Source organism: Sarcophilus harrisii, chromosome 4, assembly GCF_902635505.1.
Source record: "Sarcophilus harrisii chromosome 4, mSarHar1.11, whole genome shotgun sequence".
Lineage (NCBI taxonomy): Eukaryota > Metazoa > Chordata > Mammalia > Dasyuromorphia > Dasyuridae > Sarcophilus > Sarcophilus harrisii.
The window spans coordinates 279,482,150-279,626,328 of NC_045429.1; the positions used below are offsets into that span (position 1 = coordinate 279,482,150).

The following is a 144,179-nucleotide window of genomic DNA, read 5'->3' on the forward strand; positions in this document are numbered from 1 at the left end:
GAGATTTGTAGAAACCCCCATTTTACAGATGAAATTAGGTCATAGAGTATCTGAACCATGACAGACATCAAGGAAAAAGAGAAGGGAAGGCTGCTTGCTGGCAGGGCCAGTGGTTGAGTGGTTAGAGCACAGGGTAATGAAGGCAGGGCCCCACGCCCGTGGGGGGCCGGTCAGGTTGGCTCTGTTCCCAGGCCACTGGCAGCAAGCAGCCCCACCCCCCAGGCAGCTGTCTTACAAATGTGTCCAACAGGTCACAGGAGGCCCCACTTGGGAATGTGACTGGTTCAGGGCAGACCCATCCACCCCCAAAGCGGGAGAAACAGCTCTGAGTGCACGCCATGATGACAGGAGACAGGGACGCTTTCTTAGTCCCATCCCTTTCCTTCCCTGATTTGAGGGGAGCTTCTTGAAAAAACTGGGGTTCCTTGAAGACAGGAGGGAGAACTTTAGGGTAATAAGGAGTGGGATAAAGCGGGGGAGGAGGGAAAATATCTTGAAATATCAGTTCAAACCCCATCCAGGTCTGCTGTATGAATGTCACCTTGGGCTGACTTTTCACTCCTCCATGTTGGGTATTCAGTTTTTTCATATGAAAAATGAAACGACTGGATAAGATGACTTCTCTAAGGACTTCTCCAGTTCCAGATCCTGTAAGGTCAGGCAGAAAGGCTGGAGAGGAAGAAAGAAGGAAGCAGAGAAGGAGAAAGGGGAAGAGGGGGAGAAGGCAGGCTGGGGATTGGGGAAAGAAGAATCAGGACCTACACTCCCCCCCTGACGCTTATGCTTGGAGACTTGCCATTGATTCACCAAGAAGAAAGGGCCTAGTACTAGATGGGTCTGTGTGTGCATATATGTGTGTGATTCAAACACTATCCTAGCTAACAAATAAATGAATATTTACTACTCATCTCCTAAATGGTGTCAAATTCAAAAGTGACAGACCCTGCCCTCAGGAAGCTTACATTCTCCTGGAGGGACATCTGTCCCAGGTAAATAAACACTGGATATCAATAAAGAGATAGGCAAACAAACATTTTATTTTTCAGTTGTGGTTGACTCTTCATGACTCCTTTCGAAGTTTTCTTAACAAATATACTGCAGTGGTTGCCATTTCCTTCTCCAGCTCATTTTACAAATGAGGAAACTGAGGCAAGCAAGATTAAAGGACTTGCCCAGGGCCACACAGCTAATATATCCCTGAGATCAAATTTGAATTCAGATTTTCTTGACTCTGGGCACAGTGCTTTATTACTCCATCCAGCTGTCTCAGGGTCACATAGGTAGTAATGGTCAAAGGTCAGATTTGCAGTAGGTGCTTAATAAATGCACATTGACTGTCACCTAAATAGGAAGTGGTTGAGTGGAAATTTGAATTCTCCCTCTCTTGATTTTAGAAACCACTAATGCTCTATCCACCAGGAGCACAAGCCAGGGAGAAGAATATACTCACTGATTTTATAATGGGATTTTTTCCCCCACATAATTCTGGGGGATTGCAGAACCCCCCTCTGCTCCCACTAATTCCTTTGCCCTGGAGCCCTTGTTTATACATCCCTAAAGTGAGGGGGCAGAGGACAGAGGAAGATCACCTTAGATGAGACTTCTAGGGAGTCTGTCTCCCTAGAGACAATCAGACAGGAATCAGAAACAGAGAGAGAGGGAGAATGGATCCCACATGTGAATACTTGGCTCCCTGTGCTGCCTTTCTTTTCTCCACTTCCACTGTTACCCTGTCCAGATTCCCAATAGCCTGCCTGCCTTCAGCATTTCTCTGGGAAGCTATAATATGACTAGATTACACTCCACAACCCACTGGTCTTGTCATATATCTCTCTGTTCCAAACCCTTCAATGTTTTTCTCTTCTCCAGCGGTTAAAGTCTAGAATCCATAGCTGACATTCAAGGTTCTCTCTAAGAAAATGAAAACTGACTAGGAGAAAATAGGAAGAAATGGATTGGAAGCCGGCATAATAGTTTGGAATGGAACAGAGTTCTTTAAACTGTAATCAATCTCGGGCCTCTTCTTTTTTGCTAAATTATATAAATTGATGCAAAGTGAAGAGAGCAGAACTGGAAGAACACTGTACATAGTAACAGCAATATTGCAACTAGAAAAGACTTGGCTACTCTGATTAATACAATGATCCAAGACAATTTCAAAGGACTCGTGATGAAAAATGCTATCCACTTCCAGAGAGAAAACTGAAGAACTCAGTGCAGATTGAAGCCTATTTTTTCTACTTTATTTTTCTTGATGCTGTGTGTCTTTTATTTTGCAATATTACTAATATGGAAATGTTTTATATGGATTCACATGTATAATCAATACATATTGCTTGCCATCTCAAAGGTGGGATAAGGGAAGGAGGGGGAAAATTTGGAACTCAAAAAAATTTTAATGAATGTTAATTGTTTTACATGAAATTGGGGAATGTTTAATCATATATGTATACGTGTACATGTATATACATGTGTATATTTTAATGTACAGGCATGTGTACATTATGCAAAGTATTGCACATGTGTGTTTTGTATGAATATACATATTATGTATTCACATGTACATGTATATATATATATATATATATATATATATATATATATATATATTGCCCTGAGACCTCAGAAACTTAGGCTCGTGAATAAAGCCCAAATACCTTAGCTGGATTTTACAGGCTACCCATAATGGAATGAGATGACATGCTGCAATCTACAGCATCATTTACAGATTTCTTCTTGACCCCTTGCTTACTCCTATTCCACCCCACAACCACCAAGCTAAGAAAAGGGAAAGCAGAAAAGGGGAAAAGATAATATCTGAAATTAATTGTTCAAGAGAAGTTGCTTAAATGATGGTTTTATTTGTGTTCATTTGTTGAGAGTAGCAGATAGAGAGTTGACAAAAGAATTGAGACCTGGGTTGAGTTCTGCTTCTAATACATGCTGGTGGTATGACCCTGGTATTGGTCACTTGGTGACAAGTCATTCAGTGCCCCCCAGACAAATCTCTAAGATTATATAAATTGCAGAATAGATGCTAACTGCATTAATGGAGGGAATTTTCACATTGGGAATTCCATGCAATGATGAAATATCATAGGTCAAGTTAACTACCCAAGAATGGAAGAAAGAAGAAAGTGTCAAGAACTTATGAGGTCGAGCTACGGAAGGAGAAGAAATGAGGTTTTTTTCTGCTTCTGGATGCCTTCAGCCCCTGTTCTATTCAATTCTATCAGACGATTATCCTTAGCCTTTCATTCTTTTTTCCTTTCACCCCCTTTGTACCTACTTATTCCTTTCTATTCCCATACTGACTCCCTATTTACCCCCATAGCTTTTTACCCTCTCCCTGGGCCCAAGTCCCCACTCTGGCTCCCTCTTCTCAGACATCCTTCAGTCTTCAACCTTACCATCATCCATCAGTGTCTTTCCCAGAGATCCTTCTATTCTATTTCCTCCACTTGAGTGTCTATTATATATTAAAAAGCAATACAGAAAAGAAAAAGCCTTTCTTAGGATTCAGGATACATAGATTCTGTCTTGTTTCCACTACTAAATTGTTGTATGTCATTGGGCAAGTCATTTTCCTTTTGCCTGACCTCAGCTGCCTAATCTGTACATTAAATAATTTGGATTAGATGATCATGTGTCCTGACTCCAGTTCAGTGATAACATGATACCATGACCCAAAAAGTCCCTTCCAATTCTTGTCTGTAGTTACTGTGAGTAAATTTTTAAATTTTATCTATTTTTTAAATTTATAGAACAAACATTTCTGGAAAATACTACAACAAAAAAGATAATCGTAACACGAAACTTCAAGTCCACTATGTATAATTTGCTATTTCTTATAAATACACAACAAAATTATCATGTATTTCCTTTTTCCTTTCCTTTTCTTTCTCCCCACCACATTCCAGAGATGGTTACCATTAGATACAAAGAGATGTATATGTATAAAATTATTCTATACATACTTCCATTTATCAATTCTTTTTCTGAATACAGATAGTATCTTCCTTCATATTATTCTTTTTAGCTAATTTGGGTACTATAATAGTCAAAATGACGTTCACTCAAAGTCATTTCTAAAATAATATTATAATAAAATAAATAATGTTACAGTATACAATGTTCTCTTGGTTCTGTTCATTTTGCTCTTCATTATTTTATGAAAGTCCACATTTTTCTGAGATCATTGAGCTCATCGTTTTTAATGTCTTGTTTTTAATTTATAGAATAAAACAAGCATTTCTATAGCACAGAACAATATAAAAATGATTGTACATAAATCTGCAAATCTATTATACACAACTTGCTATTCCAATTCAAACATACAACAAAATTATCACATAAATTTCTTTTTTTTCCTTCTCTCTCCTCTCTAGAGATGGCAACTATTAGACACAAATAGGCAAATATATATATAAAATTATTCTACAAGTATTTCTATTTATTATTTATTTCTCTGGATGTAGATAGTATCATTCTTCATATATCTTTTATGTTGTTTTTTCCCCATAATGGCATACAATAAAAAGATGATTACGCACAGAACTGTAAATCTCCTATATACAACTTGGGTATTCCTTTCATACATATAACAAAATTATCATATAAATTTTTTCCTCCCTCCTCCTTCCATATATATGACTATCATTAGACAGAAACAGACAGAAATATATTTATCTATCTAGATATATATAGATATAGATATATAGATATAGAGAGAGATGTGCATATGCATGTATGTAAAATTATGCTATATATACTTGTATTTATCAGTTCTTTCTTTGGATATAAATAGTGTCTTTCTTTATACATCCTTTATAGTTAAGTTGGGGATTTATAATAGTCAAAACTACTTTTTCATTCGCTTAAGATAATGTTGCTATTACTGTATACAATATTTTCTTGGTTATGCTCATTTCAAATTCTTCATTTATTTCATGCAAGTCTTTCCAGATTTTTATAAAATCATTAAGTTTCTCATTTCTAATAGCAGAGTAGTATTATATCACAATCATATACCACAGCTTGTTCAGTCATTCCCCAAATGATGGACATACCTGTTATTTCCCATTCTTTGCTATCACAAAAAGAGCTACTACAAATATTTTGAACACATAGGTTCTTTTCCTTTTTCTCTAATCATCTTTGGAAACAGACCTAGTAAAGGTATTGTTAGGTCAAAGGATAAAGCAGTTTAATAATTCTTTGGGCATAATTCCAGATTGCTCTCCAAAATAGCTGGATCAGTTCACAATTTCACCATTTTAATTTTTCCATCCCCTCCAATATTTGTCATTTTTGTTCAATCATTTTAGCTATTTTGATAGGTATAAAATGATATCTCAAAGTAGTTTTAATTTGCATTTTTCTAATCAACAAGGATTCAGAGCTTTTTAAATATGATTTTAAATCGTTTTGGTTTCTTCATTGGAAGAATGCCTTTGTCCTTTGACCATTTATCAGTTGGGGAATGACTCGTAGGTTTCTATGAGTTTATGATTCTAAGCCTCTCCGCTCCCCATCTTGCCTGCTCGCGTTAGGCAGGAATCCCCCACAGATTCCCTGGGGTTTGCACCCTCCCCCCTTCACCTCCCCTCTGCAGCACCCCTTCATGTCTCAGGATTGCCCTTTCCTGGGTGGAGCAGCAGAAAAGGTCCTTGATCCCTGCCTGGAACTGTCTTGAGAGGCAGAAGCAGAGAATCGGGCTGACGGCACAATTGGAATAGGCTAGGAGAGTGCAGAGGCTGGTAGCCACAAAGACTGTGTGGGTGTCGGGCAGGTGTCCCACCGCAGCCACATAGCCCAGGACAGAACATGGCCCCCACATGAGTACAAAGACCACCAGGACTATCAGGATGAGGCCCGTGGCTTCTCGGTGCTGCCGGACATCCAGGGGGACTTGGGGCCACTCCCCCCTCCACAAGAGCCAGCCCAGGTGAGTGAAACTCAGCAGCAGCATCAGAGCAAAAGGCAGGAAGGCCAGGGCCCCGAGGAGGGTGAAATAGCAGCTGGTCTGGGCAGGGGCCAGGAGCATCAGGCAGGAATGGACAAGAGTCGATCCGGTTCCCACAGCTGCCTCCTCCCCATCATCCTTCCCCTCTTCCACCACTCTCTGGAATAGCCAGTTGGGCAGAGACACAGAGAAACCCAGGATCCACATGGTCAAGCAGAGCAACAGCTGGGCTCCTCTGCCAGCTGGCAAGGCCACAGCGGGGAAGGCCACGGCGGCGTGGCGAAGGAGAGCCGTGGCCACCATGCTGTAGAAGGTGCAGAACATGGTGCCCATATTGAAGCTCTGGCTGGTGGTGCAGACAAAGGGGCCCAGCCACCAGTCCTCCTGGAGGAAGGTCAGCAGCAAAACGGGCACCACATACACCAGGAAGACCAGGTCTGACAGGGTGATGTTCACCATGAGGCTGTTGGTCAGAGCCAGGAGTGGGCCGGGGCCTTGGCCCCTCAAGCCGGAGCCTCTGCCCAGGATAACCAGCATCAGTCCGTTGGCCAACAGCCCTACCAGTAAGATGAGACCACAGAGGGCAGCAAAGAGGGGGCGAAGCCGAGACTCAGGAAGGCCATGGAGGTTGTCAGCCAAGGTGCCATTGCGTTTGGGCATGAACTCCATCCTTCTTCTCGTTCAATCCCACTACAATAGATTAGGAGATTGTCCTGAAGTCAGCAAGCAGAAGTCCAAAGAATGATAGGATTTAGAGCAGACCTCTTAATCTAACATCCCCATTTTATATATGAGGAAAGGGAGAGAAGTGATTATTCAAAGTCACAGAACTTGTTTTTGTCAGAATTGAGACCAGGTCCCCTGGCTTCCAGGTCCTTCTGCTCCTTCACAATACTCCTTCCCTAACCCAAAGGAACAGCTCCCTCCTTAAATCTCATACAAACACTCAGATCTCTGAGGTTGTACTGGATTAATCCTAGTAATAGTTCCGGCATATTAAAGTCAGCCAGGTGGTGCTGGGAATAGAATGCTAGACCTAGAGTCAGGAAGACCTGAATTTGAATTTGATCTCAGGTACTTCCTATGTGACCCTGAATAAATACTTCAATTTCCTCATCTGTAAAATGGGCCTAATAGCAGCATTTATCTCTTAGAGAACTCAGTAGTGCATTGATAGAGTGCCAGGTCTGGAGTAAGAAAGATTCATCTTCCTGAGTTCAAAGCTTTCTTTGGACACTTATTGTGCAATCCTGGGCAAGTCATTTTTGTCCTATTTGCTTCAGTTTCCTCATCTGTAAAATGAGCTAGAGAAGGAAATGGCAAACTACTCTAGTATCTCTGCCAACAAAACCCCAAGTGAGTTGGGAAGAATAGGACATGATTAAAACAACTGAACAATAGCAGTAATCTTTTGATGTTGTAGTGAGGATCAGATAAGGTAATATTTGTAAAACGCTTAGCATAGTACCTGCCACATAGTAAGGCATAATAAATGCTAGCTACCATTATTAGCAGGTGCTTAGTAAGTGTTCGCCGATCGATCTGCTAATCTATGTTCCATAACTGGATTTTGTGGAGAAACTTAATGCAAGTCACTCCATGAATCAACAATTAGTCATTGAGTTTCTACTATGGAACTTCCTACTAAGGATGGAAGGTTAGATTTGACCAGAAGTCAAGAAGACTGGTTCTGGTCCCATTTCTGCTGATGCTTTTTGGTGTGACGTGATCTCTGGGTTTTAGTTCCCTCCTCTGGGCAATGAGGATAATAGTTCTTGCCCTGCCTATTTCATTATGAGACAGCTAAGTTTGTCATAATAGAGCAGAGCCAAGAATAAAGAAAACCTGAGTTCAAATCCAGTCACAGGCACTTAAACCAGTTCTCCAGGTAGAAAGCTAGTTAGCTAATGGCTCTTCACAGCCTGGGCATATCTTGCCTTTGTAGCCTTATCATACATGACTCTCTTCAAATAATTTATGTTCCAGCCACATTTGATCTTCTTGCTATTGCTCACACACATCCCCTATCTCTGTCTTTGCACTGACCATCAGCCATATTGTAGAAGGTCCCGTCTCTTCAGCTTTGCCTCTTAAAATTCCGGGCTTCCTTCCAGAAGGAATTCAAGTGCTACCTTTTGCCTGAGGGCCTCTGCCGGGCTCTCCCTCCCCTCTTTCCCAGCTGCTAGTACTCCTCCCTCCCACTGAGGTACTCAGTCTGGTTTGCATGTGTTTTATAAACGCTTTTACAGGGTGTCCCAAAAGTCTTTGTGCAGTTTTAAGCTTTAATAGCTATTAAAGTTTAAGTTTTAATGGCTAAAAACTGCCTTAGGCTCTTGGGACAGCCTGCATCTTGTCTCTTAAGAGCAGAAATTGACTGCTTTGTTTGTATTTTTTTAAGTTTTAAGTTTTCAATAGTATTTTATTCTTCCAAATACTTGTAACAATGGTTTTCAACATTCATTTTTGTAAGACTTTGTGTTCCAAATTTTTCTCCCTTCCCCCTCTTACTTTCCACCTCCCCAAGACAGCATTGCTTGTAGTTTTATCCTTTGTATCTAGCATAGTTAGTTCCTTAATAAATGTTTATTGATTGGCGGATCAAAATCTTTTAGGTCTTGGACTTCAGGGAATGGGCACCTGGGGGGAAGGAAGGAGCAGAAGATACATCAGGAGAGAGGTCATTCCTGCCCATTCTTCCCCCATATCATCTTATTCTATTTTCCTTTTACAGATAGAGAAACTGAGGCCCAGAGACAGGAAATAACTTTGATGGTCAAAGAGCAAGTTAGTGGCAGAATTCTTGTGACTCCTGGTCCAGTGCTCCTTCCACCACAAAAGGTTGCATTTCTGAAGTGGAAGAGACTTGGAAGGGTCAACAGATCCAACGTCTTGCCTTCAGTAGCAACAAAATGGAATAGAGGAAAATAACCAAAGTGTTGAGCTAGGGGGAAAACGCCATATATGAATCACTTGTAACCAGGAGGAAAAAAGACCAAAGGGAGACTCAATAGAACAGAGGATTTTCAAACTTTTTTTGTCCCTGATCCCTTTGGCTTTCAATAAAGCTTCCCATATTCCCTACTCAATAATGAAAAGGAATGTATTCTAGAGCTTGTCGTGAATATGAACTTAAGAATAAAATAAAATAATTCATTTCAATAGCAAAATATAATTATTTACTAATTATTTTCTGACACAACCAGTAAGTGTCTAAGATTGGATTGGAATTCAGATCTTTCCTACTTTAGGATTGGCACTCTATCCACTGTGTCACCTCGCTGCCCCTGTCAGCCAGGTGATCTTGTACCATTCAATTCCCTCATTCTTCACTCCTCTCTTGTCCCTCTCCCTTCCTTTTTCTCTATAACTTGATCCCTTTCTTAGTAACCACCACCTCTCCCTCAAACTTCCCAAACGAGAACTTTCTGTTCTCTAAACAACCTCTAGAGAAGGGCCCCTGCCACCACCAAGTCTTCTTTAGCCAATTGAACATCTCCTGGGAGTCAAGAAGCCCCTCTCATAGCTTCACTTATAAGTCTCTTGCTGCTACATACCCCAGGTGTGGCTCCGAGCCTCCTGTTAGCCAACCTCAGGGGCTCCCGGCTCACTCTATCCACTCTTTAAAGTGTAGAGATGAAGATGAAAGCTCCTCCACTGACCAGCTCTGGGATGATATGAAGAAAGAAGATAACCTGCAGGGAAGGGGATGGTCCCAGGGGCTACCCTTTCTGGGACCAGCCAGAGACAGATGAGAGGACTGTAATATCCAGGTGGGCCTCCTGTAAATCACACCTCGCCAACTCTGCCTCATTAACACACGGATCCCTGCATCCCATAGGGCTAGCCCTAGCCCCCGGGCCCTGAGATACAGAAAAGAGCTGTTGGCAAAACTAAGAGCAACCAGCACTCAATCATCGCCACCCATATACCCACCACTTCCTCTCTGTCTGTCTCTGTTTCTCTGTCCTTCTCTCTGTTTCTGTTTCTCTCTGTGTGTCTCTCTGTATCTCTCTCTCTTCCTTCTCTCTTTCTCTGTCTCTGTTTTCTCTCTGTGTCTCTGCATCTCTCTTTCTCAGTCTTTCTGTCTCTTCTTCCTTCCCTCATTTTCTTTGTGTGTACGTGTCTCTTTCTCTCCCTTCTCCCCTCCTTTGTATGTGTCTCTCTTGTCTCTTTGTCTCTTCTCTTCCCTCTTTCTTTCTCTTTGTCTCCCTTTCCACCTCTCTGTTTGTCTCTCCCTTCCTTCCTCCCTTTCCTACCTCCTCTTCTTCCTATAGCAACAGCTCCCAAAGAGGTTAAGAGAGGGTGGAGAGAGGACAGTCAGGGAAACCTGGTAGAACAGAAAGAATGCTGGGTCAGATTTTTGTTCTGGGATCTAGCATCGAGGTGACTTCAGCTTAGTCACTTCTTAATCACTTATTCTGTTCTCTAAGTCTCAGCTTCCTCATGTATAAAATGAAGAGCAATGCTCTTCAGTTCTTCTTCTGTGATGTGAATATAAGTATAGAGATGTAGAAAGTCTTAGACTGAAACATAGAAAAGAACTGCATCCTGTCTCCCCATTTTACAGATGAGAAAACTGAGGGCAAGAGAAGCCTAAAAGAACACAGAGAATAAATGGGAGAGTCGAGATTTGAATTCAGGTTATCTAACTATTGCATTTAACTATTGTTAGGGCAGCTTGGTGGCTCTGTCCACTGATAGAGCACTGGGCCTGGAGTCTGTTTAAATTCAGCTTCGGATATTAGCTGTTTGATCCTGACAAGTCATTTAATCCCATTTGCCTCAGTTTTCTCATTTACAAAATGAGCCTTAGACACTTACTACCTATGTTATCCTGGTAAGTCACTTAGGCCCATTTACCTCAGTTTCCTCATCTGTAAAATGAGCCTTAGACACTTACTACCTATGTTATCCTGGTAAGTCACTTAGCCCCATTTGCCTCAATTTTCTCGTCTGTAAAATGAGCCTTTGATACTTACTAGCTGTGTTCTCTTGGTCACTTAATCCCATTTTCCTCAGTTTCCTCATCTGTAAAATGAGCCTTAGACACTTACTACCTATGTTATCCTGACAAGTCACTTAAACTCATCTGTAACAGGGGCCTCAGACACTTACTAGCTGTGTGATTCTGGGCAAATCACTTAACCCTGTTTTTCCCATCTGTAAAATGAGCTGGAGAAGGAAATAGCAAACCACACAGTATCTCTGCCAAGAAAACCCCAAATGGGGTCAGGATTGAAATGACTGAACAACAGCATTTCATTGTGAACTTGGCACTCTTTTCACTGTGTCACAGCTTAAGGTGGGCCCTGCAGGAGCTGAGTAATGGAGGAAGTGAGTGGACAAAAGACAGAACCCGGGGGTCAGAGGAAATGTAGCCCACACAGAATCCTCAAGAGCCCCAGCTGGAGGAGGAGGAGGCGGCTTTTTTTTAGTGGAAGGCAGTTTGGTATGATGGAAAGTGAAATGAGGATCCAAATATGAATCTAGGCTCTGCCACATACTTTCTGTGTGACCTGGGGCAAGTGATTCCATTTCTCAGGGCCTTATTTTTCTCTTTTGTCAAATGCTTCCTCCTCCAGGTTTCCTTATTTTGCAAACTGAGAGTCATCTGTTCCTCTTCCTTCTGTTGCCAGGTCTAGTCAATTCTTCATTCGCAATACCTCTCACCTCCATCTTCCATTTTTCTCTTTCACTCTCTGCCTCAGCTCCTGACTTCCCCATTTTCTTCCCTTTTTCATACATCTTCCCACATAGTTGCCTAGACAATATGAATAAGACACAGATCCGAGAGTGTCAGCTACGTATTAAATTTTTCCCCATAGCTCCCTACTGCTTTTAGGACTAAAAAAACAATAAGGTTCTCCACAATATCTAAGACACTCCATTTCCCAACTTCATGGGCCTCCCATGCCCAGAAGGCACTCTTTCCTTACACATGTTGTATACCTCTTGGCTGCCTTCAGAATGCAATTTCATCAGGTGTCTTTTCTTATACGAGGTCTTTCCTGGTCCCTCCTGCCATAGCTGTCTTCTTCTTCTTGAGATTATTTTGACAACATTTTCTATTTACTTACTAGAGTCCCCATGGTATCCGTGAAATAGAATGCAGTAAGTTTCTTGAGGGCAGAGGCTGTCTCATTTTGTATTTCTGTCTCCACCACTCAGAAGAATGCTTTGCACACAATAGAACTTTTATAAATCTTTGTTGAATTGAATTAAATTGGTTGAATTGATTTTGGTCGTTTTCAGTCCTGCACTTTGTGACCCCCATTTGGGGATTTCTTGGAAAATACACTGAATTTGCCATTTCCTTCTCCAGTTCATGTGACAGATAAAGAAACTGAGGTAAACAGGGATGAGTGACCTGTCCAGGGTCACACAGCTAGAAAGTGTCTGAGGCCAGATTTGAATTCAGGAAGATGGGTCTTCTTACCTCCAGGCCCACCAATATCTGGCCGGCCTAGATGATCCCAGCTTCATTCTGTGATAAGGCCCCACATTCAACACTGACATTTCCTGACTGTATGACTATGGATGAGTCAAGTAGCTTCTGAGCTTCAGTTTTCTTCTATGTAAAACTAACTGAGGCAGCCAGGTGGATGGAGTGTCAGAGATAGAGTTAGGAAGACCTGAGTTCAAATCTAGCCTCAGACATTTATTAATTATCACCCTGGGTAGTCACTAGCTATGTCACCTTATCATTAGCTATGTCACACTTAGACAAGTCTGTTTCGATTTCCTCATTTTTGAAATGGGCATAATAATAGCAATTATCTCCCTGAGTTGTATTGAGGATAAAATGAGATAATATTTGTGCTTTGCAATATTTAGGTTAAATATTGACAATTATTAAAAATCAATTTAAAAATAAACTCTATCTCCAGGATCAAATATAAATAAAGGATTTTATATTAATATAAAGATTATATGAAATATGTAAGTATATTTATAGATTAAATATTTTATTATTGTCTTTTGGTCATGTCATTGCATCTAACTCTTTGTGATTCTATTTGGGGGGTTTCCTTGGCAAGGATACTGAAGTGTTTGCCATTTCCTTCTCCATCTCATTTTTTAAAATGAGGAACTAAAGCAAACAGGATTGACCAACTAGTAAGTGTCTGAGGTCAGATTTGAACTCAGGAAGATGAATCTTCCTGATTTCCAAGCCACCTAGCTGCCCCACATTAAGTAGATATTTATATAAATATATTTACATAAATAAAAGTCTTTTATTTATATTTGATCCTAGGACTACATTGTAATTTTTTTTTCTTGTGAAGGAGAGTCACTCGGTCAATAAGCATATATTAAATCCTAACTGTGTGCCAAGAAAGGCTGAAAACGCGGTTCCTGCCCTCAAGGAGCTCACATGTAATGGTTAATTTGTTCAAACCTTCACTTTAGAAAAATCACTTTGACAGTTGTGTGGAAGATGCATCAGAGTGGGAAGAGACTTGTGGCTACTGAGATAGTCGGCATGTCTGCCTGGGCTCCTACATCCATGGGCAGTCTGACTCTAATTGAGGCAGCCCTGGAGGCATGTGTACTTCCCTCTGGACTCCCGCCTCCCTCTGGAACACTGTTCCTCAAGGCCCCCAGGCCCCCATGTCCTCCAGTCCAAGTGACTGATTTAGACTGATAGACCAAATCAGTGAACAGAAATCACACACGACAGCTTCCCATCTATGCCCTGTCATCGCTAGCATTCGAGGCACTGAGCAAAGCCATGTGCTCTCCTTGCCCTCACTAAGTCGGTGACCTCCAGCAGTCAGGCAGTAGTCACTCCTAGCCGGCAGAAGCTTGAAGGGTAGATAACAGAAGTGGGAGGGAGTGAATAATCAAGGATGACTCTGCGTTTTTGAATCTGGGAGAATGGCAGTGCTGGCAGCAGCTCCGAGAAACTGGGAGGGGAGGAGGCGTCCAAATGAGTTCCATTTTGGACATGTCGAATGGGAGGTCCCTATGGGACATTTGTTCAGATGTTCAACTACCAAAATTAGTGATGTGAGACTAGAGTTCAGGAAAGAATTGAAGGAAAAACATTGAAATCTCAGAGTTATCTGTGTAGAATGATCACAGAAATTGTGAGAGCTGATGAGCTCACATTGAGAATATAAAGATGAGAAGAAGGTTGTTTTTTTTTTTTTTTTTTTTTTTGAGGGGAGAGCACATTCCACTTTATTTTGTATTATTTTTGTTGTTGAGTATTTTTTTAGTTATCTCCAACTCTTCATGACCCATTTGGGATTTTCTTGACAAAGATCTTGGAGTGATTTGCCTTGCCTTCTCCAGCTCATTTTACACAGGAGGAAACTGAGGCAGAGTTTAGTGATTGCCAAGGATCACCCAGCTAGTTAGCATCCAAGGCCAAATTTGAACTCAGAAAATTCAGCCTTCCTGATTTCAGGCCGGGTGTTCTATCCCTATTACCAACTAGCTGCTTTGTTATTTTATTAAAGTTTAATTAGCTATGTATTAATGGCTGTGTATAAGTTACTTCCTCCTAAAAAATAAACTTGAACTCCTTCTGAACTTCTTAAGCCTGAAGCTGTGAGTTCTTCTCAGGAATTTGTGGATAAATATTCTAATTTTTCTAAAGTTTCTAGCATATGAACCACGAATGCCCTGTTCTCCTTCAGAAATTACCATCCATGGGCATTCCAGAGGAATCACCACCTGGTGATAAACTGATATTATTTGGTATCAATGACTTTAGTTAGTGACCAATCAGAAGTGAGATATACCTATGTCATTGTCTATTTTTTTCCTCTGTATGACTATAAAAGAAGTTTCCTATCAACTGTATCCTTGGCTACTGTGGGGCCTTGGATCCCTTTTGTTGGCCATTGTCAGCCTTGCTAATAAATTGAACATGCTTAGAACTTCATTGCCTCAGTTTCACTTTAGTGCAGATTTTTTTTATCATGACAGGATTACTATCTAGCAAAGAATATTGAGAAAGGGCCATCAGAAAGGTAGAAAGAGAACAAGGAGAGACCTGTCACAAAAACTCAAGAAAGAAAGAAGAGCTAGGAGAAGAAAGTAATTAATAGTATATACAGAAATCAAGGAGATTTAAAACTCAGAAAGATTATCACATTTATTAATTAAAAGATGATTATATAGCATCCCATTGAATACCCAGAATACTATTTTATGTTTAAGGATTTGAGATAGCATCTACTTAAATCCTCATGAGTCCCAACCAAAGCACTAATTTTTAACTAAAAATGATATTATTAGTTCAATGTAAAAGACATTTAATTAAATGAGCAAAAAAAATATTCTTTCAGGCAAACAAAGTATGCTCTTCCACTGGTTACCATACCATCAGTGGTGAAATGGATATGTGTAGAGAATGTGTGACCAGAAAACAGGTATAGAGATAAGTCTTTAGGGATAGATATATATGGCAAAAGCATATTGTGACCAGAACAACTCACATCCCTACAGCTATAGAACCTTCAAAGCCCTCCAATGATGTAATCATATTTTTTGGTATTTGTTGAGCTATCTTTGCTGGGTGAATTATGTCTCTGCTAAGTATGGTATCTTTACTCTCTGCTGGGCATCTCTCTGGGTATTATGTAGCTGTTCACTGCTACATCTACTGGTCTTTAACCTCTTAAGGAGCTGTTTTGGCTCTTCCTGGTTTGGGTATTAGTACCATATTTGTATCATAGAAGGAATTTGGCAGGACTCCTTCTTTACCTATTTTCCCAAATAGTTTACATAGTATTGGAATTAATTGTTCTTTAAATGTTTGGTAGAATTCATTTGTGAATCCTGAGATTTTTTTCTTAGAGAGTTCATTAATGGCTTGTTCATTTTCTTTTTCTAAAATGGGACTATTTAATTTATTTCCTCTTTTGTTTATCTGGGCAATTTATATTTTTGTAAATATTCAGACATTTCAGTTAGATTGTTGAATTTGCTGTCATCCATTTGGGCAAAATAGTTCCTAATTATTGCTTTAATTTCTTTTTCATTGAAGGTAAGTTCACCCTTTTCATTTTTGATGCTGATGTCTTGTTTGTTTTTTTTTTTCTTTCAGTTTTCTAATCAAATTAACCAAAGGTTTTTCTATTTTATTGGTTTTTTCATAAAACCAATTCTTAGTTTTGTTAATTAGTTCAATAGTTTTTTTTAGTTTTAATTTTATTAATCTCTCTAAGATTTTCTAATTTGGTGTCTAATTGGGGGGTTTTAATTTGTCCTTTTTCTGGCTTTTTTTAATTGTATACCTAATCCATTGATTTCCTACATTTTATTCATGTAGCTATTTAGAGATATAAAATTTCCCCTAAGAACTGCTTTGGCTGCATCCTATAGGTTTTGGTATGTTGTCTCATTATCGTCATTCTCTTGGATGAAATTATGTATTGTCTCTGCTAAATATGGTGTCTTCACTCTCTAGTGGGGCATCTACTCTTGATTGCTAAATCTGCTGGTTTTTAATCTCTTAAAGAGTATGTGCTCTCTGCTACCAACTGCTGAGATTTAGCAGCTAGCAAACCTCTTCCTGGTAAGGGAGGGCTAAATTTCCATTTAGGTAGTCAACAAATGACTGCAAAATACTTCAGGCTAGGAAATGATACCAATTTGAGAACCCAGTAAACTATCTGATTTACAATTGGAGAGTTCTTTGTAACTCCTTCCAAATCCCTTAGTTTTGATTGCCTCCCCTGAAAGTATTTCAGGATTCCAATCAATGGAATCCTCTCACAAACTCAATGGCAGTATGGCAGGTAAAAGATGAAATGACTGAGGAAACAAAACTTCCAAGCATACAACATTAGGTGATCTAATTTCTATTTGGAAAAAAGATTAGGGACTTAACCAAATTGGAAGGGGGAGAGTAAATAGGTGCATTTCCCTGAAATCAGAAAAAGAGTGGTCCCACTCTCCTCAGATGTTTGTGAACAATCAAAAGAACATAGAAAAAATGCTAATTGATCAATATGAGACCAGATAAGACATAGGAGTTGCTTGAGATGTACAATTGTGAGAAAACTCCTTACATCTACCTTGGGGAATGACTGGGTTTCTACTTAGCAAAACCTAGGTTAAGGGTCTCTAAGCAACAGAAAGAGGTGGTCCAGTTTCCCAGCTATACAAGGTTAGGTTCAAATAATGCAATAAGGTTTTCTCTCAGTTCCGATAATGAAATAAAGTTGTTTTTTTCCCCACAAGACAGAATTGTAAACCCATAATTGAATAGAAAAGAAACTGACCTAGTTCCAGAATTAAGTCAGTATGGTTCTTTCACCACCACTTACTGCTCCAATCCTCTCAATTCCCTCCTTAGATGGGGTGATGATACTACCTTCAGATCCTGTTTTGCCATTTGATTTCCAGTCAAACCAAGTTGAGGGTGAGAACAAAAGGACTAGGTGAATATTAAAGACCCAATGGCTTCCACTTCTGTTTTTTATTCCTAATTTTATTATGCCAATCTGATCACAACAAAACCACTGACTTCAACCACCAATTGGTACCTTGGAGAGGGAAATTTCAATTCCAAAGCCAGATGCAAAGAGGCTAAAAAGTGATTGGGAGAGGAAATGGAAATGGAGAGCCTAACAATCAATCAATAAACATTTATTAAGCTCCTACTATGAAACACACGAGCTGATGGGGAGAAGGCCCACCTCTTTTATTAGGAGAAAATGTGGGATCATATTAAGGGATATGAAAGTGTAAAATAGAGAAGATAAAGGAACATCATACATATTTCCTACTTTTTAGAGATCAAGTAAATAAGCATTTATTAAATTTTTACTATGCGCCAGGCACTTTGCTAAGCAGGTGTTGCCCTATCCTGAGAGGAAGTGGAGCAATGTGGGAGACTCTGAGTTGGGGAAAAGCAGACAGGAACAAGATACACTGAGAATGGAGGATCACCAAGGTTTGACCACTCATTGACTAAGACCAAGGGAGGTATTTTCTTGAATTTTATTGTCTTTCTTCTCTAATGAGGAGAGAAGGTTTGGAACATTTTCTAGGAAAAAGGCAATGGAAAATCAATTAGGAAAGGATTAAAAGTCTCCCAACTCCCAAACCAGTGTTCTAGTCAGTAAGCAGCGCTGTCTCTTCTTTCCATTCGCCCAAGAATGGTTTGTCTCTGTTTTATATCCTCACAGTTCCATACCCTGGGGCTAGGACTTGTGTTCAACATGTCATACAGACTTAATAAGTACTGATTGACTGTCTGTTGGCCGAGACAAATAACCACTTCAGAGGGCGTCCAGAGGACACTGAGACAAAGAATGTCTCCTAAATGGAAGCTTCCCATTAAAGCTGGATGTTGCGGTTGGAGAACAGGAAGAAGGAATTGTGTCATAGGCTGCCATGAGTGTTTGGGTCTAGATTTGAAAAAATTGGAGTGGGAGGGATCCTTCTCCCCAATTAGAATGAGCACCAAGTCAGAACTGCACAATATTTTCAAGGAGATGCTGTTTGATTATTTTTAAGTGCATAATAATAAGACTAACCTTGTGTTGCCAAGTAGAGATCCTTAGGGAACTTGCTTTAATGAACAGGTAACAAGCTGTAATTAACTAGCTCAAGGAGGAGAGGGACCTGTCTTTATCTAAACTCTGTATGTCCCAGCTTAGGAAAGTGTTCTTCAGGGGAGGTACTTGATGTTTGTTGAATAAATTAGCCCAACTGGGTTAATGATTATCCAAATTTCAGATCAGATTGGGTCTGAAAATGGTTTGTTCCTTTAAGTGGCTTAAAACCACTTAAGCTTTCAATTTCTTTTATGATATTAATTTGTGAAGGCAAATTTCCTTCAAACATAAAACTTCAATCCAGACTCAGTCTTGATTATTAGAGTTAGAGACTAAACCTGGAATTTCATTGATATAAGAAACTCTCATGTGAGGAAATTCCTTTAACCCATGCAGGTTGCCACCTTCTCTACAATTAATGGTCTTAGAAATTTCCTAGGATGCTAAAAAGTTAAGTGACACTCAGGATCATACAGCCAGTAGTTATCAGAATTAAGACATGAACCTCTCTTTACATTATTTTGTCCTATTTGGGGTTTTCTATGCAGAAATACTGAAATGGTTTCCCATTTCCTTCTCCAGCTCATTTTACAGATAAGGAAACTGAAGCAAAAAGGTTGTGAAGTTACTTGCCCAAGATCACACAGCTCTTAAGTGAATGAGGCCAGATTTGAACTCAGGAAGATGAGTCTTTTATTTTATTATTACAGCTCATGAATTCCCAAAGTCCAATTCAATAAGGTTTGGGCTAGATAGATAGATAGATAATTTTTATTATGAACGTAACAAACATTAGTAAACATAACATAAAGAAGACTAGAAAAAGAGGATTATATATGAAACTGTGAACTTGTTCCATATAATTCTTTTAAAATTTGCATTTAAATTTAATACAAAAATATGTACATTGCCCTTGTATGTGTGTCCCCATCCAAATGTTCTTCTGCTTTCTGTGAATTTTTAAAAAATGCTTCATACATGCTCTTTTCTTTGAGCTCAAGATTCATGAATTTTCCTGGTTTTCCTTGCTGCTGTTAGTTGTCAAAGTTGTCAAAGGAAGGAAGAGAAAGTGAAGGGATCGAGTCCAACACCACCTTTCACATCACTGGCCCCTTCAAGCACTCCTGCACAGGCCCACACAGCTCAGGAGCAGCAACCAGCCTTCTTCACCTCCTTCTTCTCCAGCTTCACCACACTATGTTTCATTTTGGTGTCCTGTTCTTGCATTGCCCTGTGAGGTAACCCAAGTAGCATGAGTGAGAAAGTGAGGGAGGCCTTTGGATCTGCAGGCCTTGAATTTAGGATCCTAAATTCCTGGAGCTGTAAGAAAGATCAGCTGAGCCAACCCCCTACTTAAAACTTGATTCCCTCTGAAACATCCTTTCACAAGTAACCATTCCCACCAGAGCTGCTCTGTTTCACACATGTGACCATATGACACTATCTATTATACCTATTCATATTTCATGCCCATGAAGATAGAGACTCTCAACTATTTTCTATGTTGTTGTTCAATCATTTTAATCTTGTCTGATTCTTCCTGACCCCATTTGGGGTTTTCTTGGCAAAGATATTGGAGTGCTTTGCCATTTCCTTCTCCAGCTCATTTTACAGATGAGGAAACTGAGGCAAGCAGAGTGAAGTGACTTCTCCAAAGTCACACAGCTAGTAAGCATCCAAGGCCAGATTTGAATTCAGATTCTCTTGACTCCAGGCCCAGTGTTCTATCCACTGTGACACCTCATTGCTCCAACTATTTCCTATATTATAAAGTATAAATTCCTTGAAGGACAGAGTAGATGAGCCCAAAAATAAAACAATGACTTTGGAGTCAGAGGACCATAATGCAAACCTATATTCCTTATTCCCTGTGTGACTTTCAGCAAGTAGGGAAGGAGCAGTGGAAGGCCCAGTGGATAGAGCAATAGTCCTGAAGTCAGGAGGACCAGAGTTCAAATCCAGTATCAAACATTTAATGCTTCTTAGCTGTGTGACCCTGAGCAATTCATTTAACCCAAATTGCCTCACCAAAATAAAGTAAATGAAATAAAATTAGTTGTACCAGATGACAACTAGGTCTGGACACTTAAAGACTTTTACAACTGGACATTATTCTACTTTCTAGGATGATTATTTGCCTTTATGGACTTTCCAGTACAGGTAGCCTTTTCTCCTGCTCATTCATTTCACTCCATCTCCTATCTACATTAGTGGTCCTCTTTCATCTATTGAGCAATTTGTATTTATTTTTCATGTAATTATTTGCATGCATGTTCTCTTTCCCCATGGAATGTAAGCTCCTTGAGGACAGAGACTATTTCACTTTTGTTTCTAAACAGTAACCTGAACAGAATTAGTGCTTAATAAATGCTTGTTGATTGATTATCTAAACTTTGTAACTTCCCCAGGACCTGACATTGTGCTCTGCATATAGTAAACCTTGACTAGAATTCAGCAGTATTGAATGAATGAATCTTTGAAGTTATTGACCTGATGATAATTGAGCCCATTCCACTTTGGAACAACTCAAATTATTAATGAATTCTTCCTTTCACTGAACCAAAATTTCACTCTGCAACTTCTACCTGTGCTTTCTTCCTCTACTCACTGGAGTCACATAGAAGATCTCCTATCCAGGGATGTGCTGAAGCCTAATCAAAATTGAGCAGTTAAATCTTCAGTGTGAGGATTTATACCTCATAAATTAGTAAATCTTACAAATCAGGGATCAATTTACTGTCTTGATTATTGTCTAGAGTTAAGAAAGGGATGGGAAAATATTAATGATTTAGAATAAGCTTAAAAGTACATTATATATACATTTTTCCTCCCAGAGCTGCTTGTAAAACATTTACCACCATCCCCCCACTTTGACCTCTTCGAATAAATGACCACTCATCTTTCCCTACAACTTTCTCTTTTCTAACTAAATATTTCTGGTTCCTTACATTTATTTTTATATAGTATGGTCTCCATTTCCTGCCTTTTTCTGGAAACTTCGATGCCCCATGCCAGTGCTAGATCCTAGTACTTCCTCATTTGTGACATCAGAATTGAAATATCAACAAGATAGTTCAGAACCACCCCCATAGCCTTCAGTAGCCTTGATAAACTGCTTGAGTGTAGGATACAAATACTCCCCATATCTATTGGGAAAAGAGGCAGAGAGCTGGTGAAACTTATTGGGTCAAGGTCAAGTGAGGTCTCTCTGAAGGATCCCTGTCATTTTTTCTTTTTTTGATCTAAAGAGCTATTACATCCAAATCTTGGTAATCCTTGCTGGGCAATTGAAATCTGGTATAATAAATTTACCCCTCCCCTATAATCTTGTCCTTATTTCAGCATCTCATTTTAAATCCTTTAGTCCTTCATTTGGGCAAATTAAAATTAGCCTTAATAAAGACCTATAGCTTTATGCGTAACTGCCCTGTCTTTAGTCTTCTGTGAAAATCTCATTTCAATCCCTAAATTGCTGCCATAGACTTGGACACCTACAATCTTCTTCACTCTCCTCCAAATGTACTCCTAGTTGTCTCCTAACATGAGAGCTGATCTTTTTTGAGGAAGTGAGATGGCAAAACTTTCTCTGGGTTTTTCAGCAGCTTAATTAAGGCAGGATAGATTGAGCAGCTACCAAAAATCAGGGAGACCTGAGTTCAAATGTTACTTCAGCTACTCACTACTTGTGCAACGATGAACAAACTTCTCTGAACCTTCCTTTTTTCATCTGGAAAATAAGACAGAAGTGGGGTGGAGGGGGGAAGATGGACTCAATGACCTGTAAGGTCCCTTTCAGCTCTTAAATCTATAATCCTATGAATAAGATGAGCTGTATGACACCAGATAAGTCATTTCTCTCCTCTGAACCTTAGTATCTCCATTTCCTCATCTATAAAATGAGGGCTTGTTTATAGTATGTTATATAAAACAATTAAAACTGAATTTATAATTTTTTAAAGGAATGAGGAGAAATAGTTCATGGAAGAGCAGATGGGTAATCAGAACTAGTGAGATAAAGTAAGAAATGAAAGAAAAAGTAAAGTGGTGATTTAGTAGAATGTGAGAAAGAAAACTGATAGAGAAGTGCCCCAGGGATCTGTCCTTGGTACTGTACAGTTCAACATTTTCCCACTAGCTTGGAGGAAGGGTTACAGAGCATATTTATCAGCTGTGTAGATGACATTGAGCTGGGAGGGATAGTTATCACACCAGATGATAGATGTAAGATTTGAAAAGGTCTTGGCAGGCTAAAGTGATAGTCTGAATCTAAGGAGATGACATTTAAGAATGGTGGATTTTACAGGGGAAAAAATCAGAAGTATAAAATAGATTTTATGAAAAAGACTCAGGGTTTTAATGGACTGCAAGCTCAAGAGGAGTAAGTATTGTAACAAAGCAGTCCAAGAAAGCCAATATAATATCAAGATTAAAAAGCTGGATAGGGTCCTCCAACTTAATCGTAGCCTGCTTGGGGGGAGGGGAGGATGAAAGGGGAAAAAAAGAATAAAATAAAAAGTACACAGCAGAGAACAAAATAATAACCTAGAAGGAAGCAGAGATGGATAAATATAATCTCTTCTATTATTATATATGTTTTCTTGAAATGGAAGTTTATTGTTACATATTTTGAATCCTCCCTGATGTTCTGCTGGACACATGACAATCTCTTGTTTTGTTTTTATTTTCCTTTTATTTCTTTTTCTATTTTTTTATTTTGAAAATATATGATTCCATGATCCTATGATTTTTTTAAACTGGAGATATTTAACATGGAGAAGAGAAAGAGGAACAAGATACCTGTTTTCAAGTAATCAAAGAGCTTTATTATGGGGGAAGGAGGTGTCAGGATTGTCCCTAAACTAGGAGCAATGGGTAGAAATTACAAGAAGGCAGATTTTTTTTCATGTTAACTATTTGTTTTTGTTCAGTCATTTCAAGTGTGTCCAACTCTTTGTGAGCCCACTTGAAGTTTTCTTGTCAAAAATACTGGAGTGGCTTGCCATTTCCTTCTTTAACTCACTTTACAGAGGAGGAAACTGAGGCAAATGGAATGAAGTGACTTGCCCAGGGTCACATAGTTAGTAAGTGTCCGAGGCCAGATTTGAATTCAGTTCTTCCTGACTCCAAGGTCAGCACCCTTACCCACTGCACCATTTAACTATTCATTATCTTTGTTGAGTCTCTAAATAACCTTATGAGGAGTAAGGGAAGGAAAAAAGCATTTATGCTTTGTCTATTATATGCCCGACACTGTGCTAAACATTTAAAAATACTTTCTCATTTGGTCCCCAGAACAACTCTAAGAGGTAGGTGCTATTATTATCTCCATTATATTATCTTCAAGTGAATTGTTTATAGTCACACAGCTGGTATGGCAGAATTTTAACAGTCCTCCTGACTTCAGATCTAGAGCTCTATTCACCATTGTACCATAGGCTATAGTTAGTATTCCAGGTACTATTATTTCCATTTTAAAGATGAGGAAGTTAAAACCTGCAGAAATTAAATTACTTCAACTGACAAATATTTAGTAAGCACCTACTATATACCAGGAACTGGGGTTACAGAACTGTCTCTTGTCTTCAAGAAGCTTTTACTCTACTAAATCCACTTATTGTGTATGTATATGTGTAAGCATACATATAAATGGAGACTTGGGAGAGCAACAGGTACTAACTAGAGGAATAAGGAAAGGATTCTGAAAGGATGTGGGCTTTGAACTGAAGGGAGATGCAGATTTCATGAAGCAGAGGGGAAGAAAGAGAGCATCCTAGGTATGAGGCAGTACCCAAGTGAAAGTGAAAAATAGCAGATGGAATGTCATGTAGGAAGAACAACAAGTAAGACAACCAAGCTGGAACAGAGAGTGAAGGTGGAGAAATCATGTTTAATCAAATAAGGAAAGAGAGAACAGAAACAGCTTGTGAGGAGTTTTAATGCCCCAAAAGAAAGATTTGTATTTTTACCTTAGAGGTAATAGGGAGCCATAAAAACTCAAGCAGGAAAGTAGAGCAATGAATAGTGCACCAGATCTGGGAATCAGGAAGATCTGAACTCAAATCCCACCTCAGATTCTTGACTAGATTGTGATCCTGAATCTTCCACTTAACCTTCCATGCCTCAGTTTCTTCAATTGTAAAATGAGGAAGATGGCCTCTAAGCTCTCTTTAGCCCTAAATCTATGAATCTATACTTAGATCTGTACTTTAGGAATATTGGTTTGTAAGAAGCTAATGAACATCATAAGAATTTGCACCTAAATTTTTATTTTCATTAAAATGGGATTATGTTTCACAACTTGAATTTTATAGAAATGTTTTACATAACTTCACATATGGTTTCTTAATTGTGGGTGGGAATAAGAACTAGAGAATAAAAATAAGAACAAGAATCTAAAACTCAAAAATTTTAAAAACAATGTAAAAATTGTTTTGAATGCAACTGGGGGAAAATAATAAATTAAATAAATCAGATACAGGGAAAAAAAGAAATTGCACCTAAGCCTTCCTGATTCCAACTACCACACTGTGTTCATTATTGCTCTTCGTTCTAGAGTCTCTTTTTATTTTGTTTTTTTTAATTACAGAGTCTCACCTAGGTCTTTGCCCCAATTTTTCTTGCCCTGCTCCTATTTCTTTCTTGCTTGTGTCCCTTGCTTGGAAGATGAGGCTAAATACTATTTGCTCTCAAAGGTATTACATTCTTCTGGAGGATACAAAAAATTAGGGCTCTAAAACACTACATAAATATAAAATGCTCTCTTAATAGCATTATAATCATAATGACTTGATAAATCCCCCCTTTAAATTCCCTCCAATTTACCAGAACCCCCAAACCTACCCTGTATAGAAGTGTTTAAACATACACACACACACACACACACACACACACACACACACACACAGAATATTAATACCAGGATCGGATCCTGAGATGTGGAAATTTGGGGACAGGTTATACTCACCTGGCTAAGGACATGATGGGCTCTAAGATGTTATGCCCTAAGACAGCACTGCATTCCCCAAAGATGACCCCAATTTCCTGCAAGGTCAAACAGAAACACAGGATAACCACAGTCTTGAGAACAAAGGCAGGCAATATCTGTTCTCAAGTGGTCAGCCTGCAAATAATTTTTAGAATGGGGGACTAGCTCTACAAGTAAGGAGAGGGAGAGGGGGAGGCTGTTACTATCATGTGACTTAGGCATGAAACATTTCTCCTTTTTTATGTCATGGTACCTGAAATCCCATCATTAGAGTTAGCTCTTTGCATTGAGACACTGACTCCAAAAGGTTCCTATTAAATATACATGCTACTTGGGAGAAGGAATAATTCCACCATAAAGAATCACCCAGAAAGGGGTTTATGGTATGGAATAAGAATAGGGAGAAATTTGGATCTAGGAAAGTGGATATGAGGCAAAGTTCGAAGCATAGGAGTAGAGGAAGTCCTGAAGGGAGACAAAATTATTATTGCACAGAATTCACTACACAAATATAAAATATCATAGGAATCTCAATATTGGTTCGATTTCTTTAGCTCTGGAGTTTGATACTATTTGCATCATTTAAAAATTTTTTCTATACTACTTCCATTCAAATAATTTTCTTCTTTAAAAAAATTTATTTATTTTTAATAATTCTCATTATCTTTAGTTTTTTTAATTTTCACTTTATATTTTTGTGTGTTTTTATTTTCTTCAACTTTTAAACTGTGATCTTGTAGTTTTCTTAGCTTTCCCAGATGGTTTCACTTCTTTTAATAGTTTGCTTCCTATTACTAGAACCAAATATAATCTCTTTTGTTTGGCATTAAAAGCCCTTCCCAAACTGGCTCCAGCCTATTTTCTCAAGCTTATGATATGTTGCTTCCCTTCACACATTCCCTGAGCAGATCAAACTATAGTTGTTTTTTTAACCATTTTTTTTCTCTTTTGTGTTTTCTATGGGATGTTTGAGGAGCCAGACTTACTCCTCTCATTCTGACATCCTGGATCCACTTTCACCCAGGTCATTTTATTAATCATCAAAATAAATCTAGTAGTTCTAGAATTGGGGAGGATTTCAGAGATCATATAGTCCAAGCTTCTTACTTTGTATGTGACAGGGGACTGGCCAATGAGAGATCAGTTCTCAGTCACACGTACAGTTTGTTCTGCCTGATGCAATTCCCCTAAGTGAATGTTTGAAAAGGCTGCTTTCACACATACATAATGAAAGATGCTGCTCTGTGGACAGGTATTTTTTAACCATTTCCTGTCTGGTTGCTTCATGGCAAAGAGAGGGGTCTTTTAACTGGTTGCTGAGACAAAACTTATGCACAGAAAAGGCACCAAATAGTCCAATAGACTTCTTTTTCTCCCTGGCTGCTTTTGAATGAGCTTGGGTCCTCTGGAACCTAGTGAGTATTTAACCTCCTAAGCAAACTGGTGTCTGGGATGGGGCAGCATCCTGTTTTCTTCTTTCCTTTAATACAGGACCTTATAAAATCTTGAAAGGTCAGGAGCCCATATCAGAAGCCAGTATCCCATTACTAATCATTATCTCTCATGCCTAGAAAGCTATCCCTCCTCAATTCTACCTACTGATTTTCCTGGCTTCCTTTAAATCTCTAAATCCCATGTTCTCCTGAAAGAATTTCTCAACATCTCTTAATTCTAGTATTTTCCCTCTGTTCATTATTTCCCACTTATCCTATTTATAGCTTGTTTTGAACTTTTTTGTAAGTTTATTGTCCACTCAGAATTTGTACCTGATCTGTGATAAAGCATTCTGAACTCATATAGTTCTGGTCAGACACATTGACATAGTGATGTTAATTTGGTCCTCTTTGAAAATGAAGGGCAACAACCAACTAACTGACCATTAGAATATTATTCCTATTCTTATTAGAATATGAGCAAGAACTGTCTTTTACCTGTTTTTGTATCACCAGCGCTTAACAGAGTGGCTGGCACATAATAGGCACTTAATAATTTTTTAATCAATTGATTGATATGGATAAAAAAAAAACTGAAAACCAGAGTACAGTAATTTACTAAAGGCTACACAGAGAGTTGATTAAAAACAACAGCAACCCAAATCTTAAGATTTTAAAACTATTATACTTTTACTATACCATACTTTCTCATTTTCCTCTCCTTGGTGCAGCTCTAACTGCCTGGGTCTCTGCAATGTGGCTTCTGTTAAGATTGCTTTTAGATTGCCATAATTAAGGGGTAGCTCTGCCTTCACCTCACAGGAACGGGCATGTATGAGAGGTCCACCAGGACATTTACCTTGGCCAGGAGCTGTCCAGCCTCTGTGGACACCAACCTCTCCTTCACACAGTCTATCTTGTTCCCAAGGAGGAGGATGACAACATCATCAGGTCCTCTTTCCTGCAATAAAGCACATATACTTTTGTAGAAAAGGAGCACAATTTCCTTTCCATCCCATGAACCTCAAAAGACTCTTTCTTTAAGGCTCCATTAAATGAATTCAAAGGGCAGAGTTGAGAAAGAAAAGGGACAAGTCCTGAGGGGCTAAAGATTAGGCAGAAATAGAGTAAAACTTAGTGTACCTAACCTGAGCATCCACTCTTACCTGCATGCTACCTTTTGCTCCAATCAGGGCTGTTTCTCAATTCTCCGTTTTCCAAATACACCAAGTTCTATCTACCTTCATTATCTTTACCAGGATTCTTGTTTACTTAGAGTTTTTAATTACCTTCAAGGCCCTCCTCGTCTAAGATCTCATTCTTTATGGCAGGTATAGGTAGAAAACATGGTGGATAGGAAACAGCTGGAAGTAAAGTGGGTGTCCCTCCACTGGGCAATAGCTGAACAACTTGTGGCCTATGAATGCATTGGAAGAGTATTTCCCTATGAGATGGATATGAAAAGTTCAGAGAAATTTGGCCAAATTTGTTTGAACTGATACAGAATGAAGGAGAATCAGGGAACAACTTATACAATGACCACAGTTATATGAAGGAAAACATCATTGAAACATTTCAGGACTCTGACCCACAATGATCAAGCATGAACTTCAGAATGCTGATGGACTTGGGATACAGAATAAGACTACATTTTCAGTCATGGCCAATGTGTTGATTTGTTTTGCTTGACCCTATTAATTTGTTACTTAAGGTTTCTAAGGGGATGGAATGGTTTTATTACTACCTTGTTAAATTTAATATGGACCTTAAGAAAAACAAATTATATGTAGCAGCAGCTTATAGTTTCATACACAATTCTCTTCTTTGTTCTTTGTATACAGAATGACTATGTTTATTGATATTTGCTAAATTCATCATTTAAAAAAGTTTTGTAAAGTGTTTTGTCTCTTTTAGAAACTATCTATACTCACTGCCTCCATTTTCTTTCTTCCTGATCACTTCTTAGCCCATTATAATCTAGCTCCTGAAACTGATTTCTTTAAGGTTACCAAAAGTCCTTTTTTGAAATCAATAGTATTTTATTTTTCCAAATATAGGTAAAGATAATTTTCAACATTCATTTTTGTAAGACGTTGTGTTCCAAATTTTTTTCTGCCTTCTTCCTTTAGCTCTTTCATCTACAAGATAGCAAGCAATCTGAACATATGATGTCCTACTAAAGACCTTTTAATGAATAAATCCAATTGCCTTTATTCAATTCATGTCTTTCTTAACCTCACTATTGACCATGTAGCTGCCTCTTCAGAGATTTTCCTTTCTCAGTTTTCATTACCCCACTCTCTTCTGATTCTCTTTCTCCCTTTCTGTCCACTCCTCCATTTTCTCTTCTGGGTCATAATCCAGGTCTAACCCTCTTAAAACATGGATGTCCCCCACGCCTCTGTCCTTGACCCTCTTCTCCTCATTCTCAATATTCTTCCTCTTGGTAATTATTTAGTTCCCATGAGTTTAATTAATATTTCATGGAGATGATTCCTAGCTCTTATTTCTCTCCTGTCCTATATTACCAACTGTTGGACAACTTCACTTTGTGATTCATAAACATCTCAAACTCAACATGTCCAAAACTTCTCCCCAAACTCACCATCACTTTTCTACTTCTCTTGAGAGCAGCATCATACTTTCAGTCAACAAGATTCACAAGTTGTGAACTCATCATCTCTTCCCACTAAATAGCCAATCAAGTCTCCACAACCCCATCTATCTCCTTCTCTCATGAGCACCATGCTAGTGCTTGCTTAGTCTAGTACAACAGCTTCCCAATTGAAACTAAAGCTTCTAGACTCTCCATTTCCAGACATTTTACTTTGTCCTCCCTCCCCTTATGCCCTCTACATTCCGAACTATTTATAGTTCATACATACATATTGTGATAGGTACCAGGAATACCAGTCCTTGCCCTCTGGGTGCTTCTTATTACTGGGAGAATATAACATATAAACACACACAAGTACATATGTATATCTATCTGTATGAGTATGTATATGTACATATGTGAGTGTACACAAGATCATATGAGTGGAGAAAGTGCACTAAGAACCAGAGGAATCAGGAAAAGCTTCCTGTAGGAGGTGGACTTGAAGCTGTTATACAACTATTTCATATGTAACTTTTTCATAACTATACCAACTGAATTATTTATAATTACCTGAACCAGGCATTCCATCTCCCAAACCTACGCCTGGATTATGCTACTTTTTGTTTCCGCCTCTTTAAAAGTCTTTGATCTGAGAGAGATAGCCAAATGACCAAAATGACTTTTAATAATAACCTGCTAATAAAGGGATTAAATTACTCAGAAAAATTCCCTAGTTCAAATTAGCTAGGGATCAAATGAGATAATATTTGTATAGCACTTATCATGGTATGTGGCACATAGCAGGTGCTTAATAAGTGCTTGTTTTCCTTTTGCTTCTCCTTCTTTATCCTGCCCTCCCCACCAGTTTCCTTTAAGAAAGCTGCTATTACTCTACTTTTTTCCTGAGTACGGATGACTAAATAGTGATCATGAAATGGATGTGTACATTCATGAAGAGAACTTTTAGAATATGAGAAATCAGGGACTCCTGGATCCCTTGGAGGGAGCTGACTAGTATCAGGGGATACTTATTTTTTTAGAAGAAGAATCTATTCCCTGGCCTGATTTGCCTATACCTATTTTGATGGCAACACTAATGAGTAAAAAAAAAGATAAAATGCTCATTCATTAATCCCACAAGCTGCTTCCTGTCATGATTGTTGCCTCAATTGTCTGGGGGAGTATAACAATAGTGAATGCTACTTTTAAGTGTTTCTGTCAGTGAATGCTGGTGAGAACCTTTTTGAGTCTGGGGATTCTTTTATACAAAGGAAATAAATACCTGGATTGGACTTAAAAACTCAACATAAATGTTGCCTCCTATAGGGAGCTTTTCCTGATTCCTCTGGCTGTTAATTTACTATCCCTACTCATATGATCATGTGTATACTCATATCATCATGTATACATACATATAGACATGCCTTATATATATATACATATGCATATATATATATATGTTTATATGTTATATTCTCTCAGTAGAATGGAGCATCCTGAGGGCAAGAACTGGTATGACTGGCACCTATCATTTCTCTGTATATAGTAGGTACTTAATAAATGCTTCTTGGATTGGATATACTAAGGTATATATTAAGTACTTAATAAATGCTTATTGGATTGGATCTTGAGTCAGGAAACTTGGTTTCTGATCCAAGCTCTGACCCTTACTACCTGGTCACCATGTGCAAATCACTTTATAAACACTATGAGCCCTAGTTTCTCAGATCTCTGCATGTTCATCTTCCCTACCAAACAATCATAGTACCATAATGAGAAAAGTGCTTGAGAAAGTAAAACCTTCCTTGATTACTCCAGCCCCACCAAAAATGTCTTTTTTTCCTCAACTCCAGTTTTGTTGTTTATGTCTGGCTCTTCGTGACCCCATGTCGGGTTTTCTTGGCAAAGATACTGAAAGTTTGCCATTTTCTTCTCTGGCTTATTTTACAGATGAGGAAACTGAGACAAACAGAGTCATACACCTAGAAACTATTTGAGGCCAGATTTGAACTTAGGTTTTCCTGATTCCAGACTTGCCACTTTATCCACTTAGTCACCTTGTGGTCCCTCAAAAAGAAAGGCAGCTCAGAACAAAGGCAGAGAGAAAGAGAGACAGAGACAGAGAGACAGAGACAGAAAGAGAGACAGAAAGACAGAAAGAGAGAGAGAGAGAGAGAGAGAGAGAGAGAGAGAGAGAGAGAGAGAAGTTCTAAGTTTAAAGTCATTAACTCTGGTTCAAGTCTCTTCTCCAACCCTCCTGAGCTATGTGAGCTTGTGGAATTCGTAACTGCTGAGCCATAAAATGGGATAGTGATACTTGCACTACCTACTTCATTGTGTAAATGTGAGGAAAGTACTTTGGAAGCTCTAAAGTGCTACTGAAATGTGAGGGCATTATCATTATATCTAGGGCTAATGTCAAATGGGAAAAAATCATGGGTGCACAGGAAGTAGTTTTTGTCCACTGTGTGGTTGTGGCTTCATAGTATTGGACCTGTTTCCTCCTCACTCACCCCTCCATATTTTTTTGGAGGACAGAGATACCCATCCCCTCTTTTGTCAAATCCATGCTCCTGTTAAGGAAAGAAAATGAACAGCAAATACACACCATGCTGGTCCCCTCCAGCCAGGACCCGCCCTGCAGCAACCCCTCTCACCTGGATGCAGTCCAGCCAGTAGCGCACATGGGTGAAGCTTCCTGGGCAGGTGACATCGTACATGAGCACAATGCCGTCGGCTTTTCTGAGGAACTGCTTGGTTATGCTGTGGTACCTACCAGGAGATTCCAAGTAAGACACGGGCTGCCTTAGGCAACCAAAAAACCTCAGCTCTGGGAGTTGGAAGGGCACACAAGAAGTCCTAATCAATTTAGCTGCCCACTGTTAGGCAAGCAAGTTGCCCCTGTGAGGATTCAGACCTAGAGAAGCTGTGACATATCAAAGGATAACAAGTAGGGGGGGAGCCTTAGATAGAACTATTCTAATTCCCTCATTTTACAAATGAAGGAACTAAGACCCAGAGAAGGGAAATGGCTTTGGCTGAGGTAGGACACTCTAGACTTTAGAAATTCCTCCTTCAGAGCATAGGATTTGGAATAAAAAATTCAGTTGTGTCCAACTTTTTATGGTTTTATTTGGAGTTTTCTTAACAAAAATACTGGAATGACTTGCCATTCCTTCTCCAGCTCATTTCACAGAGGAAGAAACTGAGGCAGAGTGAAGTGACTTGCCCAGGGTCACACAGCTAGGAAGTGTCTGATGCCAGATTTGAACTCAGGCAAGATGAGTCTTCTTAACTCCAGGTCTGGGTGCTTTATCCACTGTGAGGTTAATGAACCTTAGTTCAAATCCAACTTTTGCTACTTGAGTAATCCCAAGCAAGTCCCTCTTAGAAAACTTAGAAAACAAAATGGTTGCCATAGATGGCCTCTGCGGTCCCTTCCATCTGCAAATGTATGGTCTAGGAGGCTCAGAAGCCAGTGGCCAAGGTTAGCCCTTCTTGGGGGTCTTTTTCTGTGTATGTCCCGTTCTCCCAGATTGTATACTTGGAGTATTCCTTGTTCTTCTGTGCTTCCCTCCCTCCCCTCCTTCCCACCCCCCACCACTGAGCCCCCATCAGAGTTCCCAACCAGAATCTGACAATGAAGATTCATCATTACCTCTCCTGCCCGGCTGTGTCCCAGAGCTGCAGCGCAAACCATCTATTATCCACCATCAGGTTTTTGATCCGATAATCCATCCCTAGGATATGTTGGAGAGATGAGAGACAGGGCCCCATTCACTGGCTTTGAGTCAGTTTAAACTCTACCTCAGATGCTTATTCATGTGACCCTGTACAAGTGACTAAACTTTTTCCAACCTCAGTTGATTTCTCTGTAAAATGGGCATAATAATAGCAACTAACCTCACAGGAGCCTTGTGAAAATCAAATGATAATAAATGATTTCTAAAAACTCTTTGTTAATTTTAAAATCATATATAAATTAGAGTAATCAATATTATTATAACCAGATTTCAGTACCAGCATCACCCTGAGTGACCTTGCTTAGAATGTAATAATAACTCATCAATAAGCATTTAATAAGCACTTACTATGTGCCAGCCACCATGCAAGATGCTGAGAATACAAAGGCAGAAATGAGATAGTCCCTCTGTTGGAGGAGCTTACAAGGTAGAGAAGGGAGACAACCCACCTGCAAGCCATGCCCTCCCCCATCCCAGTGATCATATACTCCTCTCTGTCTCTGTCTGTGTGTGAGTCTCTCTCTCCACATTCACATATGCACAAGCAAGCACACAAAATATAGTTGCATATGTATGTATGAGTATGCACATCTACAGAAAATATGTGCATATTCAGGTATATACACAAAGAGATTCATGTATATATACCCACAACATCTATATACAAACCTATAATATGCATTAGTGTAAACAAACACAAATGCATTCATATGTTTGCATGTATATTTATAATATATACATAAATGTATATACACAAATCTATATGAATACATATATGTACATGTATAATATATGTGAATATACAGATATCTTGTGTACATACATGTATCTATATACAAATATAGCTATAGAATACATATGCAATATCTATATTTATAGAAGTAATACATTCAATATATATGTGAATAAGGTATTTATATATTATATACACACAATATTTGTGTATATGATGTATTATATGTATACAACTTTATATACACAAATATACTTATATCTGTGTATATATTACATATATGCACAAATATGTATGACACAAACATAAATATATTATATTTATATAAGTATATTTATATAGGTGTGCACATGTATATATACAACATGTGTGATATACATTTGATATACACATGAATATATATACACAAACCTATGTGCATACATATGTATTGCACAATATATGTGTGTATGTGGATATCATATACACGCGTGTATGCACAAAATATATTATATAATAATATACATGTTATATAAGACATATTATATATACACACAATATCCTTGTATAAAATGTATTATATATGCAAATATTTGCATATGTCCTTGCAAAATATATACGCAGATATGTACGAGATATACAACAATGCATACAAACACAAATGTATTTATGTGGGTGTGTACATGCACGTATGTGACATGTGTGCTGTACACATATAACATGCATATGGATGTATATGCACACAGATCAATGTATATGTGTGTGTACATATATGAGAGAGATAGAGACAGAGACAGACAGAGAGGAGAGGAAGGGAGAGCAGGTACTTATGTGCATTGGCAGAGAGTGTCCTTACCTCAAGTTCCCTATAGTCAGTGGAATTATAGATGGAGTCTAAACCCTGCCACCTCCCAAAAGACAAAACAAAAATAAAAACAAACTAAAAAAAGCTTTAAAGTTTACAAAGCATTTTCCTCAAAACAGCCTTGCAAGGGCATGTAATTCTTATTCCCATTTTATGAATAAGGAAAGTAAAGGTCTGAGAAGTTTACAAAGCATTTTCCTCAAAACAGCCTTGCAAGGGCATGTAATTCTTATTCCCATTTTATGAATAAGGAAAGTAAAAGCCTAAGAAGTGAAGTAACTATAGATTATCAGAGTTGTTTGATGACCATCTAATCCAATCTTTTCCCCAATTTGGCAGCTGAAGATCCAGAAAGAAGCAACTTGCGCAATGTCACCTGGCTAGTAAGTAAAAGATGTAAGACCCAGGATCAGAGCTCTCCCTCCAACACTGCCACTTCTTAGTCAAGTCACCGAGTGTAACTCACTTCTCTCTATCACTATCTCTAGCCCCTGTTCCCTACAGTTTGTGGAAGCAGGACTATTGGGTGACCTGTGACTTTTGACTCTCTGGGCTTGGTTCTTCATCTGTTAAATGAGGGCATTTGGCTAGATGCTCTTTCCAACCCTAAATTCTATGAGGAAGGGATAGAAGTTTGAGAGAGAAGGGTTTTGTGCTGCTTTCAAAGGTGTTAAGGATGAGCAAGGATCCTCCCTGAAGAACTGAATTTGAACTCCAGAGCTTCAGGGAACCTAAATGTAACCTTCATTTCTTTTGAGAGTCTCTTTGTGAGTGTGGAGAAAGAGACTCTCAAAACTTCACCCCCTCCCAAAAAAATGCTCAGAGCCTCTACTCATCCATACCAAAGAGGAATGTCAAGGATAAGGTCCTGACGGCAGAATTATGAAGCAGCCAAAGATTATCGTGGGATAACTACCTCCCACCTTTGCTCTTCTTTCCAGACCTCCCCATCACCAGATATGGGGCTAGAAGGGGCCTAGAATACATTTTATGCAACTTATTCCTTTTCTGGATGAGCAAAGTAAAAATGTCCAAGACCCCACAAGTAAAGCACTGGAAACCCATGAACATCTGACATATTTCCTTCACCCTAAGTGTTAGAGATTAACATGCCCCCTCCCAACCCAGTTCCTTGCTAGAGATATGCACATTTAAAGTAAAGAATGGAGAGAAGGTGACCTAAAACTTAACAGCTGAATTTATGCTTAACTTAAAGTCACAAATGGGTACTGGTGGACTTTCAGCAAGGTTCCGTCCTAAACACTGCGAAGCACTGCAAAGCCTTATCCCATTTGGAAGTGATGGTCCCAGCTAGAATCTACCCTGCTTTTGTTCAGTTATATTTTTATGTGGCTCTATTTCTAGGGTTCTGTTAATTCACAGTTTCAGTGTGCAGTCCTGAATTTCTGGCGTTGTAATACTAACAACTTGCTAACGATGGTACTTTTAGAACTACAAAGCACCTTTCCCTCAAAAGCCCTGGGAGAAGGTAGGTAGTGCAAGTATTTCAGAGATGAGAACATTGAAGCAAAAAATAAATAAGTAAAGAATTGACTGACTCACATAAAGTCACATAGCCTAGTATCAGAGATAGGATTTGAACTCAGGTCCCCTGATTCTGCAAAAGAGGCATCCCTAACTAAGTAAGAGTTTTTTCACTTGCTTCCAATTCTTTGTGACCCCATTTAAGATTTGAGTCCAAACTTCCATCCCTTCCCCTATACCCAGGGCTAGCGATCTTACCTACAGTCGCAGTCAGGCCTGTGGCAAACGAATCATGATGTAATAAGTGCAGAAATGACGTTTTGCCCACGTTGGAATCTCCCAGGAAAAGAACGTGGAAGAGGTAATCAGGTTCAGGAGCCTCTCCCCCTGGGCTGACTCTGGTTGCTTGGACTTGACTTTTAAGGTTGGCTTTTTTCATGACTTCTAAACTGTTTTCTTCCCTTGGTTCCGAAAGGGGTATTATTTGTCCTCCTAGGACTTTGCATTCAGGCTGTGCTTCTGCCTCCAGCGGGACAGAAAGAGCCTGTCCTGCATCCTGAGTGCCAAGGGTATCCCCAGGAGAATCCTTTGGGAGCCAGAACCCTTCCCGAGCTTGCCTCTGGAGCACCCCGTCCTCTGCTCTCCACACAGCTTCTGAGTTCTGGTCCTGCAGCCCTCCACGCTCTGGAACGACAGGCAGTACATCTGGCCTGGGGGACTCTACGTTGCCAGGTTCCTTCTCAGGAGCATCCCCTACTCTTGGCCCAGATGACTTCGGGAGCTGGACTTCTTCATCAGAAAGAATATCTATTATTGGCCTAAAAGAGTCTATGAGTCTGTCAGTTCCCTGATGAGGATAATCACTCACCACTCGGTTGGGGGAGTGCAAAATCTCAGTTTCCTTAACAGGGGTATCCCTCACATCTGGGGCAGGTGACCCTGGGAGCCCAGCCTGTTTACAAGACCAGTCCTGCACACCTGCCTCAGCTAACTCCAAGAATCTGCTCTCCTGAATGGGTACCCCTTCCAGAACTTGCACTGGTGAAGCACCGAGTGCAGCTTCCTGACCAGGGGAATCTTCTCCATCTGGACCAGGTAGATGTAGAATCTCAGCTTCCTGATCAGGAATGTCCTCCCCAAGTACCATGCGTAACTCCCTATTCCCAGCTCCCTTACTAGCAACATCACTCACATGTGTCTCAGATGACAGCATGAATCTGGCTTCCTGATCAGAAGCATTTCCCACATCCAGTTCTGGGACCCCAGCTTCCTGACCTATAGAATCTCCCACATATAGACCAGGTGAATGAACAGTCTCGGCTTCTGGACCAGCAGAATCTCTCACACCTGGCCTAGGTGAGGGCATGATTTCAGTGTCCTGAGCAGAAGCATTTTCCATATCTGCCTCATGGGACTCTTTAGTCATAATTCCCTGACCAAGACCATCCCTCACATCTGTTTCAGGGGACTCCAAAACTCTGACTTCCTGACCAAGAGACTCACTCATATCTGGGACTAGGGAATATATAGTCTCAGCATTTCCCACATCTGTCTCACCCCGTTCCATAAACATAGTTTCCTGACAAAAAGCATCACACCTGTCTGACCCAGGTGAGTTCATGATCTCTGCCTCCTGATGAGAGATATCACCAACTTCTGGTCCACATGACTCTATAAATTCAACTACCTGACCAGAATTAGAAGCATCACTCACATCTGACTGCTGTGTCTCTAGCATCAAAATTCCTTCATTACGGGCTGCATCACCCCCATCTGGACCAAAATCAATTTCATTATCCAAGGCATCTCTCATATCTGTCTCATAAGGTTCCCCAATCCCAGCTTCCTGACTAGGAGCTTCATTCACATTTGGTCCAGGTGACTCTTTCTCCCTAGTTTGCCGACTAGATCCAGTATCCACACCTTCCTCAGATGACTCCAAGAAGCTGCCTTCCTGACTAGCAATCTCTTCCAGAACTGTTGGCTGTACGAGCCCTAATGTATCTTCCTCATATATCTCACAAGATTTCTTAAACTCAGCTTCCTGGCCAAGAATATCTCTTACACCTGATCCAGATGACTCTGTCTCCCTAGTTTGCTGACTAGCTCCAATATCCACACCTGTCTCAGATAACTCCAAGAAGCTGCCTTCCTGACCAGGAGCCCCTCCCAGATCTAGCATTGATGATTCCTTGGGCTCAGTTTCCTGAACAAGGGAATCTTCCCCATCTGGACCAGGTGAATGCAAAATCTCAGCTTCTTCTTCACAAACATCACTCACATGTGTCTCAGATAATGGCATGAATCTGGCTTCCTGATCAGGAGCATTTCCCACATCCAGTTCTGGGACCCCAGCTTTCTGACCTATAAAATCTCCCCCACAGGGGCCAGGTGAATGAACAGTCTCAGCTTCTGGACCAGCAGAATCTCTCACACCTGCCCTAGGTGAGGGCATGATTTCAGTATCCTGATCAGGAGCATTTCCCACATCCACCTCATATGACTCTCTAGTCATGACTTGCTGACCAGGACCATCCCTCACATCTGTTTCAGGAGACTCCAAAACTCTGACTTCTTGACCAAGAGACTCACTCATATCTGGGAATGGGGAATATGTAATCTCAGCATTTCCCACATCTGTCTCACCCTGTTCCATAAACATAGTTTCTTGACGAAAAGCATCACACCTGTCTGAACCAGGTGAGTTCATAATCTCTGCTTCCTGATGAGAGACATCACCAACTTCTGGTCCACATGACTCTATAAACTCAACTACCTGACCAGAATTAAAAGCTTCACTCACATTTGACTGCTGTGTCTTTAGCATCAAAATTCCTTCATTACTGGCTGCATCACCTACATCTGGACCAGGTGAATGCAAAATCTCAGCATCTTCTTCACAAGCACCACTCACATGTGTCTCAGATGATGACATGAATCTGGCTTCCTGATCAGGAGCATTTCCCACATCCAGTTCTAGGACCCCAGTTTCCTGACTTATAGAATCTCCCCCGTATGGGCCAGGTGAATGAACAGTCTCAGCTTCTGGACTAGCAGAATCTCTCACACCTGGCCTAGGTGAGGGCGTGATTTCAGGAGCCTGAGCAGAAGCATTTCCCACATCTGCCTCATCTGACTCTTTAGTCATAATTCCCTGACCAGCATAATCCCTCACATCTGACTCTAAGACTCTGGCTTGCTGAATAGAGAGCTCACTCACATGTAGCCCACGTAACTCTACCACACCAGCTTCCTGACCAGGAGAATCATTCACATCTGGGACTGCTGAATACAAAATCTCAGCCATCTCAGCATCTCCCACAACTGTCTCACACAACCCCCCAAATTTATCTTCTTGACAAAAAGCATCATACCTGTCTGATCCAGATGAGTTCATAATCTCTGCTTCCTGATGAGAGATATCACCAACTTCTGGTCCACATGACTCTATAAGTCCAGTTATCTGATCGATTCTAGAAGCATCACCTACATCTGGCTCCTGTGTCCCTAGCATCAAACTCCCTTGACCAGCAGCTACATGACCCACATTTGGGTCAAATTCACCTTCCTCATCCAAGGCATCTCTCACATCTGTCTCATAAGATTCTCTAATCTCAGCTTTCTGACCAGGAGTATCCTCTACATCTGGCCCAGGTGACCTTATCTGTCCAGTTTGCTGCCTAGACCCATTTTCCACACCTTCCTCAGGTGACTCCAAGAAGCTGCCTTCCTGACTAGCAGTCTCTTCCAGAACTGTTGGCTGTTCAAGCCCTAATGTATCTTCCTCTTTTATCTCATAAGATTTCTTAAACTCAGCTTCCTGGCCAAGAATATCTCTTACACCTGATCCAAGTGACCCTGTCTGCTCAACTTGATGGCTGAACACATCCTCCGCACCTGCCTCAGATAACTCCAAGAAGCTGCCTTCCTGACCAGGAGCCCCTCCCAGATCTAGCATTGATGATTCCTTGGGCTCAGTTTCCTGAACAAGGGAATCTTCCCCATCTGGACCAGGTGAATGCAAAATCTCAGCTTCTTCTTCACAAACATCACTCACATGTGTCTCAGATGATGGCATGAATCTGGCTTCCTGATCAGGAGCATTTCCCACATCCAGTTCTGGGACCCCAGCTTCCTGACCTATAGGATCTCCCACATAGGGGCCAGGTGAATGAACAGTCTCAGCTTCTGGACCAGCAGAATCTCTCACACCTGGCTTAGGTGAGGGCATGATTTCAGTATCCTGATCAGGAGCATTTCCCACATCTGCCTCATATGACTCTCTAGTAATGACTTCCTGACCAAGACCATCCCTCACATCTGTTTCAGGGGACTCCAAAACTCTGACTTCCTGACCAAGAGACTCACTCATATCTGGGAATGGGGAATATGTAATCTCAGCATTTCCCACATCTGTCTCACGCTGTTCCATAAACATAATTTCTTGATGAAAAGCATCACACCTGTCTGAGCCAAGTGAGTTCATAATCTCTGCTTCTTGATGAGAGACATCACCAACTTCTGGTCCACATGACTCTATAAACTCAACTACCTGACCAGAATTAAAAGCTTCACTCACGTTTGACTGCTGTGTCTTTAGCATCAAAATTCCTTCATTACTGGCTGCATCACCTACATCTGGACCAGGTGAATGCAAAATCTCAGCTTCTTCTTCACAAGCCCCACTTACATGTGTCTCAAATGATGGCATGAATCTGGCTTCCTGATCAGGAGCATTTCTCACATCCCTGTGCACTTCTGGGACCCCAGATTCCTGACCTATAGAATCTTCCACATATGGACCAGTTGAATGCATGATCTCTGCTTCCTGATGAGAGATATCACCAGCTTCTGGTTCACGTGACTCTATAAACTCAACTACCTGACCAGAATTAGAAGCATCACTCACATCTGACTGCTGTGTCTCTAGCATCAAAATTCCTTCATTACGGGCTGCATCACCCGCATCTGGACCAAACTCAACTTCATTATCCAAGGCATCTCTCATATCTGTCTCATAAGTTTCCCCAATCCCAGCTTCCTGACCAGAAGCTTCATTCCCATTTGGTCCAGGTGACCCTGTCTCCCTAGTTTGCTGACTAGATCCAGTATCCACACCTGCCTCAGATAACTCCAAGAAGCTGCCTTCCTGACCAGGGCCCTCTCCCAGATTTAGCATTGATGATTCCTTGAGCTCAGTTTCCTGACCAAGAGAATCTTCTTCATTTGGACCAGGTGAATGCAAAACCTCAGCTGCTTCTTCACAAGCACCACTCACATGTGTCTCAGATGATGGCATGAATCTGTTTTCTAGATCAGAAGCATTTCCTACATCCCTGTGTACTTCTGGGACCCCAGCTTCCTGACCTATAGAATCTCCCCCATAGGGGCCAGGTGAATGAACAGTCTCAGCTTCTGGACCAGCAGAATCTCTCACACCTGGCCTAGGTGAGTGCATGGTTTCAGTATCCTGATCAGGAACATTTCCCACATCTGCCTCATATGACTCTCTAGTCATGACTTCCTGACTAAGACCATCTCTCACATCTGTTTCAGGAGACTCCAAAACTTTGACTTCCTGACCGAGAGACTCACTCATATCTGGGACTGGTGAATATGTAATCTCAGCATTTCCTACATGTGTCTCACCCAGTTCCATAAACATAGTTTCCTGACGAAAAGCATCACACCTGTCTGACCCAGGTGAGTTCATGATCTCTGCTTCCTGATGAGAGATATCACCAACTTCTGGTCCACATGACTCTATAAACTCAACTACCTGATCAGAATTAGAAGCATCACTCACATCTGACTGCTGTGTCTCTAGAATCAAAATTCCTTCATTACTGGCTGCATCACCCCCATCTGGACCAAACTCAATTTCATTACCCAAGGCATCTCTCATATCTATCTCATAAATTTCCCCAATCCCAGCTTCCTGACCAGGAGCTTCGTTCCCACTTGGTCCAGGTGACTCTGTCTCCCTAGTTTGCTGACTAGATCCAATATCCACATCTGTTTCAGATATCTTCAAGATGCTGCCTTCCTGACCAGGGGCCTCTCCCAGATCTAGCATTGATGATTCCTTGGGCTCACCTTCCTGACCAGGAGAATCTTCTTCATCTGGACCAGGTGAATGCAAAATCTCAGCTTCTTCTTCACAAGCACCACTCACATGTGTCTCACATGATGGCATGAATCTGGTTTCCTGATCAGGAGCATTTCCCACATCCAGTTCTGGGACCCCAGCTTCCTGACCTATAGAATCTCCCACATAGGGGCCAGGTGAATGAACAGTCTCAGCTTCTAGACCAGCAGAATCTCTCACACCTGGCCTAGGTGAGTGCATGATTTCAGTGTCCTGAGCAGAAGCATTTCCCACATCTGCCTCATGGAATTCTTTAGGCATAATTCCCTGACCAGGACCATCCCTCACATCTGACTCCAAGACTCTGGCTTGCTGAATAGAGATCTCACTCACACATAGCCCATGTAACTCCACAACCCCAGATTTCTGACCAAGAGAATCACGTATGTCTGGGACTGGTGAATACATAATCTCAGCCATCTCAACATCTCCCACATCCATCTCACACAATCCCTCAAATTTAACTTCCCGACTAAGAGCATCTCCCATCTCTGGCCCAGAAAATTCTACTAGCTCAATTTTTCCAATAGGAGCATCTATTCCAGATGATTTTATGAGCCTGTTTTCTTGATCTGAAACATTTCCTACATCAACTTTAGACAGCTCTATGACCCCAGGCCTCTGAACAGTAGCATCATCTACATCCATCATGGTTGGCTCAGTATGTCTAGTTTCCTGACTGAGAGTGTCCCCTGTATCCGGGCCAGGTGAGTACAGAAAGGTACCACCTATATCATGCCTGGTTTCCTGGCTAGGAGAGTTCCCTACATCTAGCCCAGATTCTACATCAGATTTTTGAATAGCACTCAAGCTCACCTCTTTCTCAGGTAGCATCAACTTATCTTCCTGGCTAGGAGAATCTGCTGAATCTATCACTGATGAATTCATGAGTCCAGCTTTCTGAACAGCTACATCACTCACATCTGACCCAGGTGACTCTATATAACCAGCTCCCTGGCCAGGAGCATTGCTTGAATCTAAGCCAGATGAATACAGAATCTCAACTTCCTGTTCAGAAATCTTTTCCGTATCTGTTTTATCTGATTGAATAAATCCATTTTCCTGACTAACAGTATCATCTACATGTAGCTCAGGTGACTCCATGAGTTCAGACCCCTGATCAGAAGCATTTCTTACATCATCTTTACACAACTCTGTGGTTCTAGCTTCCTGGATAGCAGCATCACCTATACCTGTCCCAGCTTTCTGACCAGTAACATCAGCCCTATCTGGTCCAAGGGAGCTCATGAATACATTTTCCTGTCTAAAAGTCTCCCCTACTTCAGGTTCAGGTGAGTACAAAACCTGAGCTTCCTTACCTGAGGCATCTTTGATGTCTGTCTTCCATGACTCCATAAATCTAGTTCTATGGCCAGAGATATCATCCTCATCTGGTCCAGGTGACCCTGTGAGCCCAGCTTCTTGACTAGAAGTGTCTATCTCAGGTGATATCCTGATTCTGGCTTCATGATCAGAAGCATTTCTTACAGTTAACCTATGTAATTCTGTGGTATCACCTACACCTGGTTGGTATGACTTTAAAAGTGTGACTTCATAACTAGGATAAACATCCACATCTGGACTAGATGATGAGAGAAGCCCAATTTCTGGGCCTGGGTGATTATCTCTTTCTAGCTCAGCTGATTCTAGGATCCCGGCTTCCTCACAAAGAACATTTCCTACATCCATCCCCTCTTTCTGACCAAAAGCATTATCTGTGTCTTGTCTAGGAGACATCATAAGTTCAGATTTCTTTTCCGTAGCATTTCCTATAACTGTTCCCGGCAGCTCTATTACTCTGACTAAATGAATAAGCTGGCTCTTCTGACCGGGAACTTTTTCCACATCGGACTCAAGTGACCTTAAAATCTGTTCTTCCTGACTAAGAACACTATCCACAACTGTTCTGGATGATACTACATGACTGGTTTCCTGTGCATCAGGATTACCTATATCTGGTCCAGGTGAGTCTGTAAGTTCAGCTTTCTGACTGAGAGCATTTTCCACATCTGGTCCAGGTGACTTTGTGAACCTGGAGTCCTCAACAAGAACTTCACCGTCATCTGGCCCAGGTGATTCTGTGCTCCTGTATCCCTCACCAAGAATCTCACCCGCATCTGGTCCAGGTAATTCTACATTCCTGGATTCCTCACGGGGAACCTCACCCACATCTGGTCCAGGTAATTCTACATTCCTGGATTCCTCACGGGGAACCTCACCCACATCTGGTCCAGGTAATTCTGTGCTCTGGGATCCCTCACCAAGAATCTCATCTGCATCTGGCCCAGGTGATTCTGTGCTCCTGTATCCCTCACCAAGAATCTCACCCGCATCTGGCCCAGGTGATTCTGTACTTTTGGATTCTTCACCAGGAACCTCACTCACAACTGACCCAGCTGACTCTCTGAGCTCAGTTTCCAGACCACGAACATTATTCTGTTGATTGGTCTCCATTTCCCATCCTTCTGTATTCATTTTTTCTCGTTCTTTCTCCATCATGGGAATACCTTCTTCTATCAACACTAAATGCTCAGGACTCTCAACAGGCACATCTGATCCAAGTGTGAATACTTCCTTTCCCCAGGACCCCACTTCTTGCTCCGAGCCAGCTGGAGGCAGACCTGGATGAGGTATTTCCTTAGCACTCACTTTCCAGGTGTCAGCCTGCATGTCTGCGGAGGGGCCCAGTGTCTGTAGGGACTCCTCAGAGCTAGGGCCCTTGGAGAGTATATCTGAAATGGGCCCATCTCCCTGACCCACCTCATCTCCATCTGTTTCCCCAAACCCCTTACCAGGCCCAGCCAGCTCCTGACTAGGCAGGGAATCTGAGCTGGCAAGGGAATCTCCTAACTCAGGAGCTGCCTGTCCCCAGGTGGTGATTGCTGGCTCCCCAGAAGATACTCTCTGAAAGTCCAACTGAAAAGTCTTTCCAGGCTTTGGCTCACCAGCAACCTTGAGTTCTAACACAACAGCAGGGGCTTCAGATGACCCTAGGGGGCTCCTTGGAAGCACTTCTGGATCTGAAGGAGACTCCTGATTGAACTGCCAGGAGTTTCGTTTGGTAATAGAGATCTGCCTGACAATTCGGGGTGTATGGTATCCCTTCAGGGAAGTTGGGGTTGGGGGTGGGCTCCAGGAAATCTGGGTGGTATTCCCTGACAAGGGGCTGGTGAAATTGCTCAGGAGCTGACTCCAGTCACCTTCCTCAAACAGTGATGGCAGGGGGTCTTCTTCAGGAAATGAAGTAAAATGTTGGGAGTCCGAGGTATTCTTTGGGTCAACTGGAGGATCACTAGAGAGGCTGCAGGAGAAATATCATGAAGAAAAACAGGAGAAAAACACTGACTGCGTGCCATTCAGGTGGGTTTCCATATTATATTTCCCACATCCCTTCCAGCCTCACTACCTTCACTCATTTAGTTCCCCCTTCAGGATATACCCCCTTTCTTTCCATGGATCAAAAGCCTATCTATCCTTCAAATCCTGGCTCAAAGTTCAGCTTCTCTCTGAAGAATTCACTAGCCAGCCCAGACTATGGGAAGGGGAAAAGGGGAATAAACATTTATAAGACACCTACTCTGTACCAGGTACTATGTTAATTTTTTTTTTTTACACAAATATCTCATTTGAGGTATGTGCTGTTATCATACCCATTTTATAGTTGAGGAAGCGATTTGCCTAGGGTCATTCAGCTAGTAAATGAGACTGGGTTTGGACTGAGATCTTCCTGACATGATGCCCGGGGTTCTATTTACTGCACAACCAGCTACTTTGATAGGAAATCTTTTCTCTCTCTGAACTGTTATAAGAGTTCCAGTGCCCAAGTACAGGAAGGAGGAAAAAAAATCTGGGGGGGTGTTTGTAAACAGTAAGCTCAGTATGCATCCATAGCCTGATGTGGCAACCAAAAAAGCTGATATTTTTCATGCAACATTAATTAAAATTAATACTGTCCAGGGAGATGATCATCCCATTGAAACCTTCCCTGGTTAGATAATAGCTGAAATAATCTGTAGTTGGAAAGAACCATGCTGGCCAACTAATACAACCCTCATTTTAGGAAGAAGGATAATGGTAAACCAGAAAGCATCTAGAGGAAATGATAAAGATGATGAGAGGAGAGAAACTGTGTCTTTTAAGAATCAGTTGAAGAAACAAAGTTGTTCAGCATGGAGAATGGAAGACTTTGGAATGCCTGAGGACTTTCTTCAAGTATTTGAAGAATTTCAAAAGGTTTTGGAAAAGGGCTCAGATTTGTCCAAAAGGCAAAACTAAGAATATAGGAGGAAGTTGTAGAAAGCCAGATTTTGATTCTTAATAATTAGAGCTGTCCTTAAAGAAAGTTGGGCATAAAAACTGAATGACCATTTGCTGGGGATATTGAAGGAAGGATTCTTGGTCTGGGTTAGCTTCTGAGCTGGGATGTGCTAGTAAATGTTTAACAACCAGCTCTCAGAGGAAAAAAAGTACACATTGCATTATTAAGATTTTTCTCCACATTCTTAAGCCCAGACAATTAACAAAACAATAAATCAAGCCTGAGTTGTAATGTTTGCCAATTTCCAAAGTGTAAATGTTCACACTGAAAATTAAACAATGGGCTTTAGCCAGCTTGTTCAAGCTAATTCCAGCACACACCCCGGCCTCCAAGGTCCCTTTAACTTGTGAGATTCTGAGAATTCTTACTCTTGTTATAAATAAATAACTATGTCTGAGGCCCCTTCTGAACCTAACCTGTATGTTAGGCAGGTATAGGATACATGGTCCCCAACCACACCATTTAGCACTTCATAAGGGCTGGACTAAATGAAAAAGAACAGGATATGAGAAGCATTTATTAAGCACCTACTGTTAGCCAGGCACTGTGTTAAGCACTGATTCTCACAACAGTGGTGATAAACACTATCATATAGGACCTGTAGTTTTCCACATATAGGTCTTGGAGGGTTCAAAAAGAAAACAATAGATAGACATAAAGCATTTTGAATATAGGAAGATGAATCTGTACCACTGTGCCACCTAGCTAATTCCTATACGTAATTCCTAATAAGTAATTATTCCCCCTCTGCTAGATTTTGAGTAAAATCACTATCTCCTGAGGCATCCATTCTCCTATTGGACAGTTCTAATTATTTAAGGAGATTTTTCTAATGAAGAGTTGAAATCTCCTTCCCTTTAACTAGTTCAAGTACAATTTTAAACCCTCTTCTTGGGAGATAGCTCTATAGATTCTTGAAGACAACTTTCCTGCCCACTTCTGTCCCCACCCTTTTTAAAGAAATAAAAATCCCTAGTTCTCTTTGACTGACTTCTGTTTAGCATGATCATTTATACATAAAATGTTGTTGTCACGCATTTCTCATTCTGTACTTAATGAAATTGTGTTTTTGAATCCAAGTATAATTTTACATTGATTCCTATTGAACTTCATTTCTTGGATTCAACCCATCATTCTAACTTATTGAGATCTTTGAGGATTCTGACCCATTATGAAAACTATCCATTGAAGTTCTAGTAAATGTTTAACAACCAGCTTTCAAAAAAAAAATAGATGCAACACTCCTTTTCTCCGAATTGTTAACATTTTCTCCTTAGCTTTCTTAAGACTAGATAATCAACAAAACAATAAATCAAGTTCTAATTTGTAGCATTTGCTGGGGTATAAATACGCCAAAAATTTAAGTTAGTTTTCTGAGAGCTGGTGCTAGCTGACTATCTCTCCCTGAATATAGGTTGGACAAGAAAACTTGAGGTTCACTGAAGCACTTAGGTTCTAATAATATTTAGTTCTGACCTTTATTTAACCTAGACACATCACTTTAGTTCTCAAATTCCTCAATTATAAAATGGGGATAATACTTGTCCCACGTATCTCAAAGGGTAATCACAAGGGTAATAGAAAAATATCCTGTGGTTATACACTGTTATTATAACTAGTGTTGTTATTATCACTGCTTGACTGGATCCCTCACATGGAGCATATGGGTGGGATAACCCTGAAGCTCTGGGGCCTCCTTCACTATCCCCATCTCTCCCTCTCTCCTTCACCTCCCTCTCCATCCTTCACCCCAGGCCCAGGCAACTCCTTGCCTAGTCTCTTCTTCCACCTGCCAGGCCACTTGGCCCCTTGCTAGATTCAGGTGCCCCCTGGTCACTTGCAGCTGCCCTTGGACCTGCTCCAGTTGTCCAGTAAGGTCCCTCTGGGTTTCCTGGAGTCTTTGGTTCTCTAGGCTGACCTCATGGCGCTTGCTTTTCAGCAGATCAATCTGGGCCTCCAACTGTCGAGGAGAAAGAGGTGGTAAAGTCAGGAAGAAAGAAGCCAGCCCAGTCCAGTCCAAGGCTTATTCTCCTAGACAAGGTCAGCCTTCCACCATCTTGGATTTGTGTTTTCTTTCCTTTTCTTTTATCTTCTCAACTTGAGTTTCTTTTGGAAAAGTCAAATCTCATCTTTGCTAAACTAAAGGGAAAGAGATTTTCTACACCTTTGCAGGGTAAGTAGAAAGAACTAAGAACTCTGATGGTCTGATGTGGAAATGGCTGCCTCAATCCAGAACCTGGGAAAACATAGCAGATCTGAAACAAGTGGAGGATAGAGACTCCAGGAGTGAAAGAATGGGGAATTCTTATCCCCAAATCTTAAGTCATTGTACTTATCAAATACATCCCATTCACATTCAAAGTTTTAATTACTATTTGTGATTTTTTTGTGTGTATGATCTTATTTTTACTCACTCTTTTCCTTCTCAGGCTCTCTTATTACCTTATCCCAATTACCTTATCTTCTTCCCTTATCCTTCCATTCTTCATTTTATCCACCCTCCAAGAATCCCTCTCTTATCTACTCCCTACACCCTCCTAATCTTAATCTATACATCCTTCTAAAAGTCTCTCTTCCATCCCCCAATTTTCTCATGGGCAATCAACATTTTTATTATGCTATGATATAGAAATGTTTGTTTTATTCCATAAACTAAAAAGAAAAAAAAGGAAAAATAATGGGAAGACGATTGTGAATAGTAATTGTAACTATAGCCCAACAACACATTTTTCTAGGCTGGGCTAAGCTTTCAGCACAGAGTTATAGACACCTCCAGGAGAGCAGTAAGGGCGGCAGCTGCAACATTCTTGAAGAAGCCCTACAAACCAGAAAATGAATTTGAAGGGACACTTCCTTGGCCATTTGGCCATTTGAAACTAGGGATGGTACAAGAAATAGGGGAGCATTTATAGGTAAGGATGAAAGGAAAATTTAGAACAATGGTCTGAAACCTCAGCTTTGAACTTCCCCTTTCCCTCCCCTAGGAAACCCCTTCAAAATATCTCACCTCTCTCTGGCCCTCTGCTAAGTATTGCATCTCCTGTTCCTTGGCCTCTAGAGCTTGATGCATCATGGAACTATAGGCCAGGCCTTGAGTGTCGCTCTGAAAGGAGAGAAAACAGAGAGATCCTCTGTCAGTCCCCTCTCTCCCCAGTCCCCAGGAGGCTGTCCTTGCCCTCTGATCCCAGGCCATCTATGAGGCTGTCACAAGAAGCCTCCTTATAGCGCAATCACTAGGAGAGACCCAAGCTCAGTATCCATTTCTGGGAGGTACAGTAAGATGTGAGATTCCTGTGGTGCTGAGAGTGACCTTGGAAACCATTTAGCATTTTATTTTTACAAAAGCTGAGCCAGCCAGTCATTGCAAGAGCTTACAAGAGGACCTAGATTTTCTGGTTTCTGAGTCATATCTATGCCCACCATACCACACTGCCTCTCCTGGACTGATAAAAGTCCCTCCTGCCCTCGGAGGCCATATTTCACTCCCCCAACGCCTGGCCACCAGCCAGGACTTTGATGAAGCAAACCACTATATAGAGAAGGGAAATAAACTCTCCGCTCCCAGGTGGATTCACTGATGCCTAAAAAGCAGGCAGGCTAGGCCACCAAGTTGCCATGGCAACCTCCACCAGCCCACATTCTCCTGAAAGGATGCAGGGAACACATAGACATGATGAATGGAGGTAGAGGTCATTATGGAGGTCTCTGGCATTCTCCGGGCTCCCACACTTAATCCCGGGGTGGCTGTGAGCAAGTCAGTTCCTCAGTTATAAAATGGGGGTGATAGATGTACTATCTACCTTATGGGATTGTTTTTAGCAAAGGACTTTATAAACCTTGAAGTGCTATAAAAAAGTGAGTCATTATTGGAGACAAAAGGGCAGCTCTTACCAGAGATGAAGGTAACTCTGATTTGATTGGGGCAGTTCCTGGGTTTTGGTAACCTCTACCCAATGGATTTATAGTCCCTTAGGAAATATCCCCAGGCAGGCTGGATTGAAGAGAATCAGGGTGTGGCTCTAGATGAATTGTGAAATGCTTTTTACTCTTCTCTCATTTACTGGAGCAAAACTGGGTGTAGGAGCAAAGGGGCCATTAACACAGTCTTGCTTACAAGTTTAACATAATTTCAGGTTCCAAATATGGGAGATGTTCATTAGCCCAGCAAGCAGGATTTCAAATGAAAGGGAATCCTCTGGGGAAGGAAGCTCTGATGTCCCTTCTTTAGAGGCAATCCTCCCCTGCCTCCGCAGTGCTGTGACTTAGTCTGGGGGCTTCCCAGGAGGAAAAAGAAGCCAGCTCTCCTGTCCTTATAAGCAAAGGCTGGTAAGGTCTTTGAACAAAGGCTAACTTTTGAGGGCATGTTGTGAAGAAGATTTGGTTCTGATGCAGATGAGACCTTTAGGGTCCTTTGTAGCCCTGGCACACTATAATTCTCCAGATCTACCCTGTCTCCAATATCAGTTTACCCCCCTCTCCACCAGAAAATCACAGATCCAGAATTTAGAAAATCATAGATCTCAGAGACCGTATCATAACAACAGTGATGACTGTGACTCTGACAATGATATTTAAGTGGTACAGTACTTTTGTTCTGCCACTGGACTTTGATGTTTGGAAGACAGAAAGAGGCTGACAATTAGCGTAGCTCTACATCACTTAAATCCAATTCCCAAACATCCTCTTTGAAAACAAAGGACCAACAATAACAACAATGGAGGGATGGCTATGTCTGGAATCAGGAAGACCTGAATTCAATTATAGTCTCAGCTATGTAATCTCTGTATGATCCTAGGCAAGTCACTTAATGTGTGTCTCCCTCAGATTCCTCAACTGAAATGGAGGTAATAATGGTATCTAGCTCCCAAAGTAGTCATAGGGGTCAAATAATCTTCAACCTCTAAAGTACTTTGTCAATTTTCAAGTGTTACTTAAGTGCAATTATTATTACCAATAGTATCTAATCTAATCCCTTCATTTTATAGATGAGGAAAATGTGGCCCAAAGAGGGTGAAGGAGTAAGTGAAAGAGCAGGATCTGAATCCATGTCCGATGACTCCATAGGAAGGACGAAGGCAAAAATAAGCATTTAAAAAAAAATTAAACACATACTATTTGTCAGATAAGGCAGTTAGGTAGCTCAATGGATAAAGCTCTGGGTTCAGAATGAGGAAGACTCATCTTTTTGAATTCAAATCTGGCCTTATTTATAATTATTAAAAAAAAAAAGGAAAAAATTTTGAAAAAATTAAAAAAAACAAATCTGGCCTTAGACACATACTAGCAGTGTGATCCTGGGCAAGTCACTTCTTACTCTGCCTCAGTTTCCTGATCTGTAAAATGAGCTGAAGAAAAAACTAGCAAACCACTTCAATATCTTTGCCAAGAAAATCCCAAATGCAGTCACAAAGAATTATGCTAAGTGCTTGACAAATAAGACCCCTTTTGATGTCAGTGCTTTTCCCATTGTCCCATCCATAAGCACTGGGCTGCAGATCCCTTTTGCAGAGGAGGCACTTTTGTGGGGTAAAGCAAATGCTAAAGAGTTCCAAGATTCAGACTCACTGCTGCCTGGAGTCGCTGCTTCTCACTGTGAATCTGATGTTCCATCTCCTCATAGAGCTGCTGGACTTCACGGTGGTGGTCATCGTCATATCTGGGGAGAGAGGGGACACAGCCCATCCATATTAGAGAAGATCCCACTGGCTCCCTATGGCACATGTTCAAACAGATCTGGGATTTCATGGCTTTGGACATCCCATCTACCAATACAAATTTGCTCATTCTAGGAGACTTTTATGTATGTTCTACCATAAACATAGCACAAGGGGACATTTCCAGGGTATCAATGGCACATTCCAGCCATCCCTCCCTGTGCTTTACCTACCTATATTAATAACTCTGACCCTTATGTCATTCTTGACCCTTCCATTGTTCAGGCATTCCTCCAAACCCCAATTCACTCAACACCTTTACCCTAATGAGTAACCTCATTGTACTAATCTACCCTGATTCCCATATGACCCTGACTCCATCTTCACCTCTCTTCACACACACTCTGAGCCCTCATATTATCTCAAAATCAAAATATTGCTCTGGGCAAGATTACATCCAACTTTTGTTCACTTCTTCCAGGAGACTAAATTTGGCTTTCTAAGTTTCCCCATACAATCCTTGATTCCTCCTTCCCCCTTCTTCAATTTCCACATAGGCTGACCTTGATTCTTTGTCTCCTAACTCAGGGGTAACTTGTTCCTTTCAATAACTTTGAAGCTTCTCAGCTCTATGATAAGTAGATGGTTAGGCCTTCTAAAAGAGGCACCTGGCAGGTCATTAGCTAGATTCAGTTGTTTTTTTTTTTCTTTCTCTATATTTGAAAATAATTTATGAATTGTGAACACTAATTCTTCTTTAAAAGTCTGACAAAATCTCCCATAAACCCATCAGGATTAGGAGATTTTTTTAGTTGGTAGTTTCTTTTCAGATAGATATAATTCCTTTTCTAAGAGTCAGTTATTTAAGATTTCTAACTGTTCCTTTAAAGTTTTATAATATATATATATATTTATATATGTCATATATTAATGAAGACTTCTAATTTTTTGGTCTTAGTTTTGTTAGCATAGAACTATTAGCACGATATGTTCTGATTATTCTTTTTTTTTCCTTCTAATTTGGCCAGACTCACTTTTTCAGGGTCATTTGCAGAGTCTCCTTCTCAGCCTGAGTCTCCCGAAGACGACTTGTCACCTTGGCCAGGAAGCCTTCTAGATTCCCCACCAAGTGGGGTTCCTCCTGCCGCAGTTTCTTCCATAGCTGCCAGATTTCTGCCTGGCTAAGGGGAAGAGAGAAGCTCTATTTTAGGGGTAAAAATAAGTAGTGTTTGCTGAGTGAGAGCCAAGAATTAGAAGAGATCTTGTCCCTTGTTCCTTCAGGGCCTGAAATTTTAATCAACTACTCTGGTGACTAATTTATGAAAATGAAACAAGATTAGAGAGTTCTTTTCCCAGAGACCATTGGTATATTTCCGGGGGGGGGGGGGTTTGGAGATAGATGACACTCTCTGCTCTTTGAATCCTTGCTGACTTAATGATGATCACTACAAACCAGATAAAACAATCAGGCAACATAGCATGTCAAGCAAGATATTCAGAGGCAAGTACTTCATCTAATCACATTGTATAGATGACCAGTCATGATTCCTCGCAGTTATGACTAGATTCTTTGTCAGCTAGGTGGTAAAATGGATAGGGTACTGATCCCAAAGTCAACTATCTGTTGACTATCTATTGTTACTATCTGTGTGATTCTGGACAAGTCACTTTACCCTGTTTGCCTTAATTCACTGAAGAAGGAAATGGCAAACCTCTCCAGGATCTTTGCCAAGAAAACACTATGGATGGTATGGTCAACGGGGTGATGGACACTACCAAACAACAACCTATTAAATTCCTAATGCTTCAGTCAGGCTTAGAGGTGGGCAGCCTGTGTAGTGGGAGGTCTGTGAACTATATAAACACCAAAAAAAGGAAAGGCAAAGCTCTAAAGGGTCCCTTCTACTTGACAGTTTTGCTCCTGGTTAGCCCTTCTGTTCCCCAAGTCTCAGATTTCTCAGTGGAAGACAGAGGTAAATGCTCTCACTATTGCCTTACTCAAGAGATAAGTGGTCAGTTCCCAGCTGTTCCATGAAAGACAGGAACCATCTCCTTTCTTCTGGGTCCACTTCTTCCAAGCGCTGGAAGCTGGTAGGCTCCTCCTTGGAGAAGACCCATGTCCTGGGCTTCTTCTTTCTTGACCCTGGGATCCTGGTTTGGGAGCTGAAGACATTCTCTAGGGGCAAGGAGAGGACAACCCTCAAATGAGCTTTTCACTCTTGAATCAGCCTCCCTGATTCTTTATCACTTCATCCCACCCAAGTCCAGGAAAGGCCCTTAGAGGTCCCCCTACCCCAAACTTGTATCATCTCACCTTTGGAATGATCATAGAATCATTGAACTATGAGGAAAGGCAGCTTGGTACAGTGGAAACCCTGTTTCCAGAGTCAGAGGTTCTGGCTTCAGATCCCACCTCTAAAACTACCTGTATGATCCCACTTAAACTGTCTGATACTGATACTGATAAGATACTGAGACTCAGAATCTTCATCTATAAAATGAACGAGTTGGAGATGATCTATGAGGTCTTTTCTACCTCCAGAGACTATGAACTAGACTGGAAATCCCATGAGGGCAGAGAACATGTTTATGAATAAAATTAGATCAACAATCATTCATTTTGCTAAGTCCTTACTATAATTTGAAGAATGGGCTAAAACCAGAGACCCAGGTCTTCATCCTCCTTTACCTCTTTCAGCTTCCTTCTATATGCTGTTCTCCCCCTAGAATGTAAGCTACTTGAGGGCAGGAATTGTCTTTTTTGTTTGTATTTTCATTCCTAATGTTTAGCATAGTATTAGCCTTATAGTAAGTGCTTGATAAATGCTTCATCCATCTGTCCATCCATCTATCTATCTAACTATCCATCTCTTACAAAGATGCAATTACAGAACAGTCTATATATATTTACCTTCCTGTCTGTCTATCTATCTATCTTATCTATTTATCTATCCATCCATCTCTTATGGAACAGTCTATAACTACCTACCTTCCTACCTATATAATCTATATCTATCTATCCATCCATCTCTCATGGAATAGTCTATATCTATCTACTTTGCTATCTAAATAACTATTCATCCATCTCTTATGGAACAGTCTATATCTACTTATCTTCTTTATCCATCCATCCTTATCTCTTATGGAACAGCCTAATCTACCTACTTTCCCATCTATCTATCTATCTATCCTTTCCTATTCTCTATCTATCTGATCCTGGCAATATTAGAAACTTCCGACATGAGCTTAGACAAAATCTTTTTCTTCTCCGGACTTCAGTTTCTATAAATGCAAATTATAAAACGAGGAGATTAAACTACATAATATGTAAGACCACTTTTATCCTAAATCTTTTGATTTATGATCTTCAGTATTTAAAGAATTTAGATTTCAGAGATGAGGTACTCGTTTCATTGAAGCAGATCACTACCCCCTCCATCATTTGGTAGATAGTATTCCAGAATTTCTATGACCAAACAGCTCATCATTCCCAGGTTCACCTTGGGATGAGCCTCTCTGAACTTGAGTCAATCACTAAGCACACACACTTTCATCCTGGTAGGACCTGAAGATATTGAGGTTCCAATATGAAGATCCTCACCAAAACTTTTTTTAAAAATAGGGTCATCTCCACAACACAATAAAATATCAGAAGAAGATCTGTAAAATTAAGGGGTCTATATTGTTTGAGTGAGGGTCCTGAAAGCCTCTGCAAATTGAGAAGAGGCATGTGTTAGTGTCTATGTGGGATCGCAACACCACCAGGCACTATTCCACCTTACTCTTTTGCCTTCTCATATCTTTGACCCAAATCCACCTTGGGAGACATACTGAGTCCAGAAGTAAATTCTTTGATTGTGAGGCTTCCTTTCCTCTCCGGGTCCAGCCACTCAAAGATTAGCTCTAGCTCTTCAGGGTTCCCCAGGAAACTGAACTTTGCCTTCTGGAAGAAAAGAATAAAAATTGGAGATAGTGCCATGTTGGCCAAAGTTTAAATCACACCCAAACATTACCTTTCCTTGAAAAAAAATTATGAAATAGAATCATAGGGCTCTGGAACAAGATTTCAGAAATTATCCAATTCATCTTTCTCCTTATCTTACAGATAAGGAAACAGAGGCCCCAAAATAGAAATGTCTTCTCAAAAACATACAGTTTCCTACTACTAGAAGTAGTAAAATTTGAACCAGGTCTTCCAACTTCAAATCCAGCCTCTTTTCTACTCTACCACATTACCTAATCTTCGGTGCTCCTCAAATTCCTTTCAGTGGTCTGATTTAATGGAAAGAGCACTGAACTTAAAGTTATGAGACTTGAATTCAAATCCTATCAATAATACCTCAATCCAAAGGAAAGATTCTAATGACAGGAATTTCAGGCACAGCGGAAGGATCAGTGGAGGAAATCTTTTTTTGCAGCAATGTTCTACAATCTTGCTCAAATGCATACCTACTGTATCATTCATCCATCCATTCATTCAGATATTCAGTTATTCAGTCAGTCAAGTCAAATCAGCATACATTTATCAAGCACTTACTATGTGTCAGACATTGTGCTAAATACTGGAGTTACATTCTAACAGAGGAAGGGAATATATAAAAAGGAGAGAGGGGAAGGTGGACAGTAGAGGATCTCGTAGAGAAAGTTGAGATTATAAGGAAAGCACCCTGGATAGGGAAGTCAATTATGCAATGATTCATTCTTTCATCATTCATTCATTCATTTATTCAACAGATTCATTCAACAATATAATTTAATCAATCATTTATTCATGCATTCAACCATTCATTAGTTAATTATCATATCATGTCCTGATATAGAAATATAGAAAGACTAGCATCAGTGGAGAAGATATTTTGGGGTAATGGTTTTGCTGAATCTTTCTAGAAGCAGTGCTTGGAGGGGAGGAAAGGGGAAAGAAAGGTCTTCCACACTGGACATGCAGTCAATAACCTCACCCTCAGATCTTCCCGAGTAATGAAACCCTTTTGTTCAGCTCCACATTCCCTGAAGAAATCCTGCAGTTCCTCAGTGGCCTGGGAGGGCCACTCAGAGTCTAGGGCTGGAGGACCATCCTCATCAGCCACTTCCTTCATTTGATGACGACGTCTCGATCCCAGCTTCCTGCTCTTTCGGCCAGCTCTTGGATTACTACTTTCCATGGTGTCTCAGCTGTGGGCACAGAAGAAGGAGGTTTTGAGTGACCTGGAACAATGGCCAACTCTAGCAAGGATTGGCTGGGGCAGCAATGGAAAGAAAGAGAAATAGGGCTCTGGCAGAGTGATTGGAGGACATCATCACAAGTCCATTTCCTTGCTTCCAATTAAAAGACCGTAAAATCGAAGATTAAAAATTAAAAGAAAAGTTGAAAATCACTTAATCCATTCCCTTGATTTTACAGATAAGGAAACTGAGGCTCATTGAGGTCGCACAGTTAGTAAGAGTCAGAAGTAAGATCTGAATCCAGGTTTTCCGGATTATGTTCCACCCCTTGCTTATATGGCCAGTAAATCACAAGAATTACTTGCTTTCTGATCATTTCCTACTCTATTCGTCTTTTGTAGTTCACCTCTCTACCATAGACTCTTGGAATTAAAAAGTCGGATGAATAATAAATTTTTAAAATAGAAGAGAGCCTATATATCTATATATCACAGAGGCCAAAACCTTCATTTTGCAGATGAGAAGTCAACTAGTCTCCCTTTCTCCAGAATCTCCGGTGTTGGGTCCTAAACCATGGTGGAGAAGGCGACTAGGAACCACCCCGGCCGTGACCCCCGGCTCCACCTCCACTCCAAAGGAGGCCACCTGGGCAATTAGGGCTAGTGGGCCGGACTGGGCCACGGCCGGAGGGATGGACGGAGGCGAGAAATAGAGGGAACTGGCCTTGAAACTTGATTCTCGGGAAGGAAAATCCAGACACACATACACACACACACACACACACACACCCCGCTGCCAAGGAACCCGAGCAATGACATCTAGATGGCCACAGTCGATAAAGGTAACAGTTCAGGCACAGCCCCAGATACAATCGAATGGGGTACTCATATCTCTTACATTGCGCAATTGCTGTCTCCCAGGGGAGCTGGGACAGTTATGCATTTTTCTGGAGAATGAGTACAGAGTCAAGAGGGTCATCCCACCACGTACAGACAGCGTAGCTATCATCCCTATCAGATGGTGAACGTTCTCAGGATCCATCAGATCCCATAGGCTCTTCACCCAAAGCTCAGGGGATTTTAGCGCAGTTCCTATCTTTAAAAAAATCTTGAACGATCTTTCTTCCTAGAGATAAGAAAGAAGACAGGCAAAACCCTGGAGTTTCAACTGTCTCATCTATGTCTGTTTAACTACTATCTAGCAGACTAGCACTGAACAGGACATTGTCATTGCCCAAAATGGAAAGTCACAACTGGCCAATATAAGCACAGATGAAGTAGAGGGGCTGCAGGCATGAACAATGACAAATGCAGGTAATACTCAACACGAAACAGTAATTCTTCAGTGTGCACAGACAGCTGATAGACAGCAGATACCTATCCCAAGCAACCAAGTGGTGGTGTAGACTGCATCAGGAGATATGCAGACTTAGCAGATTCCTGTCCCATCCACAAATACTAACTTTCCACAGACAATGCTGATAACATCTCCAGTCATTCTAACATATCAGACAACCAAAACAGATGATTCACAGTTGAAAAGAGAAATAAGATTGATGAAAAAATAGAGAAGTTGCTTGAGAATGCAATAGAAAGAAAAAAGAATATATTAAGTGTCTGGGAAATCAAGTTGCAGTCTTAGAAAAATTAAAAACAACAAAAAGTCTATAAAGAAGAATTAAAAACTTTAAAAGAGCTCTACTCCCATAAAAGTGTCTAAAAAGAAGATAAACAAATTTTATGAACTTATCTAAAAATTAAATGAATTTTCTTTGTATATGGGATTTTATAAGTTAGAAGGTCAAAAATGAAACTTTTAAAACAAGAAGTTGCAACATAGAAACTAAAGATTTTATTTACAAGATGCTGGTGATAGTACAAAATGAAATAAGAGGACTTCAAGCAAGTTCCTGGCATAATTGGAACCTTCTATTGGAATTAACATTAACAATGGTATCTGATAAAAAAACATAGATTTTCCACAATTTGAATTTCCCAGATAATAGTTATCAACAAAGTTTGCAATTGAGACAATTCATTAATGAAAATTTAATGGGGGATAGGAAGATGTGGGTAGTAACACATTTTTGTTATAGATTATAGATTTTCATTATTTACTAAGTTCTCAAATACGCCTTTTTCAATTGTTTGTGTATATATTTTTGTCTGACAATATTCTAAACAGCATATTTAAAAGAAAATCTAATGCTTTGTAAAATATATAAAGCATGTAAACTTTGCTGAACTTCAAGTCTTTAAAATGATTTTTTTTTAATTGTTTGCAAGAGGTTTAGCAAAAACAAATGAACAAACCAAAGCACAGGGCATAATCATTTTTCAGGTTTTGTCTTCAAAACCTACATGAACTGAAAATGAAACTTTCAAAGAAATATTCCAATCATTTTATAGAAACATTTTGGGAAACTGGACAGAACAGTTTAAACATTTCAGAGTTTAAAAATAGTATTGATTTTGCTTTTTGAGGGTGTGGTAACTTTCTCTAAAAGGATCATAATAAATCATGTGCAGATTCTATATGCAGCTGAAATGCATTACTTATACTACTATGCTGTAATATAAAGAAATGTTTACAAGTCTTAAAATTATTTTAGAGGATTTTACAAACTCAATTCAAGATTCATTCCAAAGTATTTTTCCAAGAGGGTTTTTCTAATCAAAATCTAATGTAGGGCTTATCCATACAATTTTAAAACAATTATTCATATAAAAAATATTTTGTGAGGTAATAAATAGTACCTTTGTAGGAAAAAATGACTATTTTATATAGTTAATCTTGATAAATTCTAAAGTTGTGTTTTTATGTTTATTTTATCTATTTATACAGGTTTAAATTTAAAAAATAGATATTTTATCTCTGATTATCATTTTAATATTTTCATGGAGAGTAAGGTATTCTCATTTGCAACTATATGCATATATATCATTATCTGAAATCAAAGATATTAATACATCAATACTTCTGTAATTAAACTACTCATTTTTGAGTTTACCTACAAAAATAGTCAGTTTCCATATAATATGTATCATTTTGTCTTATTCCTATAAAAATTAAAGAGCAGTTGAGATTCAAAAAAAAAAGAAGTGAAGTTACCTATTCAAAATCACCCAGGAAATAATGAGCAACTAGTTATTATAGTTCATAGAATGCTGGGCCCCAAGTTAGAAAGCCTCAGATCTGTTCTCAATTTACATATTAGCTGTGTGAATCACACTTACTAGCTGAGCAAGTCCTTTTAACCTCTACCTCAGTTTCCTTATCTGTAAAATGAATTGGAGTGGTTAAACCACTCTAGTATCTTTGCTAAGAAAACCCCAAAAAAGGTTACAGTCAGATATTGCTAAAACTACTGAAAAACAATAACAAATTCCACAAGAGATAACTATGGCCCCTACCTTCCAGGATCAAATGAGATGATAATTGTAAAACATTTAACACAGTGTCTGGCACAGTAAGTACCATATAATGTTAGCTAGTAGTAATAGTAGTAGTAGTATAGTACTAATAGTAATAGTGGTTGTAGTAGTAGTAGTAGTAGTAGTAGTAGTAGTAGTAGTAGTAGTAGTAATAGTAGTAGTAGTTGTAGTAATAGTAGTAGTAGTAGTGGTAGTGGTAGTAGTATCAGCAAATGATTTAAGATTTGAACCCCAGTCATCTGACTTGAGAGCTTTTTCAATCAATTGATGAACAAACATTTAAAAGCCAATCATATACCAGATATCATGCAAAAATGTGAACAATACACATACAAACTTATAATACAAATACAAAAGTCCTGGCCTTCAAAGGTTTCTATTCTGCTGAATGGATGAGACATGTTCACAGATAACTAACTATCCCAAGTGATTGGATTGAGGCACTATCAGTTAGGGGAATCAGAAAAGGTCTCTTGAAGGAGGTGGTATTTGAGCTGAGCCTTGGGAAGAGTGGATTTAGTCAACCCTAACTTTCCATTTAAAGTAGGTGACAAAATGTCCAATCCATCAATTTCACTCATAGACTAAATGTGAAAAAGTCCTTTAAAATGTTAGACAAGAATCATGTTCTTCAACCGTTTAGAAAAGGTTCTAACATTCTCCTGAGAAGCAAAAGAAGGACTAGACTGCAACAGAGAAGTGAGTTATTGAAGGTCAGCAGATCTATAGGTATGTTTAAGTAGAAGAACCAGGCTAATGGAATTCCCAAGAAAAGGTTGGCTCTTTCTCTTACTTCCCTTTCTGGTGCCTATCTATCTATAGAAAACATTACTATATTAAATCATTGTTGTAAAATAACCTACTACTTTATTACCCAAATGTTTCTAGTAAGTTAAATTTTGCACCAAACACAAAGAGAGAAGGGCTAACTAGAGATAGATATAAATGAAAAGTTAAGAAATTCCTAGTAAATTGAATTTTGCCTCACCCACAAAGAAGCCAGGGGTTAATTTGAAATAAATATAAATGTAAAATTAGGCAGAAAGCCAACTTCTGCCTAAATGTTAGGAATTTTCCTAACTGGAGTCTCAGAATAATTATGCCTGAACTCACAATTTTTCTTCAAAAAAAAATCATAAAGTCAAAGAGGAGGAAACTATGTGGAATTTGTTGTTATTCAGTCAGGTTCAACTCTTTATGACCCCACTTGGAATTTTTTTTGGCAAAGATACTAGAGTAGTTTGCCATTTCCTTCTCCTGCTCATTTGTAGATAAGGAAACTGAGGCAAACAAAGTTAAGTGACTTGCTACTATGGGTCTGAGACCGGATTTGAATTCAGGTCTTCCTGACTTTAGGTCTATTGCTCCATTCCCTTTGCCAATTAGCTACCCTGTGTGGAATTTAAGGGCTATTATATTACCCTGTGGGCTTAAACTGAGCTAATTGTTATAAAAGAATATCATTCCATGAAAGAAGTGAGGGATTCAAAGAGGAGAGCAGAGTATTGAAGGCATAGGAGGACAGCCTGTGCAAAGAGATAGAATTGGAAAGAAATGAAATGTTATATATGGAGAATAAGTAGAAAAGAGGAAGGGAGGGAGGAAAGAGAGAGGGAGGAAGGGAGGGAGGGAGGAAAGAAGGAAGGGAGAAAAGAAGGAAAGAAGGAAGAAAAGAAGAAAGAAAAGAAGGAAGGAAGGAAGGAAGAGTGGACTGTATTTCAGAATTGTAGACAAAGTAGAATTAACAAATCTTGGTAAATGTATGGCTATAAGAAATGTGACACTGGGGATCAGCTAGGTGGTGCAATGGATAGAGCACCAGCCCTGAAGTCAGGAGGACCTGAGTTCAAATCTTATATCAGACACTTAACACTCCCTAGCTGTGTGACCCTGGGCAAGTCACTTAATCCCAATTACCTCAGCAAAAAAAAAAAAGAAAAAGAAAAAGAAAAAGAAAAAAGAAAAAGAAATGTGACATTGATGAGTTGAAAGTGACTCTGATGTTGTTTGTGTATCTGAATGAAAGAATAGTGGATCCCTCAAAAGAAATAGAGAAATTGAGAGAAGGGGATAGGCCTTCAAGAAAAGATAATGAGTTTTGCTTTAGATATATTGAGTTTGAGATACCTATGGGACACTCAAGTAGAGCTATCCAGTAGATTGTTGGAGATGGGAAACTGGAGCTCAAGAGAAAGATGAGAAGTAGATATGTTGGTCAAAAAAAAATGATAGATGAATGCATGAGAAGAAATGAGAGTATGGAGATAGAAAAGAGGATTAAATCCAGGTCTGAGATAGACCTCTGTAGAGGGAGTTGGACATGAATGATGACCCTGCCAAGGAGAACAAGAAGAATTGGTCCATCAGGCAGGAGGAGATCCACAAGAAAACCTATTGGGCAGCAGTAGCAAGCACTGTGGGAAGATCAAGAAGGGTGAATACTAAGAAAAGGCCTTTGGATTTAGCAACAGAGATTGTTGTGACCTTGGAGAAAACATTTTCAAGATAGTGGTGGGGACAAAAGTTGGATTACAAAGGGTGGAGAAGTGAGTGGGCAGTGAGAAAGTAAAGATAGTTTATTCTAGGAAATGGGGGAGAGACACAGAGATAGCTTGGGGGATGACAGAGTCAAGAAAAGGTTTTTAAAGAATGGGGGTAAAGACATGTTTGTGAGCATCAAGGAAAGAGCCAGATTAGGAGAAGTTGAAAAGTAGGGAAAGAGAGGGGCTAGTCAAAAAACAAGGTGACAAAGGATACGGGATGGTTCAAGACCATGAGTAGAGGAATTGCTTTGGTAGGGATAAGAGTCAACTGTTCGCCACAGAATGATAAGTTCATTTGAAATGAGGGGCTGGCAAAGAGAAGAGTTTTATGATAAAAGTTCTATTTTTTATTCTAAACTTTTTAAACACCATATAAAAAAAGACATTTCCTTATAATAGTTAAACAGAAAAAAATACATGAAACTGTAGATTTCTATTGTGTATTGTTTGCTTTTCTTTTTAAATCTATAAGTACAGCTTGTAACTTTCTAGACTATCCTACTTATCTATGCTTCTTTCTGATCTTCCTTCTGTTCTCTTCTCTGCATTTTCTTTAAAAATCCCTCTATGATTCCTTTTCTTTCTTCCTTCCTCTTTAAAATCTCTATCTCATCTTAGTTTCCTCCATAGAATGAATGGGAGGAGGACAAAAGGAAAGAAAGGATAAAGAAAACTCTTATTACAAATATGCATAAGTAAACAAATTCTCATACTAGATATATTCAAAATGTATATCGCATTTCACATCTTGACTCCATCATCTCAAGAAGTGGCTAATATGAGAAGGCCTGAGGGAGCTGGAAAGGGATAGCATACAGAACTTGTGAAAGGGAAGGTCTGGGAAATTCTATATAGAATCTCTCAGAGGAGAGAAAAGTAATGGGCTTGTAGCAGCTGAGATTGGATTACAAATTTGTAGTGGATCCAGTCAGCACTATGGGGTTCAATCGTGTAGAGAAGGCAGGCTGATGGAGGTCATCCAGAGTTGATATTTGGAAAGGAATGAGCAGTGACAGGATAATGGGGTAAGCAAGGGATTGAAGAACAGAAGATGGCATGAAAGTGAACTGGTTAAGCTTAGAAAGTGAGGATAGAACATCCATGACTTCCTGGGGCTACAGGAAGGGTTGAGTAGAATAATAGGAAGTATCTGTAAATTAGGATGGAAATTTAGTCTAGCAGGCAAACATGCAAACATTTACCATGTGCCAGGTACTGTGTGAAGCTCTAGAGATACAAAGAAAGGGAAAAACAGCCCCTGTTCTCAAGGAGCACACAGATTAATGGGAGAATAAACAATTATATATAATCCACTACAGACAAACAAGATACAAAATAAATTGGAAATAATCTCAGAGGAAAGCCTCAGGAGTTCTGAAAAAGGCTTCTTGCAGAAGATAGAATTTGAGCTGGGACTTGTAAGAAGCCAGGGAAATTCAGAGTCCAAAATAAGGAATATGAAAGATAAGCAAGCGTGTGCTAGTAAATATTTAACAACCAGCTCTCCAAAAATGTATGATGCACCTTTACGTTTAATTTGCATAATTAACATTTTTTCTTTATTTTTTTAAGCTAAACAATCAATAAAACAATAATCAAACCTTTTCTGATTTCTAAGTTGTAAGCATTCACACTGAAATCTTAACAATGGTCTCTGGAGAACATGTCTGAGCTGAATCCAGTGCACTTCTGGGACTAATCAAGCCAACTCAAGTCAACAAACATTAATTAAGCATCTATTATGTGGCTCAGTGGTGAATAGAGCATCGGACTTAAAGTCAGGAAGACATGAATTCATATCTGACTTCAGATCCTTACAAGTTCAGGGGACTAAGAAATTCACATAACCCTGTCTGACTATTTCCTCATCTATAAAATTAACTGGAGAATAAATGGCAAACTACTCCTCCAAGAAAACTCCAAATGGGGTTATGAAGTGTCAGACATGACAAATCAATTGAAAGCTGCATGTGTATATGTTATATATGTGTGTGTATATGTATGTAAATATATTTTATTATGCACATGTATGTCTACGTATATATAATGTATATAACCCTTCTGCATATTGCATCTTTAGGCAACTGCCTATCTCTATTGCCTGTCATTAGTCCTGACTGGCATCAAGATCCACATTTCATGGGACTACATGACGCAAACTCAGAAAGAAGTGTGTTCAAGAGAGTTGGAAGTCAGTGTTGATGTGGTCATAGAAGGCTTCCTGAAGGCGTAGGATATGAATTGGACTCTGAGGAGTCTTTGGAGACCAGGAAAGAAGAGCAACAACATTTCCAAAGCATTGAGAAAGGATCAAGCAGTAAGTTTTTGAAGAATTGAATCCCACTGCCAAGAAACATAGAACTTCACACTGGTCTGAGGTGAGAGCCTGGAGCCCGGGACCTGGTCCTCCGTTCCACATACAGACCCTTCCTGGGGTTGCTAAGACCTACACTGTGCCCAAGGGAAGCTCCTTCCTATTTCCTTTTTTGGTTGTTGTTAAGATTTACATATGTGCTAAACCTGACCCTCCCCACTAATTTCTGCATTTCTGTTCAAGGCAAAGCTATGCTCCCAGTTAGTTATGAAGGCTCATAATCTTGAAGTCATCTTATATCCTCCTTCTATGTCACCTTCCCACTGCTTATTGACGTTAAGGTCCTCCTACCTCCATAGTATCTGTCACTTCCAACTTCTCCTTTCTACTCTTCCTGCTGCTTTCTCTCATTCCTCTTCAGGGGTCCTCAAACTATGGCCTCCGGCCAGATGCAGCAGCAGAGGACGATTATCCCCCTCACCCAGGGCTATGAAGTTTCTTTATTTAAAGGCCCACAAAATAAAGTTTTGTTTTTTTTTTTTACTATAGTCCGGCCCTCCAACAGTCTGAGGGACAATGAACTGGCCCCCTATTTAAAAAGTTTGAGGACCCCTGCACTGCTGAAGCCATTATCCAGTCTCACCCCATATCCTTCTAAAATAGTCTTCCTGAACAAAAAGTCAAGAATATCAAGGAAAGTAATGGGAAAAAATGCAAAGAAAGGTGGCCTAGCTGTACCAGACCTAAAACTATATTATAAAGCAGAAGTCACCAAAACCTAAGAAATAAGAGTGGTTTGATCAGTGGAATAGGTGAGATACACAAGACACGATAGTGAATGCCTATAGTAATCTACTGTTTGATAAATTCAAAGACTCCACCTTCTGAGATTAGAACCCACTATTTGGGAAAAATTACTGGGAAAACTGGAAAATGATATGGCAGAAACTAGGTATAGACCAACATCTCACACCGTATACTGAGATAAGGTTGAAATGGGTTCATGATTTAGACATAAAGGATGATACCATGAACAAATTAGGAGAACAAAGGATAGTTTACTTTCAGATCTTTGATGGAGAAGGGGGGAATTTATGACCCAGAACTAGAAAACATGAAATTTAAATTGATCATTTTAATTATATTATATTAAAAAGGTTTTGCAAAAACAAAACTAATGCAACCAAGATTAGAAGGGAAGAAGAAAGCTGGGAAACAAATTTTTACATCAGTCTTTCTGATAAAGACCTCATTTCTAAAATGTATAGATAACAGAGTCAAATTTGTAAGAATACAAGTCATTCCCCAATTAATAAATGGTCAAAAGATATGAATAGACAATTTTCAGATGAAGAAATTAAAGCCATCTATAGTGATATGAAAAATGCTCTAAATCACTCTTGATTAAAGAATGCAAATTAAAACAACTCTGAGGTACCACCTGACAGCTATTAGACTGGTGAAGATGACAAGAAAAAATAATGATAAATGTTGGAGAGGATGTGGGGAAACTGGAACACTAATGCATGTTGATGGAGATGTGAATAGATCCAGCCATTCTGGAGAGTAATTTGTGACTCTGCCCAAAGGCCTATAAAACTGTACATAGCCTTTGATCTAGCTTTGTCACTACTGGCTCTGCATCTTAAAGAGATCATAAAAAAAGAAAAGGGCCCACATGTACAAAATTGTAGCAGCTCTTTTTGTGGTGGCAAGGAATGGGACATTGAGGGGGGATTCTATCATTTGGGGAATGGCTGAATAAGTTATGGTACATAATTGTTCTATAAGAAATGATGAGCAGGCTGATTTCAGGAAAGCCTGCAAAAATTTATATGAACTAATACTGAGTGAAGTGAGCAGAATCAAAAGAACACTGTACACATTCACAACAAGATTATGTGATGATCAGCTGTAATGAATTTGTCTCTCCTCAATTATGTAGTGATTCAAGGCAAATCCAATAGATTTGGAATAAAAAAATGCCATCTACATCAGAGAGAGAGCTATGGAGAAAAAATACGGATTGAAGCATAGTATTTTTGCTTTTTGTTTATTTTTTCTTTCTCATATTTTTTCCATTTAGGTCTAATTTTTTTAATATAACATGACAAATATGGAAATATGTTTAAAAGGATTACATATATTTAACCTATATCAGATAGCTTGCTTTCTTGGGGAGGGGGAAGGTTAGAGATGAGAGGAGAAAAATTGGGAACGCAAATTCTTATATAAAGAAATGTTGAAAACTATCTTTATATGTATTTGGAAAATAAAATACTATTCAAAAAAAAAAAAAAAGAATGAGCAGGCTGATTTCAGAAAAGCCAGCAAAGACTTACATGAACTGATGATGAGTAAAGTGAGCAGAACAGAGAGAGCATTGTACATAGTAACAGCAAGATCGTGTGGTAATCAACTATAATAGACCTACCATTTCTCACAATAGGACAATTCTAGTAGACTTGGTATGGAAAATTCTATCCATATCTAGAGAGAAACCTATAGAGATTGAATTAGGATTGAAGCATAGTATTTTCACCTTTTTTGTTTGCTTTTTCTTTCTCATAGTTTATCCCTTTTGTTCTGATTTTTCTTCCACAACTTAACTAATATGGAAATACGTTTAAAATAATTGTGTGTATATAATCTATATCAGATTGCTTGCTGTCTTGGAGAGGAGAGAAGAAAGGAAAGGAGAAAAATTTGGAACTCAAAATCTTACAAAAATGAATGTTGAAAACTATCTTTACATATAATTGGAGAAATAAATTACTATTGAGGAGGAAAAAATGGTCTCCCTACTTCCAGTCTAATTCCTCCTCAGTTAATCTTTATCTTAGACCTAAGAGGCTAAATGATCCATCATTATTATCAAATCACTTCTCTGGTCAAAGACCTTCAGGGGACTATTCATCTTTCATTTTGCAAGCTAGAGCAGAACCTGAAGACCAGCTTCACATTACTGTTAGAACTGAGTTGTCAAATTCAACTCCTGCATGCAGCCCACAACACTCCCAAGTGTAACCACTACCAAATTAAAATATAATTAGGAAATATTTTATAAAATAAATTAAACTACAATAAAACATAGGATTTCTTAATTAACATTTTTGAGTTCCAAATTCTTTCCCTTTTTCCAACCCTTCTCCTACCCATTGAAAAGACAAAGTAATATGATACCCATAGATAATATTACATTTTAAAACTAAGTCAATATGAAACCCACAGAAATCTTTATGTACAATTTAATTGCCTATTTCTATTTGAGCTTGACATAACTGTCTTAGGATCATAACCAGGACAGAGTGACAGGAGTGCTATAGCCAAGAATGCTGAAATCCAGGGGGCTAATAGTACTTGTGAACTTTTAATAGGGAAAAACAATTAAATTTAGCAATAGTTACCTAAAACCAGAAGTCAATAGTTGGTGCTTCCTCCAGCCTTCCTGACCTGTTGCAGCAGGGAAGTGAACTCCTCCCTGTTCCTACCTCATGGTATCCTAAGATTTTTGCCCAACGAAGTTTTGTATCCTAAAATCTAAGGATTTTTAATGCAATTGTTGTGTTTAAAAATTCACCTAAAACACCTTTGACCTGAATACTATAATTATTGTATGTATTAGTATTATATAGTATTATTATTGTATTAGTATGTATATGTATATAGAGTATATAATATATAACCTCCAATGGTTAGTTTAAATGAAATTTCACCCTTATAAACTCCTAGGACTGAAAGGGGTTGGAAGCAAGACTAAATTTCTCTTTCCACTTCCATTTATCTGTCCAAAACTCATATTTATCCTTCCATGGCCTAGAATCTAGGCTCAGTATAAGTTCCAACCAAATCTTTACAAAGCCTTCATTTGCTATTCTTGTCCATATTGTCCATATCATTAATACCTATCTCTGACCCCCTCCAAACCTCAGGTTGTGTCTCTTACAACTGAGTATTTGATTCAGAGCTGGAACTAGGGTTAGCTCCTGTCTGAGGTACCACACAAAGGAAATACCAAGAGGGATGATTTTTTGTATTTCTTTATAGAAACATCCCTAGTTGTAATGTCAGAAAATGCTGCACTTCACAGCTGGAGTATGTATTGTGCTACAGCAAAACCTAAAAGCCTTTTATGGACAACAAGTGCCACAATTTTATTCTCTTTCTTCCTTTTCTTTTTGCATTATTGGAAGACATCCTATTTCTCATTAATTCAGTTATTGATCTTAACTTCAGAGAAGTTAGCACATAGTAGGAGCTTGATAAATGCTTTCTGATTGACTTCTCTATGCAGAAAGATGATGGATTATAGGTATAGAATTAGGCCCATTTTATCAGATACAGTCAATGTGTGGGTTTATTCTATTTAACTGGATTTTTTTGGTACAAAGGAAGGTTCTATTTCAGATGGGGGTGTTTGTGTGGTTGTCAAGCTTTTGGAGAGTAATAGCAATGATTTTTTTCTTTAAAAATCATTAATTTTTTACTCCATTATTGTTGCCAGGAGACACTGTTTTCAAATTCTGTCCAGAACTCACAATTGCCTTATGCCAGCTCTGAAATGACCATATGCTATCTCGTATTATTTTTAATTGCTTTCAGTACAATGATACAACAACCTTATTGTTATAAGCCTGGAAAACTTGGAAATATAATAGAGCTATGTCAGAAAACCAATCGCTTGCATTTAAATTGTGCTAGGAAAGTTTTGAAGCTCACCTGGCAAATACAGTAGGAGACACTGAAGTCCTTTCTCAAGCTGAACTGCTCAGCTGGATCAGTTCACAATTCTACCAACAGTGCATTAGTGTCACAGTTTCCCCACATCCCCTCCAACTCTCTTGCAGAGAGTACAAATCTGATGAGCTAGCTGTGTAATCCAAATGTCAAAAATTTTCCTAAAAGACTATTTTATGGAGAATTCACATGGAGGTCAGAAAAAACGGTACTGGGCAGCCAGGTGGTACAGTGAATAGAGCACTAAGCCTGGAGTGGAGTCAGCAACTTGCTAGCTGTGTGACCCTGTAAAGCTCATTTAACCCCAATTTTCTCACAAAAAAAGGAAAAGAAAAGACAATACGAGGACACTGGAGAATTGGGAATGGATTGTGAGATGTGGGAGACACTGGCACAGAACACATCGGAGAAGATGCTATGCTCTATGAGCAAAGCAGAATTTTCAGTAGCTCAAAATGCAAATTCTGAAACATCTTCACTCAAAATGTTCATAGACTATTTGGGTCCAACCTATGGTAGATAGAACCTTTTGAGCTTTTATTAGTAGAATAAGCTACAGTCAGATACACTGTAACTTTGACCCCAAAATAGTACTATCATTTTGGTCCTCTTGGAGAATGGAGGACAACAAGCAACCAGTTCCTTAGAGTAAATTTGTCAGAACTTCCTATAAAAGTGCAAAGTCTTTGAGGGCAGAGTTTAGTTCAATGCAATTTAATTAAGCATTTACTGTATTCAAGAACTAACCTATCTTTTGGTGTCCTCATAGAGCCTCTATCCCAAATTTGAGCATGTAGCAGATGTTTGTTTAATATTTCCTCATTGGTTGATTACTTAAACCCTTCGTTCTCCCAATTACTGTTTTCTTTAAAATATCCAGAGGAGTCTATAAAAACTGCAGGTTCCAGGCGTCTGGCAACCATTAATGTGTAAGCATTATTGGACTCATTTTACAGAGACAGCTAGGTGGCTGACTCAGGGTGTAGAATACCTGACCCAGAGTCAAATCCAATATCAGCTGTGTGATCTAGAACAAGTCACTTAATCCTGTTTGCCTCAGTTTTCTCATTTGTAAAATAAACTGGAGAAGGAAATGGCAAACTATCCCAGTATCTCTGCCAAGAAAACTCCAGATGGGGTCACAGAGTCAAATTTGACTGAAATGATACAGATAAGCAAAGTAAGACTCAGACAGGTGAAACACCTAAAAAACAGTAATGCAGCTGGTGAGCTCAGGTGTCCTGATTTTACATTCAGGGCTGACAGTCTCCAGTAAGTCTCTCTATTAGTGTCTTCCTCCATTATGCTGGAAGTTTCATAAGGACATGTATTGTGTTTTATCTAACTTTTGCATCAATACCTAGAGCATTGCTCCATCCTCCCCTTTCCCAGTATATGCTTAATATATGGTGGTGTTTTATTTTTACTGATTATCTTTTACATTCATACCACCTTTGTTCCTGAATGTCTCTCCCCTCTACCTTGTGATTAAAAATTTAAAAAGAAAGAGAAAAGAAAAAGCAGTTTGGTAAAAACTAATAAATACCTCAACGAACTCTGACAGGGTATACAGTGTTCCACACCCACAGTTCCCCACCAGAGAAGGGAGGTGGAGAGGCATTTTCTCAGCTCTTCTCAGAGACCACACATGTCCTTTATAATTATACAGATGTTCCGGGTCATTGCTTTGTTCTTCATTTACATTGTAGTCATTGTGTATATTGTTTTCGCGTTCCCGCTTACCTCATTCTATTGCATTTCACATAAGTCTTCCCAGGGTTGTTGCTTTTTAAAATGTCTTCCTGATGCCTTTTGTTTTTACACCACGGTCATTTCTGGAAATACCCACAGTCAGTCCCTGACCCTTCCCCCACTCCCACCCCCCACTGCGGAGCTGAACTCTCCCTTGAAACAGTGAAAAATTATGCTGCAAAAATACAGACTCTGCCTGACAATGGAGACAACTTTCTACTCTAGTAACCCCTTCCTCTCTTCTGAGACTCTAATAGGCTCCTAGACTTGGCTCATTGCCATTTTTTTCCCCAAACAGAGGAACCTAAACAGGTTAATTCACTTATCCAAGGCCCTGCAAGTGGTATTTTAGATGGTATTTGAACCCAGGTCTTCTCAGGCCTGACTTCTTGAAGATTCATACATTTACTACCTGTGTGATCTTGAGCAAGTCCCTTAAATTCCATTTGCCTTGGAGACAGCTAGGTGGTTCAATGGATAGAGCCTGAAGTCCAAAAGACCTGAATTCAAATTCAGCCTCAGATACTCAGATATATATCCTTAGGCCAGTCGGTTATGCTTCCCTTAATCCATCAGAGAAGGAAATGACAAAACACTCCAGTGTCTTTGGCAAAAAAAAAAAAAAATCCCATGGACACAATGGTCCATCAGGTCACAGAGAATTGGACACAACTGAATAACAACCACCTCATAGGCCAAATCACTGCCCATTCCACTATATCATATTTGTAGGGGTGAGGGTGGGGGTGGGACAGAGTGGCATTTATTAGCCATCTTCTAGGATTATTATTAGTTTTCCAGTCACTTAGTTTGGTTTCACTTTAATGATCATTTTTTAAGTAATACCCTTTTGTTTTCAAAATAAATGCAAAGACAGTTTTCAACATTCACCCTTGTAAAAGGGTGACATTTTTTGGAAAAAAATATTTTCCAAATATTTCTGCCTCTCTTCCCTCCTCTCCCTCCACTAGACATCAAGCAATTCAATAAATTTAATGATCATTTTAAAATATATTTTGAGTGTTAGTTGAGAAAAAGCAGAGATGCTGCTTCATTCCTTACAACAAGAAGACTGAATTTGCATCCATCCTCAGACATTTAACTAGCTGTATTACCATAGACAAGTCACTAGATCCCTGTTTGCCTCAGTTTTCTCAGATATAAAATGGGGAAAGTAATAGCCCCTGACTTCCAGGGTTGTTATGAGGGTTAAATAAGATAAAATTTGTAAAGTGGTTAGCATAGTCCCCGTGTATATAATAGGCACTTAATAAATGCTAGTTTTTCCCCATCTCCTTGTTCAATGTCCCTTCATGGTTGGGAACTGCCAAGCTGAGACAGAAGCAGATTAGCATTGTGCTGTCCTAAAGGAGCCCCAACATCTGCCTGTTCTTCCTCCTGTTCTGCTCTCCAGTCCCTTCTGGCCTAGTACCAAGAACGTGACCCATATGGGATAATTTGTTAGAAAATAGAGGGCAATGTCTCAACAGCCATGCCCTCAACACTCCTAGAAAACTAGAAGGAACCTTGAAGTTAGACTCTACATGACTCCATGGAGTTTTCCTAGCAACGATACTGGAGAAGTTTGCCATTTCCTTCTCCACTTTGTTTCCATTTCATAAATGAGGAACTGAGGCAGATGTAGGATAAGTGACTTAATTCACGATTAGACAGCTAGTAAATGTCTCAGGCTGGATTTGATTTCTTTTCTTCCTGACTCCAGGCCCACTGTGACACTGTCTTTAAGATTCAAATTCAATGGTCAATTCTATACGAGATCCTATTTTGGATCTTGCTTGATTTAAGATTCATACAATAATAAAAATTTTTAAATCTAAAAAAAAATAAGATTCAAATTCATCTTGTAACATCAAATCCAGTATACTTTCCACTCATACGGCTTTCCCACCTTGTGGTTTCAATCTCTTGTTTAGGTTTTTACTAACTTATGATTGGGTAAATCACTTATCTTTGAGCCTCAGTCTCCCCACTCTTAAAATGGGAATGATATTTTTATTACTTACCTCACAGGGGAATTATGAAAAAAATAAGCTGCAAATCACTATGATAGGTCTCTCCTCATTTCATTGTTATCATTATTATTAATATCAAAGTATCTAGGGGCTCCTCCCATGCTATGCAGAAAACACAGTGTTTCTCATCCTGGTCAGTTGCTCAACATCCTGAAAGTCACAAGCCTGTTTTGCTATCTTGTTATCTTGGTACTGCTAGACAATTATCTTGTGACACTATACTTGAGGAGAAAACAGATATTTTCTGAGCAAAAGCTGATGTTGTCCTCAGGTGATGGATGGTAAAGATGTTGGTGGAAGGACATTGACTCAATGTCAGAAAAGCTGGCTCCGATCCAGCATTTTTTTCCTACAATAGATTAGGAAATATTGAATGGTCATAGGTGTGGTAAGAGGGATTTTGATAAGTACTTCCTTGAGAGATAATAAGATATGATTTTCAGGACCAAAGGTCATTACAAATGATCATTAGTAAAACATATCCAAAGTCTGGGTCATGGAATTCTGCTGAGCCTACAGAGGGTCAGGAATGGAGAAAGTAAAGATCCTCAAAAAAAAAAAAAAGGTCTCTAAAAAAGGAAAGAAAGAAAGAAAAAAATGGCCTTTGGCCAGCTCTGGAGTTATCAAGTATACAACCCAATACTCCTATTTGAACCAAGGGTTCCCAGGAGATTGGTGATTGCTATGCAGCAAATCATGGGTCTCCCTATCACTCTACACCATCTGAAGGAAAGAGGTCAACCGTCGTCTGATCTCATGCTCATAAGAACACTTCCTCAGTCAATATCTTTGTTCTTAGCACGTTCCATCCTTCGTCACAGTTCATCTATAACTATCCCGTGTTGGTCAGTGCTCACCCTTCATAATTTTTTAATTTTCCTATGCATACAGAGTCTGCCAGCAGGAGACCTCATAGGTCCTGAATGCCCCTACCACCACAATCCATCAAAACCTTCATCACAAATCAATATTTCTATATAATCTGTCAACACCTATCTTTCATAATTTGTCAATATTTCTATACATATAATAAGTCAGACACACACAGTCCTTCAATCTCTCAACAACCGTCCTTCAGAGACTATTGATAAATTCCTTCATAATTCATCAGATAACTTCATAACTCTTCAGAGTCTGTCAACATGAACTTTTCACAGTCCATCATCAAATACTCTCATACATAATCTGGCAATACCATCCATCACTCCAACAATAATCACTCCTTGAAGGCTCCTTAACACCCTACCAACCACAATCTATAAAAACCTTTACCACATTGTTAATGCTCCCATTTCAGTCAGCTCACCTTTCACAGTCTGTCAAAGCACTTCCTCCAACAGTCTGTCAACAAGACTCTTCACAGGTTTTTAATGCCCCTACTATCATTCAGTCTATCAACACTCTCATCACAATGAGCCAACACCCACCCTTCATAATTTGTCAATATTCCTTTATTTGTATGTCTTTCAACACTTCCGTTCAATGTCTCAGCACCCATCCCTCATAATCAACAGCTCCCTTCCTAATATATCAATAATCCTGCTCAGATTGTCAATATCCCTTTCACAGCCCCTCCCAACCCCACTCACAGTTTATCAATACCTTCTTTAGTCTGTCAACAACTTCTCCCCATCACAATACTTTGTCAACATTCTCACTGTACTGTCAACACTACTCTCAATATCCACTTTTCATAAATCATAAAGTCTGTCAATATCTCTTTAGTCTATCAACAACACCCTTCATAAGACCTGAATACTCCCTACCCCTACATACACAGTCTGTCAACACACTTGTCACAACGTGCAACATTTAGCAATGTCTCTCTGTCAACCCCTTTTTCAGTCTTTCAGCACCTATCTCTATCAACAACTCTTCTCACAGTCCATCAATAACCCCACCTCAGTCTACCTTTAACCATCCATCAAGACATTCCTTCATTCATAACTTGTCAATGAGCCTTTCAGTTTGTTGGTTACTCTTCTGAGTCCTTCAGTACTCAACTCTACCATGCTCTTGGTCAATAGTCAACATCCCCCAGTTGATCAACACCCACCTTTCCTAGTCTACCAAGACACTCTAATAGAGCTACACAGTCTGTCAATAGCATCTTCAATCAGTCACCAACCGTTCCTTACAACTCTTTACCAATGATCCAAAATCAGTATTACCATTCACAATCCATCAACATCCCTTGCACTCACAATTTTTCCATGTCACCAACCCACATACTTCTGGTTCTTTAAGTAAAAACAATAGCTCCAGCCCACCAATAAGCTGTGGATTTTCACATTAAATGATGTAATTATTTCTTTTGAGGTGCCTAAGAGATAAAAAGTAAATCCTTATTTCCTTTTTTGTCTCCTTGACAATTTCCTAGATAAGTTGTAAATTCCCTAGCTTTTGGGCTTAACTTTTTTAAAAGAGGATATATACGATGATCAATTCTGATGAATATGATTCCTTCCAACAATGAAATGATTAATATCCATTCCGATGATCTTGTGATGAAGAGAGACATCTACATCCAGAGAGAGGACTGTGGGAACTGAATGTGAATCACAACATAATATTCTAACTCTATTTGATATTGTTTACTTGCATTTTATTTTCTTACTTATTTTCTTTCCTTTTTGTTATTTTTCTTGTGCAGCAAGAGAATTGTATAAATATGTTTACACATATTGGATTTAACATATATTTTAACATGTATAACATATATTGGATTGCATGACATGTAGGGGAGAGGGTGGGGGAAAGAAGAGGAAAATCTGAAACACAAAGATCAATGTTGAAAAATTATCCTTGTATATATTTTGAAAATAAAACGCTTTAAAAAAAGAGGGTATATATAATTAAAGCAAAGTAGGTGCCTTCTGATTGGGACATTAGATTGTAAGCTCTTCGAGGGCAGGGAGAGTCTTTGTTTTATTTGTATGTGCATTCCTAACTTAATGTTTGTTCGATGACTGCCTGACAGAAATTTTTTTTAAAGTGTTACATGAATGTAATATACTATCATAGTACTGTAAGCAATATGATTATGAAGAATTGGGGAGACTGATATGAACTGATGCAAAAGAAATAAGTAGAATCAGGGAAACAGTGCAAAATGATCATGCAGATGGAAAAAAGAATGATCAAAGGAAACTGAACTCTGTAGAGTACTATCTGGTCCACAGGGAGTTTAGAAAAACAGTTCTCCCTCTCTCTGCAGAGTTGCAGCATTATGGGTATGGACTATTGCATGTACTGTTAGACACTTTGGGGCTTGGGGAACTTTTTTTCCTCTGCCTTTAATAAATGTTTTTAATTGGACGGTTACCAGAGTACAAAAGGAGATAGAAATTAATATGATATAAGAACAAATTGCATCAACAAAGTAAAGTGTTTTTTAAGGGCTAAACGGTTTTTCTTATAAATCCTGGGGCAGCTAAGTGGCAAAATGGATAGAGCACCAGCCCTGAAGTCAGGAGGATCTGAGTTCAGATCTGACTCAGACACTTAACACTTCCTAGCTGGGCAACTCACTTAACCCCAATTGCCTCAGGAAAAAAAAAAAAAGGCATGATCCTCTGGGAGAAGAAAAAGGGAAGTTTACACTGGGAAAATGTAAGAGACGTAAAAACACAAAGGGGTACACAGGAGGTGGGGGAGAGAGGGGAAAGGGAGAGGGAAGGACAGAAGGGAGAGAAGAGAGAGAGGGAAAAAAGGAGGAAAGGACAGAGAAGAGAAGGAAAGAGAGAAAGGGAGGGAAAATAAAAGGGAGAAAGAAGAAGAGAGGAAATGGAGAGAGAAAAAGAAGAAAAGAAAGAGGGGAAGGAAAGGAAAAGAGAGAAAGAAGGAGAGAGGAAAAGGGAGATAAAAAAGAGATAAAAGGAAAGAGGGAAAGGGAAAGAAAAAGGAGAAAGAAAGGGAAAGGAAAAGGAAGAGAGAAGGAAGGAGGAAAAAGGAAAGGGAGAGAAGATGAAAAAAGAGAGAAAAAGAGGAGGAGAATGGAACAGAGACGGATAGAAAAGGGAGAAATGGAACGAGAGAGTCTGGACAAAGAAACTTGGAAATGGAATACACATTTGAATCCCTGAAGAGAATTCTCAGTGTCCATGTAGTCCCTCCAAGGAACCATGAACCACCCACACCACCACCAAAAGAAGAGGAACCAGATGAACACATAAACCAACATAAAGACACAGACCCATGGGGAGTGGATGGAGACATACTAGGAACTGGAGGGAGTCCAGCACAGCAAACATATGGCTCTTCCACCACCACCCCAAGAAAGGAGGAGCTGTTACTACATAGAGATGGGAGGAAAGGAAGGGTTGGGCACAGTTGGGGCCATGATGTGAAGGAGCAATATGAATCTATTTGTATGTGAGTCATGAAAGCTTTGTGGGTCCGGAGGGAAGGACTCTATCAAAGTGGGGGGAGGGAAGAGTGATACTGGATTCCTTAATAATCCTTTTTATTTTCAATTGGAAGATTTCTACCTAGAGTAATACTGTAAGTATTTAGGTCCCTGGACAAGATAAAGCTCACCAGAAAAAATGAAAGCCTAATTAGTTTCCCCTTGTAGGAAACTAAAACCATCATAAAACTGGATACTTAGCAAGGAGTCCAAGCAAGTGTGTGCTGGTAAATATTTAACAACCAGCTCTCTGGGGGGGAAATGTACCACAACAAACATAAATTTAATCTGCATTTTAACATCTCCCTCATTTCCTTAAATCTAGGCAATCAACAAAACAATATGTATTAAACTCTGATTTGTAGTATCTTCTTATTTCCAAGCTACAAAAGTGCACACAAAAAATTTAATAATCCACTCCCTTGAGCCACTACAAAACTGGTTCCAGCACACCCTTGAGTCTAGGCAAGCATCCCTTCTGGTGGGCCCCATCCTTCCTAGGGAAGTCCGGACAATGCTTTAGATTCCTAGGCAAAGTGGATGTCTACCAGAAAAGGAAAAAAAAAGATATCTTAATTATTTATGAGCTTGTGTGTGAACCTTATGTATTTTTGATGAGTTAAATAAAACATATCCTGGTTTTAATACTTTGTTAGCCTGGGTGCTTTTAGGGAATTGTGGACTTAATAAGAGACACAAACCAAATTCTTATGTTTTCAGGGAAAACTCTATGAACGAATCAAAAAACACATAAATTATTGAGAAGTTTTCCACCACCCCCAAGATTGAACCTAGTCAGTAGAAAGATGGGGTTATTTGATTTTTGTCTGTTTTCTCAGCACCCAACCACATGCTTAATAAATGTGTGTTAAGCTGAATGAAATCAAAGCCAGTTCTGGGGAGTTGAGAGTTGCAGTCCTAAATCAGAGGGCACTTGTTTGAATTCCCTTGTCTTTTTCCTTGGTTAGGGGAGTCAAAATGAGTAGGTAGGAATGTGGGTAGTACATTGTGACCTCCAAACCTGATTGGCTGAAAGTGAGCCTAGCATTGTAAGGATGGGCAAATGAGCTCCAGGCAGAGCCCCCAGGCAGGTGAATCCTGTATCAGTAGTAATTCCAAAGCTTTCTAGTGTCAAAAAGGACATTCTCTTCGGGCCCTGCAAGAATCTTGGCACCAGGGAAATGTAGTTAAAGATTAGATTAGAAAGCTCAGGCACCACCCAGTCTGGAACTGGGTAGTTTTCTTTTATGAGTGCTTCTAATTACCTTAACCTGGTGTGTTATTTCTGACTGTATATATTCTTTTCCCCCTTGTAAATAAATTCTAGAAAATCCACTGTCATCGTCTGGAGTATGTGGAGCCAGGGAAAGAAAAGAGAAAGAGGACGTCAGACTCTGTGCAATTACACTGATGATGACAGCAAGAGCTGCAGAAAGGAGAAAAGACCATTAGGAATTCAGGACGGGATGATGTAGTGGAAAGAGTATGGGATGTGAAATTGGAGAAGCTGGACTCAATACCCATCGTCCCTACTTGCTTCCCCTCACTCAGCTTGTTTCCTCTTCTATAAAATAAAGAGGTCAGAGTATGCTTTCTTGCTCTAAATTCTATAAACCTGCACATGGATAGTTTCTAAGGTCCCTTCTAGATAAATTTTAATCCTGTTGTAAATGTAAATCCTATCTTCTTTGAACCCAGGGATCAAAGACTATCAGACACGAGAAAAGTCCCCAGGACTGGTATATTCATCAGGAGATGTAGAGAAATTAGTAAAAGATGAAAATCCTGCAACCAAGAGCAAAATCCCTTAGAATGGGATCCCAGTGAGGTGGGGACTCCAATAATGAACTAGAGACAAGAAGACCTGATTTTGAATCCTGCCTCGGACACTAACTAGTTATATGATTCTGGGCAAGTCATCTAGTCTCTCTCTTCTTCAGTTTCCTCATTTGTGAAAGGGAGATATCAAGGTTATTGTGAAGATAAAATGAAATAATATTTGTAAGGTTTTTTTTGCACAGTCCAGCCACATAATAGGTGATTAATAAATGCTTGTTTCCTTCCTTCCTCCTTTCTTTCCTTCCTTTTTCCCTCTCTTCCTCCCTCCTTATATCTTTCTCCATTCCTTTTTCCTTCCTTTCATCCTCCCTCTACCCCTTTCTTCTTTCCTTCCTTCCTTTTCCTTTCTTCTTCCTTTCCTTTCTTCTTTCCTCCCTAAATTCCTTCTTTCCTCTTTCCTTCTCTCTTTCCCTCCTTCCCTCCTTCTATCTTTCTTCTTTCCTTTCTTCCTTTTTCTTTCCTTCTTTCTTCCCTTCCTCATTCCTTTCCTTTCTATTTTCCTTTTTCTCCCTTCTTTCTTTCTTTTTCTTTCCTTTCTTTCTTCTATCTTAGCCTGAAATATATGTGAATTTGCCCTTACTAGTAGGCTACAAGAATACACATTGTCAGTATCTAATCCAAAACGTAGAACTGTCAGTCATGAATGACTCAAGGGTCCATACTATATGATGATAAAAAGCCTTCTAATTAACTTAGGAACTGAAAGGAATAATAGTCAATAGAGGCAGAATGTATATATAAAAGATTCAAGTGTAAAATCTTGTTCTCTTCCTTGATTGATTTCAAGGAAGAATTGCTGTGAACCACCAAAGAGGGGGAGGGACAGCTGATTGTTTATTCACCCTCCCCCTACCTGGCTACCATGTGTCCTTGACTATATGGTGCCAATCTTGTGTGTGTGTGTGTGTGTGTGTATTTATTCTTCCCTGATCTTAGGTAAATTAATGTTTCCTGATAGAATCAACCAAGTTATGACTTTCCAAGCTTCAAAAGGTCAAAAGAGAGAGACATTACGGACACTAGACATTTTAGCAAGTGGAGCTGGTGGCCAAGACTGCCCTAGCTGATAGCAGCAGCAGCAGCAGTTGAGTCTGCCAAAGGGCCAGCTGAGCAGCCCTGCTTGGCCCAACTCAGCAATGGATCAGTCTGACAGCTGAGATACCATGTCCTGAAAGGAACTAGCCCCACTGATGGAGGGAGAAACTCATCTATCACCATGAGAATGCCCCAAAGGAACTTGGTAGGGATTGCAGCAAAGGGGAAGGCGAGAAAGACTAACAAGGCCAGGAATCACAAGGAACCTATCAGTCCTCGATGTGTATCCAACTACCTCTATTACATGAAATTTGAGTTCACTTCTTTCAGGGACTTTGTGTATGTAAGAGAAGAGTGCACCCCTGCTTTGGAGGGAGGAGGAATATGCAACTTCCTTCCTTGTTATCTCTTCTTAGTAAATGACTCTCTTGCCAAACTAATTGATGTCAACTTGCAAACTGATATTGGAAGGAACCCACAGGATAGGGACATGTGAATTAACAACAGGATTAGAAGCACTACTCAGTGTTATCCCCTAGGACCCTAAGAGGAAGAGGAATTATCTACCCTCTAGGAACCCAACCTGACAGGAAGAATGGGAATTGGGAAAATACCTCTGAGGGAGGGGGCACACACAAAATTATAGTATTGGAAGAGAAAAGTCCAAACTAATATTTGGATACTGTAGGATCTGTGATTTCATCAGTATGGGCATTTCCTGGTGTGAGAAACTCACTCCACTAAGCAGATCACAATCCATTATGACAGAGCAGATAAATCCAGTGTTAAGTGTTGCCCAGACTTACACAATTTGAACACCTAAAATACCATCACCTACATACACCCTACTGTCCAATGTGTACCTGAACCAAAATTCCCTCTACACCATCCCCCACAAGGGCCTTGTGGCTTCACATAAAAACAGCCAAATGATAGGAAGATGACTAGCTCTTGAAGCAGTCCATTATACTTTGAGATAACTCTAGTCTGGAAGTTTGTCTCTTTTAATCAAATCTAAATAGACCTTTTCCAACTACAACCCATTGTTTATAATTCTGTCTTTGAGAGCCAAACAGAACATATTTAATCTCTCACATGGCAGACCCTTCAGACACTTAAAGAAAATTGTTATTTTTCTCTTAATCTTTTTTACTCTACCCTCTTGAGCTAATTGCAAGGAGGAACTGAAATCCCCAGGGACTTGGCTGGTATCAGCAGCTCCTGAAGCTCAAGGAGGAATCTTTGCAGATAGACTGATGGACATGGAACATAAGACTGATGTGACAAATACACAGCAATTCACCTCTCACTCCATAGTCCCAGGTCAGCTGCCTTTTCCAAGTATGAAGTCATAGCATCTCAATATGCTGCCCTAAATACTTTTGAATCAAAGAATTTAGAGCTAAAAGAAACTTTAGGGAATTTCGGTTCCATCATCCAACAAAGAGGAAAGCTGAGGTTCTGAAAGACAAGTAAAATGGTACTGTGAGAGAGAGAAGAAGAAGGAAGAGGAGGAAGAGAGGAGGAGGAAGAAAAGGAGGAAGAGAAAGAGGAGGAGGAAGAGGAAGAGGAGGAGGAGAAGGAGGAAGAGAAAGAGGAGGAGGAAAAAGAGGAAGAGGAGGAAGAGGAAGAGGAGGAAAAGGAGGAGGAGAAGAAGGAAGAAAAGGAGGAGGAGGAAGAGGAGGAGGAGGAGAAAAGAGAACTGAATAAGATTTCATCAGGACCTGAGCTCAAAGGCTACCTGAGACGTTAGCTGGATAAGTCTTTTTATCTTATCTTTTTCTTTATCTTATCATTTTTTTATCTTATCAGTTTTCTTTATCTTATCATTTCCATAAAATGGAGGTAAAAATACTTGCTGGACAGTGCTTTGTCAAGCATGATAGATTTACCATTATCAAGTATCTTTCCCAAGGTCATACAGTTATTAAGTTGCAAAATCAGAATTTGTGGAGGTTTTCTTGGAGGCAGCCTTAGTCTCAGTTGAAATAAATAATTATTCCAAAATCGCAGCCAGCTGGTAAAAATGCAAACGTTTATTTCTCCTTCCAAATTAGCCCTGTTAGTTGAGGCCTATCTCTCTGCCTGGCTCCAAGAGATCTTGCAGCGTTGTCCTTGGCTTCTGCCTCTGCTTTCTTCAGCCTCCAGCCAGCACCAACTCGTGGCTTCTCAATCTCCAACTGAGGCAAGTACCCTCCTGTATCTCCCAGAGTGCTCTATTTATGCTACTTCTCTGAGAGTGGGATTGTGGGATATCTCCCAGCATGCTCTCTGGCCCTAAGGAAGGTGTGAATTCAGATATCTCTTTCTAGACCCTGAATCTCCCAAACTGTGAACTCCATTGAGTTCTTAGATACTTATGAGCTCTCTAAAGGTATGAACACAAGCATTATTGTCTATCAGTATTAGCAATTTATCACCTTGTAAGGATTCACTCTAAGGTGTGAACCAATAAGCATTGTATCAATTCTATTGAGTTAACACCAGGATTCTGACATCACCCTTGAGTTTTCACCTTGTTTCGAGTTGAGTTGACACTAGGATTCCAACAAGAATTCAAACTCACAAACTGTGTCTGGAGAACTAGTATTCTCTAATATAATATGCTTTGAAATTCTAAGATTTTTTTTCTCATTAGGTGGTTTGTCTCTAGCTTTTTATCTTACATTCTTGAGGCCAGGATTTCTTTATTCTATTGCCCATGAAACCATCGTTCCCCAATAAAATCCAAGCTCCTCAGTCTGACAACTATAATCCTCCACAATATGTCCCTCTTAAAAAATATATGTTTATTTTGGTTTTAATTTATGGAATAAAACAAGCATTTCCATAACATAGTATTAAAAAAAAGATGATTGCACATGAAACTGAAAATCTATTGTATACTACTTTCTACTCTTAAATATATAATAAAATTATCTTGTAAATTTTTTTCCTTTCCTCCTCCCAATCTTTCCATGTATACATCACAATTGTCCCTTTCAAGTGTTCTTTTATGTTCTAGCCAAACTGGATGACTTTCCTTACTGGCTGCCATGACTTTGCTTACATAATTCTCTCTGCTTAGAACCACCCTGCTAGTCTCCTTTCTTTACCTGCACAGTCTAGGCCAATCCTTTGAGAACCAGCTCAAATGCCTCCTCTCTTCTGAAGCCCTCCCGAGACAAAAAGGATCCACCCCTCTGAAACCTCAAGAACCATATATAAAAAACTGGGGGACCTTTAGGGGCTACTTTTTATTTTGCAGGTATGGAAACTAGGGTCCAGGGAAACTACATTTCTTGCCTAAGTTGGTATCACAGGCAATATTTAAAGACTGATACTGCTCTAACTGCAGAATCAATGTTCTTTCCACTGTGCTCCACTGCCTGCCTTAGGACTCATCGAATTTTAGCTATCTTTCTCATTATCTGTGAACATCTTACCGCACCCCTCACCTCCAGAGTATAAGCTCCAAGAAGGCATGAACTATTTTTTGTTCATTTTTGTATTTTTCATGGTGACTTACCAATAGTAGGTGACCAATAGTGCTGAGTTGCCTACCTTACAATGTCATGGAGGTAATGTTGGGTTTATTAAAGATACACAAGGTCTTATGATGAGAAGAAGAATAACTCTTAAATTTGCATAGTTTGGTTTTTAAAATATTAATTGTAAGACTAATCGTGTGTGTGTGTGTGTGTGTGTGTAATTTTAAACTCCTTAAAGAGAGGTAGATGATGAAAAAAAAAATGTTTGTTGATTGATTTAAGCCCTCTTACTTCCTTTATTTCATTTGAACTTTACTGAATTATTTAGAGGTCGGCAAGATGTCCTTGTATCCCCATTTGACAGATAAGGAAACTAAGGACAAAAAAAATAATATTGTATCTCTTAACTTTTAGCACTAGTGTCCCTGTCTGAGCAAGCCATCTGGAAGCCTTCCTTATACACTCAGCAAAGGTCTCTGTCCCATCCCTGAAATTGCCCTGGGATGCCCCTCTCTTTCCCAATGAGGGTACCAGACCAAGGCAGCAATGATTCTTACTCACCAAAGTCAGTCCCACTGTGCTCACTGTCCTTCTTGCTATCCTAGAAGAGCTCTCTTGGGCCCTGAAGATGCTATGGAAGGCTGGAGCTGTTAGCAGCCCTGCTGTGGGCCACTTGTCACTTTTCTTGCTTAATTAACTACCTCTTCCGTTACTAAACCAGAAAATCTACTGCCTCAATCTAGAGGTTTTCCTGTTGAAGCAGCTTCTCTCTGTCCTTTGCTAATCCTGGCACATTCCACCATGGTACCTTATATTCTGTTTAATCCAGGGGTTCTGGACCTAGGATACCCAAAAGCTTGTCAGGATATGCTAGAAATATTTAGCAAATAATTATATTATCCTATTGAAATGACTACACTTCTTTTTGAAAAATTCTTAGATGCGTGTGTATGTGCACAGTAAAAGCTAGAATTTATTTTCTTCCTTTTCAAACAGGGCTTACAGAAAAGAAAGTTTCCTGAAGTCCACAAGGTATGGAGACTGTAAAGGTCAAGAACTCCTTTGTTGTTTGAACCCCTCAGTTTACAAGTGAGGGAATGATGTTCAGAGTGGGAAATGACCTTCTGGAGCTCACAGAGTTGGTTATTAGTGGAACCATGATTATAACCTAGGTTTAACAATCCTCTCTCTCAACCTCATCTAAAAAGGGATAATAAAGGGCATTTATTTATTGTTGGGAAGGGAGAGAGAAGCAAGGGCTCAGTTTATCCTTTGAAAAACCCAGATCATTTGAAGGTAATAGATACATTCCAAGACACTCCCAAGAGCCACCCAAGCCAGATTACAATGGATTGGGGAAATATTTTAATATATTTTGTTGAAAATGCAATAAAAATGCAAAAATACATAAATAATATTAATTTGATCTAAAACAATATGCAGTCCAGACAGAGGACTATGGGGACTGAATGTGAATTACAGCATAGTATTTTCACCTTTGCTGTTGTTGTTATTTGCTTGCTTGTTTTTTTTCTCTCTGTTTTTTTTAACCTTTTTTAATCTGCTTTCTTGTGCAGCACAATAAATATGAAAGTATTTTTAGAAGATTGCACATGTCTAACTTATATTGGATTATTTGTTATCTAGGGGAGGAAGAGGGAGGGAGAAAAATATGGAACACAAAGTTTTGCAAGGGTGAATGTTAAAAACTATCTTTGCATGCATTTTGAAAAATAAAATGCTATTAAAAAAATAAATCAATATGCAGGCCCAAAGTGATCTTTATGCATGGTTACTGACAATATTGGTATAGAGGAAAAAGCACTGAATTTGGTATCAAATGTTTTGGGTTAGAACCCCAGCTTTGTTACTACTTGTATAGCACTGGGAAAGTAATTTTGTCTTTTCTAGGCCTTTGTTTTCTTATATTTCCATGCAATTAAATTCAATAAGCATTTAAGTGTCTACTAGGTGCTAGATGCTAGGGATACAGATACAAAAATAATGAAGCCATCTCTACTCTCAAGGAACTTACAATAATAATAATAACAATAACTTTCATATAACTCTTACTATGTGTAGACACTGTGCTAAGTACTTTACAATTATTATTTCATTTGATCCTCACAATAACCCTGGGGAGTTAGAACTATTATTATCCACATTTTACAGTGATAGAAATTGAGGCAGACAGAGGTAAAGTAACTTGCTCAGGATCACACAGATACTAGCATGAGACTGAATTTAAAATCAGGTCTTCTAGACTCTGGGCCTGAAATGCTGAAGGAAATGACACAAAAATAATAAATAAAATAAGGAAGATAGAAGGAAGGAAGGAAAAGAAGGAAGGAAGGAAGGAAGGAAGGAAGGAAGGAAGGAAGGAAGGAAGGAAGGAAGGAAGGAAGGAAGGAAGGAAAAGATTATTTATTAAGTACATATTCCATGGCTGGTACTATGCAGAGGTAAAGTAACTTGTCCAGGATCACACAACTAGTCTGAGGCTGGATTTGAACGCAGATTTTCCGATTCCAGTTCCAATATTCAATCTCTTTCAAGACTAGCTACAAAAAACATCCATCCTGGAAGCTGAGCTCATGTGAATACAATGAGTTCTTGCGTAGTGGCTCTCTTAGCCTAGCCTTCCAGAGCTCTACACACCACATTCTGGGCCATCACTGGTTATCCTGCTTTTTGCTTTGCTATTGGACATCACAGACTCTGGAGGAGACTGAGGCTGGTGACTTTTTGAAGTTCTGCCTCACTTAAATCCAATTCATTGCTAAGTCAAAACATCACCTCGTGATGTCATTGATCCTCTCTGAAAACAAAGGATAAACAAAAACAGAAAAATAAGAACTAGACCTGTAATTTCACTGGTTCATGGAATTCCTGGGAGAGGAGACTCTCCTTTCAAGAAAGCTACCCAGAGCATAGGAGGGCGTATCTTGCCAAATGTCACACAGCCAGTGTGTGTCTGCTATTGGACCCATCAGACACATGATGAATGTCTGGGTTAACAAGGCCAGCTCTCTACCCCCAATGACATGCTCCCTTTATATGCAAAATATATGCAAAGAAAATTATTTCAAGAGCCAAAAAAATTTCCCCATTGTTAGCAACGAGAGCATTCAGAAAATGCTTTTGTATCAAGTGGTGTTTGAAGGAGCTGAGTATTACAAGACAAAGAGGTAAAGAAGAGACTTCCAGGAATGAGGGTCAGTCTGTGAAAAGGGAGGGAAGGGGAGTTGAAATGTCACGCTTGGAGAAGAGCAACTAGGATGCTTGCACTCCTTCATGGTTTACCGGGAATTAAAGGGAATGACATAAAATCAGGTTGAAAAATAGGCTGCAGCCTGGCTCTAAATGACAAATGGCAAATTGACTTTGACCTCTTCTATGGGCTTATTTATAGAGGTGATGCCCTACCTCACCATGTATGTCTGCCATCTACCTTGTGGTGGGAGGAATTCTTACATTTGCATAGTTTGTTTTTCTCTTAACTTTCTCAAGTACTTTTCTAGCTATAGTTTCATAACCACTCCATGAAGTAGGCAGAGTCAGGATTATTATCCCCATTTTGCAGATGAGAACTGAGACTAGATCTTTTAATGATTTTGTTCAATGTGTTTTTGCAAATCCAGGGCTCCTATTTCATTATCATTGTCACTATCATTGAAATTTACTATTTTCACTCTCACAACTATTTCATTCTAGGATGAAGGTAAACTTGGATCCTAAAAGTATATCCCAATAGAACACAAGATTTGGCAGGTCCTATCAGGCTAGGTCTGTGACGTGCAGACGAGTCCAGTGAAATTCAGAGAATCATGACAAACCGAGGAGAAGATTTTGGTTTTTATCTTTATATTCCCAGCATCTGGCCCAAGTGCCTTGTGTATCGGAGGCATTTATTAAATTAAATTAATTTTAATTAATTAATAAATGATGAATGTTCATTGAATTGCCCCCATTGTGATAGCAAATATTTTCTTTTCATTTCACCTTGTAATTTAAATATTTTAACAATTTCAAAGATCTGTGATTTCTTTGGTGTCTGTATTTGCTCTCCCTAATGAGCATGTAACCCCTCCTTGTCTTCATAGATGGTCTTGATTAGCTTCCTCTTCATTAGAAAGGAAAACCTGAAACCCATTTTAGAGCTGGAGAAAGTAATGTTCACTGAAGCAGAATAATTTTGTTGCAGGTGACCCAGGAGTTAAGGAGTTAACTTCAGTTAAGTGAATATGCACGTATGTGGTGACCCGTGAAGAAAAAGCCTATTTGTCAATCACCTCATGGATGGGACCTGCCCAAATGCATAGGAAGCTTGATTTAGGTCTTTTTTTTTTTTTAATGCTTTATTATTCAAAATGGCATAGGCTACAAAGTACTAAGTTGAAACTGGACTTAAAACCAAAGAATCTGGTCTCTATTCTGGAGTCAAGAAGATTCTAGGAATTGTGCCCCTTGGCATACAGTAAGTGTTTAATAAATGTCACATTTTTATAATCCTGTCTCTGCCTACTGTGTGTTTGAGACAAGTGAACTCCCCACTCTGCGTCTCAGTTTCTCCCACTGCACAACAATTTTGTGATTCTGAGACCGGCCTGATCATGTACAGGTGTTGCCCAGTCTAGCTGCTGAGCTGAAGGGGTAACAACACACTGGGTCAGGGAAGCTGGGACAGAAGGGGTGACAGGAGAAAGAAAAGGGTATAATTCATAGCCAATAAAGCAAATGCCCCTTTGGTTTGGACTGGACTGAGTTGGGGAAATTCAAGTTTAGTGATTGCCAAGATAAAGATGGGACCAATTGGATTATTCTGATTGGGACTGGGCCAGTTTCTTGCTCGGAACCCTAGCTTGGGCTGATGATGGCAGGGACTACCACTATGATGGAGACTAAGCCTGATTCCCATCCTCAGTGCTCCTTTCTCTTCTTGTGCATCCCTGAGAATTCCAGGACTTTCACATTCCCTAAGGGCTTCTTCCACACATCCGGGTCTGATTTCCTCGTTCCCCAAGCTCTGAGCTTGCTTCTTTCAATTTAATCCTCTTCTCAGTCTTTCTCCTCCCCCAGGCTGTTGGAACCTTTAAAAAGTCTGATAAACTCATTCACACTGAGTTGTTAATGGATGACAGCAGCTTAATGCCCTGGCTCTCCTAGTAGTGTTTGAGTATAAACCTTTTAATAGTTAACTCAAAGGAATGAATTTCAACAGTGAAATTTTAGACATTTGCCAAAGGCCTACAGAGATTATATTTGTGAAGGAAGGTCTATCTTTGACGGTATTTTGGTGAAAAATACAGGGATTGCTTGAACACACTTGCTAGCACATCCAAGCCCATCCTGCTTCTGACATTCACTACCTGTATAATCCTGAGCAAGTGTGCATGTAGTGGCCCCCAACCCCATTAGAATGGAAGTGCCAAGAGGACTTGATCTGGTGCCTGGTACTTACTACAGTGCGTGTTGATTTGACAGGCTTGCTAGGGGGCTCAGTTTCCCAAAAAAATGGCCCTTCCAGCTCTGCATCCATGGTCTTTTCTGGAGCTGCAATCACCCTCTTGAGTGAATGCTACCTTGGCTTATTCCATTCATTCAATAGAGCTGAATTAAAAGGCTTCAAATCCAGCTTTGCTTTAGTCACTGACCCAGCCCACACTCCACACAATCCTTCATCTTCACCTCAGGCTTAACACCAACTCAGCCAACCCCACAAGCCTAAAATTCTCTCTTCCTTCTCCCCACAACAGTCAGTCTCTCCTCACCAGACTGTCCCTCCCCTCCTGCCCCCACCAAACCACATGGCTACCACATTCTGACCCTTCCCACTTCTTCAGCAAACTCTGCCTGTCCTGTCTGTCCTGCTCCCTAATCCCAAACCCTACCAGTCTAGTCCCATCCCTGTTCCTTCCCCACCAAGCCCAGTCCCTCCCTACTACACCAAGCCTCACCCCTCCCTGGCTCCTTCCTCACCAAACCCTATTGCTCTCCAGCCCTTTTTCCACAGCCAAACCCAGTCCCTCCCTACCACATCATGCCCCTCCCCTCCTCTCCTCACCTGACCCTTTCCTTCTCATACCAGGGCTCACTTGATCTCTCTCTCTCTCTCTCCCCCCCCCCCCCCCCCCCCCCCCCCCCCCCCCCCCCCCCCCCCCCCCCCCCCCCCTTCACTCCACCCTAACACTTCCAATGATTTCCTAGGGATTTTTATGGGACCTGACAGCTGTCTTCTAGTATTTGGAGAACTGTCTTAGGAAGCTTGTCCTGCTATGTCCTCCTGATGGAAGCTGGCAGAGAGGAAGAGATTACCATCTTAGGTTTGATGTGAAAACTACCTTCTAATGGAGTTGTTTAAGCATAGAATAAATGGCCTATGACCACCTGTTGGCAGAGGACATCCCTGTTTCTAAACTATTCTGGAATGTGGCCTATAATATCCCTTCCAAACCTGGAATTCCATGACTGTGTTTCTCCTCAGACCCCATCCTCCCCTGCTATCCTTCCACCAAATGCCCTATTCTTTTCCCAACCTCTTCCAATAACCTTCTCAGAATGATTCTGAAAGCTGATTATTCCTATTTTCAGGATGCCAGTTACCAGGACAATGCCTCCTAACACTAATATATGCAGTTTGCAATTGCTTTAGAGGACAACCTTGCACTTTTCTCTGTTTTTGTATAAGAATAGGTGTCTTATCCCTAACCTATCTTAAGATGGAACCTCTAGGATTTAGAATTGGAGGGACCTGAGATTATTTCATCAAAGTCTATCATAGATGAAGAAACTAAGGTCTACTGAGAGAAAATTTGAATCCAGATCTTCCAATTCCCCAAACTGATCATGTTCCCCTTTACTAGATACTGAGGTAAAACCATCTTTAAAAGCAAAGCAAACCCAGACCCCATCAACAACCCAAAGCCCGAGGATAAAGAAGACAACAATAACATCATAGGAGATTGGTTAGGTCAATAAGTATTATTTACTGAGCACCTGCTATATACCCAACCCTGTGTTAGGGGTCATGTAGGATACAGAGAAATATAAGACACTGTCCCTGCCCTCAAAGAGCTTACAGTCTAGTTGAGGAGACCAAGACATACACATGAACCAGAACAAGAGAAGAGAGCCTAGAATCAAGTGCTCAATTGTGTAGTACAGAGTCCAAGTGCTTGCTGTCTACTCTCCCCTCTAGGGTCAGTGTCCAGGCTGGGATTTTGTCCACAGGACTTTTGGGACAGGGAAAAGTCAGGATGGAATAAAACCTGTTCCTTCTGAATGCAGTTAACAACGGCCCTTCCCACCTTCCCCAGAAAGGCCAAAACATCTTCATCACCTTGCCTCACTTCCAAACAACCGTCACCTTGTTCAGCTGCTACACAAAGTACAATGGGAAGGGTGGGGAGAAGGGAGGAGGCAGGTCAGGGGTTGGGGACTAGAGGGTAGGGAGAGGGATGGTGGGGGAGAGGAGAGCTGAAAGGAAAACCTAGCTATGGAAGGGCAGCTAGGTCTCTGTAGAAAGTGCAGGGCAGGACAGCACCAATAGGGACCCAGGATCCTGAGCAGCTTGGCTGGTCCACCTTTGGGGAACGGATGCCCACCTGCCTACCCAGTGCCTGGGGGCAGGCAAAGAGGGACATGACAGAGAGGGGGTAGGGGAAACGCTACAAGAACCAACTCTCTCCCCCACCTCTCAGTAGAGAGCAAAGCCAAAAGGCCACATCGGGGTGGGACCCCTGCCCTTCATCTCTTGGCTTTGGACATCTCAGAGGAGGACAGTCACTTTGTATCCCTACCAACCCTACCCTCACCCCACCCTCCCAACAAAGTGCCATCTGTTTTTATTTTTATTTTTTTCAAATTAAAATTAACTTAATTTAGAGAACCCAGGAGAATTCCACTACACCTGATGGCGTGTTTCCTAACCAGGAATTCCTGGTGTAAGGAACGACAGGCAAGGAAGCTAGCAGCATTCTGTAGCTACACCGATCTCTGGCCTGAGGCCAACTTCATTCTATCTTATAGGATAGAGGAAACATAAGACAAGGACATTTTAAATAAGGTTTCAAAACATAAAAATACCCGACAGTCCGACTTATACAGCGGGGGCGCAGCTAGCTTTCCACTGTCGTTTTTTGTGTTGTTTTTTTTTTAAATATTCTCCATGCTATACAGGCCAGGGCCCACCCAGCATGAAGACAGCGTATATATACAAAGAGGAGTTTAAATTAAAATACAAACAATAATTAAAACACACACACACTGACAAACAAAAAGCTAGAGTATCTGAATAGGGGTGGTCATCATCATCCAGCCCGAAGACAGAGATTGGAGCGTCAAGTCATGGCTTTCTCTTGTAGAAGATGAGCCTTCGCTTTGAATGGTAGAAATCTGTTAAGACAGAGATGGGGAAAAGGTTCAAGGATGATCAGGTCAGCTTAGCCTTGCAAAGAAAGACAACACAAAATTTATGACTTAAGCTTTTCAAAGTATTTTTCTCACAAAAGCTCTAGGAACCAGGGAGTGAAAGTATTCATTCCCATTTTACTAAGGCCCAGAGAAATTGAGTGGTCTGGCTATTATTGAACATTAACTGAATAACTTCAAGTAAGTCATTACCTCCTCAAGGACCTAGCTAGTTTCCTCATCTGATTTGGATTTCAACTACACAATGTAGATGTAAGATCAGAGGAATTAAGAGTTAGAACAGCTAGAAATTATTTAGTCCAATCTCATCTGTTTTTACTTTTTTTTGGAGGCAATTGAGGATTAAATGATTTGCCCACTTACCAGATGTTTGATTTGATTTGAACTCAGATCCTTGTGACTCAAGTGTTCTATTCACTGCACCACCTAGCTCCCTCTGACCCCATCATTTTATAGAATAAAGTGGTGTCCATAGAGCTTAAGGGACTTATCCACGTTGGACAAGTCTCAAATCAGAGTTGGAATTCAAGCTCTAAATCTAGAACTCCTTTCATTTTCTCATGCTGTCTCACTGAAGTTATTTCTAACTCTGATATTTGACTGTCAGGGGGAGCTGAAATAAATGACCATTGAGGTCTCCTTCTGTAATTGTAAATAGCCTATCCACCCACCCACTTACCCGTCATGCTGGTCTGCTTGTGTTTTCGGGTTGGTTGGGAGGTCCCAGCCATAGACCCTTCCTCTCGCTCTGGGGTCAGTGGTACTACAGTGCAGGAGAGGGATAGATCCACATGGTCTCCCTGGGCGGACATCTGTAGCAGGGCTGGGGAGCTGGGCCGGGGCTTTGGCCTCTTCCCCCCCAGGTCCTCCCTGCCCCATGGCCCCGTCGGGCGATATATGGAGGGTAGATCCAGGCCTCGGACCCTCTCCCAGGCATAATCGCCTTCTAGGGGGGTCTCAGTGATGAAGTCGAAGTTCCATCGGCGCTGGGCCTCCTGGGTGCAGCTCTGCATCAGGTCCTGGCAGTCTTGCTTCAGCTGCTCGTGGTCCACAGGCCCAAAGAGGTTCCGGCAAAGTTTCCCACTGCAGGGGATCTGACGTGTTCGACTCGGTGACTCAGACATGCTGATGATTCTGGCTATAAGACAAAAAGACATTTAGTTGACTAGGAACCTCAGGAACACTGATTTAGAGCTGCACCAAACTCTGGAAGCCACCTAATTCAAGCCCCTTTTTTGCAGATGGGACGCCTGAGAAGTTAAGCCCAAGGTCTCAAGCCAATGAGTAATTCAGCTGCAATTCTGACTCCCAAACACAGCATTTTCCTCAGTGAACCAAGCTTCCTCTCCAAAAATCCCCCCCCCCCCCCCGTAGATATGCTCCTCTATCCCAATCACGCCCTATATACAACATTCGTATATACACAGGCACAGAAAAAACCTGAATCTCCTTCCCAGCTCTGGCACAAACCCTCCCACTATGAGCTTATGCAAGCTACTTCCTGATTATAGGCCTCCACTTTCTCCCCTGTAAAATGGTCACAATAACTCTTACATTGCCTACTCCTTGGAATAGGTTTGAGGAAGAAAAGTAGAGACCTTCCAAGCCTTATAGAAAGCTATCAATTCTGGGATAATTTGAGGGGTTCCAGGAAATCACCGAAGACAGGATGTTTATGTTTACAAAAGTGCAGCGACATTCATCTCACTGGATCCTCCCAGCAACCCCCGGGGGGGGAAAAAAGGGGCTTGAATTAGGAAGTAAGCAAAGACTGTTATCTCCATTTCACAGATGAGGAGACTGAGGTCTAAGAGGTGTGGTCTACCCAAGGTCCCATGATAAGAAAAAGGAAGAGCTGAGTCTCAAACGGAGATCCCCAGGCTCCCAAAACCAGTGGTCCAGTCACAACCTCCTGAGTTGGCTTGAATACAGTAGCAGTTAAGAGATTGTGTTTACAGAATAACAACTAGAATCGATTTATTACCAGCTACTTCTCTTAGCTTATTGCTCAAACATGCTTGAAATTCACAAGTATGTATGAATTACAGCACTGTAAAATGTAAGAGCCCAGCCCAGGAAACATTTTTTACTCATTTCTCAGCCCAGGTCTTACTTCAACTAGACAATGGTACTCTTTCCTCCACAAAACTAAGCCCCAAAAGACCTTCACTAGGAAATTTGTCAATCATCCTTCCCCTTTAGCCTTCAGAACCAAGTTCAATGTCCCAACTTCCCCTTCTGAGCCCTTGACTTAAATATATTCAAAGATCATGGGCAAAATAGTATAAAAACCCACAAATTTATAGTTATATTAAATAATAAGTTAGCTATATCACTGTTTAATTCACTGCCGGTGAAGGAGTCCAACCATTCTGGAGAACAATTTGTAACTACGGTCAAAGGGCTATAAACCTGTGCATAACCCTTTGACCTAGCAATCCCCCCACTAGGTCTGTATCCCAAAGAGATCAAAGAAAAGAGAAAAGGATCCATCAGTATAAAAATATTTATAGCAGCTCTTTTTGTGGTGGTAAAGAATTGGAAATCAATTGGGAATGGCTGAACAAGTTGTGGTATATAAATGTAACAGAATGCAATTGTTCTATAAGAAATAATAAGCAGAACGGTTTCAAAAAATCTCAGAAGACTTATAGAATGAACTGATACAAAGTGAAGTGAGGAGAACCAGGAGAACATTGTGTACAGTAGTAACAATATTGTAACAATGATCAAATGTGGAAGACTTCACTAATCTGATCAAGACAATAATCCAAGACAAATCCAAAACACCCATAATGAAAAATCTACTTTCAGAGAGAAATAATGAATATTAAGTGCAGAAGTAAAGCATACTTCCCCCCATACTTTCTTTATTGTATTTGTATTTTCTTTTGCAATATTGCTAATAAGAAAAAATACAACAGTGTTTTGCAAGAATATTACATACAGTCCCTCATTTGACCTTCACAATAATATTGTAAGGTAAGCGCTAGTCCCCATTTTACAGAGAAGAAAACTGAGGGTCAGAGAAATTAAGAGGCTGATCCAAGGTCACACAGCTAGTGAGAGGCAGGATTTGAACCCAGGTCTTTCTTTCATGTTCAATGTTCTTACCACCATACTGTGTGTGTGTGTGTGTGTGTGTGTGTGTGTGTGTGTGTGTGTATGGAGGGAGAGAGAGAGAGAGAAAGTTTCAGTTAAAATCCCACATATCTATAAAATCCCTCTAAATTTTTGTGCTTTCCCTCTGTTTTTCTATTTATTTCCTATTTATCCTGTATATAAACTATATACTGTATATAAACTACATATCTGTTTGCATGTTGTCTCCCCATTAGGATAGTGGCCTCCTTAAAGGCAGAGGCTATTGTTTGCTTTTCTTTGTATCCGAAGCCCTTAGCACGTTCATGGCACAGAGGAAGTGATTAATAAATGTTATTTGACTTACTGACAAACCTTAACACAGAGACACAGACAGAAGTCAAAGAGTTGGATCTGGAAGGGAACTTAGAGGTCATCTCTATTTTACAGATGAGGAAAATAAGGCTCAGAGATTTAAGTAATATGTCCAGAGTCATATAGATAGCAAATGACAGTGGAAAGGAAAAGAGAATAAGCATTTATATAGCACCTACTGTGAATCAGGCATTTTTAACAAATATCATCTTATTTGATCCTTGAAAACTCTCTTTGAGGTAGATGCTATTATTATCTCCATTTTATAGTTGATAACTATACACAGTTATAGACATAGAGTTGTATATATATATTTATTAAATTTTATACAGTTATAAATATATACATATGTATATATAGTTTAAGTCTCTAAGGCCAGATCTGAATTCAGGTTTTCTCAGTTCCAGGCCCAGTTACCTCTGCAGTGGCTGGATTTGAACCCAAGTCCTCTGATAGCAAACCCAATGCTCCTTTCCCTACCTCTAATGCAAATTGAACACACTGGGAAAACCCACATAGAATGACACAGAACACAGGACAAGCTGGCCCAGACTCAGAAGCACATATGCTGCCTGGCACAGGCCCACAACCACAAAGACCATGTTCTTTCTCGGGGCTTCCCCAGACTGGGATCTACCCTCCCAGGCACCTTAGTGCCAACTTGCCTCACCCAGAGTTTCTGGTTCTCTGCCCATAACCTAGACAGCCTACAACACTAAAGTGTTGAAAATAACCTTTGGGCCGTGGGGGTGGGGTGATGAGGGGTATCCAACAGCTGTATGTGTATGTATGCCTCTTGACCAAGTCAACTTAATGCTTTTTCTAAACTCACACCCCTCCACCACTACTCCTCCCCACCCCCCAGTTCCTCCAGTACAGGAGAAAAAAGCCAGGAACTAGAATTCAAGCTTAGGCTCTGATCCTAGCTCTGATCCAATAACTTACTATATGATCTCAGCCGGGTGACTTTCTTTCTCTAAACCTCAGTTTTCTCATTTGTAAAAGGCCTTTCTCAAAAGGCAACAATAAAGATCAAGAAAACCCTTTGAAAAATATGGAGGATTATCCACTTCCATGTGGTCTGGACAAATTCCTTCCATCTTTTTTTTTAAAGCCTCGGGCTTCCCTTCCCAAGCTTTCTACTAAGTGAAGAAGCAGGCTCTGGACATTTGTTTTGTGACAATTTCTATGGCCAAGGAAAAGATCTGTAACTTTAGGTGTGGGGTAGCAGTCAACAAAGCAGAGTTGAAGTGGGATGATCTCAGTTCAAAGCTGGCTCAGCGATCTTGGGTAAATTACCTTCTCCTCAATTGAAAAGTGATGAGTAGCTTGTGAGTTGAGCTACATCCCGAATAGACATATCAGATGATTCCAAGAGACGCGGTAGTTTCTAACTGCTTGACCCTGAGAGGCCACATTTCTAATCAACAAATCAACAAAAAACACATCCCAGCAGGCTTTCTGGAGCCCTCTACCTCCATAGCTTCCAAGGTTCCTCTTGCAACTGGCATCAGAGGAGACCAGAAAAAATTAGCTTACCTATTTATGGTGACCCTGGTACTTGCCCCCACCACACTCTGTGCCCGGCCAAAAGCCAAGATTCTCTGGGTTATTGGCAAGCCTGGGCAGGAAGTCTGTTTTTAGAAGAGCAAGTCCAGGTTTGTATCTTCCAAAGGGAAAATACCCACTCTGTTAACCCCCTATCTGCAGGGACAGGGGAAGTTTGAGTCAGTCAACAAACATTTATGAAGCGCTTACTGTGTGTGCCAAACTGTGCCAAGCCTATTTCCTATCTTGTACTACACAGAATCATAACATGGACAAAATGGAAGAGATCTTGGGATTTTCTAATCTGACTCCTTCCCATTAAAGAAGAGGAGACAGAATCCAAAAGAAATAAAATATTTTGCCACAAAATTACAAAGATGGCAAAGTCTGAATCCGGCCCTCTCTCAGTGGCCCAAGCCCCATGCTCTACAACACTCAATTCCCATCTCCCAAGGTTCTCTCAAAATGGCCTGGAAGTGGGAAATATATTCTGTGCTGACCTTCCCCACTTCTCCTCACTCTCCTTCCTCTACCCGGGACAGTTAAGGATAGAACCAGGTTAGGGAAAAAGAGAAGAGGGTTTATTTTTAGAATCCTATAATCCATGGGATATATTGAGTGGTTACAAGTAAGACTTTGTTAAGTGGTAACATCAGAGAAGTTGTGACACGATGTCATTGCTGGAATAAATGTTCCACAATGTACAGAAGTTACAGCGCATCAATGCCCTGTCCCAACTTTTGCCTTTGAGTTTGAATCCCTTTTAGCATCTCAATATATACTACTCGGGGGCAGCTAGATGGCACAGTGGCTACAGTCAAGAAGATCTGAATTCAAATGTGACCACAGGCATTTATTAGCTATGTGACCCTAGATAAGTGACATAACTGTTTGCCTCAGTTTCCTTGTCTATAAAATAAAGGGGCTAAGGCCAGAAGTTAGTTGACTCTGGCTTTTGCATCTCCATTGCCTGGGATGTAGTTACTAAATTCTTACCAAAATCTGAGAGTAAAAATGCTGGTCTATTGAGCAGCTCTAAAGTCCACGAATTTCAGGGCCCGGTCTAGTAAGGAAAGGGTTATTTTTGCAAAGTGGAGAAAATCAGGAGAAAAGACCGGAGTAGAGTGCGTGATGAAATGCTGGCTGATTGTACATGCCTGCTGAGCTCAGGACAGAAGGTTCTCTGGGAGTGAGACACAGGAAACAAAGACCCACAGGCAAGAGTCATTTGGGAAATTTCTTTTGAGAAATGCCGGAGTGGGGTGGCTGGGCTATGCGGCCCCAGGGCCAGGAGAGGGCGCTTGCCTCTAGGAAATCCCCCCCACCTCACCCCACCCCCTACCCTTTCAGCCTGCCCCGGTGCCTAGGGCAGCGGGACAGTCCAGAAGGGAGAAGTTGTACTGAGTCAGTTTCCTGAACTGCCAGCCCGCCAAAACTTGGAGGGCGGCACGTCACAGGCTCCTGGGGAGGGGCAGGGGGAAAAGAGGGTGGAGGGATGGGAGAGGGATGTGAACACGTCACGCTGAGCCAGCCGGGCTTCCGAAACTGCACATGACACTGTTGGGAAATAAGCCTCTCACTCCACACAGAGAGACGCAGACAAACAAAGGCAGAGCCAGGCAGAGGCACGGACAGACAAAGGCAGACGCAGCCAGGAGACACAGGCGCGCATCTCCGCCACGGCTTCAGCCCCACACCCAATCTACCCGAGGAGACAACTGGTTAAGTGGGGAATAAAAATAGCAATGGGAAGCAAAAACCAAACGACCAGCACCACTTCGCTCGTCTTCGGGACGTATCTGGAGCCGAGCGGGGAGCGTAGGGAAGAGCGGGGGGGAGGGAGGAGGAGGGGAAGAGGGGTTGCAGTTTCTAGACATCGCCGCCTACTTAAAAGTATCCAATTCAGTGCAAAGCACAGCAAAGCAATTCTACAAGTATTTACTGGGCGGGCACACACGTGACCTCCGTGTGTGAGTGTGTGCGTGTGTGTGTGCGTGCGCACGTTCCACAGGCTGGCCAGGATCTGGAGCCAGGAACCCTAGTACACAAACACACACGCCTTCGTCGTTTGCATACACACACCGGAAATACCCAACTAGGAGAGGTGCTTTCGGTTGATTCCACTACCACCCTCTCCCACCCTTCACCCTGGTCACTAGATCACCTCCAGTCCTAGGGACTGGGGAGAGGGTGCCCTGCATGGAACATCCCCAGGTCCCACTAGAAAAGGGGACGCGAGCCTGGCTCTCCAGTCTCTCCTTCTCCCTAAGGCCCCCGCCCCCCGGGTCTGGGAGGGGCAAGGTCCGGCTCCGGGACAAGGGCCGGGCGGAGAAGCCAGCAGGGGTCCAGATACTAGAGGGAGTTGTCAAGGAGAAAGATGCCGTTCATTTCGGAAAGAAATGGCCACTCCGAGAACGCCTTGGAAAAGCGAAGGAAGATGATTGTGCCCATTTTTCAGAAAGATAACCGAGGCACAAAGACCGCAGGCACCCAGGTGCCCGAGTTTTCCAAGGCTTCTCCTCCCTGGATCGGGTGCAAACCCACAAGGCTGAAGGCTAGGGGAGGTCTCTGGCCGCAGTCCCCTCAACTCCTCTCGGGGGCCAGCCCCTTCCCCCCGCCCCGTACACACATACACACCTCCCTTTGTTAAGGGGTAGCTCTGGAGGCTGAGGCTAACAGAAGCCGCGGAGCTCTCTCCATAACCCACCCCCCCAACTCAGCTCTCCTCCCCGGGGTGGGGCTCTGACCTCACCCCGCCCCACTCCCCGGGGTCTCCGTGTCACCCGTGAGTCACCTCCTGCTCCCCCTCCCGCTAGGGACAAGTCCCTGCACGTTCCAGGAGGCCGGTGACACCACCCTCCAGACCCGAAGCTGAGCTGGCCAAGCGGGCCGGGAGAAGGGGCTAGCCTGGGGGTGGGGCTCGGGGGACAAGGATTCCGGGCCGGGCGGGCGGGGAGGGGCACGGGGGAGGTGGCCTCGGTCCCTGTCTCCTGTGCCAAAGGAAAGAGGAGAGGGGTGGTGTCTGTCGCTGAGAGAAAGTGCGACATCGCTGTAGCCGGCTGGGATCCCTCCACTCCTCCGGGATCCACCAAAGAGACGCTCCAGGGACCCAAGACGTTCTATTCAGGATCTACCCCGATCGATCAGCCTGGGGATCCCCGCCCCGGGGCGGGCTTAAGCTTTTAACCTGTCGGGCATCCGCGACTCCGGAGCAGGGAAGAGTACGAAACTCAGCTCTTACCCCAAGTCCGGGCCCGGTTCGCTTTGGGGATGGGGGGATGTCTTTCTCAGATTCCAGCTCCTCGCTCTTTTCACTCCCCCAACTATGTTGGTGAGAAAGCAGGAAACGGGCGGAGTCCCTGAATCGGGAACAAGACCCCCTTCCTAACACGGACGAACTCTAGGGATATCCCGGTTCCCCCTTTCCCTTTCATTTCTTTCTAGCCTTCTCTCCTAGGGTTCCAGAAAGGGTAAGAGAGAAAGGGCTATGCGGGTACCGGAGCCGAACCGGGCCGGGGCCGTTTAGTAGTGACTGGAGAAGAGAAATCGGTGGGGAGGGGGCGCTCCAACAAGAGGCCCCTTCTCCCCACCCCCAAGCCGGGCCCACCTTCTCCAGGCAGCTCCTCGGACAGCCCCCCGGCCGGGGAGAATGCCGGACCCCCTCCCCTTACTTTTATACACATACACACACACACACACACACACACACACACACACACACACACACACACACAAGAGTAGAGTTAAGGGCCTCAAATCCTGTCTCTTTCCAGCCCCTAAGGCTTCAGCTCCAAATTCCCTTACCTCAGTCTCCCTCAAGATGTCTAGATCAAGTCCTTCTAGCTCTGCGTCCCTGCCCTTGCCCAGCTCTCGAACCCGGTTCGGTAGCGTCGCTCACACCTCCTCTTCTGGCTGGACTGCCCGGCTTTGGAGCCTATTATAGCTGCACAATCTCCGCCTCCACTGAGCCTCTGCTGAGCAGTCCACCTAAACCCCGCCCTCCAGGCTCAGCCGGGGGAGCAGGGCGCGGCGCCAGCCTCAGCGAGTAAGTGAGTGACAACGGGGCTGGGGACTGCGGCCGCCGGTCTCCGCAGCCTAGCCGGAGGGCTGGGGGCAGGGGCGAAGCCGGGCCCTGGCAGCCAGAAACTCTCCCTTACCGGGTCGAGACTCCCGCGCGCGCGCGCGAGCGCGCACGAATACACACACACGCACACACACACACACACACAAGCATACGTACACATATCCACACTTTGATAGTTCTGGATTTTGTCACCCGTGTCGCATTTTCCAGAAAACTTAAGCTATAAAATCAACATTCCCACTTGGAAGGAAGTAAGGGTCCTGAAAGGAAGGCAATGAATGAAGCTCTTAACCCGTCTCTGGCTAGCTTCACAATTGCTCTGGGTAGGAATTTATCACGAAATAGAGGGAAGAAAATTAATGTCAGTGATTACCTCTTATAGTCGCCTAATATCATCCTAATTGATGCACTTTCATTTTCATTATCTCTTCTGGTCCTTTCTTAAGGCTTCCTTCCCCCTTCTCCTGGGAGTCCCAAAGGACCCGGGACAAGGAGCACTATGATGCCCTCCTAGATCTGTGTGACTAGAAAATGGCCTGGCAGGTGATATACTAAAAATGAGGGACAGACCCAGTATCTGAGGAACATTTATCGGCTGTTAGGGTAGCTATCTCTGATAGATTTATAGAAAAACATGAACTAGAATGGCACAGAACCTGGGGCTCTGTTCTGCTCTGATTGAAGAGCTACCTGTAATGTCCAGGCTAGCTTTCTAGTCTAAGATAGTGCTCCAGCACACACTCACTCCAGTCTTTCTCGAGTCTGCTTATTTTAAGTTCTCTCAGTCCTTATATACCTTAGTACAATTACATCACTACAGCACACTGAGCATGTGTCAATTGTAGAACCATTATATCACCATACTAAATATTAAGTATGTGTAAATTAGAGAACCATCATCTCATTAATCACACTGAATTTACACCCTGCTATAAGTATCTTGCTTCAAGTATACTTTTCTCAGAGGTCCCCAATATCTTCGGTCCTCTACAGCTACTTGCCTCAATTAGATTTCATATGTAATATATTGATTGCAGGAAGGAGAAAATCATAGTCAGATAGGGAGGACCATATAGGCCAGCATCCTTATTCTGTTGATGACTGACCTTCAGAGTAGAGACCTGGGAAACAGCTAATGACAACCATAGGACTGATTGAACCTAGGTCCTCTAACTTCAAATGCAGGGGTTTTTTCTTCTACCCTATGTCCTTTGACCCCTAATTTGAGGCTCTTCTTACAACAATTTGGTTAAAATTCATATTCCTTACTATTCCAGTCCAGGTTAACCCAAATGGCCAGGCTATCCCAGGGAAAACAAACTTCATTTCCATATCCTCATCCTGCAATTTTATTGTATCTGCCCCTAGCTGAGGTTATCCCAGGTTATTCTGTGACAAAATTACTGATAGAAAATTGATGGTTCTATGAAGAGGAGGGTCAGATCTGTGCTAAGTAAACTACTCTTCCTCTGTCTAATTAATTCCTGAGCTGCTTTGAAACAAAGAACAATATTGGGAAGCTGGTTCAGGATGGGATTGATGAATAAATAGCATCACCTGAGTCCAACATTCAGGAAACTGAGGTTTTAGAGAATGCGACTTTTCCCAGGTCACACAAAGTGGATTGAAAGGCCATAACTTCTCCAGCCCAGGGCTCTGTTTTGCTATCTCTTTGTCTCCATGTGTCATCTCCGGAATGGGGATAAAGTGATTACCTCCCGTTATCTCATGACCCTTTGTTTAGGAAGTGGGAAGAGGAGGGAGAGGAAGATAGTATGCATATGTTGACATGAAAGGGGGAAAGCATTTTGAAAACACCAACCAGGAAAATTTTCCCTTGTTCTAAATTATTGCTCTCTTGGATTTTTGAGACAAAATAAATTTGTGTTTCCTTATCTTTTCCCCCAAGCCAACAATAAATCTACCTTTCTTTCCTCACTTCAGGTACCTGTAGTTTCTTCTCAAGAAACAGCTGAGAACTGAGTAGGGAATCTGGACAGAAACTCTCAAAAAAACCAAAATAGAAGCCAGTCATTGCCATAACATCTGACTGGAAAGTAATGTTGGTTCAGTGACTGCAGAGCTCTGCCCAGACTTGTTCCTTCCTCTCTCCTTTGCTCTCAGAAAAAGGCACTGGACCCTGGGTTTGCTGACCCCAGCTGAAAAGCAGGGCTCCTTAATTCTTCCTGCCCTTATTAGAATGTTCGGAGCAGAAAGAAGACCTTTCTGGTAAGGATCACAGCCCCTTATTCCCACCTTCATCTCCTCCAAGTGGCTAATAATTCTGATCTGTGGGGCCACTAGACCCAGACATTTCTGCCAGGCTGCAGATTGGTCTCAGGGATGTAAAGTGGTCTCAGAACTTGGACTCTTCCCCTAGGCAGGAGGGAGTCACACAGGTTGAACTGGTCATAATGGTCCCAAAGAAGGGTTTATGGAAGAAACACTGTTAAGTCCAAAGACCAAGATTCAAATCCAGGATGACTCGATGAGTCCTGTCTCCTAGATGGGTGACCTTGAGGAAATCATTACTTTTCTGAGCCTCAATTTACTCATTTGTAAAATAGGAATACTTTCATTATCACCTCACAGGGAAAGTAATGAAAGAAAGTAATTGCTACATCTTAAAGCCTTGAATACATAAATTTTTGTTTATGTTGCTGCTCTTGTTATTGTGTTTGTTATTATTGTTATTATTATTCCCTTCTAGGGCTGTAACCAGGAATATTTTCAAAGCAAATGAATGGAGATTGGGGGGGGGGGTTAGCTGGGGGAGGGTCACAACACTGGAGGTACAGAGGACAATTTGACCTCCACTGCTGAGGACAGTTTGACCTCTGGTACAGTTATGTAAGGAGAAGGGGAGGTCTTGTTATTGTCCTTAGGGTTGAGGTGGGGGGAGTGGGGAGGCTGAATCCAGCTAGAAGCCTCTGGAGATGATGTTCTTCTAGTAGGATCCCCTTCAGGGGTAAAGGTCAGCCAGCCCCTTGTCAGACACAACTGAATCTCCAACAACCAAGGCCCCAGGGAACAATGAGACAAGTTTGAGATTGGGGTCACTTCAAGTAGAAAACACATTCCTGGGGACAAATGCATCCTCCTAAAGGCACCTTAAGGCAAAGCTCATATATTCCATGGTAATTATAAATCTGTCCCTTCTTTAATTCCTGTTGCTGGCCAAAAAAATTTTTTTAATTGAATTCGTCTGAATTTTTTCCTTAGGGATTAAAACATAGTAGGGGCTTCCATGTATCTGGATGATTGCAGAGCTGTAATTCATATGTTTTGTCTGAAGAAAGAAAGAGGACCCTCACATTTGTATCTGGCCCTTGTAATGAGACATATGCCATTTCTACCACTTGCGGTGTTCAAAGTGATGACTTTAAGGGACAAAACTTCTTAGCAGGACTTGGTGTCATGGTAGAATTGTTGAAAAGGAAGGACATAAAATAAGAAGCCTGTTTTGGTACGCCATTTAATAGACATTTTCCAACTCAATTAGAAAGGTGGAATATACAAATGACACTGGTGAGAGGCTTTGTGAATGATTCTGGAACTGTGCCATTATAAAAATATTCAGCTCTTTCATCTTAGGTCCATTGTAGGACCATAAAGTTGTAAAATTAGAGAAGAATTGGTTAAGACTTCAAGGGAGTAGATGATAGGAGGGCATGAATTAGTTTGTAGCCTTCCTTTACAGGTATTGCTCAAATGTATAATTTGTGTTTACCCACACAACCTGCTTCATTTCAATATGAGATCTTGAATTACAGTATCTCTTATGAAAAGATATCCTTGTCCAATCTGGGAAACAATTCCTGGAGTTCTATACAGTTTCCCAAACAGTGATCATTAGCACTGTAACACACTTTTCTATGAGTAAATGATCTCATTACTAATATTAGTTGAGAATTCAGCTTTAAGGAAAAGTTTGCTTGATGTACACAATTTCGGTATGTTCACTCTGATCTTGACAATTAGAAATCTGTCTGAATTTCATACCAGCCTAGTTTCATTATACAGCTAGTTGGTGCTGTGGAGAGAGCGCCAGATTGAGAACTAAGAAGATCAGAGTTCAAATTCTGCTACAAATATTTACTAACTGTAATCCCAGAAAATACAGGAATAATTATGACCACCTAATTTACAGGGTGGTTGGGAGGATCAATCAAGTTTACATGTCTGTTGTTTAGTCAGTCATTTCTGATTCTTCGTGATCCCATTTGGGGTTTTCTTGACAAAGATACTGGGTAGTTTGTCATTTCCTTCTTAGATGAGGAAACTGAGGCAAGCAGGGTAAAGTGACTTGGCCAGAGTCACACAGCTAGTAAATATCTGAGGCTGGTTTTGAACTCAGGAAGATGAGTTTTCCTGAATCCAGACTGGGCATTCTTCTCATTGCAAAATTAAATCAGATGGAGGTCCAAAAACTTGTCTAAGATTACAAAAGTGTCTAAAGTCAAATTAGAATTCATGGCTTCCTGAATTCAGGTCTAACGCTCTATCTACTGCCCCAGCTAGCTAACCTAGTACTTTATAAACTTCACTGGGTTAGCTCTTATTGTTATTATTATGAATTATTCCAGACCAACATTTTCACTGACTTTAGTCAAAATATGGCAACTTACTTGAGGGAAGTTCATAGAGTAAATTGAGCCCTTGGACATTAGAGCTAAGAGAGACCCAAGTTTAACCCCAACACCAAGACTGAGCTAATTGTGTAATCCAGGCAAATCTCAGAGTCTGGTTTCCTTGTGTCACATTTGCCTGAAGGTAAGGCATTTCTATCCCCTGCATTACTTTGTTCATAGCAAACATATCATTAGTTCAAAAAGTTAACTTGGGAAATGGAGAAAATATTCTTGTGCTTCCTACTTCAGAGAATTGTTGTGAAAAAAACATGTAGGAGGTACATACTTAGTGTTTATATTTGAGATCTAAAAACATTATAGGGAAATGTGAAAAATATTTTTTTCACAATTTTCAAATTGATCATTCCCTATCAATTGCATAGAATGATTATGAATTTAAAACTTTCTGTAAAATTAAAACATGCATTTTGATGTGAACCCACCAAAATCCTTCTCTGATGCTATATCATGGCCCAGAGATGACCCCGTGTTCCTAAAAACTCCATTAATTTAGCACAAACTCTAATAAGCTCTCCCAGGCTATGGATCAACACTCAAGGAATCAATCTATCAGCAAGTATTTATTAAACTTATTAATACTATGTTCCAGCTAGTATATACTGGAGAGGGTCAGACTAAAATGAAACAGTGTTTGCCTTCAAGGGGATTGTATTCTATGGAAGGACCAGCCAAGCCAGAGAGGCTCTTTAATTAATAGAAATTTGACATCAGAAGATATTTTGATTTCTCCACAACCATTCCCAAGGAGGGTAGTAACCTTACTAAGACAGGGAAGGGTCATCTTCCCCAGTGAAATCATAGGGAAGGAAAACTTCACAAAGAAAAAAGTCTTTTTTTTTTTTTTTTTTTTTAAATCCTAGTGATCAGTGACAGCTTAGTGTTATACTGTGCTTCCTGGTTCCCAATTTTATGTGCCCACCCGAGGATGGGAGGAAGAGATGACTAGAGTTTTCCCTCTTTCAAAGACATCTCTCTCCTTCCCTTATCTCCCCAAAAAGTTAATCCTTTCCATAGCAATAGGACTTGTGGAAGAAGGAGCAGACTCGGGCAGCTCCCTGAACAGAGTGGAATGAATTTTAATTCCGATTATACTCCTGCTGATTTAATGTCATTTACCCAGGACTCCATCAGTCCTGGGCAAGCTGAGACATGCCCCAAAGGGCCTGATGGACCACACCCAAAAACAAAGGCATGTTTTTGGTCATCTGTTTAAAACTAAATGCAGGGAGGGAATGAGGTAGTCATTGAAAGTCTCAAGAACAGAGTTGCAGCCCTGACTGCCATTAACTTACTATGTTAACTAAGCTAAAGCAAATCAGGTCTCCTCTCTGGGTTTCTGTGATCTCTGGAAAATAAAGGAGCTGAATGAAATAATCCTTAAAATCATCACAGGATTATGGGGCAAACACCAAACTCAAAGTGATAGAACCTCGGTTAGAATCCCAGCTCTGCCTTGCACCACCTGTGTAAATTTGACCATATCACAACTTCCTTAGGCCTCAATTTCCAAATCTGTAAAATGGGGGTTGAACTAAATGACCTCTATATTTCCTTCTAGATCTAAATCTGTTAAACCAGCTCTGACATTTTAAGGTCCTATGACATGCAATTTATTTCAGCGAGTGTGTCAACCCAAAACTAGGGAAATGAGACATATGAAGAGAGAAAGTGGAAGTCCTGGAACTGTGTAGGAGGATTTGAAGATTCTACTAAATGAAGAATGGAGTCTGCCTAGGAGAAGAGGGGAAGTATTTGGAAATTTCTAAGAATGGGTTGGGAGAGTCCCAAACAGAAAAGAAACCCAGTTCTGAACCACCATATTTCAGGGGAATCTTCCTCTCTTTTCTTAACCAAAAAGTCCCAGTGAGGAAAGAAAAGAAAAAACATTTTACTGAAAGACAAAGGCTTGAAGTGAATATAGGCACAACATCAGAAAACAGAACACAGAAAACAGAATTGGAAATATCTCACTAATAAAGACCACTATAGAAAATAGATGGTATACGTAGGTACTTAAGTGGCCCTGACTTCAGGTTTCTCCATGCTACTAAATCTTTTCTCTCACACCCTTGCCTCCCAACCTTCACTTCCCAACCTGTTTCTGATATCTGAAGTTCCACTGTTAGAGATTCATTCCTTTGGATAAGAAACAATAAATAGTATAGACCTTCCCTCCATCATTGCAATGAGCATTATTCATCATTACCCTCTAAAGATCAAAGTGTTAACTCATTTTATTAGGGTTTCTTGGTTAGAAAGCCTGGTTTTGCTGGGTCTTGGTAACCTTGATTAACTTCCAACCCATAGGTTGGAACCAAACAAGCTTTAGGGATAAAAAAGAGAAGAAAGCCTACCAAGATGAACTTTGGGTAAATGAATAAACAGGAATATGTCCTAAACTTAATCTTGTGAGCTAGCTTCCTGCTTTCTTACCCAAAGCCCAACCTGCTAGGCTTGCTACTCTTGGTCCTGGGAGCATGTCAAATCTAAGGTCCAAGGATAGGAAGTTTACCACACTGGGTCTTGGCAAGAAGGCAAGGAAACTAATCTTTGAAACTAGTTCCAGGACCTACTTATTAAGGGTCAGCTTGACAAGCTTCTGACTTTTCCATTCTCAGAGCTTGTCAGTGATGTGTAAAAGCATGAGAGAGAAGAACTAGACTTCCAAATTAGACAATTTGAATTATTATTCCATCTATGCCAGAATTTGTCATGTGACTGACCAATATATTCCCTCCTGTGGGCTTCATTCCCTCCCTGGTAAAATGAAGAGATTGTACCAGACGACTTCTAAACTTCCTTCTAGCTCTGACATTCCAATTGCTGTTAACCTGGGTACGATCATAGAAGCATAGATTTGGAATTGAAAGGAATCTAATCCAACCTTCTCTCCCTTAGAAGGATAAAATAGATTGAGAAAGTTTAAATAACTTGCCCAAGATTACATAGGTAATGAAGACAGCTGGATTTGAACCCATTGCTCTGACTTCCCAAGTCTAATGTTCTTCCTATTGTGCCAAACTCAAGTATTTGTTTCAACCAAAGCATCCCCTTCCTCATCCTTGGGAAGTTGGTAAGAACAGTCCAGTTTGGAAAACACTGAGCCTTTCCCAATTTATCCCACTCTTTTCAGTCTCCAAATTATTTTCTAAAGTCATGGCTAAACACTAGTACCCTGGCTACATATATCAGATGTAGAGCATAAAAAGAAATGGCGTTGTCTTGGTGTACTTTGGATGATATTGGGTAAAATGAGTAAGGCATATTATATATGATATTATTTTCTATTCTATAATATTATCTTTTTCTATCTATTTCTATAATAATATTATGCAATATTATTTTCCATAATAGTGTTTTATGCTGGACTGTGGTGATCATAGGGCTTTAGAGATGGAAGGAAATTTCAAGATCATTTATACCAACTCAGTTCATTTTACAGAGGGGGAAACTGAGGCTTTGAATTGGGAAACAGCTTGTCTCAGGTCACCAAGCTAAGAAGCAGCAAAGTCAGGATTAGAACCCAGATTCTGCTACTTTTATTCCTGAGTATCTGATAAAATGTATGCTCCAAACATAATATGAGTAAATAATGGATGCAATGAAGGGCTTATGAAAAATTAATGCTTCAACAAGATAAGCACTTATACAATTTCAGTCTTCAGTAATAACAAGTCAGGTAGGAGTCAAGAATTGCTCCCAATCTAGGTGAATTAAAATAATTCTCTTATAAATTCTTTGTGTCTCAGTTTTTACTTCCATAAAATAAGTTGGGCCATAGCTAAATCTTAGGGAAACTACCAAAGTTCTAACTGATTGCAAAGCATCACAATTAAAATGTCTTTCTTGAGCCTCTTGCTAATCTCCTCAGGTTTCTGTAGCTTAATTTACCTGAACCTACAAAATTGGGAATATTCCAAAGTTGTCTGCCAGCATTCCTCCAGCTGGGGTTTTCATCCACTCTACAGATTACAGTCAGAACGTCACCCTAAGCAAATGGTTTCATTATCGCTTAGGGAATCACATGGGGATGTAGGCAGCCTGCCAAGGCCAGCCAGGTATCGATGTCTCTTATTGATTGGCTAGGCCCATGGCACATATAGTTACTTGACCAATGAGAGAGTCAGACAGAGCCAGAAGGTGAGCAGAGCCTGGGGCCCCAGGCAGATCTCCTAGGAGAGAAGGAGGCCATTCGAGGTTGGAACATTGTAAGGGAGTGTGCTGGGGAGTAAGAAGGGGGAGGAAGAGGGCTCCTGTTTCAACTATGATAGACTCCATGTGGTCACTTGGGGCTGGGGTCCAAATCAAGATAGGCTGGAAACTAGCTTTAAATTGTGAAGTACAATGCCAACCAGCTTTTAGTGATCAAATAAATTTCAAGCATTCTGCTTAACTCTATACCCTCTTTCATTTTGTGTAACTTCTGTTTGTAGTTACCCCTTGAAAACACATGATCCTTTGCATAAATTATGGTTGGTTTGGGATTATGGGCAAATGGATGAATTACTTGAAGGAACCTCTAAGACCATCTTTTCTAAACTGAAGTTGCCCAGGAAGGTTATAACCTATCACAGTCACATAAGTAGTAGTAAGCATCAGAGACAGGTTTCAAACCCACATGCACCCCAGGACCTGAGCTCTTTCCCCTGCATTATGCTGCCTCTAATTTCAATGGTTCATGATTCAGAAAGGGCTCAGACCACAATATGACTTCAAGCACTGGATTGTTCAGATCATCAGAAACTCAGGATGGAGGCAAGGGAGATAAACTCCTTGAGCACAAAGACTGTTCCTTGCTTTCTACAGTATCCCCAACATTTAGCATAGTACGTTGAACATAACTTGATAACTATTGGCTATATAAAACTGAAATGGAATTTCCAGCCACTGATCAAAGTCCAACCACTGATCTTTTCTATCACTGGGATTGTTGTGGGAGTAGAGGCAACTAGGTCCCTTGCATTTCTGACATTCCGTGTTCTAAATTGCTCACATTCTATGTTCTTTTTTTTTTTTTTTAATGGTATTTTATTTTTCTAAATACGTGCAAAGATAGTTTTCAACATTTACCTTTGTAAACCTTGTGTTCCAAATTTTTCTCCCTCTTTTCCCCCTTTCTTCCTCCCCAAACAGTAAACAATCCAATATAGGTTAAACATGTGCAAGCAATTCTTCTAAACATAGTTCCGTATTTGTCATGCTGCACAAGAAAAATTAGATCTAAAGGGGAAAAAACACAAGAAAAAAAAGCAAAACAAAATAAACAACAACAAAGTGAAAATACTGTTCTTTGATCCACATTCAATCTCCGTTGTTCTTCCTCTGGATACAGACAGTACTTCCCATCTCAAGTTTATTGGAATTGTCTTAACATTCTGTGTTCTTTGAAGGCTGACATTTTATATCTTAAGGTTCCTTGCACTTTTGATAATCTTGTCATTTAAGGTGTATGTCTTTCTCTAACCTTGCCTTTATACAACACTTCATACTTTTAGAAATTACTTTCTAGACTATCATTTCATCTTTTTCCCCCCATAACAAACTTGTGAAGATAGATAGGGAGACTATTCTTATCAAAATTTAGACCAAAAAAATATGAGAAATCAAGGCCCAGAAAGGGAAGTGATTTCCCGAGATTTACACACTTGGTTAGCGGCAGAGCCAGGATTAGATGATAATATCCTGACTTTCTAGCCCAGTGTTTTCCTACCAACTAGATGTTGACTTTGAGATCTGATGAAATGCCTGGTCACTCAGTAGTTCTAGGATGTGAAGAGATTAAACAGGCTTGAAGAATCTGGTAAGGGCTTGGAAGAAGGTCCTTTTAGCTTTGAGGGGATTCACTTAAAGGAGGCCTAATAAGAAATTGTGTGTTTCCTCTGGTTCAGTAGGCATGTATATTAGGGAATAGCATGAAAGCTTGGAATTGTTGAGGGTTGGGAGTATGTGGAATTAGATCTGAGTTGAGAGCACCTGAATTTGCATCTGGTCTCTACTCCTTTCTTATTTCCTCTTCCTAATCCAGAGTTTTCTCTCATTAAAAATGAAAGGATCGGACCATGAAACTCTCCAGTGGGAATGAACCAGACCAGATTAAAATATAGTTGGGAAATATTTAACAAAATAAATATATGGTAGAACATAAATGTCAGTATGCAGTTTCCTAAATCAATATATATCCCAGATGGATTCTTATGTACTTATGTAGTAGCCCCTTTTCTATCTGATCTTGACACTATTGAGCTACATGATCTCTAAGAGCCCATCTAATGTTGTGTCATATGATCCTAGGGGGAGTGATTTCCCCTAGCTGGGGAAAGTCCTGTCCCTTAACAGGTCTTCCTCTACCCTTCACTGATGTAAGCTGCATAATGGTTAAGACATCCTGTTATGTCAACTTTCTATGTCCCTCTATGCCTAGCATAGTGCTGTGCTCATAGTGGCTGCTTTATAAATGATTGCAGAATGAAGGAATAATTCAGGAGAACTGGATCTGAATCCTGGCTTGCAAATTGAACCTCAGCTATGTAATAGATCATAATGCTATCTCAAAAGGCTATTGTGAGGGAAGAAATTTGGAAACCTTAACGCTCTACAGAAATGAGAGCTATAGCTATTAACCATTTGTGCTTCAGAGAAAGTCCAGGGTAAACTGTCATTAATTGCATCTCAATGTGACTGACAGAAGTAAGAGAAGCTTTGGTTAGGAGTCAAATAGAATGGAATGAAAGCTCTTTGAAGGTAGACACTTTTTGTTTGTTTTGAACATGTTGGAATGGGCCAGACTGCTGAAGAGGAGACAAAATCAGGGGGTGCAGCTTATAGGAACATGTAGAGAGAGGAAATAAATGTTATTGACAGGGGAAGTAGACATTAATACTGAGGGTACCTGAATACAAACTTCTGAAATCTCCCAATTTTGCCTGGGGCTGAGTTGGCCCTGGCAGTAAGACCCCATTGGGGTAGCATTGAAAACAACCTTTTCTTTTATTCCCAATGTCCCATAACCCGACTCACACACAATATACCTTCTCCCTGGCTAGCCCGGTTACTGTCCAGAATATGCTCAGGCATGTTTCTGATTGCATCATTGCATAGGGCGGTCTCACAAATGTCCTGCTGCCAGATGGGCACCGCCCACACACCCCTACATGAAGCTGAGGAATTGGATCATTCAGAGAAGCCAGGGGCCACAGGGCAAGGACAATAGAGCATTTTCTATTTTACTGGCCAAGTCCTCCTAGCTCTGTGTGATTTTTCCCTTTTTGCAAATAATGATAACAATAAGAATGAAAATGAACAGGAAAACAGATGGAGGCTTGCAACTATTATTGTAGTAGAATCTGACAATTGTTCGACTTTGGAGTCCAAGATAACATCTATTCCAGAGGGCTCACCCTTTTGTGTCCTAGTTCCCTTCAGAACTGGTGAGTGAAGCCTATGGACCCCTTCTCAGAATAAGTTGGTTGCCTACATTCATAATTGAAGGAAATTATAAATTTCAGTTTGAAATGAATAAAAATCAAGATGTAACTCTCCCTCTTTTTCAGGTTCATGGACACCATAAAATTTATTCATGGACTTCTAGATAAAGAATTCCTGATTTAGTCTAACTGTTCATTTTTTAGAGAATTAAACTGAGGCTAGAGAGAGGGAATGACTTGAATATGATCAGTTAATGGCAGAGGTGGAATATGGTCCAATAGAAAGAGCATTGTATCTGAAGTCATGAGACCTGAGTTCAAGTCTCACCTCTATTAGTTTGTAAGCTTGGACAAAAGATGTAACTTCTCTGGATTTCAGTTTTCCCAATTGTAAAATGAAGAATCTGGATGAGACAGTACTTGACATCCCTTCCAATTCTAGATTGACAGTTCTAGAACTTGGTTCCCCTGACTTCCAGAGCAGTGTTTAAAGCTTTCCATTAAATATGGTGGCTTTGTGAACAACAGAACCTTCCAATAAAATTAAAGAAAATATATTCCTTTCATAGTAGCAATCATGATGATAGTGCTTTGTATCTACTTTGAAAATATGTCATAAAGTGTCTATTAGAGAACATTTTTTTAAGGGAGGCAGGTCTTTGATTTTGGTGTAAGGAATTCCCAGTAGGGAGATGCCACCACTGCTCAGCAAATCTCCAACTTCTACTCTCAGAGACTTGGCAATGAGTGGATCATAGAGGCACCTACCTCCAAGCCTATCATTTTGTCCACCCCCAAATCCAAATAAAACTAATACCCTTCTGGGGGAAAAAAGTTCTCTCCTCCACTTTTCCTCTCCTTCTCTACTCTCATCTACTCTAGTGAAAGTGTTTTATAGATGGCATCACTGATCCTCAGAAAGAAATCAGTAAGTCAATAGTAAGTATCCAGTTACAGGTTAGAGGATTTGTTAGAGGGATGTAAAGCATCTCCACTTCCATCCAGAAAGAATACATTTGTTTTTTCCATGGAACTAAGGGAAACTGTCACAAGTCTTCCCATGTAATTCACAGAACCTTTGATTTTAAGTCACAGATTTTAATCTGAAAGGAACCTTGGGGATGAACTACTTCATTTTACAAGTGAAGAAACTGAGAAAAAAAGTGAAAAGTGAAAGCTAGTAAGTGGCAAAATTGGCATTCTAACCCATGTTCTCTGACTCAACATTCTTTCTGTTGTTCCAAACTGAAGACACAGGCAGAAGGGTCAAAGAGATAGAAGCAAAACCAGAACATTTTTATTTCCATGGAAGCCAAGGAGTGAATTTTTAAAAATTAACGGGTAGTCAATAATATCAAAGATTAGAGAGAGGTCAAGATGAACTAAGGCACAAGTACCGATCAATTGACTGATCATCAGTGATGCTCAGAAAGTAAGACAGTGAAGTTGTAGGCATAGAGAAGCCATAGAGGATTAAGGTGCATGTAGTTCTCATCCTGAGGAAGTTAGAAGACTCAATGGATAGAGCACTGAGCCTGGAGTCAGGAAATTCTGAGTTCAAATGTGACCTTAGATAACCCCAGGCAAGTCATTTTACTTCTGTTATCTTAATCCACTGAAGAAAGAAATGACAAACCATTCCAGTATTTGCTATATTTGCCAAAGAAAATCCTATAGACAACACTGATGTACCATGGCTCATGGAGTCAAGAAAACACAACTGAACACCCAAACAACAAAAGAGCAATTTATCTGAAAAGTTTTGGGGAAGCTATGTAACCGGGGGAAAAAAAAAAAACAAAACAGAAGGGAGAGATGAAAAGCAGAATTGATGGCCTTTTTTTACTTCTTAATTTGCATTCCTAACTAATGTTTCAATGAAATCTTTCCTGGAAAAACACGGGCTGGACTAGATCATCCTTTTATCACAGAATAATAGTGTTACAAGATACTTTAGACATCATTTAGTCATGGGATATGAGGATGAGATATTTAGAGACAGAAGGGACATTAGAAATCACCTAGAGAAAACCCCTCGTTTTGTTTGACTTATCCAAGATCACATAGGCAGTAAAGGACAGAGCCAAAATTGTTAGCTCAGGTCCTCTCACTCAAGTCCAACACTCTTTCTACTTTGTGCTTCTTTCTATATAGACCCTTCTTGTTTTACAGGAAGAGAAATTGAGAGAGGGGGTGAACTTGGCCAACTTACCTAACTAGAGAACAGCATGGCTAAAATTTGAACTCGAGGCTTGTGACTCCTGTTTCAGGATGCTTCAGGTATACCGGGTCAGGTTACCTCTAGCACTGTTATTGAATTTAGTCACCTACAGTTTGCTTTCTAGTTTGTACATTCTGCAGCAATTTGAAAATGCACTCAAAGAAGAATAGAAGCAATTAAAATATAGACTCAGTCATGCAATCTCTTAACAACCCAACACCTTAAAATAATCAAGATGCTCTCTCCCCATCCTCTTTCTCTCTGTGTCTCTGTCACGCTGTTTCTTTTTGTCTTTGTCTCTCTGTCTCTGTCTCTCTGTCTGTCTCTGTCTCTCTGTCACACACACACACAGTTTATTACAGTAGGGACCTCAGCCCATGAAAAGATCCTAAGAAAATGATCCAGGAAGCCACAGGTCGTGGGAACTTTATGTCTAAACTGTGGATTAAATGTGACATTCTTTAAAGATAATTGTACTGCTGATGGAGGGGCATTGTCTAAGATCACACAAGGTTTGCATGAGAATGAGAATGAAATGAACTCATTTTTCCTTTAAAAAATAAAAAATGTAATCTTGTTCACCCTTACTACAAATATATTATCACAATACACAAGCATATCTGTAGGATATCCAGATGGAGCAAGCTATATGCTATCTTATCATATAAGGCTTTTCTCCCCACCTGGAGGTGGTATAATACATAGTGTGCTGAATCTGCAGTCAGGTAGACCTAATTTCAAATCTGCTCAGACCTGGTCAAGTCACTTTATCCTGTTTGCCTCAATTTCCTCCTCTGTTAAAATGAGCTGGAGATGGAAATGGCAAAAGCTACAACAAAAGATTGTTGGCTCTTTTTTGCAAGGGACTATGCCTAATATCTGTTTCTATCCTCCAAGGTTTAGCATAGTGTTAGGTCTTTTGAAAGTATCCGGCAGATTATAACAGAAAGAACATGGAACTCACCCAAATTCCAGTTGCGTTGTTTGCTAGCAGCATGACAAATCAGCTCACCTCTCCTACTCTCAGCTTTCTCATCTGTCAAATGGGAGTAATGCCAGTCCACCCACCTGATAGTATGGTTGTGAGAAAGTGTTTTGTAAACCTTGAAACTGTATATAAATGTAAGTTATTTTTAATAATCTATACTTTGTTGAAGGAGAGATTGATGCAGGGCCCCATTTGGTCCAAGGAGTGCCCAGCCAGGGGCAAGGCTGGGTAGACAGCCAGCTGCTGAGTCTGCCTATGGGGTAGGGTTGGGTGTGGCCACACCTCATTAGGTACTTAATAAAAGGTTTCTGATGTTGAGATACAGGTGGCTCCCTAATCCAAACATCTCAACCAGGGAAGTAGTGTGGAGAATTGGAGAGAGAGCTGGCTTTGGAAGGAAAAAAATCTCAGTTGGAATGCTAACTAGCTCTGCCACTTAGTAGCTACTTGAGGTTGGGTAAGCTGTTTAACCATCGTGATCCAGAGGAGGGGGAGAGAGAATAATGGATTTGATACAGGTTCAAATACCAGCTTTGTCATTACTTACAAGTCAATCTCTATGGGCCTTATATTCCTCATCTATGAAATAAGGGAATTCACTCAAGGTTCTCACTAATCTTAGGCTCCTGTGATATCTTCCCATTCTTTTGTTGTCTCCTTGTCAAACAGGTGATATTAATAACAACAGCCGTACCTGACTCACAGAATAGTCATGTCATTAGGAGTTAGACTTTTAGTTTCACTAATATAATGAACTCTCAATTGAAGAAACTCTCTCTACCATAATGCATGGACAACTTAAACCTGAGTTCTTCCTTGCTCCTATCCTCAATGACTAGTTTACAAGGGATCTGTGAACTGAGTTAGGGTAAGTGTATTTTTTTTCTTTAACTTCTAACTTAAACTTAACGTTTTCTTCAATTATTGAAAAATATTCTGAGGAGGAGTTTAAGGGTTTCACCCAACTGTCAAAGAGCCTCAGGACACACCCTAAAACCTTAGGAACCCCTGTTTTAGAATAACATCTAGTTGTCTAGAGATTAAATTAATTGCTCTGTATATTTGTTATTATTTAAATCAGACTCCTTTGTGACCCTATTTGGGGTTTTCTTGGCAAAAATATTGGAATGGTTTTGTCATTTCCTTCTCCAGCTCATTTTACAGAAGAAGAAACTGAGGCGAACAGCATGACTGATTGAGTCCCAAGCTAGTGTGTAAGGTCAGATTTCAATTCAGTTCTATTCTGCTATGGGGCAAGCACTCTACCTTCCTCAGCACCTCGATGCCTTGCTCTGTAAATATAAAACACTTTAGATATGTGAAGTATAAGCAGAGAAAAGGCAAGGGGCAAGAAAGGAAGAAGGTTCATACCTGTTCATATAACTAGTTGTAGTCATGTGTGCCTAGAATGTCAGAGCTGAAGAAAAAAAAAAAAAAAGACCTTTGAGACCATCTAATCTAATTCTCTCATTTTACAGAGTAGAAAACTGAAGTCCAGAATGTTGAAAGATTTTAGTTAAGGTCATCCAAGTAAAGACACAGCTCTTTCTAAAGAGCCTACCCCTTTCACCCCATATCCTGGGAGAAAGATTTCTTGGTCTCAAAGACACATTGAAGCTTGCACATCTATCTATTCCTTCTTTCTTCTAGTCCGGGAAAGAACTGGTCTCTGAGTCCCTAAGACCCTCTTCATCTTCTTCCAGCCTCAGTTTCTAATGGGGGAAGGAAAAAAAAGACATTCTAGGAGAAGAAGGTTTCCTCCCAGCTCCAGTAATAACGAGCAGGGGGTGGCGGAGAAGGCAGGAGCCACACTCAAGACTCTGACCTTGGCTCCAGCTGATCTGGGATTCCAAGTGGAGGAAGCTGTCAGACAGTGAGTTTGGGGCGGTGAGTCACCTCAGCCCCTGCTCCTTCGAGGGGGGCCCCGGCTGGGGCAGGGGGCGGCGCCGGAGCCGGGGCCAGGAGCCGGCTCTAGGGACAAGCCCAGGCTTAGATCCTCGGCAGCCCCGTGCTGGGGTGTTTACAAGCCTCTCGCAGGGGTTCCTGTTTTCCCCGCCTGCAGAAGGACACCGGGGCCTCGGAAAAGACAGCTTTCTGGGACGGGTGGGCCACACCTGCGTATCCCTCAGAGCAGCCGGGATGGGGCGGGGGGGAGGGGGAGGGAGGCCTGGCAGAGATGGGGAGGAGAGGGCCACGGGCTTGCTCGGGAACCAGAGACAGGAAAGTGCGACCGGGAGGGTGTCCTGCTTTAAAACTAGCAGGAACGGAAGTGAGGGGCTGGGGTAGAGTTCCCGGGCTCAGGTTTCCCCTCCCCCTCCCTTTCCCTTCCCCCAGCCCAGTCACGTGAGCTAGGGCCAGCCCCCTCCCCCACCCTCCCCAGGCTCAGCTAAGGATTTTCCAGTTAGAAGGGACCTTAGGAGATCTGTCCTCTGCCAGGCCGGAGCGGTCCGTGTGCCTCCCCCATTGTGCAGGGGGATTAGGGTGTCCGGAGGGCAGCAGCAGGGAGCACGTGTGTATTAAGCACCAGGCGGGTGCCTAGCTCCAGCATCCTCGGCCCTGCCGAGGGGGAGACGCAAGGACTAGAGGGGCCGGTCCTGCCCTCTTACAGGCTTATGGTTTGGAGGGGAAGGAAAGTTATCCTTAGGTGTTACATCTAGCCAAACCATTACAAAGTATCACACGGACAATTAGAGGATACAGTTGGGAAAGTATCAAATATGGGAGGGGGGTCTTGAAGGAGAGATACTTTCTTTACAAAAAGGGGGAACAGAGCATTGTGTACATTTATGGCTAGTCACAATTAATGCCTTTTTTTCCTTCCTCTTTCTTTGTTCTCTGTTACTAGGGCCCCTTGATGAGCTGAGGGAGGGAGGTGGGCTAGCTGCAGAAATGAAAATGATGTAAGAGCAAAAAAGATGTCAATAAAATTTAAAAATTAAAATTGTAGGAAAGAAAAAAAAAGACTGGCATCAGGAGACTTGGATTGGAGGGCTAGCTCAGTTTCCGCATCTGTAAAATGGGGTAATAACCCTTGTACCTCTAGGGATTGTTGGGAGGAATCTGGCCTTCTGAACCTTAAAGGGCTACAAAATTATGAGTTGTTCATGGAGCGAGACAAACATAAAATTTGGATGCACAACAAAAAAGGAGAGAAGAAGAGAACAATAATGAACAAAAGCATAGAAAAGTGTGTGAGCAAGTCCCTTTCAAAATGAGAGGAGAACTAACTGCCTGTTAGGACCTTAGCCTCAGTTGGTGAGAAGTGCAAATTCCACCTGGGATGGTACAATTTAGAAGTGAAAGGAACCTCAGAAGTTGACTAGTGACTAGTCTAACCCTTTTATCTTAAAAGAAACTAAGAGCAATAGACAAAGGTTCTTAAGCTGTGGTCCTCAAACATATTTTTAAAATATTTTGATAACTTTATTTCAAGGTAATTGGTTTTCTTTTTCCTCCTACACATTTTATCTCATTCATTTAAAACACTCTGAGGAGTCCATAGATTTCAGTGTCTTAGGGGGTCCATGACAAATAAAAAAGTTAAGAACTCCTGCAGTATGGGTTGACAAGGTAAACAGTGAAAGAGGTGGGAGGTGAGCCAGTATTTGCTCAGACACCAGACACAGCACTCTTTCTATTATAATACACCCTGCTATTAGACTGAGACATTTGGATTTGATCCCATAGTCAGTAAGGAGCCATTTTAGGCTCTTCAAAAGAGAATGTCAGAGCTGGAAGATTTCATGAAGATCATCTGAGGCAACCCCCTCATTTTACAGATGGAGAAACTGAGACCTAAAGAGATGAAATGTCCTATCAGTGGTCACACAAAGCATCAGTGACACAGCTTGGATTTGAGTTACTGGCTCATAGAATATTAGCACTGAGATCATCAAACACAGAGTCCTCATTTTTCCTTAAGGAAGCAACTTACTTAAAAGCTAGTTAGTGGCAGGACTAGAATCCAGATCTTTGGAACTACCATAATAGGAGAAAGTGGAAAGGAACAATAGATAAGAGAGAGATAAATAGAACAATCAAGTTTGCCTCCTAACTTTGCTACTTAAACTAGTTCAATTCCATCTTCAATTCAACAAATATTGATTAAATGCCTACTATGTGTGTCAGGCATTGCACTAAGTGCTGATTGTGTGACCCACCATAGATGCATCTGAGTCCTGGCCCTCGGTTTCCTTGTCTTTAAAATAAGGAGATTGAACCCATAAACTCTAGAATTTCTCCAGCCCTGACATTTTCTGATGGACTGTATCTCCCAAAGGAAAGGAGTGTGTGTCTGAGGCAGAGGGTAGGGGGGTGGGATGGTGCTGAAAATAAACTTCTCTGATTTCACAGTTTTGCCCTTGAACACTGTGGGGCCAACCAACCAGCTGTTCTGGGGATTACCGGCGCCCACAGTGACACTCCCTTGCAAAGGCTGCAAGTGGCCTCCCCACTCCCCAGGCTCAAAGGTTGTCTTCGTTCAGCTGAGAACACACTGCTCATTCTCCACGGATATTGTTCAGCCTCCTCCACCATCCCCCCAGGGAGAGTCATCAGAGCAGGGTGCCACAGCTGGTATCCCTGCCCCAGCCCTCCCCACCACACCACCCTGACAGCCCTTCTCTGCTGTGTGGATGAGGGAGAGCCTCCCGTCCACCTGCCAAGGCCCAGTGGGGCCCTCAGCCAGATTCCAAAACTCTGAAACAGGTCCAACTGCTTAGAAGGTGCCGGCTGCTTTCATCAGGAATGCTAGTGCCTGTTTCAGCAGCTGGGAGGGGACCAGAGAGCATGGCTTGGGTGGTTCTGGGTCACTTCATAGAATGGGAGGATGTTAGAGCTGAATCTGAGGGACTGTCTAGTCTCCCTCCTTCATTTTACTGGAGGAAAAATGAAGGCCCACAGAAAGGGCTCACCTAGTGAAGAGGAAGTAGGTTTTGGACCCAAACCCAAGTCCTCTGACTTTGCAGTCCAGTGATCTGTCCACTATAAGCAAACTCTCGAGTCAGAGGGCCATTTGTGGAGAGAGGAAAAAAAAGAGCCACTAGCTTTGAAATCAATCGGAGGCAGGGCACTGGGCCAACAAGGACCTTGCACCTGTCCTAATGGCTGGGTTATGGATCCATCAGGAATTTCAGCTATTCCAGGGACTTCCAAGTCCTCTGCTAGGAGTGGTTTTGTTTGCCTGGCTTTGAGAAAGAACACCTCTCAGAAAAAAAGGGTGAGGTCTGGCTTAGAGAAAAACAACCTGACAGAGGGTGTGGTGTCCAGAGCTCTCCCTCCCCTTTGGGGAGCGGCAGCTGTGGTCCTGGACTGGGAGGCAGGAGATCTGGTTGTACCAATCATCACTCACCTCTCCTATTGGACCTCAGTTTCCTCTTCTGTCAAAATGAGCACTTTGCAGTTGGTGGCCTCTGAAGTTCTTTCCCAGGAGTCTAGGATTCTAGGAAGTGGGGTGCTGGTCTTGGCTTCAGTCGCTGAGAAGACTGTGCTCAATTCTGACTAGGCAGCTGGGCAGGTTTTAGTCAGGGTTCCCAAAGGAGACAGCCAGAGGGGAGAAAGAAGTCCTTGTGTAGGCTGGTGTTTAAAACCCAAGACTAACAGTCTGTCCCAAATTCAACTCCACCCATCCAAACCACTATTATCAAGGCAGTTAAGTCTTATTATAGACTTCACTTATACCTTATTTTTTAACAGTGTGATACATAAACAGTGGCAGATGGTTTTAATTGCCAGAGCATAAGACACATAAGATAATAAACACACACACACACACACACAAAGTATAAATTGAGTTTCCCACACTGTAGTTTTGAAGAGCCTAGTGTTCTACAAAATGTGAATAGGGGTTTCATGAGCATTTCCAAGCTCGTGCTATTTTTATCTTTAAAAATAGTATATATAAATATATCAGACCAAGTATCCTAAATACTTATTAAGTGGGGAAATTTTTCCAGTATGAAAAGAGACTTAACAGTATTTTGTTCCCAAATGTCCCCCACTGGTTATCCCCCTATAATCCTTAGTCTGTTCTACATCACTTCCCAAACCAGCCCCTTAAAGGCAGGAACTGTTTTATTTTTGTCTTCGAATCATCAGTGTCTTCTAGTATGGTTCCTAGCACACAGTAAGTACTAAATAAACTAATTTTGAAAAAGTGAATCATTTTGATTTTGAGGCAGCTCAGCGTAGGAGAAAGAGCACTAGCATGAGTTCAAATCCAGCCTCTGATTATTACAATCTGTGTGTTCTTGGAAAAACCATTCATCCTCCCCAGTCCTTAGTTTCCTTATTTGTAAAATGAGGGGAGTTGGACTAAACAACTTCCAGGTCAAAATTTATAACCCAATAACTTCCCTTCAAAGCTACCACAGTGACCTGTGTAAAAATGTCAAGAGTCAGGCAATGATTTCTGACGTTTGTTCTGTCTCTAAGGCTGGAAAAAGCAGCCTTATGGCTGCTTTCCTATGTAGCCTTATGGTAATGGAATTGTTATTTTCCTTATTTTACAAATGAGGGAACTGAAACTCAGAGAAGTGACTTGCCCAGGATCACACAGCTAATAAATAATAAATAAATAAGCTCCAGGTCTGCACAGTGGATAAAGGACCCACCTTGGAGTTAGGAAGATTAAAATTTAAATCCACACTTTGACACTTACTAACTGTGTGATTGTGGGCAAATCACTTTATTTTTGCTTCGGTTTCCTCATCTGTAAAATGTAGGTAACTTCTCTAGTAGTTTTAATCTATATATTGCCATTGGACCCAGATGGCTCTAGAGGGGAAAGTAAGGCAGCTGACCCTGCACAGTCCTCCCTCACTTAAATCCAATTCACTTGCATATCACCTCTTTGAGAATGAAGGACAAACAACAACAATTATAGCTTGTAAGGATCAAATGAGATAATAATTATAATTTGCTTAGCACAGTACCTGCTACATAGTAAGTACTCTATAAATGTTGTCATCATGATCATCATTATTCCACCATAAGTTTGTAGCTTGAAGAAATGAATCAGGATCCCCACCCCAAAAATACAACCATACTGTGACCATTGGTGGTTTTCCTCTCATGGCAGAAGAGGAAAAAGAACAGGAATAGTAGAAGAAAAAGGCTAGCTTTATAAGCCAGAATTGGTCCTCACTGAAATTTCCAAGTACTTGAAGTCTGAGGCAACAATAGGCCCTAGATTTTTCAAAGTAGTTCAACTCAAGCTAAAACACCTCCAAGCAAAATTTTACAGATTATCCTTTGGCAGATTATGCTACAATTTTTAGTTCAATACAAAAATAGTTTACAATTTAGTTTAGTTTAGACCTAAAATGAAGTCATGAAGAGTCACAACAATAAATGTGACTCTTCATGACCTCATTTTAGGTTCTATAGTAGTTTGCCATTTCCTTCTCCAGCTCATTTTACAGAAGACAAAACTGAGGCAAACAGGATAAAATGACTTGCCCAGGGCTACACAGCTAGGAAGTGTCTGGGGCTGGATTTGGTGGAGAGGAGTGAAGAATATATCCATAACACTTTTAAATTTAATTTACACTAACATTTCCTCTATAATTTTTTTTAAACACCTGGACAATCAACAAAACAGTAATCAAGTCTTGATTTGCAGCTTTTGTTGATTTCTGAGGTCTAAAGTGGCATAGTAGAAGGGTGGGACATGACTGAAATAACCAAACTAAAATGCTAGCCCTGAAAATTTAACAATCAGCTCTCTCCTATTAGAGCAGTTTTAGCACACTGCTGTGGTGGGATTCTGGATCCAAAGCTTGGTGATTCCAAATCCTATGAAGCCTATAAAACAAAACATATCCTTCATTTCATCAGTGAAATTAGATTTTATTACAACAACCTAGGTAGATGGGATGTGAAGCTCTGAAATAATTGCAATAGGATATTTTTTGCCTACTAAATGTATAATTCAGACAAGGTCCAGTAGAAGGGAAGAACAGTGTGAATGAGAACAGGAAGACTTGGGGAGGTATTGTCTTAAAGGAGTTTTGGATTGGGAGTAAGAATCCTATGTATGATATTTAACATGTACTGGTCAACCTGCCATCTAGGGGAGGGGATGGGGGGAAGGGAAAAAATTGGAACAAAAGGTTTGGCAATTGTCAATGCTGTAAAATTACCCATACATATAACTTGTAAATAAAAAGCTATTTAAAAAAAAAAAAAAAAAGAATCCTATGTATGTTCTTGGTTCAGCCCTGCTTCTTGCTACCTATATGACTTCAGGCAAATCCCTTAACCTTTCTCGACCTGATTTTCTCACCTATAAAACTAGGGAATTGGGTCAAATAGTTTCTGAGTCCCTTTTAGTTCTAGAGCTTTAATTTTATGAGCCCAGGATTTAATCTGGCACTTGAAGGATGAGGGAGGTATTGGAGGCAATATTTTATTATTTTATGGTATTATCTTATTTTCTTATCTTATGTTAATCATAAATCATAGCTGGAAGGAACTTTAAGGGTCATCTTGTCCAACTTCCTCATTTTATAAAGAAACTGAGTTCCGGAGAAGGCCAGAGATTTGTCTCATATATTGTTTAGTCCTGTCTCTTTCTGGGCCTGGTGCTCTATCCACTGTCACCTAGCTGCTCCCTCATGCTAATTTTTTTTTCCTCCAAATCCAAGTAGATTCCAAACCCCTCGAGGGGAGAAGTCACGGCACCACTCTCCCTGAATTTCCTATTCTAGAGCCGAACACAGGGCAGCTGGTTCTATTGATGTTTGCATTTTAACAGGGAACCCCTGAAAACATAAGCCCTAATTCAACGGGGTGGAACTCAAATGGTGGCATTTCAGGAATCACCAACAGAAGATCTGGGGCCAGAGGACTGTGTACAGGGCCAACCAGCTTCACTGTGGGATCCGACCCAAGTTACCCCACCCTTCAGTGACTCCACTCACCCTTTGCCTATGAAACGTCCCTTCTTCAGACGAACACTCAGTGACCTGGAGGAATAGCCCTGTCATTCTTGAGCCTGTGAGGCCCTGAGGCAGCAGGAAGAGAGCCCCAGTGGCTGGTTGCCCAATAGAGTGGGTAGTAACCCAGATGGGGACACCAGGCTACATACCAGCATAAACAGTGTATTGTGAACCCCCACTCCGTCCCACCCTCCCCCCCACTCCCTGGAAGGGAAATTCAAATCATATTCATTAAGCTCTTCTGGTCCAGCAGATCACCCTCTTTCCCTCCACCCCCCCATTGCAGATTATACTGAATGGCCCTTACATTCATGGGGATAAGGGTGGGGGGAGAGTCTCCCTCCCGGGCAGGCTCCCGAGGTGCCCTATTAAGTGTTTTTTTCTCCTAATAAGATTTTCCCAGGAAAGAAAGATGAGGATGACACAACTGTGAATGCTTGATTAACTGGGGCCCCTTGAAAACTTGGACACTTTTCATGGACCCTTTCACTGCCAAGCCACCATGTGCCCAGGGCTCTGGACCCACCAGGGAGGCTCCCAAGGGCAGCGGAGTACAGAACATGACACACAACCCCCCATCTCAACACAAGGAGAAGCACCAAATCCCTAGTGGGCCCTTGGTGGCTGGCACAGGAGGGGCTTAGATCCCTGGATGGGGGTGGCGGAGGTGGGGGGAGGCAGGGAGAAGGGGGCTGCTCTGCCAGGAGAACGGATGGTCATTACTCTAATTGCTTCAGAGTGGAAATGTTCCAGAATCGGGAGCCAAAGGCATTTTTGTTGTCTGCAAACAGGGCATCTCTGTGGCAGGGAGGGCCGGATTTTTTTTTTTTTTTTTTTTTTTTTTTTTTTGCTGATTCATTGCAAAGCCAGTCTCAGCCCCTGGTGAGCCTGGGGGATCAGTCCTGGAGTATCTGTTTTGCCTTTGTCCAGACTAAGAGACAGGTGAATGGGCCAACTCCTCTCTGAAGAAACAAAAGCAGGAGAAGTCCCAAGGAGGCTTCTCAGGTCTGGCTGTAGCTGGGTCTTGGAATTGAAAAGGGAGAAGTCATAGAATGATTGAGTTTATTGTTTCCCTATGAGACTATAAATTCTGTGAGGGCACTGATTGTGTCTTATTCATCTTGGTATCTTCCAAAATGCCTACTCTGGTGTTGAGAAGTTAAAAATAATCATAATTATTATCAATCTATCATCATCCACCTGTGCAATAATCCATGGACTATTAATTATAAAGAGGTGGCTAAGTGGTAGAGTAGGTAGAGTGTCAGACTTGAACTCAGGAAGATTCTTCTTTGTAAGTTGAAATCTGGCCTCAGATACTAACTGTGTGATCCTGGGCAAATCACTTTACCCTGTTTGCCTCAGTTTTCTCTCTTGTAAAATGAGCTGAGAAGGAAAAGGCAAAGTATCTCTCTAGTATGTCTGCTAGGAAAAATACAAATAGTATAACAACAAAATTAATTATAAGAGAATAATTGTAAGGTAAAGATTTGTCCCAGGCTCATTTCTATCTCAATCCCATTGGAAAATATAATAACTGTCTGATAATAATAAATTCTAGTGATTGTACAAGTAATAAAACACAGAGCTCACTACTCTAAGACAACTATAGGAACACTGAGACTTCCTTACCAGAAAGAAGGTAAAGGAGTGAAAATTTTTTAAAGTATAAAAATGAATAAGTCAAAAAGTTACAGAAATATTTTTCAGAAGAAACAGACATAACTTCACCATTTAGACTGTGAATTCCTTGAAAACAGAAACTGCTTCCCTTTCATGTCTGTGCAATGCCTGACACATGATGTTTTGTTGTTGTTTAGTCATTTTTTCAGTCATATCTGATTTTTTGTGACCCCGGTTCAATTTCTCTTGTCAGACATACTGTAGTGATTTACTATTTCCTTCTCTACCTCATTTGACAGATGAGGAAACTGAGGCAAACAGGGTTAAGTGCCTTGCTCAAGGCTATACAGCTAGTAAATGTCTGAAGACAGATTTGAACTCATCTGTGCAATAATCTGTATAATATTAAATATAAAAACAATAGGATGGCAAATTGTCCTCACACCTTACTATCTGAACCCCAAATGAGAGATCAAAGCCATTACTATTACTATTACTGGTACTATTATTCATATTTATGTAATATTTTAAGGTTTATATTATTCCCAATCCTGGGAAAAAAGTAACATGTATTCAATTTTTTCTTCTTGAATTGGGAAAATGAAGCAATCCCTACCTTAAAAAGGAATTAAATGGTTTCTGGTCTTCCTGGAAAGGAGAGTTCATGAGTACTCTGCCCTCAGGATCATTCAAGAATGTTTCCATTGTGCTCAGAAGGGGTGATATTTAACCTAAATTCCTATTTGTTAGTTTTAGAGACCTATAAGAAGACTAGATCTATTCATTTGTTTAGTGATTAATGATGTGCCCACGTCACATGGAAAAATGAGAGTAAGTGATCTGTCTGTTTCAGATGGGGAAACTGAGGCCGAGAGAAGTTCAGTGATTTGACCAAAGTAGGCAGTAGCAAGAACTAGAATCCGTTATCTGTCATTAAATGGAATACTCCTTCCACTTATATCACATGGTCTCCTGTATTCTGATTTTTAGGTGCATTGATCGTGGTCAATAAGATATATTATCATCTGCCTATTGACCAAGAAGCACTTCCTTGTTGATTGCTTGCTGCCCTACTAGTTGCCTGAGAGGTCAGCATCCTTCTGCTGCCTCCATGGAAGTAATGCAACTTCCACAGAACTCAGCAGAAAGTTGAGGAGTGCCTGATGTTTCATATAGTCTATAGGTTAATCTTAAATTTCCTTTTCAACATTATGGCACACCACTCCTCTTCACTTTCCACCCCATCCCAACTCTGGACTGCTTGTACTTCCCTCATCTCATCCTGGCATCCCCCAGTTTCCTAGATCTGGAAAAACTGTACCCCTATACATTCCCACCCACTACCCTCTCCCCCAATCCCTGAAAATAATATTTCCCCAAATCTTCACTTACTTCTTACTTCTACTAAACTCGGGGATTATGTCTACATTGCCCAACACAGGCCAGAAGCTTTCCCTGATCCCCTAACCGGGAATGGACTCTCCCTTCTCAAATCTTTCATAATTCCTACTTTGGATTTTTCCTATGAACCTAGATTCATGAGACTCAGACTATTAGAGTTCAAAGGAACTTTAGAGATTATTTAGACCAATAATTCTCAAAGTGTAGTGGGAAGATCCCTTGAGGAGTCTGTGATCCTTTCAGAGGGTTATCAAGGTCAGATAAATATTTATTAGGCACCTAGTAAGTGTCCGGCACTGTATAAAGTGATGGAGATACAAAAAGAGGCAAAATCTCTCAACCCTCAGGAAGCCCATACCTAATAAGGAGTCGATAAGCAAGCATATATAAGAGTGTAAATGCACACAATATATAGTAGTGTATATGTATATATATATATATATATATATATATATATATATATATATAGCAACATTGTATATGTATACACACATACAGAAAATTTGAGAGAATTTGAGAGGGAACAAAAGATAAGAAGGAGAGAGAACTAGAAAGAGAAAAGGAGGAAGAGGAGGAAGAGAAGGAGGAGGAGGAGGAGGAGGAGGAGAAGGAGGAGGAGGAGGAAAAAAGAAAGAGGAGAAGGGGGAAGAAGGGGAGAAGGAGGAGAAAAAGGAAGAGGAGGAGAGAGAGGAGAAAGTGAAGAAAGAGATAGAGATTTGGAAAGAGAGAGACATGCAGAGAGAAACAGACAGAATGAGGCATACACAGAATAAAAAGAAATTATGAATAGAGGGAAGGCATTAGAATTAAGAGATTGGAAAGCCTTTCCATAAAAATTGAAATTTTAGATGGGATTTAAAGGAGTCAATATATTTTGGGATAGAAGCTGAGGAACTAGAATATTTCTTGTTTGAGGAGAAACCAGAGAAAATGCCTTGAACTGAGAGATGAAAGACTGGAGAATTCAGCAAGGTGCAGTGGAAAAGATATGTACATAAAATCAAAGGACCCAGGCTGAGATTCTACTTCTTCTAATTAGGTGTAAGTCACTTCACCTGTGTAGACTTCAGTTTCCACAATTATAAAATGAAGAGACTGACTCAGGATTCAGTGACTCAGGAACCCCCCCACACACACACACACACACTAAATCTATATAGTCCAAATCTTCCATTTATATTAAAAGGAAGAGAATCAGTATTTTTAAGCACCTAGTAATGTGCTAGGTGCTGTGCTAAGCACTTAAAAAAAATATATATGACTTCACTGGAGCCTCACAGCAACACCTCAAGGTGAGTGTTATTATTATCCCCAATTTATAGTTTAAGAAACTTGCCCTGGACCACACAATTAGTAAGTGTGTTAAGAATGGATCTGAACTCAGGACTTCCTGCCTCTAAATGCAATGCTCTATCCACTGCGCCCACTTCCATCCTCTGCTTGAGGAACCTGAATTTGGAGGTTGGGGTTGGCGATGGGAGCTCTGGAAGCTAGTTAGTGCTAATATTTTGGGAACTGATCGAATTAGAACTGAAATTTCAGGAAAAACAATGTGAAAAGAATAGGGGCAGGGAGGATTATGTTCTGGGACACATGAAGACCTAGGGTCATTTTTTTTTTTTTAAATACCAGCTGTTGGAGCTGTGGCTACCACTTGTCTTTCTCCCATCTGCTATGTCAGAGCAACTCTAGTCACCTGATCAACCCAAAGCCTCTGCAAATTCCAATTGCTCATTCCTTAGAAACAACTCATTTGGCAGTAAGAAAAGGGATTCTGTTAACTAATGTAGTGGGATGTTGGAGGAGGGGGGAAGGAGAGAGGAGAGGTGGTGTTAATCAGAACTTCTCCAACTGATTGATTTTCCCCGATCCAGTTGACCCCCACAGAAGGTAATGGAGGAGGAACAAGTATTGAAGATCACAACTGAAGTGTTTAAAAACAAAAGTATTTATATTCTTTGTCCCACCTTAGAAAGAGTGAAGATGTCCTTCAGAGCAAACTTGATGGACTTATATAAGGGGCAGCTTGTCATAGGCTGATCCAATACCCTTGGTGATTTAAAAACAAAAAACAAAAAACAAAAACAAAAAACAAATTTGCAAACTTCTGAGTGAATAGTCAGAGAGAGCTCTGAGGAATTTGATCCCTAGCAGCAGAGAAGAGAACCAGTCTTGGAGGAAGAACCCGGCTTTTAAGAGGACAATCATTCTTATTTTCCCTAGTGCTTCTGTCAGAGGACAACAGAGGAGGCAAGAGATGTTTCTTTTCTATTTTGCAGTAGAACTACTTGCTCAATAGGAGACCAGGGTGCAGGTTCAAAAAGAGAGCCAGGCTTGGAGACAGACTTGAGGAGTGGGACTCCAGCAGCAGAGAAGAGAGACACTCACGCGTTCGTGAAAGAATTATTTCTGGTGGTTGGGAGTTGAGCTGCAGAGAGGATCAGGGCTAGGAATCCTAGCTGAGTGACCTACCAAGCACAGGTCTCAGCTCTGAGGAAAGCAAAGTGAGGACACGGGAGGAAGAGAAAGGACAATCAAGGATCTGCCGAGCCAGCGGCATTGTTGTTGTTAGTCCTTTGATCTTCTAGAGGACCCATGACATCAGAAAGGCTAGTCTTGACTTGCAAGTGAATTAGATAAGTTACTTTGGGTACGGCTTTCCTTAAGAATGTGTCTCTCTACTAAAGTACTCTGCGCAGTGCCCGCTCTTTCCACCAGAAATGTGCATATTGGTGGGACATTGTAGCCCAGATTTATGGAGGAAATCTTCTGTTTTTATTATGACCTTTTTTTAGTAAATATCTTTGCTTTGAACTAATTGTGCCCACTAGCACACTATTAAAAGTAATTTAACTGGTGAGGGCTTGTGAGCTACAGTGGGGACCCACAAAGGATCTTGAGCCCAAAAAACCCAATTTTCTGCTTTTGATATTGAGTCAGGAGGTAACCCAGAGAGGTTACTACATCGGGATATTTAAGTGTAGGGTGATAGAATGTCTGAGCCAAAGATCTAAGAGACCAACTAGTTAAACCCCCACATTTTATAGAAGAGGAAACTGAGACACATCTAGACATTGCAGGTGACTCAAGGAAACAAAACTACTTAGTGTTAAAGCCAAAAAAAGAATCCAGATATCTGGATTTTCAATCTAGTGGTGAGTTCATTACCCTCTGGACATTTCAAAGCCAAATTCATCCTAGGGTGATTATGACTCAAAAGGTTTAATGACTCTTAGAGACATTCACATTTTAAAAAATAATTAGTCTAAATGAAGAAGTTTGAGGAAGCCTTCACAAGCCAAGGGAAGTGCCCCTAAAAATCCTATTTCATGGATGTCTTTTATTTTTAACAATGATACTTGGAAAAATTTTATTTGTGTTGTTGGCAGAAGAGGAGGAGGGATAAGTAGTAAGTGAGGTGTTTTGCCCCAAAGACAAGACTATGAGTAAGAATGTGCTGTATATCATTCTAATAGGCTGTTAAATTTAAATTTTCAGTGTGAACAGTTATACCTTAGAAATTGCTACAAATTGCTACAAACGCTACAATCTGGGTTTGACATAATGCTTTGTTGATTATCTGGAGTTAAGAAAGTGATGGAGAAAATGTAAATAGTGCAGAGTAAACTTTAAAGTTTATAATGCACACTTCAGAGAACATTGAACATTTACCAGGACTTAGAAGGCTTTGGGACTCCATAAAGTCGCCCCAAACATTTTAGAATTTCAGTCTCCACCCTCAGGAAATCCTCTGCTTCTTTTCTCATACAAATTTCTCCCTCAGTTCTCACTTTTCCCTCTTTCCTTTCTCCAGTCTGTCCTCCAACTACTGTCCTCAGCCTCCAGGGAAAACAAACACACCACCACAAAACACAACACAACCATTCTCTTTCCATAAATCTGCTAAAAGACAGGCGCCTAGGGACCAATCCCCTGGGGCCATAGCTACTCCATTGGCTTATGACTGGAGCTGAGAAGCTCTGCGAAAGTGCCTCCCTGGGCTTCAGCTTTCCTTTTCCCTGGCCTGTAAAATGGGCCTAATCATACCTTTCCCCTAGTCAGTCAAGGAGTGGGAGTTAATTGGTATCTGCTAAACCTTAGAAATCTCAGATGAGGTCTTGGGGATGGGTTACACAGGAGACTCTCAATAATTGAGACCATATTTATATAGCGGTTTATAGCTGCCAGATGCTTTCACATAAAGTCTTTCATTTGATTCTCAACAATCTTTTGAGATAACGATAAAAACAATAATAATAATAGCATGTATTTCAATAGGGGCAAAATACTTCATAATCTCAACATGTACCTCACAATGACCCTGGAATGTAAGTGTCTACTATTAACCCTCTTTTACACACGAACCAACTGAGGCATAGGTGGAATGACTTGCCCAATAGACCCAATCAGTGGAGTTAGAATTAGAACCCAAATTTTGAGCCCACTGGGTTCTAAATCCCAAAGATTCTAGGCTCCTTGGTATATCAAACATCTAATTCATTGCAACTAGCTGATCATAGTATCACCAATTTGATAATAGGTAACGTTTTTTTTTTTTTAATAGCCTTTTATTTACAGGATATATGCATGGGTAACTTTACAGCATTAACAATTGCCAAACCTCTTGTTCCAATTTTTCACCTCTTACCCCCCCACCCCCTCCCCTAGATGGCAGGATGACCAGTAGATGTTAAATATATTAAAATATAAATTAGATACACAATAAGTATACATGACCAAAACGTTATTTTAATAGCTAACATTGTTTAGGAGTTTTAAGATTTGCTAAGTGGTATCATTTATGGCATGTTATGTATGTATTTTGATATAAACTTTAGTAGTAAATTTTAAAAACTAACATATTGGTTTAATTAAAACTGAGGTCCTTTAGTATGTTGAATGAATAAAAATAATGTTCTTTTTTAAAAAGTGTTTTATTTTCAAAACACATGCACAGAAAAATAATGTTCTTTCAATAAAATAAAAATAAAAGAGAAATCCCCCTTTAAAAAATTTCCTGAGGTTTATATACTCTAATGAAATGTTACGCACACACATCATACACCCATCCCAAAGGAAGTTTTGAACCTAATTCCTCTTAATACAGAAACGACACTCTTTCTGTTGTCCCAAGGTGTTCTCTCATTGTTCTCTCATTATTCCTGACATGTGGAAATAGAGATTCAGAGAGGAAATGCCTGCCCCAAGTCACAAAATCAAGTAGCAGAATTAGAATTTGAACTCAGTTCCTTTACTTCACAACTACATTCATTCACTGATATTCTTTATTCAATTCATTCAATAAATATTTCCCACTTACCTCCTTTAGTTTCCCAGAGTATCAAATGATGGAAATAAACAAAACTCTAATTCTAATTATTGCATAATATCTTATTGTCTCTGTGTGTGTCTATTAGTCTCTCTCTGTGTGCGTATGTGTGTATCTGTCTTTCTGTCTGTCAGCCTGTCTCTCATATTCCAAGACTTGGCAAAACAAGTCCAGATCAAAATGGAAAGCCTGAGACTCAGAACTCAATCAACCAACAAGTATTTATTGGGCATCTAATTTGTGCCAGGTGCTTTATGAATCACTAAAGATACCAGACCAAAAAAAAAAAAAAAAAAAGTTCCTGTCCTTGAGAAGCTTCCATTCTATAGGCACAGGCAATATAGAACTATAAAAATCTATATAAAAGATGTAAATCAAGGCATAGGAGACAAAGAGCTAGCCTTGAAACCATTCTGGATTTAAAACCCATCTCTTACACATATTGGCTGTGTGACTCTGGGCAAGTAATTCAGTTTCTCTGTTCTGTACTTAGCTCTCTCTAAGACTAAGTTGTGGAGAAGGTGCTAACCCATATTGGTAGAATTTTCCTTCCCTGGAAGTTCCCTATACTAGTGGTTCACAAAATTTTGTTCTTAGAATCCCTTTATACTAATAAAAATTATCGAGGATCTGCCCAAAGAGTTTGTGGTTATGTGAGTTATATTTATAAATATTTACCAAATTAGCAATAAAAACTAATTTTGAATTTCCTAAAACCTTCTAAAAGAACTCTAGGATTCTCTGGACCACACTTTGAGAACTACTACCCTGTACTAATGAAATTGCAGATCCTATTCAACACCCCCTAATACAAAATAAACACCAGGTAATTATAGAAAGAGAGTGATAGGAGTAAAAATAGGGCCCAGTTCCCTGGACTTTAATAATACCTTACATTTGTGTATCTGCTCATAAACGCTTGTTGATGATGGTGATGGTTAACAAAGTACTCTCACATCCATTATTTCCTTTTGATCCTCATGACCCTGTGCTGAGAAGGAGGGATCATTATTTTCATTTTACAGATGAGCAAACAGAGGCTAAGGAGAGGAGATTCAACCTGCCTCAAGATTACAAGGCTAGTTAGTATAGTAGAGCCAAGATTAGAATCCAGGTCAGAGAATTATAGAATTTAAGGGGCCTTTAACAGTATTTCAACCCTAAACAACCCTTATTGTTTCATAGAAAGAAAAGAGGCCTGTGCTTTAATAAGGAGCATTTATTGAAGATATTCTCTATGGAAGGCAAAAATGAAAGTCCCTGCTCATTAAGGCTTTCCATTAAACTAGGATGAAAGAATACACAAACTAATTTGATGCAAATTTGATGAAAAGTAATTTCAGGGGGTAGAAGCAGGGGCACTAACAATTGGGGTGGAGTGGGGCTGGGGAGATTAGATAAGGCCTTAGGAGGTGGCCCCGAGCCAAGCCAGGAAACCACCTGAGTGTACTAGTCATAGGTAAGGAGATAGTACATTCCAGTAATGGGTACAAAGGCAAAGAGAGGGAAGGGAGTCTTGTATCCAAGGAATGAGGTAAATCAGTTTGGCTGGAGTTTAGAAGGTAAGAGAGAAGGTAATGTCAAATTAGTTTGGAATTACAGATTGTAGCCCCAGGGGGGCTTTAAATATAAAACCTCAGGAGGGAGAGGTTTATATTTTACATTTCAGGCAATAGGAAAGACATAAAAAGATTGGTAATATGGCTAGATTTGTCAGTGGCAGAACTGAGACTAAAACTGAGATCAATTGATTACTGCACTTCTATGTATAACTTGACTTTGTATTTTAAGCATCCAGGGATTGGTCTTTGCATCCCAGGCACCCAGAACACAGTGGTTGCTTTTCCTTTGTGGGATTCATCTTTGCATCCCAGGTATCCAGCCATAGTGAGTGCTTAATAAACATTTTGCTTGTTTTACTTGTAGGGCACTGAGTCTAAAGGGACTGCTAGAGTTCTGGGACAGGAGTCTTTTGGTCTTAGAGATGAGGAATCAGAATAGGGCAGTTTTCAAGATTCCCAACTGGTCCCTGGAAAATTTGGGTCAACAGCTCAGCCAAGTGAACAAAGGAAACCCCAACCCCACGTGCTGCCAATCCCCTTAGGGGAAAAGCCAAGACAAACATTATTCTGTTTGTGTCAGCTAGGCTTGAGAGATTCCAGCTCAGCAGCCTCGGAGTTAGCCTCAGGAGGAGGCAGGGATAGGACGGACCATGGTCGCCGCTACCTCGAATGAACAGTTCCAGGGACTGTGATCCTCTCTGGAATTTTCCCAGACACCTCTCAGTCATCCACACCTCTCTCTGAGTTGCCCTGTCTGTAGCACCTCCGGTTTCCTTTAGCTATTTCAGAATTCCTTTGTCTTAAAACTACAGAACCAGGATCTAAGTTTTAAACCTAGACCACCGTGCGTCCCTCTCTTCTTCCTTTCCCTCCTCCTCCCCTCCATCCAGGGGAAACATATTTGAAATCTCAGAAATCTTGGGTGCGAATTCTCTGGATCTCACCTTTCTCATCTATAAAATGATCCCCAAGATCCCTAGCAGTTCAAAATAAATAACAGTTTCGCAGGTCCTGTCTACCTCTAAAATCTCTTGAAAAGAGGTTCCCGATAAATTTGTGTTCATGGATCAGTTGGGCTGACAGGCACTCCTGGGGCCAGTGCTGAGGTCACCCTTCCCAGGACACACACACACACACACACATATACACACACACTTTGCATCCCACTAGGCATTTGAAATGTCAGCTTGAAATTCTGCTGAGCCCTAAAGAGTAGAGCTGGAGGCGGCATCCCTCCCTACAATCCATGGACATTTGAAATGCCTGTGGAGAGGAAAACTGCCGGCTGACATTTACAGGGACCGTGGGCTAGAGAAAAGGGACGTGACTGGAGCCAGCCCCCTCCCTCTGGAGTTTCTGTATGAGCCGATGGCATGACTGGATGCTGCTGTGGCAGCAGTGGCAGGATTTTCCCCAAGGGTTGCCCACATGATACAATTCCCCATTTAAGCAGCAGCCCCCTTGCTGGCTGCCACTTCCTCATCAACTAACCTTGTCCCACTTGGGGGAAGCTGAACTTTCAGGTGTTGGTCAGAATCATTAAATGCTTTCAAGCCAAAAGGTTTTTAGAGTTTACCTAATTCAGTCCTTTCATAGTTTCTTCTGCTCCCATTTTCCCCACCCACAAAAGTTGGAGACCCCTCCCCCATTCAAGAAATTCAGGGAAAACCATGATATGGTACAATGAGTAACTGAGAATCAGTAGACTTGGATTCTAATTCTGGCCCTAGACACTACGTTGTTATATGTCCCTGCATAAATAACTTCCTTCTCAGCTTCAATTTCCTCATATATTAAATGGGAAATTGGCTAATTTCTCAGCTAGGGTCCAGGATCTTAAAACACAAACCCCAATTTGATAACAATATTTTGTAGAAATATTTTTATTTGTAATTCTACCTAATTTTTTTTAGTATTAAAAATGCAAAAAAAAAATGCAATGTTTACACTTCATCAGACTGTCAAGGAAGGACACAAATGTTAAGAATCTCTGCTTAGGTTGTGATGTTCACCAAGTTCTGAACCTGTGTTTAAAAGTGATTCTGTTTAAACGAATTTTAAATATCAGAATGCTAAAAAAAAAAAAAAAAAAAAAAGTAATAGTGGTCTTTAAAATAAGCAGGCTTGTGAGAATTGTTGGGAGCTTGCTAGAGTTAATAGGAAACTTTGAGCAATTTGACATTAATTAACTTTTTCCCAAGGCTGGCCTCAAGAGACTTGGGAAGGATAAGCAGGTGTCAGGTAGAGAGAAAAATTGTCTGAATGGAAAAACCCAGGGGTTCCTGCCGCTGCTGAGGAGGGGGTGGAAGGGGGGATGGGACACATTCAGCCTGAGGACAATGGCCAGACACTGCCTTGCTATTAAGGAAGAGGGGGGCCCTCAGCTCCTCCTCCTTCCCTTTCCCAGTCCCCCTAGTCATTTTCCTGCCCCAATCTTCAAAAGGAACCTCCCAGACGACAACACCCTGCAGCAGGCAAGCTGGCTGGCTTTGCTACCTCCTTTGTTTCCACATCCCTTTGGCTGGATGGCATTGGCTGTATCCTGATTTTAGGTGTTGGAGGGGAGGGCGGGTTGGCTACGTCTTTCATGATCTGGTTCTTCCTCTCTTGCCCCTCCCTCGATGCTACTTCTTTCTCTCTCATCCTACCCTCACCTTGGACAGCGGCGGTTTCTTCATCTTAGTCCTTTGAATTTTCTACCCCTAATTTGGATGCTACTGGCAGCCAGGTTATATTTCCGTATGTCAACTGGGGGAGATGAGGAAGGTCAGATGCTACAAAAAAAAAAAAAAAAAAAAAATTCTTCTTTGTGATGGTACTGGGGGAGAGGAGGGCCGGGAGGGAAGGGAGGCTTGGGTTTGGTTATAAGGAAAAAGCAGCACAATTAATTTAAGGTTGAAGGCAGAGTCCCACCCAAAAGGGAATATTCACTCATTTATTCATTCAAGAAGAGTTTATTAAGCTTCTACAATGAGCTATCAGTGCCTACGGAGCTAAGCGCTGCAGACACAAAGACAAAACAAAACAAAAAAAAATCTTGTTCTCAGAAAGCTATTCACCACATCCCTCCATCATAAACAAAGCTGAAAAGAGAGATCTTCTAGGCTATCTGATCCAACTCCCTTATTTTACAGATGTGAAAACTGAGGGAGGTATTAAGCACTGAGGCCCAAATTCAAACCCTTGTCTCTGCTGTCCAATGTCAGGGCTTTTTTCCTTTGTCCCACAATGCCTCCGAAAGAACACACACATAAAAGAAAAATATTAAATACAAATCAATTTCTGGGAGAAGGGCTTTGGCATTCTCCAATCTTAAAATAACAATCATTGACAATTATACAGTGCCTTAAAAATGCAAAGGGTTTTACATATATTATCTCATTTAAGCCTTTAAACAACTTGGTAAGGTAGATGCCATAGGTATTTTTGTCTCCATTTTATAAGGAAAAAAAGGTTAGGGGACTTTCCCAGAGAGATGACATATATAGTACAGCACTCTTGTTTTAAAGAAAACAGTGTTTGTTTGCAATAAAAATAAAACCCTATTATAGGCACACACAGAAATATGTGTAGGAACTGTGATTGTATGTGTGGGGACGTATATACATTCCGTGTTTAAGGCAACCATAATAAATAGAATGCTGACTGCGGCATCAGGAAGACCCAAGTTCAAATATGACCTCAGATACTTTCTAGCTGTGTGACTATGTACAAGACATATTACCTGTTTGCTTCAGTTTTTTCATCTGTTAAATGGGGATTATAATAGCACCTACCTCCTAGGTTTATAGGACATTTATCGTTTAAATATACAAAGGGAGTAAAATTTGATGGACTAGTGAAAGGGAGAATCAAAATTGAGTATAATGGGCAGCTAAGTGATGCAGTGAATAGAGTTCTATCTGCATTCTGGAGGATCTGAATTCAAACATAGCCAGAGATACTTACTAGTAGTGTGAACCTAAGCAACTCACTTTACCCTGTTTGCCTCAGTTTCCTCCTCAATCAAATGAGCTGGAGAAGGAAATGGCCAGCCAATCTAGCATCTTTGCCAAGAAAATCTACAGTGGCGTCAACAAGAATGGAACAGGACTGAAAATGATTGAATACAGCACAGGATTGTTGTGAGGCTCAAATGAGGTAATATATGTGAAACACTTTGCAAACTTGAAAGTGCTTTTAAAATGCTAATTATTATTATTATTTCTGGGCAATGCAATAAAGAAGTAGTATGGTATACTGTACTCAAGCTGTCTGAGTATGATAAAGTCATAGTTAACTTCTCTCTGCCTGATAAGACAGGATGATAATAAATGTATTATCTACTACACAGGCTTGATGGGAAAAAAGCACTTTGCAAAACTTAAAACTGCTATAGAATTGTGAGTTTGGGGGACACATACACACATTTTTGTTGGTTGTTTTTTAAACAAATGGGTTTTTGGTTTGTTTGTTTTGCTCTGAAAAAAAAAAAAACTGCATCCATTCAGCACAGGAAGCTGTTTTGTCAACTTTCTCAGATCTGACTAAGACTTGGGTGCTCACAGGCAGCAGATGTCTTCTTCTATATATAGTTTTAGTAATGGGGAGCAGAAAGAACGATTAGTTTGATTAAAGGAATGCTATGAAAGGTAGGAATGCTAAGAAGAAAATAGATGCCTCTTCTAACAGATTATAAACCAAGAATTAAGGGCTTTTGATATGAAACCCTTCTGAAACTGCCCTCCAACCCAAAACAGTTAGAAATGCATTCACAGTTTTGGGTTTTCTTTTTTGTTTGCTTTTTAACCTGAACATAAAATGAGAAAAGCTTAAAGATTTTTCCTTGAAGAATAGGCAACAGTAGAGTTAGGTTTAGTGGTGATCAATAATAGCTGAAGTTTAATCCAGAAGACTTTTTTTTTTAACTCTTGCTCTAAGTGTATATGTATATGCAATTGCTGATAACTACAGATTGGTTAATATTTATGCTTTCTTATTCTATTGAAGAGTCATTCCCTCCCCCAAAGTTTAATTTGACTGAATCATAAGTTGTGAGGTCATAGTTATACCTATGAAAAACCTGACTGGTTTGCCACTGAGCAGCAAGGCCCTAGATACTACCGTTCTCCTAGGGTTAACTTATTCAACTATATCTATGGCTCAAGGTTAACTTGGAAAACCCAAACTGAAAACCAGTAGCCTTCTATAAAACAGTCCCCATTCTCCTCATACGGTGGAATCCTCTTGGAATTCCTTTCTTGGGGATAGGACAGGGACCATGGAGAAGAGAAAGAGTGATGAAAAAGAGCAACATCTTTGCAAGGTATAAGAAAAAAAAAGTGTTTGAAAGTGGTTTTGTTGGTCACAGTTTGGGGGTAGAGGGCTTTTGCTCAGGAATAGGATGTGATTACATTAGTGTCATAGTCTGATCTAGACTCATGTTGGCACCCATTCTTGGGTATGCTTCTGAAGTTTTTAGCACCACTTTCTCTAGGAAGCAGCTCTGAGAGCTGCTGTGTGACTTCCTAGCTGTGGGCCCCCACTTTAGTCAGGATTCTGTGTCCTATACATCACCCACAGATCTCCAGGTTTACCTATAATGCCATCTTGTTTCGTTCTGTCCTCCCTGGACAAATAATCCATCCCCCTGACTTAAAACTCTACCACATCTTTAAAGGCATCCCTTCACTCTGGTCCCAATTCTTTAAATGGTAGTAAATTCATTTAATCTACCAATCAGTGGACAGCTACTGGATTAATGTTTAACACTACAGCTAGAGGGATGGGGATGAAGGGAAAACATAAGGAGATGGGCAACCTCTCTTCCCCAATCCATCACCCCCTCCTCCTGGACCTTACCATGGCCCTACTCTACCCTTCCCCTTAGGCAAGCTCCAGGCTTGGCTCCCTGAGGCCCCCTACTGGTGTCTGTCACACCTCTCCTGCTTGACCCAGGCAGTCAGTCCCAATCTTATTGAAGAAGAGATTTGACTTTTCCCTCCCAATACTTTCCAAAACAGATATTTTTAAACCACATTATTGGAGGAAGGAGTAATAAAATAAGAGGGCTTCTTTAGGTCTCATTAATCAATCCCAATCTTTTAATCTCACTCACAATAGACAATTTCTTTTTAGGTTCTCTCTTTCTGGCTGAGTCTTATCTCTCAAACTAGAGAACTTATTTCCAAAGTATCCATGCTAGAGGAGAGACAGAAGAATGGAAACTTAATTAGCTCTGGAGTCAGGAGAGCTGCTTTCATATTCCAACAAATGTGACCTTATTCACTCGCTTAACTCTAGGTTACGGTTTCTTCATCTGTAAAAATGGGTCTGCCTTCCCACCAGTTATAGGGTTAATGACCTGTAATTACACAGGCAAGGACCAAGCAAGGAAACACCTCCACCAATATAAATCACACTTTCTCTCTAGAGCACTAAGGAAGACAGGTGACTTGGCTAGTAGATGTCAGAAGCCAGACTGGAACCCAAACATTCTTGGTTTTGAGTCATCCCTGTTTCTATTCTGCCAGGCTAACTCTCTGAATGTACAGAGGAGATTGCTTTGCAAACAAAGCACTATGAAAATGTGAGTTCATTTTTGTTATCTCTGTTCTAGCCATCAATTCAGTTTGGCTAAACTTTGGTCAGTGCCTCTGCTTTTCTGGAATCTGTTTCCTTTAGACCTTAATACTGGTTCCAGAGAAGCCTCCTCATTTTACATGAGAAGATAGATAAGCCCAGAAAAGAAATCAGCTCATTCAAAGTTACATAGCAATTTATTCACACAGCCAGGCTGGGAGACTCCTGAAGCTCAATTCAATACTTTTTCCAGGATCTCACGTGGTTTGATTTCTCCATCTTAGCTAGGAGCTTTAATGGTTTGCCAAAATGTTAGTTAGGGCATTATTAATTATAAATGAGTCCTAAAGAAATATGATAGGGAAGGGAGGGGGAGATAAGGAAGACCAAGAAAAGGAAGGGTTAGAAATGAAGTTTGGGAAAGCTATGTTTTTAGCCAGAAGTCTCAGAGAGTACATGGAGGTTGGGAGGAAAACCTGAATGTAGAGTATAACTTTGTCACTGAAATAACTCCCCTGATATTGGGGTAGTCCTTGTCTTGGAAGAGAATGAGAGACTTCTTTTGCTGAATTTTATTTTATTTTTGTTTTTAAAAGTAGTTTTTTTATTTTCAAAATATATGCAAAGATTATTTTCAACATTCACCCTTGCAAAATCTTGTGTTCCAAAATTTTCTCCCTCTTTTCCCTTCACCCCTCCCCTAGACATTAAGTAATCCAATACATGTTAAATATGTACAATTCTTCTATACATATTTCCACATTTATTATGCTGCACAAGAAAAATCAGGCCAAAAAGGAGGAAA

General features: G+C 40.6%; 3 protein-coding genes and 1 pseudogene across 6 annotated transcripts; 1 reads left to right on the forward strand and 3 right to left on the reverse strand.

The window, feature by feature from the left end:
• Positions 1-5,548: 5,548 nt before the first annotated feature.
• LOC100929499 (galanin receptor type 1-like) lies at positions 5,549-6,634 on the reverse strand. The gene has a single exon (XM_031968626.1). The coding sequence runs from the start codon at positions 6,632-6,634 to the stop codon at positions 5,549-5,551; it is 1,086 nt and encodes a 361-aa protein (XP_031824486.1).
• Positions 6,635-19,171: 12,537 nt separating this feature from the next.
• On the reverse strand, positions 19,172-85,861 carry RAB44 (RAB44, member RAS oncogene family). Of its 4 annotated transcripts, none has more exons than XM_023502943.2 (15): positions 85,718-85,860; positions 57,387-57,600; positions 56,260-56,371; positions 54,427-54,604; positions 53,463-53,609; positions 52,340-52,430; positions 49,782-49,877; positions 48,547-48,734; positions 42,405-45,757; positions 36,567-36,992; positions 33,162-33,243; positions 32,161-32,275; positions 27,764-27,865; positions 25,451-25,527; positions 19,172-19,717 (listed from the first exon to the last, which is right to left on the reverse strand). In XM_023502943.2, the coding sequence occupies exons 2-15, from the start codon at positions 57,588-57,590 to the stop codon at positions 19,630-19,632; spliced, it is 5,259 nt and encodes a 1,752-aa protein (XP_023358711.2). In that variant the 5' UTR covers positions 57,591-57,600; positions 85,718-85,860; the 3' UTR covers positions 19,172-19,629. The 4 variants fall into 4 exon arrangements, with proteins under 4 accessions (XP_023358711.2, XP_031820830.1, XP_031820831.1 ...); XM_031964970.1 differs by having other exon boundaries at positions 36,567-37,097; XM_031964971.1 differs by having other exon boundaries at positions 44,784-45,757; positions 85,718-85,858.
• LOC100928982 lies at positions 58,403-59,310 on the forward strand (annotated as a pseudogene).
• A 6,259-nt stretch (positions 85,862-92,120) lies between the features above and the next one.
• On the reverse strand, positions 92,121-102,551 carry CDKN1A (cyclin dependent kinase inhibitor 1A). The gene is made up of 3 exons (XM_031964972.1): positions 102,395-102,551; positions 94,266-94,724; positions 92,121-93,550 (listed from the first exon to the last, which is right to left on the reverse strand). The coding sequence occupies exons 2-3, from the start codon at positions 94,708-94,710 to the stop codon at positions 93,501-93,503; spliced, it is 495 nt and encodes a 164-aa protein (XP_031820832.1). The 5' UTR covers positions 94,711-94,724; positions 102,395-102,551; the 3' UTR covers positions 92,121-93,500.
• Positions 102,552-144,179: the final 41,628 nt, after the last annotated feature.

What these genes read in the sequence shown, in the direction of transcription:
- LOC100929499 (XM_031968626.1), bottom strand. Translation starts at nt 6,634, where the DNA reads ATGGAGTTCATGCCCAAACGCAATGGCACCTTGGCTGACAACCTCCAT.
- RAB44 (XM_031964969.1), bottom strand. Translation starts at nt 57,590, where the DNA reads ATGGAAAGTAGTAATCCAAGAGCTGGCCGAAAGAGCAGGAAGCTGGGA. An exon ending in AGAATTTACTTCTGGACTCA is followed by an intron (nt 54,605 to 56,259) that starts GTATGTCTCCCA and finishes CCTTGCCCCTAG; the next exon opens with AGAATGTCTTCAGCTCCCAA. An exon ending in GACACAGCCGGGCAGGAGAG is followed by an intron (nt 32,276 to 33,161) that starts GTAATGATGAAT and finishes ATCTCCTGGTAG; the next exon opens with GTACCACAGCATAACCAAGC.
- CDKN1A (XM_031964972.1), bottom strand. Translation starts at nt 94,710, where the DNA reads ATGTCTGAGTCACCGAGTCGAACACGTCAGATCCCCTGCAGTGGGAAA. An exon ending in CAAGCAGACCAGCATGACGG is followed by an intron (nt 93,551 to 94,265) that starts GTAAGTGGGTGG and finishes CTGTCTTAACAG; the next exon opens with ATTTCTACCATTCAAAGCGA.